The sequence below is a fragment of the Haemorhous mexicanus genome, chromosome 16 (assembly GCF_027477595.1).
Source record: "Haemorhous mexicanus isolate bHaeMex1 chromosome 16, bHaeMex1.pri, whole genome shotgun sequence".
Taxonomy (NCBI): Eukaryota; Metazoa; Chordata; class Aves; order Passeriformes; family Fringillidae; genus Haemorhous; species Haemorhous mexicanus.
In genome coordinates, this window is record NC_082356.1 from 2812992 (window position 1) to 2953380 (window position 140389).

At 53.5% G+C, this 140389-nt stretch overlaps 5 protein-coding genes across 5 annotated transcripts; 3 read left to right on the forward strand and 2 right to left on the reverse strand.

Moving 5' to 3' along the window:
• Window positions 1-5619: 5619 nt before the first annotated feature.
• LOC132335035 (serine/threonine-protein kinase pim-1-like) lies at window positions 5620-8141 on the reverse strand. Its single transcript, XM_059861160.1, has 5 exons — window positions 7548-8141; window positions 7380-7430; window positions 6809-7175; window positions 6024-6203; window positions 5620-5768 (listed from the first exon to the last, which is right to left on the reverse strand). The coding sequence occupies exons 1-5, from the start codon at window positions 8139-8141 to the stop codon at window positions 5662-5664; spliced, it is 1299 nt and encodes a 432-aa protein (XP_059717143.1). The 3' UTR covers window positions 5620-5661.
• Window positions 8142-15615: 7474 nt separating this feature from the next.
• LOC132334566 (olfactory receptor 14J1-like) lies at window positions 15616-70726 on the forward strand (the record flags this gene model as incomplete). Its single annotated transcript, XM_059860671.1, has 4 exons — window positions 15616-16077; window positions 57350-57422; window positions 58308-58408; window positions 70679-70726. Coding segments are annotated over 4 exons (684 nt in total), but the record flags the coding sequence as incomplete, so codon positions are not given.
• A 2128-nt stretch (window positions 70727-72854) lies between these two features.
• Window positions 72855-112549, forward strand: LOC132334567 (olfactory receptor 14A16-like). Its single transcript, XM_059860672.1, has 4 exons — window positions 72855-73157; window positions 73236-73697; window positions 111192-111260; window positions 112457-112549. The coding sequence occupies exons 1-4, from the start codon at window positions 72855-72857 to the stop codon at window positions 112547-112549; spliced, it is 927 nt and encodes a 308-aa protein (XP_059716655.1).
• Window positions 112550-115071: 2522 nt separating this feature from the next.
• Window positions 115072-118519, reverse strand: LOC132334568 (serine/threonine-protein kinase pim-1-like). The gene is made up of 4 exons (XM_059860673.1): window positions 118274-118519; window positions 117798-117848; window positions 117232-117569; window positions 115072-115075 (listed from the first exon to the last, which is right to left on the reverse strand). Exons 1-4 carry the CDS (start codon window positions 118517-118519, stop codon window positions 115072-115074), a joined length of 639 nt encoding a protein of 212 aa, XP_059716656.1.
• A 7088-nt stretch (window positions 118520-125607) lies between these two features.
• LOC132334569 (olfactory receptor 14J1-like) lies at window positions 125608-126549 on the forward strand. The gene has a single exon (XM_059860674.1). It carries the CDS (start codon window positions 125623-125625, stop codon window positions 126547-126549), a length of 927 nt encoding a protein of 308 aa, XP_059716657.1. The 5' UTR covers window positions 125608-125622.
• Window positions 126550-140389: the final 13840 nt, after the last annotated feature.

Here is a 140389-nt window from a genome sequence, read left to right on the forward strand (position 1 = left end):
GGGGCAGTTGCTCCCAGCTCTCCTGCCTCCCAGTTCAGCTGCCCGAGTGCTTCAGGACAGGCCTATGGCCTCTGGGCCCTGCAGCAGCAGGATGGCGTTTCACAAACTTGTGTTCCGCACAGACCGAAAAAATGTGGAGCCTGACTGAAAGTCTTGTGGAGCTCCTGTGGGACGCAGATGGAGAGATAGTTAGCATGACAGTCATGCTTCTCAGCTTTATCATCTTGGACAATGACATGCTGATGCCCAGCCCCATCACACTGCAGCTGCTTGAGGCACTCCTGCCACTCTTTGACCACGTAAGGCTCGCTGCCCCCAGCCACGGCCACTGGGTGCTTCCCTGGCACTGTGCCTTGTGGATTTGCAGGCCTGTGCCAAGCTGAGCCCCATGCAACCAATGCTAAGGTCTTCTTTTCTTCCTTCAATACAGAATAATAGCCAGGTGCAGCTGCTCTCCATACTGCTCTTCAGAACCTTGGTGACTCTTCCACTGGAAAAGAAAAAAAAGGCCCTGAAGACACCCCTGCGCCAGAGCCTGCTGCCACTCTTCTTCCACTGCCATGATGAGAATCGGCGTGTGGCACAGGTGAGGACACGTGGGCTGCTGCTGTCCCCCTGGCAGGGGGCTCGGCTGCCTCCTGCCCTGGCGCCTGCCGGGCTGCAGCCTCCTCCAGGCCTTGGCACAGGGACGTGAGTCCTGCGCCCTGGGCTGTGGGGCCATCTCTGCATCTCTGCTGCTCTCCAGGCTTCTCAGGAAACGCTGCTTTGTGTGGTCAAGTTCCTGAAGAGGAGGGATCTTGAAAGACTGGTGAAGAACCAGAAGCCGTGGAAGTTCACCAAGTGCCTGGTAAGGACGGCCTGGAAGCCCCAGCCTCAGCCTTGAGAAGGCCCCCGAGGGCGGTGCTCAGAGTGCGGGGCTGGCAGCTGTGCCCCTGCCCACTGCTGCACCCAGAGGCCGTGCAGGCTCTTCTCCAGGCTCCTGTGGGCCTGAGCCAGGCTCCGATGGAGCCCTGGCCCAGCAGAGCTGTGGGGCGGGCCGGCACCGCGGTTCCCCGGGCAGCAGCCGGCCCTCTGCCCCTCCAGAGCCCGGCACCAGCAGCTGCTGGCCGCGCCTCAGGGCTGTGCAGGCAGGGGAGGCTGGGGCTGGGTGCAGGCAGCGCCCGGCCAAGGGGCTGAGCTCGCGCCAACCCTTTCCTCCTGCCGCTCTCTCCAGCTGGCAGACCACGGGAGCAGAGCAGCCGAGCACCTGCGCCGGGCCCTGCCCTACCTGCAGAGCCCACAGGAGTCCCTGCAAGTGGTGGCCATCAGGTTCATTGGTGAGCCACGAGCCCGCGCTCCCTCCCGGCCCTGCCACAGCTCGGCCCCAGCCCCGCCTGCTGCCACGGCAGCGCCACCCGGGCCCGGCACCATCGAGCCCCGCCTGGCCACGGCGCCGCTGCCGCCCTCTCGCAGCCGTGCCCTGGGGCGGCCGCGTGCAGCAGGGGCCGGGCTGAGCCCTGCCGGGCCAGCAGGCCGTGTGGCCACAGTGCCAGCAGCGCCGCTGGCAGGGAGCTGTGCCGCTGGGGCTGTGACAGGCTCTGTGTTCCCAGGGATGGCCGGGCGGCACCTGAGGGGGAAGAAGGAAGAGCTCCGGCTCATCTGCAGTGGTGAGTGAGGGCAGCGTGCGGACAGCAGAGGCTGATGGGGGGAGCTGCAAGCCCTGCCCCGGCTGCCGAGGGCACTGCTCCCTTTGCGGACGAGAGGCGGCATGGGCAGAGCACACAAAGATTTCAGGGCCACATGGGGGATTCGTGGCCAGGAGCTTCGGGCTGGTCCCATTGGTCCCTGCTCCCTCCTGGCCATGGCTAGAGCCGGCTGGAATGGCCCTGGCAGGGGACTCTCCTCGGGTTCTCTCAGGTTCGGGATCTGACCGTGGCTCTGTTCCTCTCTCTTTCAGCCCTTGAACACCTGACAGAGGACACCAGCAGTGCCACGTCACACATGGCACTTCATACACTCAATGTCCTCCAGTCACTCCAGAGTGAGCGATCTTCCGTCTTCCAGAGGCTGCAGGATCAGCTCTGCAGGGCATGGAGGACACGGCCTCGTCTGTCGGGGCTCGGCTGGCTGCGCTGCTGGAGATCTGCAGAGAGCTGAGCCCAGAGGCTCTGTCTGCTGGGGCCACCTAAGCCAGCGGGAATATTCTCTTTCTTTATGATTGTTCTTTTATTTTTGTTTTTTCTTTAGTATATGAATATAGAATGTGTTATAATACACAGACTCCCGGGAGCTTTCTTTTGCTTCCCAGGGTCTGCAGGGCATAGGGGAAGAGGGGGAAAAGGGTGCTTGGGCTCAGCAAGCTGTCCCAGCATGCTGTGTTGCAGGGAAAATGGCCAGAAGCCCCTTGGCCTTTGGTAGTTCTGCTGAAGCCTTTGTGCTGCCAACAGAGCGGGTGGGCAGGGGCTGGAGCTGCAGAGATCCCTGTGAGAGCAGTGCCTGGAGATGGCCACAAGCCCTGTCCCAGGCAGGAAGCGCCATCTGTGTCCTCCTGCCCGTGTGCTGCTTGCTGGATTGCTGAGGGCTCCGAGGTGCCTCTGGATGGGGCTCCTCTGCAGCTGCTGTGGGGCTGCGGCGCTGCTGCCGGGCAGGTTGGCTGGGATGGGGGAGACCCTGAGGGGATTGGGCCAAGAAGGGACGAGGGGCTGCAGAAGCCCTGACAGGACACAGCAGTGGGAAGGCATGAGGGGGATGTGTGAGGGAGTGGGTGGCTGTAACGTTGGCTGGAGGGGGAGTGGGTTGAAGACAAAGACACTAACTCTCCCCAATGTTCATGTGGCAAACAGAGAGCATTTATTCTCAAGCCCTTCCTTCTAAAGGGCCTTTGAAAAACCCAGTCTGGATAATTTCATTGATCTGCTCTCTATGCCTTGTCAGGTTCTGCCCAGTGAAATGCTGCAGCCTTGGCAGAGATGTGACTGGGCAAGGCCCCTGTCAGTCAAACCAGGGGCTGGGGCATTCACACAGCACTAGCCAGCCTGCACTGGGACACATGGCAGCAGAGTGCAGGGCACAGCTCCGGGTGCTCCCCAGGAACCTCAGCTCTGGGAGCACTGTCTGCCCCAAGCTCCAGGGGCTGCAGTGGGAGCCCAGCTGGGCTCTGCCCTGGGGCCATCCTGCAGGGACAGCTGGAAACAGGGAGCATTCCCTTGCCACAAAGAGCCAAGCCAGGCCTGTCGGGCAGCTGTTCCAGCCTGGACTGCACTGTTGTGTGCTGTGCTCTGGGGCTGGGGCTCCCTGCACAGGGGACTGGATGGTGTGCCAGAGTGTTGTCTTAGATAACACAAATTCTAGCGTCATCATAGAGCAAGGATTTCGTATTGTCAGAGCTTCACACCTTCTTGATGTTCCTCACAGGCAGTTCCTCTACACACTGACTGTTCCAGCTCCTTGCAGGAGTAATCTGACTCCTCTCACTCCTCTTCCCTTACTCTTATATATCACTAGTGCTTGTTGGTTGCAGGTGTGGCCTTTCAAGATCAGGCCCACCTCCAATCTTCAGCAACTGGTCCAGCTGCAACTCATTGGGGGTCAAGATCACCCTGTACACCAGATGAGACAGAGCAGCTTCAGCTTCAGCCTTACTGAGGTGGGTGTGTGGGCTGGGAAGGGTGGAGAGGCTCAAGGGGATTCAGAGAGCTCATCCTGCAGGAAAGACAAGGGAAAGGGAGTGGGAGCTCAGCAGTGAGCAGAGCTGAGGGCTGGAGAGTGGCTCTCAATGACACCAAAATCCCATGGGACCTCTGAGACATTGCTGCTCCTCAGCCAGTGACAGGATGCATCCCTAAGCCTGGGGCTCAGCCTTCCTCGTGGTGAGGGGCACCAAGGAAGGCAACAGTGTGATACAGGCTGCAATGGGCTGGGAACTCACCGAGGGAAAAGAGGGAGCAGTAGTAAGAGGCAGATGGGGAGAGAACTGTTCAGAGAAGGGCTGAGCTACAGCTTGAGCAAGCTGAGAAATGTCATTTTGGGGCATTCCAGATTGATTTCATTTCAGAAGTTATTGAACAAATTTATTTGTTGGGGGGTGTCATCTTTTCCCATGGAGGTGTACACTCTGCAAACTTGAGCTGTGCTGCCAAAATGCTCAAGCAAGTCTGTGCTGCAGGTCACACCATTTCTTCTTTGGCTGATTCCAGCCTGGTGCTGAGCTCCAGCAGAGCCCTGGCAGAGCCCAGAGCAGCCTCAGCACCCGCAGAGCCCGGCTGCAAGGAGAGAAAGCAGAAACTGCCCGTCAGCTGAAGGCTCCTGTGCCCTTGTCCCAGCCGCCCACGGTGCCCAGGCCATGCTGGCCGTGCTCAGAGCGGTGCCCAGAGCTGCCCATCACTGCTGCTTTTGGCAGCAGGGCAGGAGGGCAGGACGTGTGCCCAGCCTGCAGCCAGCCAGGGCACATCCACCTCCTCAGCAGCTGCCCAGAGCAGGAGGCTCCTGTGCTCGCTGCCATCTCCCAGAAGCTCTGATCCCACCATGCCAGGCAGACAGGGACCCACCTCACGCCCTCCCCTGCTGGAAGAAAAGCTGGTCCCAAACGATGTCCTCAGCCTTCTCCAAGGGCACGGCCCATCCACACTGCAGCTGGTCCCAAGCACTTCCTGATCCAGACTGGACCCAACCTATAAGGCTTCATCTAGAAAAACAAACAACAAATTATTGAAAATAGATTACAGACAAAAAGGGGAAACAAGAAAAAAGGTAAAAAAATCTTATCTCTGCCAGGGCCTTGAGGAAGGCCCAACCCCTGCATGCAAGGAAAAACCCACACACGGGGAAGGGAAGCCCAGGCTTTCTCCCTTCCCCCCTGCACTGCCCCCCACAATAACGCTGATCCCAAAGCAAACAAGGGCAGTGGAGCAGCCCAAGCCCTTCCTTGCCTGCACAGCAAAGCAGCCGCAGCACAGGTTCTGGAGTCCCACCTCTGCTCCCACCATGGGGTTTGTTGGTGTCGGGCTGGCTGCCCCAGCCCGGGGCACGGTGGGGGCTGGGGGCTGTTGGCAGGGCCAGGAGCCCACTCCCATTTCGTACCCAGCCCAGCCCATCCCCCCAGCCCTGCCAAAACCAGCTGGGCAGGCGACTGAAGGATCAGCTGCATCTGCCCCAGCAAAGGGGGAACCTTTGGTTCCCGGCCAGGCTGTGCAATGCCCACATGTGGGAGCATCCCCCTGGGTGTGGACTCATCTGTAAATTTGCTGTGGAGCCTGGCTTTGAAGAAGGTGCCACAATCAAGGTCCATCATCTTCAGCTGGCCAGTGGCCAGGTCCAGGAAGAGGTTGCCATCCTTGATGTCATCCTCGCTGTCTCCAGCAGCAGCAGTCCCACCTGGTACAGCTTCTCCAGGGGCTCCTTCTCCTTCCCTGGGGTGAGACCAGGCTCTCAGGTTCTGCCCAAGGCCCCAGCTGTCAGGGAACCAGGACAAGCAAAACCAGCTCAGATGGTGGCCACCAGTGCTGGGCAGAGCAGCTCAGCTCCAGCACAAGGGCTGTGTGTTCCCATCTGATGAGCCCTGGGCAGTGACACGGGCAGGACAAAAAAGTCTGGCTTCCTTTGCTTCTGACTGCCAAGGCATGTGTGGAGCTGTAACTTACCAGGGCCCTGCATCACAGTGTGCCTGTGGCTCTCTCCCTTCTTCTAGTGCAGATGAATATCCTGCATCCAAGGATGACAGAGCAGCTCTTCTAATGAGGGCCTTTCCATGTCCAGCATGGATAAACACTGCCTGATCAGATCTTGGCACTCTGGGCAGAGAAACCACAAACCGCTGGTCAGTTGGAGAAGGCTCCTGTTGGCTTTGCCCCACTATTCCCGTGCCCAGGCCATGCTGGATGTGCTCAGAGCTGGGCCTAAGCTTTCCCATCCATTCCCTGGTTTGGAGGAGAGCAGGAGAGCAGGACATGTGCCACCTCCTCAGCAGCTGCCAGAGCAGGATGCTCACGAGCCCGCTGCTGTCTCCCAGCACTGGTATTCCCCCGTGCCCAGAGATGAGGATCCACCTTGAGAGAGCCCTTGTGGCAGCGAGAGTTGATGGTCCCAGCTGATGTTCTGGCCCCTCCTGAAAGGATGCTCCCCACAGACCATCTGGTGCAGCAGGATGCCCAGGGACCAGATGGTAGCTGGCCTGCCATAGTACCAGCCAAAGTGGGTCCATTCCGGGGGGCTGTATGACCGTGTTCCTATGGAATACAGATGGAGTTCATCAGGGGGATGCTGCTGCTCCCAGAGCCTGGCCCCAGCATCCCTGCTCCAGTGGCACAGGGAGTGTGACGCACTGCCCTCTCACCAGCACCTGGGACTTGTGTACAGACTTGGGGTTGGAAGAGGGCAGTGGAAGCCCTGGCAAGGCCCCACCATAACAAGGAAGAAACCACTCAGTGCTGGGGGAAAATCCATGCCTGCATCCTCCCTGCCTGCATTGCTCCAAAAAACATTATGAACCCAAAAAAAAGCAGGCGAGTGGAACAGTCCAAGCCCTTTCTCACCAGCACACCAAACTGGCTGGGGCCCTGGTTCCGACCCCCCCTCTCGGCTACCCCCACCCACGGGTGTTTTTGTTGGGCTGGCTGCCCTAGCCCCAGTCCTGGGCAGAGTGGTGGGCAAAGGCTGCCTGCAGGGCTGGAAGCTGGCTCCACACCCAGCCCTGCTCAAAAGCAACTTGGCTGAAGTCTCAGTGCCATGAAGGGCTGCAGAAGGGAGAATCCCCACTGCCACACCCAGCTTGGGCTGTGAGATGTTGGGCCATGAGATGCTGGGACCAGGAGCACACCCTGTGTGGGCTCACCTGCAAAGTGAGTGTAGGCTGTGTCCTGCAGGTAGGTGCCACAGCCAAAGTCAATCAATTTGGCCTGCCCGGTGGCCAGGTCAACCAGGATGTTCTCTGGTTTGATGTCCCTGTGCAAGACCCCGCAGCTGGTGCAGTGTCGCACGGCCTCCAGCACCTGGCGGAACAGCTCCCGCACCACCTCCTCGGGCAGGAAGCCCCGTGCCCGAATGAAATGCTGCAGGTCCTGACAGCGCTCCGGGCGCTCCAGCACCATCAAGACATCGTTGGGGAGCTCAAGCCACTCCAGCAGCTGGACCACACCAGGGAAGCCAGTGGACACCTTGGCCAGCAGCACGATCTCCAGGGGTGCGCTGGTGCCGTCGGGCTGCGGGAGGAGCACGATGCCGTCAGTGGGGCTGATGCCGTGCCGGGGCTCAGGAAGCCCTCAGCCAGCCTGGGATGCTCTGTGCCCTGCGCTGGCCCCACGCCCGCTCTCCCTCGAGGCGTCCTGGAGGCTTCCACCCTGTCGGGCCTCGGCTCATCCCCGCTCGGCATGGCCCGGCTGCTCCCGCTGGCCCCGCTCACTCACCAGCTCGCCCCAGTGCCGGACGCGCTCCCGTGGCACCCTTTTGATGGCCACCTGCAAGCCAAGGGAAGCAGCGGGCTGAGTTCGCCGCCCGCCTTGCTCTGCCCCATCCTCCGCCCTCCTCCTCCTCCGCCCCCTCCTCCTCCTCCTCCTCCTGCGCCCGCCGCTCACCGGGGCACCGCCCGAGAGCCGCGTGGCCGCGAAGACGCTGCCGAAGCCGCCGCGCCCCAGCAGCGAGCCCAGCCGGTACTGCTCCTTCAGGCCCTGCTGCGCCTTCCCTGCCGGCGGGACGCGGCTGTCAGCGCTCGGCCCGGGGCCGGCAACGGCCCCCGAGCGCCCCTCAAGCGCCCCAGGCCGGCCATCCCCAGGCGTTCGCTCCCTGCAGCGGGACAGCGGCGGCTCGGGGCCGGCGGCCGCGCTGCCGAGCGGCGGAGCTCGGGCCGGGCAAGCGGCAGCGGAGGCGGCGGGAGCGGCCGCGCCGCCTGTGTCCTCCGCGGGCCCCGGGAGGGGCCGGGGCCGGGGCCGGGGCCGGGGCCGGGGCCGGGGCCGGGGCCGGGGCCGGGGCCAGGGCCAGGCTCGGGCCAGGCGGAGCCAAAGGGAGGCGATGCTGCCCCTGTCCCAGGCACTGATGCCCGCCCAGCAGCGCCACCGCCAGTACGACCAGAGCCGGCCGGAGGCGAGACCGCGGCGGGACGCCCGGGGCCGGGGACGGGGCAGCCCCGCCCGGGGCCGGGGGCGGGCCGGGGGCATGGCCCGACCGGGCATGGGGAGAGAGACTGGGAGAGGAGGGGACCTCGGGAAAGGGAGACCGGGAGAGGGAGAGACAAGCGGGACTGCGGGACAAGCGGGACTGCGGGAGAGGGAGAGGACAAGCAAGAGGGGCTCGGCGAAGTCGCTGCTTTTGCTGCTGCTTTCGCTGCTGCTGCTGTCGCTGCAACTGAAGCGCCGGGGCCGTTTGTCCCCGTGTCCGTTTGTCCGTTGCCCACTGGCCCCCGCGCCGAGCCCCGCGCTCCCCGGGGGCAGCCCCTGAGCCTGTCCAAACACGGGAACTTGGCCGTGTTCAGCCAAGACCCAGAGTCTGCACTCCTGCACAGCGGCACAGGAATCCCCTCAGTCCCTGCTGTGCATTGTCCCTGCTGAGGGTCAAACACTATCGGAGCACATTCCCTGAATGCTGAATTTGTACGTGACCCAGGCACTGCACTTACCTCTCCAGCATTGCTTTCCAAAGAAAACCAGGGGAAGGCAAACTGGGTGTAGCTCATGGTATTTGACAGTGTCTACAATTTGCCAAGTCATTGAGCTTAGAAGTGAGATCCATTTGGAATTAATGGATGGAGAAGTAGTGCAAGATGGAAAAGAGGAGCATAAAAATAAATCGAGTAAAACATCTCAGATGGTTTCTTTCTGTTTTCTTTGAATTTCTTAAAAGCTCTTTCAGTTTTCCCATCATCTGCTCCTCAGTCCTCTTTGCTCTTTCCAAGAATCTTTCCTGGAGAACGAGGTGCAGCTTCTGTCACAAGATGTGCCACCAACTGCAGCTCCTCTTGGCTTTCCACACTGTGCGTGCAGCACGACTCTTGCAGCAAAGCAGGACAAATATTTGAAGAACTTGACAGCTTCTTCTTTCTTTTCCTTGTGGGCTGGGCAGTTGTGCCATTGGTGAGGTTTTCAATGTTACTGTTCTACCTTAAGAAAACATGATGGGCTACCAGGAATTGTTAGGGAATGCAAACCTGACTGAATGCAGAGAAAGAATCTCCAGAGCCTGCAGCCAGAAATGGAGAGCTGTGGGATAATCATTCCAAGATGCCTGTGGACATACGGAAAGTGAGCTAGAAGATGGAAATGGGCTGACAGAGGGAGTTTGTCTCAGTGTTCAGTTCAGATGCTTCTACATCTCATGCATTGATATGAATCAAGAGTACAGTCAGTTCATGAAAAGTACCGGAACATGCTGGACCTGTCAGGAGATGACTGGAAGAATTTGAAAAGGAGAAATGCATGGAATGACTTTGCGAACTTTGTCTCTAAGAAGGGTCATTTTTTTCCTAATAATTTCTGATAAATTCCCTCTGCTTTTGTGCTTCCTAACAAGTCCATTTTCATCCCAGATTGCCCATGAAATGGCAGCCTTGAGCTTGTGGAAGTGCCTGAAAGATGCCCTGTTCCTCTGCAGGGACCCTGAGGCTGAAGCAGGAGCCTGAGCCCTCTCTGGGGAAGCCTCCTCCGAGCTGGAATTTGTGCCGTGCTGGGAGAGGAGGAGGAGGGGGAGAGCGCTGGCGCTGTGTGGCAGGAGCAGGAGGTTTGGGCCGCAGGACATTCCGTCTGCGCCGCTGCCCCGCAATGGGCGGCCGTGCCCGGGGCTCTGGGCCTGGCCCCGCGTGCGCTGAGCTCCCGACACTGCGGGAGCTCCCCGGGCTGGGCTCAGCTTCCCGCTGGGACTGGGCAGCAGGCTGGGCTCCAGCTGGGATCAGCAGCAGCTGGAAATACCTCTGCGCATCTCCACTTGCTGCTGCTGCTGCTGCTCAGAAGGAGAAACAATGAAGTGAGTCGAGAAGTTCTGGTTTCTCTTTCTCCTGGTGGATTTTTTCATTTGATTTGACACTTGAGAGGCAATTTCTGTGATGGCCTCTATCAGATGATTTTATTTCAGCAGCAGCAGCAACAGGGCCGTGTTTGAGCACTGCAAATGTGGTCTGTGTGGCTTTAATTCTCCTTGACTTAGTGCTCAGGGACTTTAGGGGATTTCAAGATCTGCTAATCATGATGCCTGTGACCAAAAGCCTGAGTTCACCTATTGCCGGCCGGGGGTCTATGTACAAAATCACAAACAGGACGGGACTGCTGAGGACAGTGTCTTGAGGTGTTTATTTTCCAGCATCAGTCTCATTACATGGTTATGACAATGGGAAGATGCCGGCAGTTTGTCTCCTCGGCAGCAGACAAAGAACTCAATGTTACAACTTACTTTAAAAGTTTTTTGACCAATCACACAAAGCAGAAGCATATTGACAGTAGTTCTATCCAACCATTATAAGCACACGTACCTTCGGTTAAAACAATACCTGATTATTTCGAATACAATACCTGCTTCTAAGCCTTAAAACAAAATGCTCAGAGCTCATTTATTAAGCTCAGTACTTCCTAATATCAGGCTAGATATACTTTTCTGCAGCTTAGGGAGTTTTTCTAGCCAAGCGTTAATACACAAACTATTGTTCTATTTGTCCATACTTTCCCACTTCTTATTTAACTTTTCTGCTGCCCTATCTCATGGTTACAGCTCAGCTCTAATCACAGTTCTGCTGTCTCTGAAGCCTGCCTTTTTCAGCTTTCCCAAAATCCTCTGATTTTAAGAATTCCCACATTCACCATCACGAAAAAAGCACTCTGGGTAGCACTGATCAAAAAAGGCGATTGCAGTTTTACAGATAAATTTCAAGCGGCAAGAGCAGCCATGATCTCCAATTGCCAAGGCAAAGGCAGCAGCAGCCTCCTGCTGTCACCTCAGGGTGAGTAAAGCAGTGCTGAAAACAGCGCTGGAACCCGATCCTTTCTTTCTCTGAGGGCTGGGTCAGGGCAGCACAGGCGGGCCCTGCACAGTCAGGGCTGGGTGTGGGTGATTTCTGCTCTACTCCAGAACTGAGCTGGAAAAAGCCCTCGGGAGCCGAGGCAGGAGCAGGCGGGAAGGGGCCGGCGCTGCTGCTGCTCCTGGCCGGGAGCCCCGGCTGGGCCGGGCCGGCGCCCCCTGCGCTGCGGCTGCTGCTGCTGCCAGAGCCGGGCGGGACTCGGGGACAGGGAACGGACACGGGGGGACAGCAAAGGCCTGGCGGCTGCAGGGATGGTGGCGCTCGGGCCAGCGCCAGCACAGAGCTTCAGCCCGCAATGAACCCCGAGGGAAACGCTGGGGAAAGGCTCCATTTCAGCCTTTCTTCACTCGTGGCTGTGAGGGGACTGAAACAAAAGGAGAACAAGCAGGGCCCGACCCCTTCTCCTTTGGGAGGAGCCCCAGGCCTGGGGCTGTGAGGGGCCGTGAGGGGGAGAAGGGTCTCTGAGAGGCTGTGGGAGGCCTGGCACCTCATGGAACCAAGGGTCGGTTATGACACTGCTGAACCAAGGTGATTCCTGCTGACAGTACAGAACCTCATGGAACCAAGGGGCAATTCTGGACAGCAGGGCCATGGAACCAAGGAGTCCATTGGGACATTACAGAACCTCATGGAATCAAGGTGTCCATCTCACTCTACTGAACCTCATGGAACAAAGGGTCCCTTGTGACACTGTGGAGCCAAGGACACTGCTGTTGCTGTACGAAAGCTCATGGAACCAAAAGTCCATTGTGACATTCTGGGGTCTCGTGGAACCATGGAGACCATTATGACACTTCAGGACTCACTGGAACCAAGGGGCCATTTAACCTAAGGGTCATTGTAGCACGGCGGGGCCTCATGGAATCAAGGGGATCTTAGTGGGGCTCCGTGAGACCACCGAGAGATTCTGACTCTGTGGAACCAAGGAGACCATTGTGGCACTACAGGGTGCGGTGGAACTAAGAACTCGTGTGACAGGGAGGAGCCCAATGGAATCAAGGGGCCTTTCCCCATTTCAGGGTTTCATGGAGCCAAGGTGTCCTTGTGACACTGTGGGGCATCATGGAGTCCTGGAGACCATTCTGGCACTTTGAGGCCTTGTTGAATCAAGGGGCTCTGCAGGGCCTTGTGGAACCAAGGAGCTCTTTGTGACACTGCAGGGACTCATGGAACTAATGAGACCATTCTGGCACTCTGAGTCCCCATGGCACCAAGGGGCCAGTGTGACACTATGGGTCCCCATGGAAGCAAGGGGCCAGTGTGACATTATGGGTCCCCATGGAAGCAAGGGGCCAGTGTGACACTGCAGAGCCAAGGAGACCACTGTGGTATCGCTGGGCCTTCTGGAAACAACGTTCTGCTGCAGGGCCCCCAGGGTCCAAGAACATGGAACAAGTCTTGCTGGCTTAGCCTGGCTGGTCCGGCTGACCTTGGCATGTTGAGGGTTGCTATTCATCTGGCCCTGAAGCCATGGAGCTCCATGTTTTCCTTCCTCTGGGAAAGAACTCTCCTTCTCCTCCAGGGGTTCATAGCTGAAATTGGGATTCTACCTCCATATTTGATTATATCAAAGCATTGTTCCTATATGAAATCTGCCAGAACAGACAGCTCTAGATGGCCTTGGCATCTGGGGGGGCAACCTCTCATCTGCCGTCAAAACACTGGGGGGGCTGTGCTTTTCTTTCCATGGAAAGAAACATCTCTCATGTGCAGGCATCCATAGCCAAAACTGGGAATCTGCCTCCAAAATTCCTTATATCCAAGAGAGCTCCCAGATAAAAGCTGCCAGGACTGTCTAGGTTCCCTTGGATTCCTGAAGACCAGCTCTCATCTGCCTGTGAAACACTGGGGCTCTGCCCTTTCCTTCCTGTGCAGAAGAGCTGTCATTCTGGTCCAGGCACCCATGGCTATAGAAATACACTGCTACATATGGCTGAAATGGAATTGCACCTCCAAAACTCCCCAAATATCCAAGGGTTGCTTTCAGACAAAAGCTGCAAGGACAGACAGGTCTGGCTTACCTTGGCCTCCAGTGCCTGCCTCTCATCTGCCTTCAAAACCCTGGGGCTCTGTGGTTTCCTTCCTGTAGGAAAGAACCGTCCTTCTTGTCCAGGCGCCCATGTCCTCAAGCACATGAGCACTGTATAGGGACAGAGGAGCTCTGTGCTCAGTGGGGTGCAGACTGAGGACAGAAGGGGAGAGCCCTGGGAGGGACTGAAGGGTGGATTCAGAGATGGTGGATCCTTTTGACATAGTAGAGTACAGCCAGAGAAAGAAAGTGTTAATGCAAAGGGCAGCTTGGGAGGCCCAGACTGGGAAAAAAGAACAAGGAATTTCCCTGCCAGGGCAGGGCTGTGGTGCAACACATCCCTCAGAAGGAGCCTGGGTCAGCCCAAGGCTTTGTGTGGGCAGGCAGAGGCAGGCAGGAGGCAGAGCTGTCAGCAAAGGAAGGGGCCAGCCAGGTGGGGCAGCCGGGGGATGAGCACAGCCTGCAGGGACAGAGGCGCAGGGCAGGGACACCGTAGCACAGCCTGGGCTGCACAGGGCACAGGCATGGGCAGCAGCTGCCAGGCCCTGACAGAGCCAACTTGGGCAGCACTTTGGCCATGGCTGCTGGGCCTGGGCCTGAGCCAGGAGCAGGAGACAAGTGACCCTTGCAGGCCTGGGGGCTCACGGCCTCCTTGTCCCTGCTCAGCAGCCTGGCAGGGGCCGCCCCATGCTCCTGCCCTTGGCACTGCACATCCCCACATGTCAGTGCCCATCCCGGGAAGAGCCCTGAGCAAGGAGGGAGGGACAGGATCTGCCTGGCCAGGGGCTGGGGCTCAGGCCTTGGCCCTTTGCATTCCTGAAACACATCCAGATTTGCTCAGCCCCAAAGACACCTTGGCCTTGTTTTTCCCCAGCTGTCATCACTGCCTCCAGTGTTCTGCTCTAACTGGAACCTGGGGACACTTTCTCAGTCTTGTCCCTCAGTGGGACCCATTAAAACTTGAAGAAACGTTGGAGATTGATTGTGACTTTGAATTCTTGAGAGATTTCTTCAACTCCCTCTCAGGGAGTGATGTTCAGGGCCTGAGCACCCAACCCACAAGAGAAGTCCTTGTGCTGTGTCTGTTCTGCTGAGCTGGGCTGGGCTCCTGGAACAGAAGGAACTCCTGGCAATCAAGAAGAGCTTCAAAATAACATATCTCCTCAGGAGCAGCTCCTCTCCCAACCCAGCAGGGCTGAGGGCACTGCCTGCGGCCACCCCGGGCACAGCACAGAGACAGAGAGATTTTCAATCAGTCAGGGCTGTGAAGATGCTGAGAAGTGACTGGGGGAGAATCACTGCCAGCCCTTGGCACAGGAACCTCTGGCTGCAGGACAAGGCAGCTGCAGCTCCTGGAGCCATCTCCTAAAGCTGGAACATCCCAACGCCTCCAGACGCTGTGAGTACATTCTCTGATTGTCTCTTGTGCAGAGCAGCCAGGGGTGCCCAGGGCTGTCCTGCAGAGCAGGGTCCTGCAGCCCAGGGCACTTTGCTGGGGCAGGGACTCTGCTGCCTGCCAGGGACAGCTCTCAGCCAGCCCTGGCAGCTGCTCTAAGCACTGTGGGACCAGATCTGGGTGGGAGGAGACAGCTGGTAAGGCTTGGAAGAGTTTCTGTTGTGTGGTGAGGATGCTACATTGTTAAGGGATGCTCCCAGCATGACACTGATCTCCAGGGTATTTCCTAGTAGATTAAATGATAAGCACAGCAAGGCAGGGTCTGCATAAAACAAAAAAATCCTGCTTTATTAATCCATTTCTCTGGGATGCCTGGATAGAAAAATGCACTTAGATATTCCTGTCTCACTTTAGACAGAGAAAAATTATTAAAAAAAAAAAAAATTCTCTGAGATCTGAATATACCAGGCAGTGCCAGAAATCAGCACAGGGTTCCTTAGGGCAGCATCAGCATCGCTTTTCCAGTCCTTTTCAGGATTGCTCTGACATTCCCATCAGAGCCTGCAGAGCCAGAGCTGCCCTTGGGCAGTGCCAGAGCTGGGAGGGGTCTGCAGGGCAGAGCTGAGCCCCCAGGGCTGAGCTGCGCTCAGGCAGCACTGACATGGCCCAGTCCTGGGCACAGGGAGCAGCTGCTGGCAGGGACAGCTCCAGGTAGCAGAGCCCTGGGCAGGCAGTGGAGGGAAAGTGCCCCCAGGCTGTGCTGGGATATTTGAAATTCTCCACAAACTGAAGTATTGCATGATTACTTATTCTACAGACCCCCATGCCAAGACAGAGCAAATGTCCAACAGCAGCTCCATCAGCCACTTCCTCCTGCTGGCACTGGCAGACACGCGGCAGCTGCAGCTCCTGCACTTCTGCCTCTTGCTGGGCATCTCCCTGGCTGCCCTCCTGGGCAACGGCCTCATCATCAGCGCCGTAGCCTGCGGCCACCACCTGCACACGCCCATGTTCTTCTTCCTGCTCAACCTGGCCCTCACTGACCTGGGCTCCATCTGCACCACTGTGCCCAAAGCCATGCACAATTCCCTCTGGGACACCAGGAACATCTCCTACAAAGGATGTTCTGCACAGCTATTTCTAGTTTTCTTCTTCCCCACAGCAAAATTTTCCTTGCTCACAGTCATGAGCTATGACCGCTACGTGTCCATCTGCAAACCCCTGCTCTACGGGACCCTCCTGGGCAGCAGAGCTTGTGCCCACATGGCAGCAGCTGCCTGGGCCAGTGCCTTTCTCAATGCTCTGCTGCACACAGCCAATACATTTTCCCTGCCCCTGTGCCATGGCAATGCCCTGGGCCAGTTCTTCTGTGAAATCCCACACATCCTCAAGCTCTCCTGCTCACACTCCAAACTCAGGGAGCATGGAATTATTGTAGTTGTTGCCTCTTTAGCCTTTGGTTGTTTTGTGTTCATGGTTTACTCCTATGTGCAGATTTTCAGGGCTGTGCTGAGGATCCTCTCTGAGCAGGGACGGCACAAAGCCTTTTCCACCAGCCTCCCTCACCTGGCTGTGGTCTCCCTGTTCCTCAGCACTGGCACATTTGCTCACCTGAAGCCTCCCTCCATCTCCTCCCCATCCCTGGATCTGGCAGTGTCAGTTCTGTACTCGGTGGTGCCTCCAGCCCTGAACCCCCTCATCTACAGCCTGAGGAACCAGGAGCTCAAGGCTGCCTTGAGGAAAATGATCACAGATGGTTTTCAGTAGCAATAAATAGTCATTCTCCTGCATAGCTGTTATGATGTTACATATTTATGCTCGTTCTGTGCCATGCATTTTTTACTGCTGGCACAGTTGTTATACTTTTGAGAATTTGTTCACACCAAAATCTTTGATTATACATTTTAAATTCAGTGTTTGTTTTTCCAGTGGCACCCAGTGACTGTATAAACCAGGAGCTGTACTTCTACTACTACATTGAAGAATTGTGTATTGCCATGTGTGCCTGACATCTTTCTTCCCTGGCTTTTCTGGAGCTGTAGAGTTGGTGCTTCTGGGCAGAGCTGAAGGAGAAAAAGGAACCCCAGTGTTCCTCACTTCCAGGGAGCCCCAGGGCTTCTCCTCCATAGCCTCCCCTGCCTTCACTGCCACACTCCCCTTCAGAACCCCTGTGCTGGTTTAGGGCCTCAGGGCTCTGCCAGCTCAGTCCCTGTCCTGCTGTGTGCCTGTCCAGGGACTGCAGGCAGGGACAGGTTGTGGGCACTGCTGGGACAGAGCTGGGCTCTGCAGCAGCATTTCCATCATGCAAGGGCATCTCCCCAGTGCAGGGCCTGAAAGCTTCAATCTCCTTCCCAGTTACTCTCAGGGATGTGCCCAGCACAGTGCTCTGCAGAGGAAACCAGCAGTGCCCAGCAGAAGTGTGGCAGTGATCAGGGTGGGGGCTGTCCCAGCAGTGCAAAGCCAGCACTGCTACAGCAGTGGCCTCTCACCCCAGGTCACAGAGGTTCTTCTTCTCTCCATGGAGGGACATCAAGTGCCCGGGTCAGGAGTCTGTGTCTGCAGTGCACGGACACTCCACAGCCCTGAACATCCTGTGTGTGTGAGGGGACATAAACCCAGTGAGCACAAACTCCTTCAGCTGCTCCTGGACTTTCCAGAGAGTAACATCCCCTGGGAACCCCTGAGTGCAGGGCTGGGACGAGCTCCTGAGCACAGAGCTCCCTGTGTCCATCCCTCTGGCCGTGGGGCACCTCAGGCAGGGCAGAGCAGGGCAGGGTGACACCCGCAGGGCTGAGGTCCCTGCCAGGCTCTGGCAGTGGCAGCAGAGCCCAGGGAGCCCCTGCCCGTGCTGCAATGAACTCTGTGTGTGTGTGCAAGGGAAGGACTCGTGTCCCTGGGCAGCCCTGGGGCTGGGAGGAGGGCATGAGCCCAGCTCAGGGGTGGGCACCTGGCAGAGCCCTGACATTTCTGGCTGTGCCCATAAGAGAAGAGTTGGGCAGGGTGACTGTGGTTAAACCCCTCTGGCCATCAAGTGACAACCAGGTGTCTCTGTCACTGTCCCTCCTTCATCAGAAGACAGGAGAAAATAAGGTGAAAACATTGGGGGTCATCATAAAGAGAGATTAATACTGGAGGGACCAAAAAGCAAAGGCCAAATGCAGAAGCAAAGAAAACCATGGGAAAACAAGAGTTCAGCACCTGTAGTGGTTGCTTTGGAAGACAAATGTATTAATACAGAAAATCCAGAGACCTTCTTGTCCCCCTCATTTCCTTGCTGATCTGGACATCACAGGGAATGGAAGAGCCCTTGGGTCAGTCCAGCCAAGCTGTCCCATCCCTGCGCCCCCAGGAACACCTGCCCACCCCCAGCCCACTGGGGGAGCAGGTTGCAGAAAAGCCTCATGTGGGGCGAGCCCTGCTCAGGGACAGCCAAAGCCTTGGGCTGGGACCAGCCCTGCTGCAGCCACAAGAGCCAAGCACAGCAGGACAGGGGTGCTCTGGGCAAAGGGAACTCCATCCCAGCCACACCCAGGCCAAGGGGGCTCAGGGGGCTCTTCCCACCTCTGCTATTCCACAATTGAATGAATCTTTTCCTTGGAGAGCTCTTTGAAGAGACAATTGCCAGAGAGGCAGAAGCAGAGCTATAAAATGCTCCAGTACAAACACAGCAGCTCCTGTGAGGAATGAACCCTCCCAGGGCAGTGCTGTGGCAGGAGCAGCACCCAGAAGGAGGGGGATGAGCTCAGTGCATGTGTGTGTGTCCCCAGACACAGAGGGTGAGGGTGGGCAGAGGTCAGGGCAGGGCTGGCAGTGGCAGGGCAGAGCCAGGGGGCAGCGAGATGGGAGTGTGCAGCCTGAAGGGACACAGCAGCAGCTGTGGGACAGCGCAGGACAAGCTGTGCTGGACATGGCCAAGGGCCCTGGCAGGGCTTGCAGTGCCCAGGAGAAGCCAAGTCTTGGTGCCCTGGGCACAGCAGGGTCTGTGCCACCAAGGGCTGGGAGGAGACACCTTGTCCTGAGGCACTGGGGCCTCCTGGCACAGCCCCAGCCAGGCTGGGCACTGTCAGCCCCTTGTCCTGCCCTCAGCATCCCCCCTGCCCTACATCCCAGTGGCCTCAGGGATCTGCTGGAAGGAGTCCCTGGGGAGCCTTGCTCAGGAATGGCCCTGGGGGCTCCTGAATGCTCCCAGGGACTTTGGGTTTTGCTTTTGCCTGGGAGTCTCTGAGAGGTTTGTGCAATCGTGGCCTCCGGTTCTCTTCTCTAAAGAGTCCAGAAAGAGCCTGTGTTGGTGATGGACCTCACTGGACTGACACTGAAACTGCATGAAAAACAGAAACTCCAACAACACCTTACAGAATTTAGGCATTACTTTATTCTTGCCAGGATGTCATTGCGGCCATCACATGCAACAGAAATTATTCCATCCACACGTGTCCGGGTTGCACAGTGAAAATCATTCCATCACACATTGTTCTTTACTACACTTCTCACATATTTATACAGAAAAAACCCAAAGAAATTAATGTTCTTTGCTCTTAAATTATCCAATTCTTAGTATTCCATCTGCTATTGCTGATTGATCCGTTCGCCTTTGATGTCAATTAATCCTCATTCTTTGATTCCCTTCTCAATCTTTTCCCAGACCAGGTGTCTCTGCACACTGGGGGTGATGTTCATTAATGTTCATTTACCTCCTGTTCATCTTCTGGCCACTCCCAATCTGTAGATGTTAAGCTCATCAGGCCTCACCCAGCCTTGGTGAGCAGAGTCTTTTGAAGAGAAACTTCAATTCCCCTCTACCTGGGCAAACAAACCCCTGACTGAAGTTACGTTAAAAGAAACCAGAAGTTGTATCGTTTCTGATAATTCCATTAGGTTCCATAGTGTCACAGTGCTCTCCTTGGCTCCATGAAGCCACGCAGTGTCACATTGAACCTGGGTTCCACCAAGCCCTGTGGTGTCACCCTTGACCCTTGGTTCCATGAGGCCACACAGTGTCACAATGGCTCCTTGGTTCCATGAGGCCCCACAGTGTCACCGTGGCTCCTTGGTTCCATGCGGCCCCACAGTGTCACCATGGCTCCTTGGTTCCATGAAGCCCCACAGTGTCACCGTGGCTCCTTGGTTCCATGAGGCCCCACAGTGTCACTGTGGCTCCTTGGTTCCAGTGGTCCCACAGTGTCACCGTGGCTCCTTGGTTCCATGAGGCCCCACAGTGCCACCCTTGCCCCTTGGTTCCATGTGGCCCCACAGTGTCACTGTGGCTCCTTGGTTCCATGAGGCCCCACAGTGTCACAATGGCCCCTTGGTTCCATGAGGCCCCACAGTGTCACCGTGGCTCCTTGGTTCCATGAGGCCCCACAGTGTCACTGTGGCTCCTTGGTTCCATGAGGCCCCACAGTGTCACCCTTGCCCCTTGGTTCCATGAGGCCCCACAGTGTCACAATGGCTCCTTGGTTCCAGTGGCCCCACAGTGTCACCGTGGCTCCTTGGTTCCATGTGGCCCCACAGTGTCACCGTGGCTCCTTGGTTCCATGAGGCCCCACAGTGTCACCGTGGCTCCTTGGTTCCATGAGGTCCCACAGTGTCACCGTGGCTCCTTGGTTCCATGTGGGCCCCCAGAGTCACAACAGCCCCTTGGTACCATGGCCTAGTTTTTGGCAGTGGTGGGGCACAGGGATGGCTCCTGTGAGAAGCTGCTGGAAGCTTCCACCGTGTCTGGCACAGCCAGTCCCTGATGGCTTCAAGGATGAACCTGCTGCTGGCCAAGGCTGGGCCAGTTACAAACGGTGGTAGCGCCTCAGTGATAACAGATTTAAAAAGAAACTAAAATAGAGATTGTCGTGCAGTTTTAACTCCAGTCAGAAAAGAGCAGAGGGAAGACATGTGAGAAGAACAACTCTGCAGACATCAAGGTCAGTGCAGAAGGAGGGGGAGGAGGTGTTTCAGGCACTGGAGACCCAGACACCCTGTAGGAGAGCCATGGAGAGAGGGCCCCTGCTCCCAGGCTGGAGCAGCCTGTCCTTGGAGGAATGCACCCCATGGAAGAGTGACCCATGCTGCAGCAGTTTGGGAAGGACTGCTGTCCCTGGGATGGACTCACACTGCAGCAGTTTGCAGAGGGCTGTTGCCCCTGAAATGGACTCACATTGGAGAAGTTCCTGCAGAACTGCCTCCCTCGGGAGGGACCCACGGTGCAGCAGGGGAACCACCCCTCTCCGTGAGCAAGGGCAGAAGCCATGGGTGATGAACTGACCATAACCCCCTTTCCCTGTCTCCCTGCACTGCTGGGGTAGGAGGTAGAGCTGGAAGGAGGGAGGAGAGGGGCTTATTTTATTTCCCCTTTTCCTGCTCTGAGTTTGTTAGTAATAAATGAATTTCATATCTCTAAGCTAAGCCTGTTTTTCCCAGGACAGTATTTGATGAGTGATCTCTCCCAGTCCTTATCTCAACCCATGAGCCCTTTATTAAATTTTCTCTGTCCTGCAGAGGGGAGTGAGCGAGCAGCTCTCATGGATGCCTGGCATCTGGCCTGGGTCAACCCACGACACCTTGGTACCACAGGGTCACAATGGACCCTTGGTTCTAAGGGGTCTCACTGGTTCCATGAGGACCTGCAGGGCCACTTAATTCAACAAGGCCTCAAAGTTTCACAGTGGTCTCCAGGATTCCATGAGGCCCTGCAATGTCAAACTGGACCTTTGGATCCATGGGGGCCCACAGTGTCACAATGGGCCCTTTTGGTTCTACAGCATCACAATGGCCCCTCGGTTCCATGTGTCCTGCACTGTTCCATGGATCCTTAGTGCCATGGGTTCCTGTAGTGTCACAAGGGTCTCCTTGGTTTCATGGTGCCACTTATTGCCATAATTTCCATGGTATCACAACTGCCCCTGGGCCCCAAGAGGCCCCATAGTGTGACAGTGGCCCCTTGCTTCCATGATGCCTTGTAGTGTCACAATGGTGTCCAAGATTCCATCAGGCCCTGCAGTGTCACCATGGACAGTTGGTTCAATGACGCTCCCCAATGTCACCGTGGCCCCTTGGTTCCACAGAGCCCCACTGTGTCACTATGGTCCCTTTGGTTCCAAGGCTCAGAAGTGCCAGAATGACCCTTTGCTTCCATCAGGCCTTGAAGTTTCAAAATGGTCACCATGGTTTCATGAGTACCCCCCGTGTCACAAGCGACTCTTGGTTCCCTGAAGTTCTTCAGTGTCACAATGGGCCCTTGGTTCCATGAGGTTTGGTAGAGTCGCAGTTGACTCTTGGTTCCATGAAGCCTTGCTGTGTCACAATGCCCACAGTTCCATGAGTTTCCATGGTGTCACCATGGTCTCTTGGATCCCCAGTATCACCGTGGTCTCCTTGGTACCATCCAGGCCTTGTAACAAGAGACAGTGAGCCATTTTGTGCCTTGCTAATGAAAGGCTGCAGAACTCATGGTTGTGAGGCTGTTTCACTGATAAGAAACAATGAATACCTGAGTCTGAAATATCATCTCAAGTACCTTCAATCCCAACCTCAACAGAGGCAGAAAATACAAACAGAGATTCCACAGTAAATCAAAAACAGGGACCATATTTTGAATGCAGGCAAAATGCATTCAAGTGCATTCAAATGCACTCGATATGATGGGGAGCTGATATTCCCCTATTCCAAGAGTGAACTTAATAAGGGCTGACTAATTAAGGAATTACAGAGAACCACAGTATGAGAAAAGCAGGTGGCATAGGTAATTCTAGGATAGGGAGACCGGAAAGCAAGACCAGATGAACCACTGTAGCCACCACCAAGAAGATCACGTTCACGTGCTGTGGGCAGCAACCCCATCAGGCCGTGTCATGATCCGCTGGGACAAGGGGGGTCCTGATGGTTCGTTTTACCGATCTCAGAGTGCAAACACACACAGCAGGGGACTTTCAGTATTAACCAAAACAAATGCACCTTTTATTGAGTGCCCAGAGCAGATGTGATAGAAGGATTAGAAAGGAGATAAAGGACAGAGAGAGAGAGAAAGGGGGGGGAGGTGAATAGCTACCAACATAGACACGAAATCCTCGTGGTCCGGCCAACAGATCCATCTTGTAACCTTGGGGAGAATCTCAAAGTCTTTGGTTAACTTGGGGTCTTTTATAATCTACCGCCGGGAGGGGAGCAGGACGGCACATCGAGGGAACAGGTACAGGACAGTGGAGAATGAGTCCCTTGAGAACAGGTTGTCACGATCCGTCCCTATGAATGGGTTTCATGATGGTTCGTAAGGGATCTCAGGGTGCAAAAAGAACCAACACGGTACAGGGGGGTGTTGCAGCAATAATCCAAACAAATGCACCTTTATTGAATGACCACAGCAAAATGCGATGGAGGGATTAAGGGAGAGAAAGACAGAGAAAGAGAGAGAGAAAGAAAAAGGGGAATAGAGCTACCAAACGTAGAGACAAAGTCCTTAGGTCCAGTCCAGTTGAGGATCTGCCTGTTACGTTGGGGAGATCTCCGAGATGCAGTCCATCTGGACTCCAATTATACACTTTTTGTTGAGGGGGGAGGGGGATTATTTCAAAACTGAATCTATTGTATCATCTGGTAAAATAATGGTATTTGGAAAAGGGGTACACACAGTTTATATCAGTGGGCAAGGGCTATTGTTTTCGTGGTCCAATGCCCACACCTGCAACATCCATCTTGCTTTGGTCAGCTCGCCTCCCCCGCGCACCTCCCCGGGCTGGGGGCTTCAGTCCCAGTCCTTGGGGAGTGTAGGAGCGGCCTTTCTCACGTGGGGATTTCTCAGGTTTTTCTCTGGTGGAGAGGCTTCTGTCATCTCAGCTTGTCTGTCACAGTGCTTGCAGATGAACGAGAGGGGTCTTCTGTGGGAGACCACTCAAAAGCTCAGGAGAAGTTCAGCCAGGCCAAGAGGTGGGACAGCTTCCAAGGCTATTGTTGCAAAAAGGGCTCAGTGCCCCCTTCTTCTCATTGGGCTCAGTGTAGCATGCAGAAAAATGCACCTGTGGAAACAGTAACTTAGCAATTCCTTCAGGTCTTAGAGCCCCTGGCTTGGCAGGGAACTTTCCACTGTAGGGCCAGGAATGGGACAAAGGGGGTCTTCTGAGCGATCTCTCAGTGACAGTTGTGAGGCAGATTGGAGGATATTTCAGACAGACTCTCTCACAGGTACAGACAGTCCAGTTCTGAACAGGACAAACCGGTGCCAGCAGTGAGCGGGGCCCGTTGTTTCAGGAATGGTTCCTATGGGAAACATCCCGCTCCCAATGGCAGACATCCCGCTTCAGTCAGCCCAGCCCCCCTGTTAGAATTTTAAGGATCTCAGTCTCAGTCCTTGGGAAGGACTTCAATCTCCGTCCTCGATGGTGGTTGTGAGGCAAATGAGGGATCTTTGGACTCTCTTACAGACTGACATCCCAAAGCATAAAAAAATTATACATTTTGCCTTAAAAAAAAAATGCATTGAATTACTAAAATTATAATTATTTTTTATTTATATTAGTATTATTCTATGTCTCTATTACCAAATTTCAATATTTATATTTAAAAATCCATACATTTTTAGCAACCAAAAATTTATTGGTCATTGTGTGGTGGAACCTGGTGTGTTTTGTTCATGTTCTGTTCACTAAAGTGCTAAAGATAGAGGGAATAAAACACTTAGACCTAAAACCACGTGTAACCAAAACCGCATACAATCACAAGTATATTTTTGCTTAATAAATGCTTGCTTAAAATATTTTTTGCTTAATAAATGCTCAATAAACCATAACTTCTAGAATTTTAGGTATGACCACTAGATGAGGAGGAGTCGACCGGAGGACGACCGAGGAAGACTAGCAGCCTTCATCAGACAACGACCAGCAGAGGAGGACCCCTTAGCAGCAAGAAGACGCATGCGCAGAGAACTTTCTGGACCCGTCCCCAACGAGAAGAGATACAGTATAAAAGTTAGACTGTATCGAACAGTGGGTGCGGCAGTCCTTGGCCAGCGGAGGCTCCCCTGTCGCCCAGCGCTGATTTTGCTTATGCCTTGCTTGCTGTAATTAATAAATTCCAATTGGACTAAGCTTATTGGAGTTTGCTTCAATTCATAACAATTGTTTATAAGTAACACAATTTCCTTAATTAATTCATGTCTATTGGCTATATATTTCTCCCGCTTTATGGAAACTAGTAATATTTGTAGTCCTTTTGGCATCATTTTTATCATCTTTTTCTCCGATAGTGTCAAGGGGAGGAACTTTGGGGTGCCTGGAGACATTTCTGGGGCACATTTGGGGCTGTTTTAGGTCTGGGGAGGGAATTCAGAGAGAACTTGAGGGTCTGGAGGACACTTGGGGGAGCCGGGTGAGAACTTGGAGGGGCACTCAGGGATTCTGAGGGACACTTCGGGGTCCGGGGCAGCACTTGGGGGTCCAGGGGAGCCCTTGGAGGTCGGGGAGGAGAATTTGGGGCCCTTCGGGGTCCGGGCGGGCCCTTGGGGTGCTCGAACGGGGCTCTCTGGGGCGCGGGGGGTGATGGGAGTTGTAGGAGCGGGTATCATTCGGTTTAACAGGGCCGCGGAGCATCACGGGAGTTCGAGACGCAGCTGCAATGGCTCTCGCCGGGGCACGGTGCATGACGGGAGATAAAGTCCCTGCTGGAATAGCGGAGCATGATGGGAGCTGTAGTCCCGGAAGTGGCTCGAACACGATGTTGGGGGATACTTTTGCGTCCAAGCCGCGACTTGAGGTCCTCGGGGAAGCTTAAGCGGCTCGGGACCCCTTGGGGGGGAGCTCAGGGAGCTCTATCCGTGCTTTTATGGGCGCTGGGCGCGGCAGGAATTTTAGGCGGGGGACTGTGTTCTGAGGGGCTCTGGGGCCGCGGGAGATGAGATGAGATGAATTCCCAGAAATGGCTATGCCGGGCAGCTGTGGGTGCGGGTGCACTCAGGGGTTCCGGGGACGCTTTAGGGGGGTCCCGAATGGGCGCTCAGGGGGCACTCAGGGGGCACGGAGAGATCCTGGAGTGTCTGGGGGACACTTATGGGACAGATGGGGGCGGACCCCGGGGGGGGGGTGGTATGTCTGTGGAGCGCGGGGCATGACGGCCGTTGTAGTCCCAGCTCCAATGGGGCTCAATTGGGCCGCGGGGCATGATGGGATTTGTAGTTAGAAATAGAAGACTGCGGCCATGCTAGGCACCGCCCCCGAGGCACCGATCTCCGGCGCTGATTGGCTCAGTTCGCTGATAGGCGGGAGCCTCGGTAAATGGGAAGCGGGGGAGGCAGGAACAGCCCATTCACCCCCTCCAGTCCCTCCCAGTACAACCCCATTACAGACCTGTTCGTCCCAAGCAGAACCCAATACAACCCCAGTGCCCCTCCAGTCCCTCCCAATACACCTGAGTTTATTCCCAGTCCCTTCCAGTTCCCCCCCAGTGTCATCCACAGGATGCCCCAGTGTCCCCAGTCTTCCCCACAGTGTTCCCATTGTCCCCAGTTTGTCCCTGTCCTCCCCAGCGTCACTCCCACTATGTCCCAGTGTCACCCACAGCTCAAGGCACAGCTTCTGTGATCAGGCCAGAGCTCCTGAGGAGAGACCCTGGGTCAATATCAGTCACAGAATGCTGCAATCACCTCTGCTCTAAAGAGAAATAAATTAAATACATCCTTTAAAATAGGAATGTGTATTTCTTACAAGGTCTTTGAGATCTTTCTCCATAACTAGACGAGGAAAACTTTAATGACCCTCTCATGTCTTTGGTGTTGTTTACAACAGACTCAGTCCCTGAGAGAGTGTTCAAAAAGCTACTCAACAACTCAAAGTTAAATTGAAACTCTGAAGTTTCTTGAAGTTTTAATGGGTCCCACTGAGGGACACGACTGAGAAAGCGTCCCCAGGTTCCAGTTAGAGCAGAACACTGGAGGCAGTGATGCCAGCTGGGGACAAACAAGGCAAAGGTGTCTCTGGGGCTGAGCAAAGCTGGATGTGTTTCAGGAATGCAAAGGGCCAAGGCCTGAGCCCCAGCCCCTGGCCAGGCAGATCCTGTCCCTCCCTCCTTGCTCAGGGCTCTTCCCGGGATGGGCACTGGCATGTGGGGATGTGCAGTGCCAAGGGCAGGAGCATGGGGCGGCCCCTGCCAGGCTGCTGAGCAGGGACAAGGAGGCCGTGAGCCCCCAGGCCTGCAAGGGTCACTTGTCTCCTGCTCCTGGCTCAGGCCCAGGCCCAGCAGCCATGGCCAAAGTGCTGCCCAAGTTGGCTCTGTCAGGGCCTGGCAGCTGCTGCCCATGCCTGTGCCCTGTGCAGCCCAGGCTGTGCTACGGTGTCCCTGCCCTGCGCCTCTGTCCCTGCAGGCTGTGCTCATCCCCCGGCTGCCCCACCTGGCTGGCCCCTTCCTTTGCTGACAGCTCTGCCTCCTGCCTGCCTCTGCCTGCCCACACAAAGCCTTGGGCTGACCCAGGCTCCTTCTGGGGGATGTGCTGCACCACAGCCCTGCTCTGGTGCCTGGTTCTCCTCTTGTGTCCACTCTGGGCCTCCCCCTCTGCATTTGTGGTATCATTTCTCTATCTGGCTCTTTCCCACTATGGAGAAAAAGCTCCACCACTTCTGAATCCACCCTTCAAGCCCTGCCAGGCCACTCCTGTTCTCTCCTCAGTCTCTTCTCAACTGGGACCAGGCACATCAACCTCCATGGGTTATGTTCTTGAGGCCTGCAAGCCCCAGCTTGGGAGATCTTTGGGCCCTCTCCAAGGTGTTTGCAAATAAAAACACTCATAGTCTTCTTCTCATAGTCTAAGAACAGCACCAGAGGCCAAGGCCAGGCAGAGGTGTCTGTCTTGGCAGCTTTTGTCTGGGAGCAATCCTGGGATAGATGGAATTTTGGCAACCAAATTCCAATTTCTGCCATGGCCCCAGGTCAAGAAGGCTGATTCTTTTCCATAGGAAGGAAGGCACAGAGCCCTGTTGCTTCTGAGGCAGATGAGATGTGACCACCAGAGGCCAAGGCCAGGCAGAGGTGGCAGGTTTTTGTCTGCAACATAGCCTTGCATACAGGAAATTTTTTAGGGCGAGTACCAATTTTCTCCATGGGTGTCTGAGAAGAGAGGAAATTCTTTTACACAGGAAGGAAAGCATGGAACCCCAGTGGTTCATGGGCAGATGAGAGGCAGCCCTTGACATTCCAAGATCAGCCAGACCTGTCAGGTGGCCCCTGGGAGGCCAAATCAGCCAGAGCTGTTCCATGTTCCCCTGATTGCACAGGGCCCCACAATGTCCCAGTGGTGCCCTTGCTTCCATGAGGCCCTGAGGTGTCACAGTGGCCCCTTGGTGACACAAGGCCCTGAAGGGTCTTAATGGTCTCCATGGTTCCACGAGGCCCCACAGTGTCACGGTGGTCTCTTGGTTCCAAGAAGCCCCACGGTGTCACCATGGTCCCAAAGTGTCACAATGGTCTCCATGGTTCCACGTGGTCCTCACAGTGTCACAGTGGTCTCCAGAGGAAGGAAACAACCCAGCCCCAGTGTTCCAGGGGCAGATGAGCAGCATCCACCAGAGGCCATGGGCAGCCAGATTAGACAGAAGATTTTTTCTGGGGGCAATTTCTGGATATAGGGAATTTTAGAGATGGAACACCAGTTTCAGCCATGGATGCCTGGAGGAGAAGGACGGTTCTTTTCCATAATAAGGAAAGCATGGAACACCAGTGTTTCAGGGCCAGATGAAAGGCAGCTACCACAGGCCAAGGGCAGCCAAACCTCTCTGTCCTGGCAGTTTTTGTCTGAAAGCAGCCCTTGGATACAGGGAATTTTGCAGATGGAATCCAAATTTTGGCCATTTCTGCCTTGACAAGGACAATTCTTTTCCATAGGTAGCAAAGCACAGAGCCCAAGAGTTTCAGGGGCTGAAGTGGTGAGAGAAGACTCCTGAGAGGCCAAACCAGCCAGACCTGCTTGTCCTGGCAGCTTTTGTCACGGAGGAATCCTTGGACATATGGAATTTGGGAGGTGGAATCTCAGTTTTGACCATGGGCACCTGGTCGAGCTGGATGGTTTTTCCCATAGGAAAGAAAAGTGCAAAGTCCAAGTTTCTTGGAAAAATATGAGAGGTGACCACCCACGGCCTAAGAGAGCCAGACCTGTGTCTCCTGGCAGCTTTCATCTGGGGGAAATTTTTGGACATAGGGAATTTTGGAGGTGGAATCTCAGTTTTTGTTGTGGGCACCTGGCCAGGAAAGAGAGTTCTTTTCATTAGGAAGGAAAGCACAGAACCCCAGTGTTTCAAAGGCAGACAAGAGCCAGCTCTTCAGAAACCAAGGCCAGCCAGACCCGTCTCTCCTGGCAGCTTTTGTCTGGGAGAAATTCCTGGATATAGGGAATTCTGGAGGTGGATTCCCAACTTTGGCCATGAGTGCCTGGATGTGAAAGGTGCTTTTTCCCCATAAGAAAGAGAAGCATTTGGTCCCAGTGTTTCAAAGGCAGATGAGAGGTGGCCCCTGGGTGGCCAAGCCAGCCAGATCTGTCTGTTCTTGCAGATTTCATCTGGGAACAATCTTTGCAGATATGGAAATTTGGAGGAAGGATCTTGATTTTGGCCATGGACACCTGGAGGAGAAGTACAGTTCTTACCACAAGGAGAGCCCAGAGCCCCAGTGTTCCAGGGGCTGATGAGCAGCAGCCCTTGACATGCCAGGCTCAGCTGGACCTGTCAGGTGGCCCCAGGTGGCCCAGCCAGCCAGGCCTTGATGCCTTGAGAGGCTGCCTAGAACAGAGGTTGGGCAGTGTTACAGGAATAAAGTAGGGATTTATTAAAAAGGCCTTCAAAGGGTACACCTGGGGCAGTACAAGAGCCCAGCTGAGGGTACACCCAAGATGGATGATGGGTCACACATTTTCACACTTTTATAAGTTTTGGTCCATTTACATATTGGGGTAAGTTGTCCAATTACAGCTTCAGGTTATGAAGTCCCATCCTCCTGGTCTGCTCTCCTCTGTTTCCTGTTTGCACTTTTTGGGCCTGAAGTTGCCACAGTGTCCTTGGCTCTCCCAGGTTTCTAGGTTTCCTACTCCAGTTATGGAGAAATATTTCAAAGAGCTTCTAAAAAATATGTGCTCCTGTTTTAAAAGGTGTATTTTATTACTCTTCTCTTTGGAGCAGAGACCATTGCAGCATTCTGTGATTGATATTGACCCAGGATCAGGATCAGCTGCTCCCCTCAGCAGCTCTGGCCTGCTCACAGAAGCTGTACCTTGAGCTCTGACCCAGTGTGGACAACCTTGCTCCACATTCCCCAGCACATCCTGTCTGTCCTCACTCCCCTGGAACCTGCTGTGCTTGGAGAGCTGGCTGCACCGAGGCTAAGAGGGGTTTTCATTTTTTGTAGTTTTTGAAGCAATCTAAAACTCCTGAGTTTCCCCACTGAAAACAGGCACACTCCTCAGGTGTGTGCCGAGACCAAGCTGCCACCAATAATGTTCCCCTTACCCAAGGCAGAACTGTGCAGGAAATGTCTTAGACCTTTGGACTCCATGGTTCCAAGGGCCTTGCTCTTTGTCAATGGACTTTTGGTTCCATGAGGTTCTGTACTCCACAGTGGTATTCTTAGTTCCAAGTGTCACCATGGCCCCTTGGTTCCATGGGGCCCACTGTGTCACAATGGGCTCCATGATTCCATGATTGATGCAAAAGCTTTCCATAAACAATGAACAACACCATGGTCTCCTTGGGTCCACATTGTTGCAATGAACAATGGGTTCCATGAGATCCCAAACTGTCACAAGGGATATTTGGCTCCATGTTGGCCCCTCTGTGTCACAAAGGACCCTTGGTTCCATCAGGCCCCACAGTGCCACAGGGGTTTCCTTGGTTCCATGTGCCCCAAAATGTCACAGGGTTTTCCCTTTTCCTGCAGCAACCAGCAGCAAACCCCCGTGCCAGGGTCAAATGTCTGGCAAGAAGGAGCAAGGGGGAACATTTGGAGTGATGGATTTTGCCTTCCCAGGTCACAGTGACGTGGGATGGGGCCCTGCTGTCCTGGAGATGGCTGAACACCAGCCTGCCCATGGCAGGGGGTAAGAGACAACAGCTTCTGTCCATGGAACTGCAACAGCAGAGAGGTCAGGAGAAGGCGGGGTCTAAAAGACTCTCACCAGCACAGGAAACCTCAACCTAGGACATTTTATTGGAAGCTGACATTTTAGAGCATTCTTTTATACAGACATGGACCACCAAATACCAAGTTAAACTGTTTTGGCTTTCTCTCTGCCCTGAGACCAGGTGGAATCTTTTCCGCAGTCTGTGCTGTTCCAACCCTTGCTTAGGGCGAGGATGTCAGATCCTTCAGCAGCCTCTGCTCTCCTGGGAGGCTTCTCTTCACAGGCAGGCTCTAAAAGCCGAATAAAACAAAACAGCGGTGTAAGGCACAGCACAGGGGAAGCACCAGGCTGATCAACACTGCCCTTGCAGTGACATTTCCCGAGTGCTCCTCAGTGTGAAATACAAAGCTGTGTTTCGTGTCAGGTACATACAGGCAATGTGTGTATTAGTGATTGTGTATGTGTGGAGGCCAACAATGGGACAGCTGTGAATTCTAATAATAACTGAGGAAAGTAAAGCAGGGAAGAAGGCCTTTGAACCTCTCTTTTCTTTGCAATTAACCTTGGTTGATTTAGGAGCATTTGAATTAAAGCATTAAGGATGTTGCTCTTTGCTTGTAGTTAGGCCTTAAAGAGTGCTGCAAAAATAACCCTTTTGAAGTATAATTTTGGAATATTGCTTGTATCCTTGAAACTAGAGTTTTGGAATCTATATAAAGGAAATATGCTTATCTCATGCCTTAACAAAACAGAGAAAAACAGCTTGAGAAAGGAAGATGAGCATCATCACAAGGATTTATAATTTCGACCAAGGGAAGCTGGACATCACTGTTATGAGATTTATAGTCATTGCAATTAAAAAGGTGGAGCCACATCTGGGGAGCTGGACTTCACCAGATGGGATTCGTCTTTATTCTTGCGGAAACCAGGACCAACATCTTGGAAACTACCACCACCACCTGGAGATCCTCCTTTTTGGGACGTATCCTGAGAAAAAATAAATCACAATAGTGTATAGAATTGTGATGTAAAAATTGGAAAATAGAAACTGCTGATGAGAAAAAATTGGAATAGAAACTGCTGAGAAAGCTTATGAGTACCCCTATAAATACCTGTAAGCCCCAACTATTGGCGTAGAGTTGGAGGGAAACTGCCCCCACTGTACCCAGCACTGTGTTGCTCATTCTTTACCATATTAATTAATAAATTTATTGCTGCTTGAATATTGGCATAGTCAAGCTTCTTATTTATAACAGAGACTCAAAGACAATGGAAGGGAGACAAAGAGGTCCTGAGGGCTTTCTGTATTTTAATCAGCCCCACGGTGGATTTGGGGCTGGGTCCAGGAGCCTCAGGCACTGAGAGAAGGATGAAGAAGCCGCTCAAGGAGTCAGCAGCAAAACTCCACGTGCCTTGGAGCATGGCTGGGCCCCAGGGAGGGCAGGGAATGCCAAAGGCTGCCCAGGGAGTGCTGAGAGCAGATCCTTGAGGGCAGGAGTGCAGGGAGCGCAAGGCTCTGGGCAGGGAACTGCAATGCTGAGCAAGGCCTGGCTTGGCTGCAGGAAGCAGAAAGGCCAAGCCCTGAGCCCAGCCTGGGCCAGCAGGGCCTGTCCCTCACGGCTGGCTCGGGGCTCTTTGTGGGGCAGGGGGATGTGAGGGGCAGCAAGGACAAACGCCATCAACCCGTGTGACACTCCAGATCATCAGGGAACCGAGGGCCAGAGTGACACAGCGTGGCCTCATGGAAACAAGAGGCCGTTGGGAGCCTGCGGGGCTCTGACACCCCAGAACACTCAAATGCTGGGGGTGACCAAAGGCTTCTTTACTCAAGTTTTCTGTACAGGAGAAACACCAACCAGATATTCTCAAGAGGTCAAAATGACACAAAACTTTACTGGCAAAGTACAAAAATCTAAGAAACTTTGGAAAAGGGTTCAATGTCACATCCAGTTCAACATAAAACACTTATCATAGCAGGAACTTCGTTAACTTGGCCCATTGAACCTGGAAACCTTTAAACAATTAGGTTGTTGAGGTACCCAAAAATGTTCCATAGAAACAACATTAGAAGGAGAGGAAAGAGAGAGACAGAAAGACAGAAGCTCTATAGAAGGACACGCATATGGCTCCAAGTTCCTGGGGTTCCAGTGTGGGTGAGACCCAAACCCCAGGAGAAGGCAGGGTCCATACCAGGGGCTGACCTTGTGCTCTGTGTTTTTAAGCCCCTGGGCCTTTGTGGGGCTCCCCTCAGGTGGGATTTGTGATTGCTCAGGCAGTCAGGGCTGGCTCAGCGCTGTCCCCACTGTGTGACAGACTGACAGCTCTTCCCAAGGTGTCTGAGGACATTGATCTCATCCAGCCTCAGACAGCGACCATGGTGACACTGGGGAACCTCATGGAACTGTGGGTCAGTTGTGACAATGCGGATCCAAGGACACCTGGGTGACACTGGGGAACCTCATGGAGCCAAGGGGCCCTTGTGACAGAGTGGGGCCCCATGGAAATGAGGAGTCCATTGTGACTGATAGGGAAGATTCTTTACAGACAGTTCGATGGGTGAAGGTTTTGGTGTTGACATCTTTGAAATGGTCTTAATGTCTCCATGAACTTTATTACAGAGCCCAGACAGCTTGGCTCCTGAAACAGACACGTGGGTCTGCACGAGCTTGAGTTTATGAACTTTGGGGTAAAATGACAGGTTCAAGAGGGGAAAATGTGACAGATGGTTTGGGAAGGCTGAACCTTCCCAGTACCTTGGCCAATGGGGACAGGAAGAGGGCAACATGTGGCCAGGAGTTTGGATAAAAGGAGGCTGCACCCTCTGGAACCTCGAGAGAGAAAACCCCGTGGGTGTGTGCCCTGGTGGACTCTTTCCCATTATTGGAATAAAGTTGCAGGACTCCTCTGTCTCCTTTATTGACACTGGCTTTCCATTGTGTAATTTTCCGTACATGACACTTTGGAATGTCACGGAACCAAGGAGCCCTTGGGACACATCAAGGCCCCTTTGGAACAAAGAATCCATTGCTGACAGTACAGAACTCATGGAACCAAGGGGCCATGGAGGCAATGCAGATCCAAGGACACCATAGTGACACTATGGAACCTCATGGAATCAGAGACCATTGTGACACTCTGGTGCCTCATGGAATCAAGGAGACAGTTGTGAAACTCAGGGACCCAATGGAACCAAGGCTCAAGGATGAAGACGTGGGGCCATAGAACCAAGGAGCCATTGTGACATTGCAAGATCTCATGGAAGCAAAGATCCATTGTGACTCTACAGAAGCAAGGGGAACATTGTGACAAGGAGAATATTGTCACACTACAGGGATTCATGGAACCAAGGAGACCATTGTGATACTGTGGGGCCCCATGGAACCCAGGGAACATGGAAGAGGTCTTGACTGTTTGACTGGCTTGGCCTTCTCGGGGCCACCTGACAGGTCTGGCTGACCTTGGCATGTCGAGGCCTGCTTCTCATCAGCCCCTGAAGCACTGGGGCTCTGTGCTCTCCTTCCTATGGAAAGAACTGTCCCGCTTTCCAGGTGTCCATTGCCAAAATTGGGATTCCTTCTCCATATTTCCTTGTATGCACAGATTGTTCCCAGATGAAATCTGCCAGGACAGACAGACCTGGCTGGCTTGACCACCCTGAGGCCACCTCTATTCTGCCTTTGAAACACTGGGACCATGTGCTTTTCTATCCTATGGGAAAAAAAGCACTTTTCATGTCTAGGTCCCCATGGCCAATGTTGGGAATCCACCTCCAGAATTCCCATATCCAGGGATTTCTCCCAGACAAAGCCTGCTAGAAGATACAAGTCTGGCTGGCCTTGGTTTCCTGAGGGCTGTTTCTCATCTGCCTTTGAAACACTGGGGCTCTGAGCTTTCCTCATGAAAAGAACTCTTCTTCCATTCCAGGCACCCACAACCAAAACTGAGATTCCACTTCCAAAAATCCTGATGTCCAAAGACTTCGCAAAGATGAAAGGTGCCAGGAGAGACAGCTCTGGCTGCCTTGGCCCATGGGAGGCCACCTCTCATCTTCTTCATAAACTCTTGGAGTTTGTGCTTTTCTTTCCTATGGAAAAACCATCCACCTCGACCAGGTGCTCATGGCCAAAGTGGGATTCCACCTCCAGAACTCCATCCATCCAAGGATTGCTCCCAGGTGAAAGCTGCCAGGACAGACAGGTCTGGCTGCCCTTGGCCTCTTGGGGGCTTCCTCTCACCTGCTTTTGAAACACTGGGGCTCGGTGCTTTCCTTCTAATGGAAAAGAACCATCCTTTTCATCAGGATGTCCAGGGCTGAAATTGAGACTCAGCCCCCCAAATTCTGTATATCCAAGGATTTCTCGGTGACGAAAGCTACCAAAACAAACAGGTCCGGCTGGCTTGGCCTCCCAGGAGCCACCTGTCTCCTCTTCTGCCTTTGAAACACTTGGGCTCTGTGCTCTCCTTCCTGTGGGAAAGAACCATCCTTTATATCTATGCTGAAATGGCCAAAATTGGGATTCCACCTCCAGAACTCCCGATATCCAAGGGCTGCTTTCAGACAAAAGCTGCCAGGACAGAGAGATCTGCCTGGCCTTGGCCTCTGATTGCTGCCTTTCATCTGGCCCTGAAACACCAGTGTTCTGTGTTTTCCTTCCTATGGAAAAGAACCGTCCTTCACCTCCAGGTGTCCATGGCCGAAATTGATATTCTGCCTCTAAAATTCTGTGTATCCAACTGTCTTGGTTTGACAAGACAGGTGTCTGCTAAAAAAGGCAGGAACCTCCCCTGAAACGGAAAATGGAAACCTCCTCCATCCAAATTCTTACAATTTTGAAATTAAAAGGCAAAGATATGGGAATAGGAATAACAGTTCATTACTAGGAAAACTAAAAAGACATATGCAATCATACAGACAACAAAAAAACCACTGACAGACTCAGAACACAACCTGACACCGTGTGTGTCAGGGTGTTGGCAGCAGTCCCATTAAATGGTGGCTGCAGTGACAGATGGGGTTCTGTTGGAGCAGTGATCCTGTAGAAGGGTGGAGTTTTCCTCTGAAGATCCAGGGGTGCTGTAGATGGGCCTGGTCTTCCTCTGGGAATCCAGTGGGAAAGAGCTGCTCCTCTGGGAATCCAGTGGGAAAAGGCTGGTTGGGTGTCCTAAAATCTCAGATTATATCCAGGTAGGAATGCTTGGCTCCTCCCCCTGGGTGGAGCATCTCCCAATGGGATGATGTAATGTTATCAGTAATTTTATGCAGTGACACTCAATGGCCCATGGACAGAAGATATTTCCCAGAGGGAGGATTGGTTTGTGGAAGAGATAAAGAAAACTGCCCAATTAACAGAAGATAACTGCCACACCTCTAACAGATGGAAAATAGAATATACACATTAATTACCTTGCAATCCAGGACATTATCCACCCCTTATTCTATTTCCATCTGCATCACAATGAAACCTTACACACACTTCTCAGTGAAGACTGGGTTTCCCTGTGGTACACAACGGCTTTCTCCATCTTTCTGCATTACCCACCAAGTGTAACCAGGTCCTTGGGCAAAACCAATCCCATGGATGAGTTTGTCTTTGCCTGAGGTGGGATTAATCCAAACAGTCTTTCCTAAAATACCTTTCATGGGTACCACAGGGACTTTATCTCCATCCACTGTGTGCAGGGGTTCAGACTGGGCAGGACCAGCTCGATTGATGAACCCTCAGGTGACTAAGACTAAGAGAACCTAACCCTATCCACCTGCTTCATCTGTCCTTGTCCCACTGCCTGCCCCTACCTCACCTGATCTTAAACCTGTTTCATCTAGTACACCTTTCTCTCTTTATCCTCCTCTCCCACAGTCACCTGATTCCTCTTCCTCGAAAGCTGGGCAAAGCCTGGCTATGATAGAAAGGAGGGAGAAGGATGCAAGTGAAAAGAATGGTGGTAGTAATGAATCAGCGACCCCAGTGGCCCGCGGAACCCGAAGCCGGTTGGGGCTTGCCCTGGTTGTTGAAAGAAAAGACACAAGCAGACAAAAACGGACTGTGCTCCCTTGCGACAAGGTGTGAGAGTGGAGGGGTCAGTGTTTGTAGAAGTGCCTTTTTTTCCCTGCAGATTTGATTATTTAGAGGCGGTCAGCTAGAACTTGTAGAGAAGGTCCTGGTAAGGTGGCAGGAGTAGTGAAAATAGTTATGAAAACTCAGAATCCTGGGGGTGGCCTGGAGAGTGTATAATAATCGCGAAAGAGAAGCTGGTGGGGGGCAGCAGCAAAATCTTTGGCAGTGGTAGAAGGAAAAGAGAACCCAAGTTTCGGGGGACGTGGCGGAGGTAGTCGTGGTAGAGGACCAGTTATGCAAGGGTTAAGCCAAAATCAATGTGTGTATTGCAAGCGAGAAGAGCATTGGAAACGAGAATGCCCAGACAGGTTTCACCAGGGCAATCAGTTACGGCAAGAAAACGTTACCAAGGCGATGGTATTGAGAGAATATAGCAACTGATTAGACATAGAATTTGTAAAATAGGTTAGGACATAATATTTCCAGTAAAAGAACCAAATAGTGAATATAGATTAGTGCAAGATTTGAGAGCAATAAATAAAATAACAAAAGACATTTAGCCAGTGGTAACAAATCCCTACACATTGCTAACATCCGTAAAAAAAGAGATATATAAATAGTTTAGTGTAATTGATTTAAAAGATGCCTTTTTCTGCATCCCCCTTGACAAAGAAAGTAAAAAACAGTTTGCCTTTGAGTGGAAAACCCAGGGAACGGAAGAAAGACCCAACTCACCTGGACACGACAAGGGACAGGAACTCACCAACCGTATTCAGAAACCAACCGGCAAAGGAACTGGAGATTTAGAATGAAAATGGGCAAGTACCAAGAGACCAATACCTATTGTTGCAGTATGTTAATGATATACTAATAGCTACAGAAGAAAAACAACCTGTATAAAGGTAACCATTGAGATTTTAAATTCACTGGGAATGGGAGGTTACAAAGTATCCAGAGGAAAGGCACAAATTGCCCAACAGACTGTGATTTACCTGGGATGTGAAATTTCACAAGGGCAACGAAAACTAGGTACTAACCAAGGTACCCAAGCTATCTGTGCTATTCCAGAGCCCCAGAACTTACATGAGCTGCGAGTCTTCCTCGAGATGGCAGGATGGTGTCGCTTGTGGATCATGGACTATGGACTGATTGCGAAACCCCTGTACGAAGCTCAGAGGATGCAGCCATTCACCTGGGGCAAGCCACAGAAGGAAGCCTTCCTAAAACTAAAAGAGGCACTGACGACTGCTCCAGCATTAGGGTTACCTGATCTGTCTAAAGATTTTCAGCTGTTTGTACATGAAAGGCTACGCCTAGCACTAGGAGTCCTGACCCAACGTCTGGGAAGTTGGAAAAGGCCGGTGGGCTACTTTTCCAAACAACTTGACAACATAAGTGCGGGGTGGCCTCCATGTCTGCGGGCGGTCGCAGCCACCGTGATGCTGATACAAGAAGCCAGGAAGCTTACTATGGGAAGACACATAGATGTCTATGTGCCACACATGGTAACCACTGTCTTAGAACAGAAGGGGGGCCATTGGCTATCTCCAAGCAGGATGATAAAATTCCAGGTAGTCCTGACTGAGCAGGATGATGTCACATATAAAACAACTAACCTTTTGAATCCAGCTTTGTTCCTAGGTACCACAACTGAAGAAGGCCCATTGGAACATGACTGTGTAGAGGTAATAGAGTACACCTATTCAACAAGAGAAGACTTGAAAGTCATCCCACTAGAGCAGCCAGAGTGGGAGCTGTTTACAGATGAGAGCAGCTTCATGGAAAATGGAACCAGATACGCTGGATATGTGGTAACAACAGTCAGCACAGTAGTGGAGGCAAAAACATTACCACCAAATACATCTGCCCAGAAGGCAGAACTGGTTGCTCTAACCAGAGCACTAGAATTAAGTGAAGGGAAAAAGGTGGACTGACTTACTCAAAATATGCCTTTGGGGTGGTGCATGTACATGGAGCACTGTGGAAAGGAAGGAGATTATTGTCTTCTCGAGGTACACACATTAAACACCAAGATGCAGTCCTGCAATTGACAAAAGCAGTACAAAAATCTGAGCAAGTGGCAATTATACACTGTGAAGCACACCAATCAGGAAACTCCAAAATCTGTGAAGGAAATCCAAAGGCAGACTAGGCAGCCTGACAGGTTGCTCGAGAGGTGCAAACAACAATGGCATTGATACCTTCAAAGCTCAATATATCCCAATTTAATCTGCCTCCAAAACCAAGATATTCAGTAGAAGATGAGAGACTGGCATGTTTACTAAATGCACAAAAGAACTCAGAAAGATGGTATTTAACTGCACAAGGACAAATAGTGGTACCCCCCTTGATAATGAGAGAAGTTCTACAAATTAAACATAACAAATGTCATTGGGGTGCAGAGGCATTGGTAAAATTGCTAAAGCAGAATTTAATTTCGGTACGGATGTTAACAATGGCAAAATCAGTCATGTCAAAATGCGATATCTGTTTGAAAAACAACCCAGTGGCTAGGTGACAGGCACAGCTAGGAAGGATTCGGATAGGAATAGAGCCAGGAGATTATTGGCAGGTAGATTTCGTAGAATTGCCAAGAACTCGAGGATACAAATACCTGTTAGTAGGGGTTGACACATTTTCTGGATGGCCAGAAGCCCTTCCCTGTTGCACAAACCAAGCAAAGGAAACAGTTAAGTGGTTACTACAGGAAATTATTCCCAGGTTCAGGGTACCCCTAGGGGCATCATCAGATAGGGGGCCCCATTTCATAGCTACAGTAGTAAAAGAAGTAAGTAGATTGCTGGAGATAACTTAGGACCTCCACACACCGTGGAGACCCCAGTCAAGTGGACAGGTAGAGAGGATGAATCAGACACTAAAAAGGCAAATCAGTAAAATATGCCAAGAAGCCAAGCTGCAGTGGCCCCAGGCTTGGCCAATAGCACTGTTGAGGATTAGGATAAAACCTAGGGGCGGGATGTCAGTCAGTCCGTATGAGATATTGTATGGGAAACCATATGAATCTCCTGAGCCTAACCCTAATGTACACGTTACAGGAAAACAGGAAGTGTATAATTATGTTCTGTCTCTTGGGAAAACTTTAGCTCAGCTCCGGAGCATCCTTGTGTGGAATAGACCAATAACTCTCGAGAACCCAGTTCATAACATACTTCCAGGAGACGAGGTGTACATTAAAAACTGGAACAAAGAACCGCTGAAAGAAAAGTGGAATGGACCCTATCAGGTACTGCTGACCACCTTTACAGCAGTGAAAGTAGCCGGTGTAGACCCCTGGATTCACTATACACGAGTGAAGAAAGTCCATCCTGGATCACAGACTGTGTAAACTGTGGAACCAAGACTGCAGATAAGATGTGTTTAATTACTTTGAGAATGTTATTAGTAATTGTGCTAATGTTATGGTCATTAACGTCTTTAGGATGTGGGATGCAAAAAGATCAACTAACCACTCTTCATTCTAGAATGAAGAGAGAGGCAGAAACACAAGTGATAAAAATTTCTAATGCAGTTCAAGCTGAGAATGTAATGATTGGATTAAAGATTTTGCCAAAATACAAAACACCAGTAGAATAACTGCCTGTCTGCCAATACCTAAGGCAGCAGGAGATCCAGTAAATTGGGGAATCATAACATCAAAACTACCTGAAATACAAAAGAACAAAACAATTGCATGCAAACAGGTACTTGAATCGAGACAGGTAGTCAAGGAAACTTGGGAGAAAGTAGGAACATGGATGAGACCTATGAGCCAGAAAGACTGTATTCTAAGTGATGGCATACTAGGAACCTCTATGGGACAGTCAGGAGGCACCACACAATGGCAATGCTATTTGCCACGCTATAAAAAGATCATAGAAAATGTTACAGAAACTACTCTGGTATGGAAGTGTGAGGCCGAGGATCAGAAAGATCAGATAGAGCCTTGGGATTGTGCGTGGTCTGTGAGTATACTTCAAAAATTCCAATATATGGCAAACACCCCTTGGTGTATTAAGTGGGAAGGTTCTGAGAGTGAAACAGATCCAGCAGTAACATACACTGCCACTAGTAGCAGAACGTGGGCAGACAAAGTAAGTTGGTGGGCATGCAATAAAACTTATGACTGCACTTCTGATGATGCAGAGATAAAACAGATACCACCCCTGGCAATAGCCCTACAGATTGGTTGTGCTTGCAGAGGGATCAAACATAAACAAGGCAAAATGAATTATAAAGTGATTATAAGATGTACCAGGAGTACAATTAAAAGTCTAGGACAATTTGTATGGGCAACAAGCGATGGTACCTGGACAACATATCTGCCTGTAGATGGGAAAGTAAAAGAAATTACTTTGGGTCTCCCAACCTTTTGTCCAACTTGGAAAAAGTCCCCATTTAATAGAAAATATGAACTTCTGCAGATAAGAGCAAGACAAGAAGTTCTAGACAACAAAAATCCAGATGACACTTGGCAAGAACCCTCTAGTGGAATGAAACTTGGGTGAGCCCTAGAGTCTTTACTCGGTCCTATAGCAAACTACCAGAATAGAGAGATGCTGTACAAACTTACAGGCCAAGTAGATAGACTAGCAAAAATCACCAGAGAAAGATTTAAAGAATTAAACGTACAATTACAAACCACCACAAAAATGACTTTGCAAAATCGATTAGCCTTAGATTTGTTACTCCTGAAAGAGCATGGAGTATGTAGATTTTTAAAGGGACGAGTTGATCATTGCTGCATTCACATCCCAAATGTAACTGCAGATGTAGAATATGACATCAATCAGTTGAAACAAATAGAGCATGAGGCACAAGAAGAGCAAAAAGATTTGACTACAAGCTAGTTAGGAAAAATCTTTAAAAGGTTAGGGTGGAATGTGAGTTCATAGATTAAATCTATCATTGAGAGTGTGATAATCTTACTAATTGTATTCTTAGCAATTTGGTTAGTTTACAGCATTTTAAGGAGAGAAATACAGAAGAAAACGTCCTGGAACCACAAAATAATAAAGGCACTGACACGAGATCCACATCCACTATCTTCTAGTTCTCCAGCCCATAATAGAATCCACGACAACTTTTACATCAACCCTGGATTTGAAGAACATCAAACATAAATTGAGAAGTAAAAGACTGTATCAAGTGAAAACATTTACACCTATAGTGAAGTGAAAATGCTTTCAAAGGCGGGATAATGACAGTGGCGCCCTAGAAAATGCTAAGATAAACTCTGAAATGTTAAGCCTTGTGTTTTACCTGCGTAAGTAGTATAATTGCTAGCTGAAATGATTGTTTAGTGATTAAAATAATTATTGTATAATCATAAGAAGAACACTGAGAAACTGTAAGTTCCTAGTCTAAGGTGGCCATGCTTGGCTGAAATCTATGTATACTATAGAACAATGTGAGTTTAATAATTAATATGAAAGTTATATAACGATAGAATATAAAAACATATCCATCCGGAACCTATGTCGGAGTCAGATTTGGGTCTTTACCACTGACACCCAGAACTCTTCAATAAAAGCGCCTGCATATAATCATTTCTCGTGATTACGTGTTCCTGAACGCTAACACATGGAGTAACAATGTTCTCCAGTGTCCCATGTGGACTGGCTCTGTCGCCACAGACACCTGGTTCCATGGGATTCCCCTTGGGTAACAATGTTCTCCTGTGTTCCATGAGGACTGGCTCATTCACGATGGACACCTGGTTCCATGAGATTCCATGGGGTAACAATGTTCTCCTGTGTTCCATTAGGTTCAATTACCATGGCTCTGTCACCACGGACCCCTGTTTTCATGGGATTCCCTTGGGTAACAATGTTTTCCTGGGTTCCATAAGCCTGGCTCTGTCACCATGGACACCTGCTTCCATGAGATTCCATGGGGTAACAATGTTCTCCTGTGTTCCATTAGGTTCCATTACCCTGGCTCTGTAACCATGGACACCTGCTTCCATGAGATTCCGTTGGGTAACAATAGTCTCCAGAGTTCCATCAGGCCTGGCTCTGTCACCATGGACACCTGGTTCCATGGGATTCCATGGGGTAAAAATTTTCTCCAGTGTTCCATGAGGCCTGTCTCTGTAACCATGGACACCTGGTTATATGAGATTCCATGGGGTAAAAATGTTCTCCAATGTTCCAGCAGGCCTGGCTCTGTCACCATGGATATCGGGATCCATGAGATTCCATTGGGGTAACAATGTTCTCCAGTGTTCCATTACGCCTGGCTCTGACAACATGGACACATGGTTCAATGGCATTCCCTTGGGTAACAATGTTCTCCCGTGTTCCATGAGGCCCGGATCTGTCCCCATGGACACCTGCTTCCATTAGATTCCATTGGGTAACAATGTTCTCCAGTGTTCCATGAGGCCTGGCTGTGTCACCATGGACACCTGGTTCCATGAGGGCCCATTGGGTAACAATGTTCTCCAGTATTCCATGAGGCTTTGCTCTGTCACCATGAACACCTGGTTCCATGAAATTCCCTGGGGTAACAATGTTCTCCTGTGTTCCATCAGGCCTGCCATTGTCGCCATGGACACTTGTTTCCATGGGATTCCCTTGGGTAACAATGATCTCCAGTGTTCAATTAGGTTCCATCAGGCCTGCCTCTGTCACCATGGACACCTGGGTCCATGGGATTCCACGGTGTAACAATTTTCTCCTGTGTTCCATTATGTTCCATCAGGCCTGACTCTGTCACCACGGACACCTGGTTCCATGAGATTCCCTTGGGTAACAATGTTCTCCAGTGTTCCATCAGGCCGGCTCAGTCCCCATGGACACCTGGTTCCATGAGATACCATGGGGTAACAATGTTCTCCTGTGTTCCATCAGGCCTGGCTCTGTCACCATGGATAACTGGTTCCATGAGAATCCATGGGCTAACAATGTTCTCCTGTGTTCCATCAGGCCTACCTCTGTCACCGTGGACACTTGCTTCCATGAAATTCCCTTGGGTAACAGTGTTCTTTAGTGTTCCATTAGGTTCCATCAGGCCTGGCTCTGTCACCATGGACACCTGGTTCCATGAGATTCCATGGGGTAACAATGTTCTCCTGTGTTCCATTAGGTTCCATTCGCCAGGTTCTATCACCATTGACACCTGGTTCCATGGGATTCCCCTGGGTAACAATAGTCTCTATTATGTTCCATCAGGCCTGGTTCTGTCACCATGAACACATGGTTCCATGAAATTCCCTTGGATAACAATGATCTCTAGTTTTCCATTAGGTTCCATTAGCCTGGCTTTATCACCATGGACACCTGGTTCCATGAGATTCCATGGGCTAACAATGTTCCCCTGTGTTCCATTAGGTTCCGTCAGGCCCGGCTCTGTCACAATGGACGCTTGTTTCCATGGGATTCCCTTGGGTAACAATGTTCTCCAGTGTTCCATCAGGCCTGGCTCTGTCACCATGGAAACCTGGTTCCATGAGATTCCATGGGGTAACAATGTTCTCCTGTGTTCCATGAGGCCTGGCTCTGTAACCATGGAAACCTGGTTCCATGAAATTCCCTTGGGTAACAATGCTCTCTAGTGTTCCTTTAGGTTCCATAAGGCCTGGCTCTGTCACCATGGACACTGGGTTCCATGAGATTCCATGGGCTAACAATGTTCTCCTGTGTCCCATTATTTTCCATCAGGCCAGACTCTGTCACCATGGACACCTGGGTCCCTGAGATTCCATGGGGTAACAATGTATTCCTGTGTTCCATTAGGTTCCTTTAGCCTGGCTCTGTCACCATGGACACCTGGTTCCATGAGATTCCATGGGCTAACAATGTTCTCCTGTATTCCATTAGATTCCATCAGGCATGGCTCTGTCACCATGGACACCTGGTTCCATGGGATTCCATGGAGTAACAATGTTCTCCTGTGTTCCATGAGGCCTGCCACTGTCCCCATGGACACTTGTTTCAATCAAATTCCCTTGGGTAACAATTATCTCTAGAGTTCCATTAGGTTCCATCAGGCCTGGCTCTGTCACCATGGGCACCTGGTTCCATTAGATTCCATGGGCAAAAATGTTCTCCTGTGTTCCATTATGTTACATCAGACCTAAATCTTTCACCATGGACACCTGGTTCCATGAGATTCCTTTGGCTAACAATGTTCTCCTGTGTTCCATCAGGCCTGGCTCTGTCCCCATGGACACCTGGTTCCATGAGATTCCATGGGGTAACAATGTTCTCCAGTGTTCCATTTGGTTCCATTAGGCTTGATCTGTCACCATGGACACCTGGTTCCATGGGATTCCCTTGGGTAACAATGTTCTCAAGTGTTCCATCAGGCCTAACTCTGTCACCATGGACAATTGCTCCCATGAAATTCCATTGGGTAACAGTGATCATTGGGTTTCGATTAGGTTCCATCAGGCCTGGTTCGGTCACCATGGACACCTAGTTCCATGAGATTCCATGGGGTAACAATGTTCTCCTGTGTTCCATTAGGTTCCATTACCCTGGCTCTGTCACCATGAACACCTGTTTGCATGAGATTCCATGGGCTAACAATGTTCTCCTGTGTTCCATTATGTACCCTCAAGCCTGACTCTGTCACAATGGACACCTGGTTCCATGGGATTCCCTTGGGTAACAATCGTCTCCAGTGTTCCATCAGAACTGGCTCTGTCACCATGGGCACCTGGTTCCATGGGATTCCATGGGGTAACAATGTTCTACAGTGTTCCATCAGGCCTGGCTCTGTCACCATGGAAACCTGGTTCCATGAGATTCCTTTGGGTAACAATGTTCTCCAGTGTTTAATTAGGTTCCATGAGGCCTGCCTCTGTCACCATGGACACCTGGTTCCATGGGATTCCCTTGGGTAACAATGTTCTTCAGTGTTCCATCAGGCCCGGCTCTGTCACCATGGACACCTGGTTCCATGAGATTCCATGGGCTAACATTGTTCTCCTGTGTTCCATTAGGTTCCATCAGGCCTGGCTCTGTCACCATGGGCACCTGGTTCCATGAGATTCCATGGGGTAACAATGTTCTCCTGTGTTCCATGAGGCCTGGATCTGTTACCATGGACACCGGTTTCCCTGAGATTCTATGGGGTAACAATGTTCTCCTGTGTTCCATTAGGTTCCATAATGCTGGCTCTGTCACCATGGACACCTGATTCCATGAGATTCCATGGGCTAACAATGTGCTCCTGTGTTCCATTAGGTTCTGTCAGGCCTGGCTCTGTCACCATGGACACCTGGTGCCATGGGATTCCCTTGGGTTACAATAGTCTCCAGTGTTCCACCAGGCCTGCATCTGTCACCATGGACACCTGGCTCCATGAGATTCCATTGGGTAACAGGATTCTCCAGTGTTCCATCAGGCCTGACTCAGTCACCATGGGCACCTGGTTCCATGAGATTCCATGGGGAAACAATGTTCTCCTGTGTTCCATTAGGTTCATTTAACCTGGCTCCGTCACCATGGACACCTGGTTCCATGAGATTCCATGGGGTAACAATGTTCTCCTGTGTTCCATTAGGTTCCCTTAGCCTGGCTCCGTCACCATGGACACCTGGATCCATGGGATTCCCTTGGGTAAAAATTTTCTAAAGTGTTCCATGAGGCCTGGCTCTGTCATCATGGACACTTGGTTCCATGGGGTTCCCTTGGGTAACATTGTTCTCCAGCGTTCCATCAGGCTCGGCTCTCTCACCATGGATACCTGGTTCCATGAGATTCCATTGGGTAACAATGTTCTCCAGTGTTCCATTAGGTTCACTTTACCTGGCTCTGTCACCATGGACCCCTGGTTCCATGGGATTCCTTTGGGTAACAATGTTCTCCAGTGTTCCATCAGGCCTGCCTCTGTCACATTGGACACTTGCTTCCCTGAGATTCCATGGGGTAACAATGTTCTCCAGTGTTCCATCAGGCCTGGCTCTGTAAACATAGACACCTAGTTCCATGAGATTCCATGGGGTAACAATGTTCTCCAGTGTTCCATTAGGTTCCATTAGCCTGGCTCTGTCACCATGGACACGTGGATCCATGAGATTCCATTGGGTAACAATGTTCTCCAGTGTTCCATGAGGCCTGACTCTGTCACCATGGACACCTGGTTCCATGAGATTCCATGAGGTAACAATGTTCTCCATTGTTCCATCAGTCCCGGCTCTGTCACCATGGATACCTGGTTCCATGGGATTCCCTTGGGTAACAGTGTTCTCCAGTGTTCCATTAGGCCTGGCTCTGTCACCATGGACACCTGGTTCCATGAGATTCCATGGGGTAAAAATGTTCTCCAGTGTTCCATGAGGCCTGGGTCTGTAACCATGGACACCTGGTTCCATGAGATTCCATGGGGTATCAATGTTCTCCAGTGTTCCATTAGGTTCCATTAACCTGGCTCTGTCACCATGGACACCTGGTTCCATGAGATTCCATTGGTTAACAATGTTCTCCAGTGTTCCATGAGGCCTGGCTCTGTCACCATGGACACCTGGTTCCATGGGATTCCCTTGGGTAAAAATGTTCTCCTGTGTTCCATGAGGCCTGGCTCTGTCATCATGGACATCTGCTTCCATGGGATTCCCTTGGGTTACATTGTTCTCCAGCGTTCCATAAGGCCTGGCTCTGTCACCATGGACACCTGGTTCCATGAGATTCCATGGGGTAACAATGTTCTCCAGTGTTCAATTAGGTTCATCCAGGCTGCTTTTCCTAAGTTCATTTCCCAATTTCTGAAGATTCCCCTGCCAAGTGCCTTCAGGGTAGTCAGAAGTAGTCTGTTAAACTGTTCAACTTTCCCTGCAGCTAGTGCATGATAGGGGATATGATATATCCATTCAATTCCATGTTCCCTTGCCCAGGAGTTGATAAAGGCATTCTTGAAATGGGTCCTGTTGTCTGACTCAATTCTCTCAGGGGTGCCATGTCTCCACAGGACTTGCTTTTCCAGGCCCAGGATGGTGTTCTGGGCAGTGGCATGAGGCACAGGGTGGGTCTCCAACCATCCTGTGGTGGCTTCTACCATGGTCAGCACGTAGCGCTTGCCCTGGGGTGTCTGGGGCAGTGTGATGTAGTCAATCTGCCAGGCCTCCCCATACCTGTACTTGGACCACCGCCCACCATACCACAGGGGCTTCACTCGCGGGGCCTGCTTGATGGCAGCACACATCTCACAGTCATGGATAACCTGAGAAACACTGTCCATGGTTAGATCCACCCCTCGGTCTCGTGCCCACTTAGAAATGACATCTCTACCCTGATGACCTGAGACATCATGGGTAAATCAAGGTGAGAATAACTCCCTCTTATGTTGCCAATCTAAGTCTCTCTTTGACACCTCTATCTCTGCAGCCTGACCTACCTGCTCATTGTTTCAATGCTCCTCATTGGCTCTACTCTTGGGGACATGGGCATCTAAATGACAGACTTTCACAGACAGATTTTCTACCCCAGAGGCAATGTCTTTCCCCTCATCAGCAGCCCAGACTGGCTTTGCTCTATGCTGCCAGTTGGTCCTTTTCCACTTTTCCAGCTAGCCCCAAAGAGCATTGGCTACCATCCACGAATCAGTATAAAGGTAGAGCTTTGGCCACTTTTCCATTTCAGCAATGTGCAGGGCCAGCTGAATGGCCTTGAGTTCAGCAAGTTGACTTGATCCACCTTCTCCTTTGGTAGCTTGTGAAACCTGTCATGTGGGGCTCCATACGGCTGCTTTCCATTTCTGCTTCATCCCTTCAATGCAACAGGAACCTTCAGTGAAAAGAGCGTAGCGTGTTTCCTCTGGTGGTAGTTGGTTGGCTGGTGGAGCTTCCTCAGCCCGTGTCACTTGTTCCTGCTCCTCTTTGTCAGTGAGACCAAAGTTCTCACCTTCCAGCCAGTTTGTAATTACCTCCAAAATCCCAGGGTGATTCAGGTTTCCAATACGAGCTCGCTGTGTGATAAGAGCAATCCATTTGCTCCATGCAGTGTTGGTGGTGTGGTGGGTAGAGGGAACCTTTCCTTTAAACATCCACCCCAGCACTGGTGGTCGAGGTGCCAGGAGGAGTTGTGCTTCTCTGCCAATCACCTCCGAGGCAGCTTGAACTCCTTCACAGGCGGCCAAGATTTCCTTCTCTGTGGGAGTGGAGTTGGCTTTGGACCCTCTGTAACTTTGGCTCCAGAATCCCAGTGCTCGGCCTCAAGTCTCCCCAGGCACCTTCTGCCAAAGCCTCCAGGACAAGCCATTGTTCCTGGCTGCAGAGTAGAGCACATTCTTCACCTCTGGTCCTGTCCTGACTGGGCCAAGGGCTACGGCATGAGCGATCTCCTGCGTGATCTGGGCAAAGGCTTCCTGCTGCTCAGGGCCCCAGTGGAAATTGTTCTTCTTGTGGGTGACCAGGTAGAGAGGGCTCACAATCTGGCTGTACTCGGGAATGTGCATTCTCCAAAACCCTATGGCACCCAGGAAAGCTTGTGTTTCCTTCTTGCTGGTTGGTGGAGATATCACGTTGATCTTGTTGATGACCTCAGTGGGAATCTGATACCGTCCACCTTGCCACTTTACTCCCAGGAATTGGATCTCTCGGGCAGGGCCCCTCTAACCCTGGTTATTATGTCTTTCCTGGGCATACACGGTAGAGCTTCCTTCAAGGGGATCTGACAGATCATACCCGGTAGCTTGGACATGGGAGGTTGAGGCTACCTTCACTTTAGTGGAACTCCCTCCGTTAGTGTTTCCATCCCTGAGCTGACGCACCCGTGCTGCCAGGACAGAAGTGGGTTTCCCATCCCACCTTCCCACGTCTTCCCCATGGTCACACAGAAAGAACCACAGGTCAGCCCTTGGGATGTAGCCTCTCTCTCTAGCTGGGGAATGCTGGGCTGTGACTTTGGGGCCTGTGACTCGCACTGGTGCCATGTGGGAACTGTTCTTCCTCTCTCCACCCTCATCTCTTCTTGTAGGCTCTTAATAATAGCAGAGACATGAGCCTGCATTGGGCCATTGATCATACTCTCACAATTTCTAAGCTTGTTGGTGACAGAGCCCGCTGTCTCTTGGTTGGTATCAGCATTAATCGTTGCAGTGAAGGTGGTGTATTGAGATGGCCCCAGATCTGCCAGACTCCACAGCATTTGCCCTGTGCACCTGATTTTGTCAGGGTCATTGTCATGCTGTCCATCCCTCCCAAAGAGTACCTCCAAGCTGCCACTTCTCTCAGCTGTTGGATCCCTTCCTCGAGGGTCTTCCAGCACATTCTATGGTGGTGCTCCTGCATTCTCTCCCTCTGGACAAACCTCTCTCTGACACTCATTATAAGCAGCTCCCAGAGGGAAAGGGATCCTGGATCCGATACAAATACCTGATTCATACCTGAGTCCTGGGTCAAGTGTCCCAAATTCCTTGCCTCACCACCATCCAGTTGCACACCTGTGACCATAAGGTCCCCGACCCAGAGTAACCAGGTTGTATAAGCCTCACATCCCCGGCGTACAATGTCCTTGTGCAGTTCATCCACAGGGACTTTCATACATCAGGGACTCAGTGATGAACTCAACCACTGGCTCCCCTGTGGGATGTGAGGGCCCTCCATTCTTATCCTTACCTGGATGCTCTGATTTCATCTTAGACCTCCTTGTTTCTGCAGGAGCGACTGCCGCTGGCTGTGACTGCCTCTGCAGTTCAGCTGGAACCTGGATGGTTGTAACATCTGTGGGTTCCACTGCTGCACCATCAGACTCTCCCTCTTTGAGGCAGGGGGAGGGTTTTCACCAGCTGGGGAAATGTACCCCTTCAGCATCTGGCCCAACTCCTTCACCAGAACCCAATCTGGGTGGTTCATTTCTGAGGTGGGCTGTGGGGCAGGGTCAGGCTCTGGGGCAGCAGCATCCCTTGTCTCTGGGGTAGGTGTCAGCGTGGTTATCCAGGTTAATCTTCCCCTATCTCTGAATGCTAAATAGAACAGGCCTAGCAGCAAAAATAACCACTGTATGATATCATTAGCATTCTCAGCGGATGTGAACCCTTTGAAAAGTGGTGGGGCAGACCCAAAGAGCTGGGTGAAGGGTTGAGAGAAAGTCTCCCCCAATGTCATTTCCTCACAGTAAGTACCATTATTAAAATACCCCAAAAACACACAGTTAGTGTGTGATAGCTCTGAATCCATGCGCTCGCCTTCCAGAGGAAGTTAAAAATCCATGAATTTCTCACCTTATTAAGCCATAAAACAAACTGGATAACAGCCACAGCAGCCTTAGTTTTGGTTAGCCTGTGTTCCCAGGGATGGCCAGGCTGCTCCTGATGGGGCAGAAGGAAGAGTTCCAGGCCCTCCACGAGGGTGAGTGAGGGCAGCGGGCTGTCAGCAGGGGCTGGCTGGGTGAGCTGCAATGCCTGGGCAGGGAGCTGCAATCCCTGCCCTGGCTGCAGTGGGCTTCGCTCCTTCTGTGGACGAGGGTGGCGTGGGCAGAGCACACAGAGATTTCAGGGACATGGGTGAGGGGATTCATGGCCAGCACCTTGCAGCTGATCCCCTTGGCCCCTCCTGTCTTGTGGCCATGGCAAGAGCTGGGTGAGATGGCCCTGGCAGGAAGGTCTCCTTGGATTCCTGCACATCCAGGTTCTGACTGTGGCTCTGTTCCTCTCTCTTCCAGCCCTTCAAGGCCTGAGTGAAGACAACAGCCCTTCCCATATAAGCACATTTATACAGATGATGTTTGAGGGAAGAGCTGCAGAACTACTTTCATCTTCTGGCTCAGAAGAACCAGTGTCTCTTTAAGACCTCCAGATCCCTTGGAAGGTGAAACCACCTGGAGACCAGAGGAGACCAGCTGGAGCTCCAGGCACAGCTGATGACTGGCACAGCTGAGCCTGTGGGAAGCTCCCATAGCTCCCACCTTCTCCCTCCCTGGTGACAGCTCCCTCCGTCCAGCCCTCAGACCCTGCCCATCCCCTTTCTTCCCTCCCAGCTCATCCCTTTGCTTCACCTTCCATTAATAAACTGTTTGGCTTCTTCACTTTACCCACATCTCTGTGGAACTGCAGCAAAGCAAATCCAGAGCCCTGGGACACACAGGCCCCTCCTGGTGTTCTCTTCCACGCCATGTTTTGTGCACAGACACAGAGGAACGAGGGCAGATCAGGCTGGAAGGGTCCCTGTGCTGAAGATCCATTTCCACGACGCTGTGGAGGTACAGACCTTGCTGAGCACCCTGGAGCCCCTGGACTTTGGAAGAGCCAAGCTGAGGATGCTCAGAACCCAGCTGTGAGGCATTCCATGGCAAGCATCCACAGAGGGCAAAGGGGTTTGGAATGCAGGAAGGTTTCAAGAACAGCTTCCTGAAAGCACTGCACTGCTCCATCCCTGCACAGGATCAGGAAGAGGGCAGAACCAGAGACCATGCGGGCTCAACAGAGAGCTTTGGGTGTGCCTAAGAGCAAATGAAGCAGCAGCACGGTGCCCGAGACTCAGACACATGACCGTGCCAGTGCCTGTAGTGCTGCCTGGCAGTGCTGGGATCCCGGGTGTGGTTCTGGTCCCCAGAACCGAGGAATGGCAGCCCCAGGCTCAGAGCCAGTCAGAAAGCCAATCAAGTGAGACCAGAGCGAGGGCACCCTTCCAGTGTCTCTTGGGCATGGATGCAAAACAACCCCTGCTGCTTCTTCCTCCACCTGTGTTTGGGGCGTGCTGGTGGCAGAGCCAGCCAGGTTGTGCTCTGCATTCCAAAGCCTGTTGGGAGCGGGCATGAAAAGCGCAGCGTGCACAGCAGAGAGTTCTGGAAGGTTCTGACAAGAGCGTCCTGTGGGGACAGGGCTCTGGGCTCTGGCTGGGAACAGCCTGGTTTTCCTGCCGTGGGTGCAGGCAGGAGTTGAGGCAGGTGAAGAGGCAGCGGGCAACTTGTGTTTGTAGAGGGCCTGGGGCGGCACCTCTGAACCTCCACCTGGAAACACACTTGGGGGAATAGGAGCTAGAGCTGGAGCATTCAGCCTTGCCAGCTTTTCTTAAGAGTGTGTTGGTGTTCCCCAGGAAATCTACACATTTGGGGAAATGCCTTTGGAGCTTGCTTCTCAAGGAAAGTGCTTCCCTGGGAGCTCCCAGGGAGGTGGGAAGGGTGATCCAGGAACCCTAGGCCTGGCAGCCTGAGCTTGCCACCGGGGAAGGCCTTGGAACAGATCCCCCTGAGTGCCATCCCAGGGCATGTGCAGTGAACCAGGGTGTCTGCTGGAGGGTGGGAAAGCTCTGCGGAGGGACGGGGTCAGCTGGGGGTCCTGGTGGGGTGTTGAGAGCTTCTGGGTGGGAGTTTGGGAGGGTTGGTGTTGGTGAAGTGTTGGGGAAGGAGTTGTCTGGAAGGTGAGAGGTCTAGGCTGGAATTTGAGTCAGTTTGAAGGCAGCATTTGTGGTTTGGCATAGCTTTGGTTATGGAGGGCAGAAAGAATATCTGTGACTCTTCCTGTTCACGGTCCTGATTCTCCTGCAGGAAACAAGAAGGGAGAGCTGTACTTTACTGGCCACTTAGATATCTGTACCAGGGGGAGGATTAGCCCTTTTGCCATCTACTCATTTGTTTGGGCTACTTTTGTAACACTGAGTGGACTTTCATTTCTGGACAGCTTTTTTTCCTTAAGAGAATTAGGATATTATCATGCCTTCATAGAAAACCATTTGCAAACCAAAGAATGGCCTTTTTTTTTGCCTCTGTGTAGTGTTATGTTCTGTAAAGTGACTCTCAGTGGGTCACATTAGGGCAAATGAGTTGCTGCTTTGAGATGGGAAGCAAAATTCCAACTCTTCACCTTCTCAGGCCATCCCAATGAATTTGGGAAGTTTGCAACTTTTTGGAACTCCTTGAGTTGAGCAATGGGAAGTAAAGCTTTCCTGAAGTGAGGAGTCTTAAACGCCAGATTCTTCTGTGCCTTCACCACTAAGGTGTTTCTGTGCTAAAGGAAATTACTTCAATAGAAAATAATTTCAGCATGGAGTGAGAGCTTCTGACCGAGAAGTGTTGCCAGCATTTGCTCCAGGTGCTTCTGCCAACAGCCCCTGCAGGAAGGAGCACAGCCCCCAATGCAGGTGGGCTTTGGCTCCCTCTGGCACAGAAGCCCCCCGGGGGCACAGGTCTCTGGGACAGGAGATGGGCACCAGCGCTGCCAGGGCTCGGGGGGTGGCAGGTCTGCTTAGGCAGGGACTCTGCCACACCTGCTGATGTCAGTGCTCCCCAGGCCCAGGGGTTAGAGCAGCATTCGTGCCCTGGCCCACACATTCCCTGTCAACATCACACCCACAGGTTTAGGATGGCCACCTGCCGGGACGTGCCCCAAGGAGGCCGTGCCAGTTTCTGTGGAAGGCCCCGTGCCCTTCCCAGAGCGGCTGCCTCGGCAGACCTGGGGTCTCCTTCTGCTGCCCTGAGCCCAGAGAGCAGGGCAGCGTTTGCTGATGGTCTGAGCTGTTCCTAAAGACCCTGTCGGGCTGCCTTAAACACTTGGGGTGAGAGATTCCTTCCAGCCTGGGCCACTTTGGGTGGGCTGGGGGCGGCCCCAGGGCAGGGGGCAGTGTGTGCAGGGGCCCTTTGTGACACGGGGCAGCATGGTAACCATGGCACAGAAGGGGTGTCCAAGGGCTCTTTGTGACACGTGGTGACATAGGAGCTGGTGGTGACAAGAGCAGGCCACAGTGCTCGGAGCAGGCAACGGGACAGGACAGCACAGAGCGGTGCCGTGAGGAGCCCCCGCACAGCGCCTTCGATCGTGTCTGACCCAGAGCCTTTCCGAGGCATTGTTCCTGCAGCTGACCTCGAGGCCAGACCACAGGACTTGCTGACCTGTGGCCTTCCCGAGGCTCCTCTTCTGCAGGTGCCCTTGAGGGCAGAGCGTGGGACTTGGTGCCCCGGAGGCATCTCCAATCCCTGCTGCCAGTGCCCTTGAGGCCACACCACAATCCTTGACAGGAGTCTCCTGTCCTTGTGGCAGGAGCCCTCGAGACCAGAGTGCAGGACTTGCTGTCCTGTAGCCTTCCCAAGGCTTCTCTCTCGAAGGTGCCTTCCAGGCACGACTGTAGGACTTGCTGACTAAGACCTTTTCCAAGGCATCTCTCCTGCAAGACATGGAGCAGAGAGCCACAAGAGGGCCCAAGCTGGCCTGGGGGGAAGAAGAGGAAGAAGGTCCTGGACCTGCACCCACACAGGAGACTGAAGAGCTGGAGCCGTTGAGTGGTGGTGAGTGGTAGAGCTGGGCCACAGAGTTGGTGCCTGCAGCCAGCTGGGCACTGCGCCATCCCATCCCATCCCATCCCATCCCATCCCATCCCATCCCATCCCATCCCATCCCATCCCATCCCATCCCATCCCATCCCATCCCATCCCATCCCCTGGGCCATGCCCATGTACATGAAGGAATAGGGGCCAGGCGGACACCCCGCAGGGCTGTGCTCCATCACCTGGGGCATCCCAGGGCTGTCCCTTCCTGGGGAGCACAGGGCAGGGCTGTGTTCTCCTGCCTCTCCCGCAGCCCCTCAGTTCTGGCTGTGCTCCCTCTTTGCCAGGTGCAGCCCTGGAGCGCACACAAGAGCAGGACCCCGCCCGTGGCCTCTTCCACAGAACAGCACAGGTACCTGCAGCCATCCCCACCTGGGCTGGGCCTGCTGTCACCGTGCTTGGAGCATTCCGTGCAAAATCCCTGGCTTTCTGCCCTTCTCCTACAGCTGGTTTGCAAATTCCTGAAGAGAATTCGGGAAGAAGAGACCAGCCCCATGGGCACTGGGCTCAGAGCATATTCGCACATCTTCCAAACCAAGACCAGTGCTGCCCTGCTGGATATGCTCGTAGAGGAGGGCTTTTCCAATCCAAAGCAAGTAAGCAGCCTGTGGCCAGGGTTTGATCCTCCCAGGAATTGCTTGGCCTCCCAAGCCATGCCTGCTGGTCACTGGAAACCTTTGAGGCCACATGGCAGTGTGTTGGGAAGGGCAGCACTTCTCTGGGGAAGCTGGGGACATTCCTCCCTCTGGCAGCTTTCCAAGTCTCCCTGTGCCCTCTCCAGGTGCCCGCCCTGGTCAGGTACATCCACCAGTGGCTCCTGGCCAATCAGTTTGCTGAGCACAGGCTGAACAGGACCCTGCTGGATCTCACTGAAGCACAGCCCGCTGACGTAGTCATGACGCTCCTGCGTGTGTCACCCTCCTGTGACAGGTATGGGGCCCACCTGCCCAGAGGGCTCAGGGCTCCCCAGCCCATCAGCCTGTACAGCCTGTTGCAGGTGTCTGACCAACAGAGAGTTCCAGGGCCCTCTGGCTGCTCTCTTTGCCAGCCCTTGCACGTCAGCCCCCGAGCCTGCTGCCAATGCTCCCTTGCCACCCCTCAGGGGACTGTCCCCATAGGGCTGGGCTGCCTGGGTGCTGCTGGTGAGGGCCAGTGGGCAGAGGCAGAGCTGGAAGCCAGCTCAGATCCCCACTGCTGCCCAGGCCATGGTGCTGTGTCTGAGAGCCCCCTGAGACAGAGCTCTAACCCCACAGAGCTGCTTTGACCATGTGGAAGAGCATCATGTGCTCGCCCAGGACTGCGGAGCCGGTGCTGCTGATACTCCTGGATGTGCTGGGGAGCTGGCCAGAGCACAGCACGTGCACCTCAGATGGGGACAAAACGGGTGTCTTTGCCCTGGCTGTGAGTTTCTGCAACTGGCCTTTGCTGGCCCCACGGCCGCCTCTCCAGCAGCTCTCCATCTTCCTTGCCCCACTGCATCTCCCTGCCTCAGGGACTGGGCTGAAACCTGGCCCAGGGGCAGCTTCAGGGGCACCAGGCTCCGTGCCCCCCCTGCCTCTCTCCTGGCTCTCCCTCCCCTGCTCGGGCCCTGCCACATGGACACCTCAGCACTGAGGGCTGTCTTGGGGGGCTTTGTCCTTTGCAGGCAGCTGTGGTGATGTGGAAGATCCTCCAGGTGCCCTGTGTCCCACATATGGTGACGGTGTATTTCCCCCGCCTCTTTGTGCATCTGCTCTTCCAAGTGTTCTTCAGCACTCTGGATGTGCCAGAGGAGGTCGATACCTTCTGGAAAGGATGCCAGGAGCAACATGGCCTTGCCACCAGCCCCAGCAGGTGCTCATCCCAGTCCTCCTGTCCCTGCCACGACCCTGGGCAGGAGCCAGTGCTCCCAGCGTGACGTGGGCTTTGCTCTGCACGCAGGTTTGCAGTGCAGACCCTGAAGTCCCTGCTCTGCCGAATGCAGCAGGAGGATGTGGTGGTGGCAATGGAACGCAGGGGTGGCTGGGACACGCTGCTGTGTGCTGACACCCACCACTATGCCGTGGGTCTGCTGGCCAGGTGAGACCCCCTTCTCCCCACTGCCTCTGACATTTGTGCTCTGTTCCCAGGGTTCCCAACACAGTCCCCGTGGTCGTGGCCCAGAGAGCCTTGTGAACGAGGGATGGCCAAGCAGACTGGAAAAGGCTGGGAGAGGAGGGTGCCCACAGGGAGCCACCTCCCACATAGGCCAGGGCCCCTTGCAGGATGCTGGGGAAAGACCAGACCTCTGTGAGTCAGTCCTGGCAGAGGTTTGTTCCCCTGGCCAAAAGTCTTGGTTCCTTTTTCTCCTGCCAGGGAGATGTGCTGTGTCTCCATCCCCTTGTGTTCCCGGATCGTTCGCTACCTGCTCCGGCTGCTCAGCACACGGGAGCCACGCTGGGATCTGCCTGCCCTGGCATTCCTTGTGGAGGTGAGCCTGATGGCCAGCACTGCCTCGCTCAGCTGCCTCCCAGCTCTCTGCCCTCTCGGAGCCACAGCTGCCTGGGACGGTGCCCGCACCCTGTGCTGCTGCCTGGGCCCAGCCCTGTGCGGTTCTGGGCTCCTGCCGGCCGGGTCCCCTGTCACTGCCCTGTGCCTTTCAGGTCCTCGAGTTCCTGGACCTGAGTGAACGCGGTGCTAACAGAGTCCTGGAAATCTTGTCAAGGCAGCTGCAGAGTGAGTGCAGGGAGAGGTGTCGCCTGGCGCTCAGGGCCCTTCTGGAGCTCATTGAGGAGCCCTCAATGGTGAGAAGGGGGCAGCAGCTGAGGCTGAGCTGGGGAATGCAGTCCCTTGGGCTTGGCTGAGCTTTGGGCACTGCGGCAGTTGCTCCCAGCTCTCCTGCCTCCCAGTTCAGCTGCCCGAGTGTTTCAGGACAGGCCTTTGGCCTCTGGGCTCTGCAGCAGCAGGATGGCGTTTCACAAACTTGTGTTCCGCACAGACCGAAAAAATGTGGAGCCTGACTGAAAGTCTTGTGGAGCTCCTGTGGGACGCAGATGGAGAGATAGTTAGCATGACAGTCATGCTTCTCAGCTTTATCATCTTGGACAATGACATGCTGATGCCCAGCCCCATCACACTGCAGCTGCTTGAGGCACTCCTGCCACTCTTCAACCACGTAAGGCTCGCTGCCCCCAGCCATGGCCACTGGGTGCTTCCCTGGCACTGTGCCTTGTGGATTTGCAGGCCTGGGCCAAGCTGAGCCCCGTGCAGCCAATGCTAAGGTCTTCTTTTCTTCCTTCAATACAGAATAATAGCCAGGTGCAGCTGCTCTCCATACTGCTCTTCAGAACCTTGGTGACTCTTCCACTGGAAAAGAAAAAAAAGGCCCTGAAGACACCCCTGCGCCAGAGCCTGCTGCCACTCTTCTTCCACTGCCATGATGAGAATCGGTGTGTGGCACAGGTGAGGACTCGTGGGCTGCTGCTGTCCCCCTGGCAGGGGGCTCGGCTGCCTCCTGCCCTGGCGCCTGCTGGGCTGCAGCCTCCTCCAGGCCTTGGCACAGGGACGTGAGTCCTGCGCCCTGGGCTGTGGGGCCATCTCTGCATCTCTGCTGCTCTCCAGGCTTCTCAGGCAACGCTGATTGTGTGGTCAAGTTCCTGAAGAGGAGGGATCTTGAAAGACTGGTGAAGAACCAGAAGCCGTGGAAGTTCACCAAGTGCCTGGTAAGGACGGCCTGCAAGCCCCAGCCTCAGCCTGGAGAAGGCCCCCGGGGGCGGTGCTCAGAGTGCGGGGCTGGCAGCTGTGCCCCTGCCTGCTGCTGCACCCAGAGGCTGTGCGGGCTCTTCTCCAGGCTCCTGTGGGCCTGAGCCGGGCTCCCATGCAGCCCTGGCCCAGTGGAGCTGCGGGGCGGGCTGGCACCGCGGCTCCCCGGGCAGCAGCCGGCCCTCTGCCCCTCCAGAGCCCGGCACCAGCAGCTGCTGGCCGCGCCTCAGGGCTGTGCAGGCAGGGGAGCCTGGGGCTGGGCGCTGGCAGCGCCCGGCCAAGGGGCTGAGCCCGCGCCAACCCTTCCCTCCTGCCGCTCTCTCCAGCTGGCAGACAACGAGGGCAGAGCAGACGAGCACCTGCGCCGGGCCCTGCCCTACCTGCAGAGCCCACAGGAGTCCCTGCAAGTGGTGGCCATCAGGTTCATTGGTGAGCCACGAGCCCGCGCTCCCTCCCGGCCCTGCCACAGCTCGGCCCCAGCCCCGCCTGCTGCCCCGGCAGCGCCACCCGGGCCCGGCACCATCGAGCCCCGCCTGGCCACGGCGCTGCTGCCGCCCTCTCGCAGCCGTGCCCTGGGGCGGCAGCGTGCAGCAGGGGCCGGGCTGAGCCCTGCCGGGCCAGCAGGCCGTGTGGCCACAGTGCCGGCAGCGCCGCTGGCAGGGAGCTGTGCCGCTGGGGCTGTGACAGGCTCTGTGTTCCCAGGGATGGCCGGGCGGCACCTGAGGGGGAAGAAGGAAGAGCTCCGGCTCATCTGCAGTGGTGAGTGAGGGCAGCGGGCGGAAAGCAGGGGGCTGGCAGGGACAGCTGCAAGCCCTGCCCCGGCTGCGGAGGGCTCTGCTCCCTGTGCGGACGAGGGGCGGCGTGGGCAGAGCACACAGTGATTTCAGGGCCATGTGGGGGATTCGTGGCCAGGAGCTTCGGGCGGGTCCCATTGGTCCCTGCTCCCTCCTAGCCATGGCTAGAGGCGGCTGGGATGGCCCTGGCAGGGGACTCTCCTCAGGTTCTCTCAGATTCTGACCGTGGCTCTGTTCCTCTCTCTTTCAGCCCTTGAATACCTGACAGAGGACACCAGCAGTGCCACGTCACACATGGCTCTTCATACACTGAATGTCCTCCAGGCACTCCAGATTGAGCGATCTTCCATCTTCCAGAGGCTGCAGGATCAGCTCCGCAGGGCATGGAGGACACGGCCTCGTCTGTCGGGGCTCGGCTGGCTGTGCTGCTGGAGATCTGCAGAGAGCTGAGCCCAGAGGCTCTGACTGCTGGGGCCACCTAAGCCAGCGGGAATTTTCTATTTCTTCAAAATTGTTCTTTTATTTTTGTTTTTTCTTTAGTATATGAATATAGATTGTGTTATAATACACAGACTCCCAGGAGCTTTCTTTTGCTTCCCAGGGTCTGCAGGGCATAGGGGAAGAGGGGGAAAAGGGTGCTTGGGCTCAGCAAGCTGTCCCAGCGTGCTGTGTTGCAGGGAAAATGGCCAGAAGCCCCTTGGCTTTTGGTGGTTCTGCTGAAGCCTTTTTGCTGCCAACAGAGCGGGTGGGCAGGGGCTGGAGCTGCAGAGATCCCTGTGAGAGCGGTGCCTGGAGATGGCCACAAGCCCTGTCCCAGGCAGGAAGCGCCATCTGTGTCCTCCTGCCCGTGTGCTGCTGGCTGGATTGCTGAGGGCTCCGAGGTGCCTCTGGATGGGGCTCCTCTGCAGCTGCTGTGGGGCTGCGGCGCTGCTGCCGGGCAGGTTGGCTGGGCTGGGGGAGACCCTGAGGGGATTGGGCCATGAAGGGACGAGGGGCTGCAGAAGTCCTGACAGGACACAGCAGTGGGAAGGCATGAGGTGGATGTGTGAGGGAGTGGGTGGCTGTAACGTTGGCTCGAGGGGGAGTGGGTTGAAGACAAAGACACTAACTCTCCCCAATGTTCATGTGGCAAACAGAGAGCATTTATTCTCAAGCCCTTCCTTCTAAAGGGCCTTTGAAAAACCCAGTCTGGATAATTTCATTGCTCTGCTCTCTATGCCTTGTCAGGTTCTGCCCAGTGAAATGCTGCAGCCTTGGCAGAGATGTGACTGGGCGAGGCCCCTGTCAGTCAAACCAGGGGCTGGTGCATTCACACAGCACTAGCCAGCCTGCACTGTGACACATGGCAGCAGAGTGCAAGGCACAGCTCCGGGTGCTCCCCAGGAACCTCAGCTCTGGGAGCACTGTCTGCCCCAAGCTCCAGGGGCTGCAGTGGGAGCCCGGCTGGGCTCTGCCCTGGGGCCATCCTGCAGGGACAGCTGGAAACAGGGAGCATTCCCTTGCCACAAAGAGCCAAGCCAGGGCTGCAGGGCAGCTGCTCCAGCCTGGACTGCACTGTTGTGTGCTGTGCTCTGGGGCTGGGGCTCCCTGCACAGGGGACTGGATGGTGTGCCAGAGTGTTGTCTTAGATAACACAAATTCTAGCGTCATCATAGCGCAAGGATTTCGTATTGTCAGAGCTTCACACCTTCTTGATGTTCCTCACAGGCAGTCCCTCTACACACTGACTGTTCCAGCTCCTTGCAGGAGGAATCTGACTCCTCTCACTCCTCTTCCCTTACTCTTATATATCACTAGTGCTTGTTGGTTGCAGGTGTGGCCTGTCAAGATCAGGCCCGCCTCCAATCTTCAGCAACTGGTCCAGCTGCAACTCATTGGGGACAAGATCACCCTGTACACCAGAGGAGACAGAGCAGCTTCAGCTTCGGCCTAACTGAGGTGGGTGTGTGGGCTGGGAAGGGTGGAGAGGCTCAAGGGGATTCAGAGAGCTCATCCTGCTGGAAGGACAAGGGAAAGGGAGTGGGAGCTCAGCAGTGAGCAGAGCTGAGGGCTGGAGAGTGGCTCTCAATGACACCAAAATCCCATGGGACCTCTGAGACATTGCTGCTCCTCAGCCAGTGACAGGATGCATCCCTAAGCCTGGGGCTCAGCCTTCCTCGTGGTGAGGGGCACCAAGGAAGGCAACAGTGTGATACAGGCTGCAATGGGCTGGGAACTCACCGAGGGAAAAGAGGGAGCAGTAGTAAAAGGCAGATGGGGAGAGAACTGTTCAGAGAAGGGCTGAGCTACAACTTGAGCAAGCTGAGAAATGTCATTTGAGGGGCATCCCAGATGGATTTCATTTCAGAAGTTATTGAACAAATTTATTTTTTGGGGGGTGTCACGTTTTCCCTTGGAGGTGTACACTCTGCAAACTTGAGCTGTGCTGCCAAAATGCTCAAGCAAGTCTGTGCTGCAGGTCACACCATTTCTTCTTTGGCTGATTCCAGCCTGGTGCTGAGCTCCAGCAGAGCCCTGGCAGAGCCCAGAGCAGCCTCAGCACCTGCAGAGCCCGGCTGCAAGGAGAGAAAGCAGAAACCGCCCATCAGCTGAAGGCTCCTGTGCCCTTGTCCCAGCTGCCCACGGTGCCCAGGCCATGCTGGCCGTGCTCAGAGCGGTGCCCAGAGCTGCCCATCACTGCTGCTTTTGGCAGCAGGGCAGGAGGGCAGGACGTGTGCCCAGCCTGCAGCCAGCCATGGCACATCCACCTCCTCAGCAGGTGCCCAGAGCAGGAGGCTCCTGTGCTCGCTGCCATCTCCCAGAAACTCTGATCCCACCATGCCAGGCAGACAGGGACCCACCTCACACCCTCCCCTGCTGGAAGAAAAGCTGGTCCCAAACGATGTCCTCAGCCTTCTCCAAGGGCACGGCCCATCCACACTGCAGCTGGTCCCAAGCACTTCCTGATCCAGACTGGACCCAACCTATAAGGCTTCATCTAGAAAAACAAACAACAAATTATTGAAAATAGATTACAGACAAAAAGGGGAAACAAGAAAAAAGGTACAAAAATCTTATCTCTGCCAGGGCCTTGAGGAAGGCCCACCCCCTGCATGCAAGGAAAAACCCACACACGGTTGAGGGAAGCCCAGGCTTTCTCCCTTCCCCCCTGCACTGCCCCCCACAATAACGCTGATCCCAAAGCAAACAAGGGCAGTGGAGCAGCCCAAGCCCTTCCTTGCCTGCACAGCAAAGCAGCCGCAGCACAGGTTCTGGAGTCCCACCTCTGCTCCCGCCATGGGGTTTGTTTGTGTCAGGCTGGCTGCCCCAGCCCCAGCCCGGGGCACGGTGGGGGCTGGGGGCTGTTGGCAGGGCCAGGAGCCCACTCCCATTTCATACCCAGCCCATCCCCCCAGCCCTGCCAAAACCAGCTGGGCAGGCGACTGAAGGAGCAGCTGCATCTGCCCCAGCAAAGGGGGAACCTTTGGTTCCCAGCCAGGCTGTGCAATGCCCAAATCTGGGAGCATCCCCCTGGGTGTGGACTCATCTGTAAATTTGCTGTGGAGCCTGGCTTTGGAGAAGGTGCCACAATCAAAGTCCATCATCTTCAGCTGGCCAGTGGCCAGGTCCAGGAAGAGGTTGCCATCCTTGATGTCATCCTTGCTGTCTCCAGCAGCAGCAGTCCCACCTGGTACAGCTTCTCCACGGGCTCCTTCTCCTTCCCTGGGGTGAGACCAGGCTCTCAGGTTCTGCCCAAGGCCCCAGCTGTCAGGGAACCAGGACAAGCAAAACCAGCTCAGATGGTGGCCACCAGTGCTGGGCAGAGCAGCTCAGCTCCAGCACAAGGGCTGTGTGTTCCCATCTGATGAGCCCTGGGCAGTGACACGGGCAGGACAAAAAAGTCTGGCTTCCTTTGCTTCTGACTGCCAAGGCATGTGTGGAGCTGTAACTTACCAGGGCCCTGCATCACAGTGTGCCTGTGGCTCTCTCCCTTCTTCTAGGGCAGATGAATATCCTGCATCCAAGGATGACAGAGCAGCTCTTCTAATGAGGGCCTTTCCAAGTCCAGCATGGATAAACACTGCCTGATCAGATCTTGGCACTCTGGGCAGAGAAACCACAAACCGCTGCTCAGTTGGAGAAGGCTCCTGTTGGCTTTGCCCCACTATTCCCGTGCCCAGGCCATGCTGGATGTGCTCAGAGCTGGGCCTAAGCTTTCCCATCCATTCCCTGGTTTGGAGGAGAGCAGGAGAGCAGGACATGTGCTACCTCCTCAGCAGCTGCCAGAGCAGGATGCTCACGAGCCTGCTGCTGTCTCCCAGCACTGGTATTCCCCCGTGCCCAGAGATGAGGATCCACCTTGAGAGAGCCCTTGTGGCAGCGAGAGCTGATGGCCCCAGCAGATGTTCCAGCCCGTCCTGAAATGGTGCTCCCCACAGACCATCTGGTGCAGCAGGATGCCCAGGGACCAGATGGTAGCTGGCCTGCCATAGTACCAGCCAAAGTGGGTCCATTCTGGGGGGCTGTATGACCGTGTTCCTATGGAATACAGATGGAGTTCATCAGGGGGATGCTGCTGCTCCCAGAGCCTGGCCCCAGCATCCCTGCTCCAGTGGCACACGGGGTGTGACGCACTGCCCTCTCACCAGCACCTGGGACTTGTGTACAGACTTGGGGTTGGAAAAGAAGCCACTGGGGTTGGAAGAGGGCAGTGGAAGCCCTGGCAAGGCCTCACCATAACAAGGAAGAAACCACCCAGTGCTGGGGGAAAATCCATGCCTGCATCCTCCCTGCCTTCATTGCTCCAAAAAACATTATGAACCCAAAACAAACCAGGCAGTGGAGCAGTCCAAGCCCTTTCTCACCTGCACACCAAACTGGCTGGGGCACTGGTTCCAAACCCCCCCCTCTCGGCTACCCCCACCCACGGGTGTTTTTGCTGGGCTGGCGGCCCCAGCCCCAGTCCTGGACAGAGTGGTGGGCAAAGGCTGCCTGCAGGGCTGGAAGCTGGCTCCACACCCAGCCCTGCTCAAAAGCAACTTGGCTGAAGTCTCAGCGCCATGAAGGGCTGCAGAAGGGAGAATCCCCACTGCCACACCCAGCTTGGGCTCTGAGATGTTGGGCCATGAGATGCTGGGACCAGGAGCACACCCTGTGTGGGCTCACCTGCAAAGTGAGTGTAGGCTGTGTCCTGCAAGTACGTGCCACAGCCAAAGTCAATCAATTTGGCCTGCCCGGTGGCCAGGTCAACCAGGATGTTCTCTGGTTTGATGTCCCTGTGCAGGACCCCGCAGCTGGTGCAGTGCCGCACGGCCTCCAGCACCTGGCGGAACAGCTCCCGCGCCACCTCCTCGGGCAGGAAGCCCCGTGCCCGAATGAAATGCTGCAGGTCCTGACACCGCTCCGGGCGCTCCAGCACCATCAAGACATCGTTGGGGAGCTCAAGCCACTCCAGCAGCTGGACCACACCAGGGAAGCCAGTGGACACCTTGGCCAGCAGCACGATCTCCAGGGGTGCGCTGGTGCCGTCGGGCTGCGGGAGGAGCACGATGCCGTCAGTGGGGCTGATGCCGTGCCGGGGCTCAGGAAGCCCTCAGCCAGCCTGGGATGCTCTGTGCCCTGCGCTGGCCCCACGCCCGCTCTCCCTCGAGGCGTCCTGGCGGCTTCCACCCTGTCGGGCCTCGGCTCATCCCCGCTCGGCATGGCCCGGCTGCTCCCGCTGGCCCCGCTCACTCACCAGCTCGCCCCAGTGCCGGACGCGCTCCCGTGGCACCCTTTTGATGGCCACCTGCAAGCCAAGGGAAGCAGCGGGCTGAGTTCGCCGCCCGCCTTGCTCAGCCCCACCCTCCGCCCTCCTCCTCCTCCGCCCCCTCCTCCTCCTCCTCCTCCTGCGCCCGCCGCTCACCGGGGCACCGTCCGAGAGCCGCGTGGCCGCGAAGACGCTGCCGAAGCCGCCGCGCCCCAGCAGCGAGCCCAGCCGGTACTGCTCCTTCAGGCCCTGCTGCGCCTTCCCTGCCGGCGGGACGCGGCTGTCAGCGCTCGGCCCGGGGCCGGCAACGGCCCCCGAGCGCCCCTCAAGCGCCCCGGACCGGCCATCCCCAGGCGTTCGCTCCCTGCAGCGGGACAGCGGCGGCTCGGGGCCGGCGGCCGCGCTGCCGAGCGGCGGAGCTCGGGCCGGGCAAGCGGCAGCGGAGGCGGCGGGAGCGGCCGCGCCGCCTGTGTCCTCCGCGGGCCCCGGGAGGGGCCGGGGCTGGGGCTGGGGCCGGGGCCGGGGCCGGGGCCGGGGCCGGGGCCGGGGCCGGGGCCGGGGCCGGGGCCGGGGCCGGGGCCGGGGCCAGGCTCGGGCCAGGCGGAGCCAAAGGGAGGCGGTGCCGCCCCAGCCCCAGGCACTGATGCCCGCCCAGCAGCGCCACCGCCAGTACGACCAGAGCCGGCCGGAGGCGAGACCGCGGCGGGACGCCCGGGGCCGGGGACGGAGCAGCCCCGCCTGGGGCCGGGGACGGGCTGGGGGCATGGCCCGACCGGGCATGGGGAGAGAGGCTGGGAGAGGAGGGGACCCCGGGAAAGGGAGACCGGGAGAGGGAGAGACAAGCGGGACTGCGGGACAAGCGGGACTGCGGGAGAGGGAGAGGACAAGCAAGAGGGGCTCGGCAAAGTCGCTGCTTTTGCTGCTGCTTTCGCTGCTGCTTTCGCTGCTGCTGCTGCCGCTGCAACTGAAGCGCCGGGGCCGTTTGTCCCCGTGTCCGTTTGTCCGTTGCCCACTGGCCCCCGCGCCGAGCCCCGCGCTCCCCGGGGGCAGCCCCTGAGCCTGTCCAAACACGGGAACTTGGCCGTGTTCAGCCAAGACCCAGAGTCTGCACTCCTGCACAGCAGCACAGGAATCCCCTCGGTCCCTGCTGTGCATTGTCCCTGCTGAGGGTCAAACACTATCGGAGCACATTCCCTGAATGCTGAATTTGTACGTGACCCAGGCACTGCACTTACCTCTCCAGCATTGCTTTCCAGAGAAATCCAGGGGAAGGCAAACTGGGTGTAGCTCATGGTATTTGACAGTGTCTACAACTTGCCAAGTCATTGAGCTTAGAAGTGAGATCCATTTGGAATTAATGGATGGAGAAGTAGTGCAAGATGGAAAAGAGGAGCATAAAAATAAATCGAGTAAAACATCTCAGATGGTTTCTTTCTGTTTTCTTTGAATTTCTTAAAAGCTCTTTCAGTTTTCCCATCATCTGCTCCTCAGTCCTCTTTGCTCTTTCCAAGAATCTTTCCTGGAGAACGAGGTGCAGCTTCTGTCACAAGATGTGCCACCAACTGCAGCTCCTCTTGGCTTTCCACACTGTGCGTGCAGCACGACTCTTGCAGCAAAGCAGGACAAATATTTGAAGAACTTGACAGCTTCTTCTTTCTTTTCCTTGTGGGCTGGGCAGTTGTGCCATTGGTGAGGTTTTCAATGTTACTGTTCTACCTTAAGAAAACATGATGGGCTACCAGGAATTATTAGGGAATGCAAACCTGACTGAATGCAGAGAAAGAATCTCCAGAGCCTGCAGCCAGAAATGGAGAGCTGTGGGATAATCATTCCAAGATGCCTGTGGACATACGGAAAGTGAGCTAGAAGATGAAAATGGGCTGACAGAGGGAGTTTGTTTCAGTGTTCAGTTCAGATGCTTCTACATCTCATGCATTGATATGAATCAAGAGTACAGTCAGTTCATGAAAAGTACCAGAACATGCTGGACCTGTCAGGAGATGACTGGAAGAATTTGAAAAGGAGAAATGCATGGAATGACTTTGCGAACTTTGTCTCTAAGAAGGGTCATTTTTTTCTAATAATTTCTGATCAATTCCCTCTGCTTTTGTGCTTCCTAACAAGTCCATTTTCATCCCAGATTGCCCATGAAATGGCAGCCTTGAGCTTGTGGAAGTGCCTGAAAGATGCCCTGTTCCTCTGCAGGGACCCTGAGGCTGAAGCAGGAGCCTGAGCCCTCTCTGGGGAAGCCTCCTCCGAGCTGGAATTTGTGCCGTGCTGGGAGAGGAGGAGGAGGGGGAGAGCGCTGGCGCTGTGTGGCAGGAGCAGGAGGTTTGGGCCGCAGGACATTCCGTCTGCGCCGCTGCCCCGCAATGGGCGGCCGTGCCCGGGGCTCTGGGCCTGGCCCCGCGTGCGCTGAGCTCCCGACACTGCGGGAGCTCCCCGGGCTGGGCTCAGCTTCCCGCTGGGACTGGGCAGCAGGCTGGGCTCCAGCTGGGATAAGCAGCAGCTGGAAATACCTCTGCGCATCTCCACTTGCTGCTGCTGCTGCTGCTCAGAAGGAGAAACAATGAAGTGAGTCGAGAAGTTCTGGTTTCTCTTTCTCCTGGTGGATTTTTTCATTTGATTTGACACTTGAGAGGCAATTTCTGTGATGGCCTCTATCAGATGATTTTATTTCAGCAGCAGCAGCAACAGGGCCGTGTTTGAGCACTGCAAATGTGGTCTGTGTGGCTTTAATTCTCCTTGACTTAGTGCTCAGGGACTTTAGGGGATTTCAAGATCTGCTAATCATGATGCCTGTGACCAAAAGCCTGAGTTCACCTATTGCCGGCCGGGGGTCTATGTACAAAATCACAAAGAGGACGGGACTGCTGAGGAATGTGTCTTGAGGTGTTTATTTTCCAGCATCAGTCTCATTACATGGTTATGACAATGGGAAGATGCCGGCAGTTTGTCTCCTCAGCAGCAGACAAAGAACTCAATGTTACAACTTACTTTAAAAGTTTTTTGACCAATCACACAAAGCAGAAGCATATTGACAGTAGTTCTATCCAACCATTATAAGCACACGTACCTTCGGTTAAAACAATACCTGATTATTTCGAATACAATACCTGCTTCTAAGCCTTAAAACAAAATGCTCAGAGCTCATTTATTAAGATCAGTACTTCCTAATATCAGGCTAGATATACTTTTCTGCAGCTTAGGGAGTTTTTCTAGCCAAGCCTTAGTACAAAAACTATTGTTCTATTTGTCCATACTTTCCCACTTCTTATTTAACTTTTCTGCTGCCCTATCTCATGGTTACAGCTCAGCTCTAATCACAGTTCTGCTGTCTCTGAAGCCTGCCTTTTTCAGCTTTCCCAAAATCCTCTGATTTTAAGAATTCCCACATTCACCATCACGAAAAAAGCACTCTGGGTAGCACTGATCAAAAAAGGCGATTGCAGTTTTACAGATAAATTTCAAGCGGCAAGAGCAGCCATGATCTCCAATTGCCAAGGCAAAGGCAGCAGCAGCCTCCTGCTGTCACCTCAGGGTGAGTAAAGCAGTGCTGAAAACAGCGCTGGAACCCGATCCTTTCTTTCTCTGAGGGCTGGGTCAGGGCAGCACAGGCGGGCCCTGCACAGTCAGGGCTGGGTGTGGGTGATTTCTGCTCTACTCCAGAACTGAGCTGGAAAAAGCCCTCGGGAGCCGAGGCAGGAGCAGGCGGGAAGGGGCCGGCGCTGCTGCTGCTCCTGGCCGGGAGCCCCGGCTGGGCCGGGCCGGCGCCCCTTGCGCTGCGGCTGCTGCTGCTGCCAGAGCCGGGCGGGACTCGGGGACAGGGAACGGACACGGGGGGACAGCAAAGGCCTGGCGGCTGCAGGGATGGTGGCGCTCGGGCCAGCGCCAGCACAGAGCTTCAGCCCGCAATGAACCCCGAGGGAAACGCTGGGGAAAGGCTCCATTTCAGCCTTTCTTCACTCGTGGCTGTGAGGGGACTGAAATAAAAGGAGAACAAGCAGGGCCCGACCCCTTCTCCTTTGGGAGGAGCCCCAGGCCTGGGGCTGTGAGGGGCCGTGAGGGGGAGAAGGGTCTCTGAGAGGCTGTGGGAGGCCTGGCACCTCATGGAACCAAGGGTCGGTTATGACACTGCTGAACCAAGGTGATTCCTGCTGACAGTTCAGAACCTCATGGAACCAAGGGGCAATTCTGGACAGCAGGGCCATGGAACCAAGGAGTCCATTGGGACATTACAGAACCTCATGGAATCAAGGTGTCCATCTCACTCTACTGAACCTCATGGAACAAAGGGTCCCTTGTGACACTGTGGAGCCAAGGACACTGCTGTTGCTGTACGAAAGCTCATGGAACCAAAAGTCCATTGTGACATTCTGGGGTCTCGTGGAACCATGGAGACCATTATGACACTTCAGGACTCACTGGAACCAAGGGGCCATTTAACCTAAGGGTCATTGTAGCACGGCGGGGCCTCATGGAATCAAGGGGATCTTAGTGGGGCTCCGTGAGACCACCGAGAGATTCTGACTCTGTGGAACCAAGGAGACCATTGTGGCACTACAGGGTGCGGTGGAACTAAGAACTCGTGTGACAGGGAGGAGCCCAATGGAATCAAGGGGCCTTTCCCCATTTCAGGGTTTCATGGAGCCAAGGTGTCCTTGTGACACTGTGGGGCATCATGGAGTCCTGGAGACCATTCTGGCACTTTGAGGCCTTGTTGAATCAAGGGGCTCTGCAGGGCCTTGTGGAACCAAGGAGCTCTTTGTGACACTGCAGGGACTCATGGAACTAATGAGACCATTCTGGCACTCTGAGTCCCCATGGCACCAAGGGGCCAGTGTGACACTATGGGTCCCCATGGAAGCAAGGGGCCAGTGTGACATTATGGGTCCCCATGGAAGCAAGGGGCCAGTGTGACACTGCAGAGCCAAGGAGACCACTGTGGTATCGCTGGGCCTTCTGGAAACAACGTTCTGCTGCAGGGCCCCCAGGGTCCAAGAACATGGAACAAGTCTTGCTGGCTTAGCCTGGCTGGTCCGGCTGACCTTGGCATGTTGAGGGTTGCTATTCATCTGGCCCTGAAGCCATGGAGCTCCATGTTTTCCTTCCTCTGGGAAAGAACTCTCCTTCTCCTCCAGGGGTTCATAGCTGAAATTGGGATTCTACCTCCATATTTGATTATATCAAAGCATTGTTCCTATATGAAATCTGCCAGAACAGACAGCTCTAGATGGCCTTGGCATCTGGGGGGGCAACCTCTCATCTGCCGTCAAAACACTGGGGGGGCTGTGCTTTTCTTTCCATGGAAAGAAACATCTCTCATGTGCAGGCATCCATAGCCAAAACTGGGAATCTGCCTCCAAAATTCCTTATATCCAAGAGAGCTCCCAGATAAAAGCTGCCAGGACTGTCTAGGTTCCCTTGGATTCCTGAAGACCAGCTCTCATCTGCCTGTGAAACACTGGGGCTCTGCCCTTTCCTTCCTGTGCAGAAGAGCTGTCATTCTGGTCCAGGCACCCATGGCTATAGAAATACACTGCTACATATGGCTGAAATGGAATTGCACCTCCAAAACTCCCCAAATATCCAAGGGTTGCTTTCAGACAAAAGCTGCAAGGACAGACAGGTCTGGCTTACCTTGGCCTCCAGTGCCTGCCTCTCATCTGCCTTCAAAACCCTGGGGCTCTGTGGTTTCCTTCCTGTAGGAAAGAACCGTCCTTCTTGTCCAGGCGCCCATGTCCTCAAGCACATGAGCACTGTATAGGGACAGAGGAGCTCTGTGCTCAGTGGGGTGCAGACTGAGGACAGAAGGGGAGAGCCCTGGGAGGGACTGAAGGGTGGATTCAGAGATGGTGGATCCTTTTGACATAGTAGAGTACAGCCAGAGAAAGAAAGTGTTAATGCAAAGGGCAGCTTGGGAGGCCCAGACTGGGAAAAAAGAACAAGGAATTTCCCTGCCAGGGCAGGGCTGTGGTGCAACACATCCCTCAGAAGGAGCCTGGGTCAGCCCAAGGCTTTGTGTGGGCAGGCAGAGGCAGGCAGGAGGCAGAGCTGTCAGCAAAGGAAGGGGCCAGCCAGGTGGGGCAGCCGGGGGATGAGCACAGCCTGCAGGGACAGAGGTGCAGGGCAGGGACACCGTAGCACAGCCTGGGCTGCACAGGGCACAGGCATGGGCAGCAGCTGCCAGGCCCTGACAGAGCCAACTTGGGCAGCACTTTGGCCATGGCTGCTGGGCCTGGGCCTGAGCCAGGAGCAGGAGACAAGTGACCCTTGCAGGCCTGGGGGCTCACGGCCTCCTTGTCCCTGCTCAGCAGCCTGGCGGGGGCCGCCCCATGCTCCTGCCCTTGGCACTGCACATCCCCACATGTCCGTGCCCATCCCGGGAAGAGCCCTGAGCAAGGAGGGAGGGACAGGATCTGCCTGGCCAGGGGCTGGGGCTCAGGCCTTGGCCCTTTGCATTCCTGAAACACATCCAGATTTGCTCAGCCCCAAAGACACCTTTGCCTTGTTTTTCCCCAGCTGTCATCACTGCCTCCAGTGTTCTGCTCTAACTGGAACCTGGGGACACTTTCTCAGTCTTGTCCCTCAGTGGGACCCATTAAAACTTGAAGAAACGTTGGAGATTGATTGTGACTTTGAATTCTTGAGAGATTTCTTCAACTCCCTCTCAGGGAGTGATGTTCAGGGCCTGAGCACCCAACCCACAAGAGAAGTCCTTGTGCTGTGTCTGTTCTGCTGAGCTGGGCTGGGCTCCTGGAACAGAAGGAACTCCTGGCAATCAAGAAGAGCTTCAAAATAACATATCTCCTCAGGAGCAGCTCCTCTCCCAACCCAGCAGGGCTGAGGGCACTGCCTGCGGCCACCCCGGGCACAGCACAGAGACAGAGAGATTTTCAATCAGTCAGGGCTGTGAAGATGCTGAGAAGTGACTGGGGGAGAATCACTGCCAGCCCTTGGCACAGGAACCTCTGGCTGCAGGACAAGGCAGCTGCAGCTCCTGGAGCCATCTCCTAAAGCTGGAACATCCCAACGCCTCCAGACGCTGTGAGTACATTCTCTGATTGTCTCTTGTGCAGAGCAGCCAGGGGTGCCCAGGGCTGTCCTGCAGAGCAGGGTCCTGCAGCCCAGGGCACTTTGCTGGGGCAGGGACTCTGCTGCCTGCCAGGGACAGCTCTCAGCCAGCCCTGGCAGCTGCTCTAAGCACTGTGGGACCAGATCTGGGTGGGAGGAGACAGCTGGTAAGGCTTGGAAGAGTTTCTGTTGTGTGGTGAGGATGCTACATTGTTAAGGGATGCTCCCAGCATGACACTGATCTCCAGGGTATTTCCTAGTAGATTAAATGATAAGCACAGCAAGGCAGGGTCTGCATAAAACAAAAAAATCCTGCTTTATTAATCCATTTCTCTGGGATGCCTGGATAGAAAAATGCACTTAGATATTCCTGTCTCACTTTAGACAGAGAAAAATTATTAAAAAAAAAAAAAATTCTCTGAGATCTGAATATACCAGGCAGTGCCAGAAATCAGCACAGGGTTCCTTAGGGCAGCATCAGCATCGCTTTTCCAGTCCTTTTCAGGATTGCTCTGACATTCCCATCAGAGCCTGCAGAGCCAGAGCTGCCCTTGGGCAGTGCCAGAGCTGGGAGGGGTCTGCAGGGCAGAGCTGAGCCCCCAGGGCTGAGCTGCGCTCAGGCAGCACTGACATGGCCCAGTCCTGGGCACAGGGAGCAGCTGCTGGCAGGGACAGCTCCAGGTAGCAGAGCCCTGGGCAGGCAGTGGAGGGAAAGTGCCCCCAGGCTGTGCTGGGATATTTGAAATTCTCCACAAACTGAAGTATTGCATGATTACTTATTCTACAGACCCCCATGCCAAGACAGAGCAAATGTCCAACAGCAGCTCCATCAGCCACTTCCTCCTGCTGGCACTGGCAGACACGCGGCAGCTGCAGCTCCTGCACTTCTGCCTCTTGCTGGCCATCTCCCTGGCTGCCCTCCTGGGCAACGGCCTCATCATCAGCGCCGTAGCCTGCGGCCACCACCTGCACACGCCCATGTTCTTCTTCCTGCTCAACCTGGCCCTCAGCGACCTGGGCTCCATCTGCACCACTGTCCCCAAAGCCATGCACAATTCCCTCTGGGACACCAGGAACATCTCCTACAAAGGATGTTCTGCACAGCTATTTCTAGTTTTCTTCTTCCCCACAGCAAAATTTTCCTTGCTCACAGTCATGAGCTATGACCGCTACGTGTCCATCTGCAAACCCCTGCTCTACGGGACCCTCCTGGGCAGCAGAGCTTGTGCCCACATGGCAGCAGCTGCCTGGGCCAGTGCCTTTCTCAATGCTCTGCTGCACACAGCCAATACATTTTCCCTGCCCCTGTGCCATGGCAATGCCCTGGGCCAGTTCTTCTGTGAAATCCCACACATCCTCCAACTCTCCTGCTCACACTCCAAACTCAGGGAACATGGAATTATTGTAGTTGTTGCCTCTTTAGCCTTTGGTTGTTTTGTGTTCATGGTTTACTCCTATGTGCAGATTTTCAGGGCTGTGCTGAGGATCCTCTCTGAGCAGGGATGGCACAAAGCCTTTTCCACCTGCCTCCCTCACCTGGCTGTGGTCTCCCTGTTCCTCAGCACTGGCACATTTGCTCACCTGAAGCCTCCCTCCATCTCCTCCCCATCCCTGGATCTGGCAGTGTCAGTTCTGTACTCGGTGGTGCCTCCAGCCCTGAACCCCCTCATCTACAGCCTGAGGAACCAGGAGCTCAAGGCTGCCTTGAGGAAAATGATCACAGATGGTTTTCAGTAGCAATAAATAGTCATTCTCCTGCATAGCTGTTATGATGTTACATATTTTTGCTCGTTCTGTGCCATGCATTTTTTACTGCTGGCACAGTTGTTATACTTTTGAGAATTTGTTCACACCAAAATCTTTGATTATACATTTTAAATTCAGTGTTTGTTTTTCCAGTGGCACCCAGTGACTGTATAAACCAGGAGCTGTACTTCTACTACTACATTGAAGAACTGTGTATTGCCATGTGTGCCTGACATCTTTCTTCCCTGGCTTTTCTGGAGCTGTAGAGTTGGTGCTTCTGGGCAGAGCTGGAGGAGAAAATGGAACCCCAGTGCTCCTCACTGCCAGGGAGCCCCAGGGCTTCTCCTCCATAATCTCCCCTTCCTTCACTGCCACACTCCCCTTCAGAACCCCTGTGCTGGTTTAGGGCCTCAGGGCTCTGCCAGCTCAGTCCCTGTCCTGCTGTGTGCCTGTCCAGGGACTGCAGGCAGGGACAGGCCGTGGGCACTGCTGGGACAGAGCTGGGCTCTGCAGCAGCATTTCCATCATGCAAGGGCATCTCCCCAGTGCAGGGCCTGAAAGCTTCAATCTCCTTCCCAGTTACTCTCAGGGATGTGCCCAGCACAGTGCCCTGCAGAGGAAACCAGCAGTGCCCAGCAGAAGTGTGGCAGTGATCAGGGTGGGGGCTGTCCCAGCAGTGCAAAGCCAGCACTGCTACAGCAGTGGCCTCTCACCCCAGGTCACAGAGGTTCTTCTTCTCTCCATGGAGGGACATCAAGTGACCGGGTCAGGAGTCTGTGTTTGCAGTGCATGGACACTCCATAGCCCTGAACATCCTGTGTGTGTGAGGGGACATAAACCCAGTGAGCACAAACTCCTTCAGCTGCTCCTGGACTTTCCAGAGAGTAACATCCCCTGGGAACCCCTGAGTGCAGGGCTGGGACGAGCTCCTGAGCACAGAGCTCCCTGTGTTCATCCCTCTGGCCGTGGGGCACCTCAGGCAGGGCAGAGCAGGGCAGGGTGACACCCGCAGGGCTGAGGTCCCTGCCAGGCTCTGGCAGTGGCAGCAGAGCCCAGGGAGCCCCTGCCCGTGCTGCAATGAACTCTGTGTGTGTGTGCAAGGGAAGGACTCGTGTCCCTGGGCAGCCCTGGGGCTGGGAGGAGGGCATGAGCCCAGCTCAGGGGTGGGCACCTGGCAGAGCCCTGACATTTCTGGCTGTGCCCATAAGAGAAGAGTTGGGCAAGGTGACTGTGGTTAAACCCCTCTGGCCATCAAGTGACAACCAGGTGTCTGTGTCACTGTCCCTCCTTCATCAGAAGACAGGAGAAAATAAGGTGAAAACATTGGGGGTCATCATAAAGAGAGATTAATACTGGAGGGACCAAAAAGCAAAGGCCAAATGCAGAAGCAAAGAAAACCATGGGAAAACAAGAGTTCAGCACCTGTAGTGGTTGCTTTGGAAGACAAATGTATTAATACAGAAAATCCAGAGACCTTCTTGTCCCCCTCATTTCCTTGCTGATCTGGACATCACAGGGAATGGAAGAGCCCTTGGGTCAGTCCAACCAAGCTGTCCCATCCCTGCGCCCCCAGGAACACCTGCCCACCCCCAGCCCACTGGGGGAGCGGGTTGCAGAAAAGCCTCATGTGGGGCGAGCCCTGCTCAGGGACAGCCAAAGCCTTGGGCTGGGACCAGCCCTGCTGCAGCCACAAGAGCCAAGCACAGCAGGACAGGGGTGCTCTGGGCAAAGGGAACTCCATCCCAGCCACACCCAGGCCAAGGGGGCTCAGGGGGCTCTTCCCACCTCTGCTATTCCACAATTGAATGAATCTTTTCCTTGGAGAGCTCTTTGAAGAGACAATTGCCAGAGAGGCAGAAGCAGAGCTATAAAATGCTCCAGTACAAACACAGCAGCTCCTGTGAGGAATGAACCCTCCCAGGGCAGTGCTGTGGCAGGAGCAGCACCCAGAAGGAGGGGGATGAGCTCAGTGCATGTGAGTGTGTCCCCAGACACAGAGGGTGAGGGTGGGCAGAGGTCAGGGCAGGGCTGGCAGTGGCAGGGCAGAGCCTGGAGCAGTGAGATCAGAGTGTGCAGCCTGAAGGGACACAGCAGCAGCTGTGGGACAGCAACACAGGACAAGCTGTGCTGGACATGGCCAAGGGCCCTGGCAGGGCTTGCAGTGCCCAGGAGAAGCCAAGTCTTGGTGCCCTGGGCACAGCAGGGTCTGTGCCACCAAGGGCTGGGAGGAGACACCTTGTCCTGAGGCACTGAGGCCTCCTGGCACAGCCCCAGCCAGGCTGGGCACTGTCAGCCCCTTGTCCTGCCCTCAGCATCCCCCCTGCCCTACATCCCAGTGGCCTCAGGGATCTGCTGGAAGGAGTCCCTGGGGAGCCTTGCTCAGGAATGGCCCTGGGGGCTCCTGAATGCTCCCAGGGACTTTGGGTTTTGCTTTTGCCTGGGAGTCTCTGAGAGGTTTGTGCAATCGTGGCCTCCGGTTCTCTTCTCTAAAGAGTCCAGAAAGAGCCTGTGTTGGTGATGGACCTCACTGGACTGACACTGAAACTGCATGAAAAACAGAAACTCCAACAACACCTTACAGAATTTAGGCATTACTTTATTCTTGCCAGGATGTCATTGCGGCCATCACATGCAATAGAAATTATTCCATCCACACGTGTCCGGATTCCACAGTGAAAATCATTCCATCACACATTGTTCTTTACTACACTTCTCACATATTTATACAGAAAAAACCCAAAGAAATTAATGTTCTTTGCTCTTAAATTATCCAATTCTTAGTATTCCATCTGCTATTGCTGATTGATCCGTTCGCCTTTGATGTCAATTAAGTCCTCATTCTTTGATTCCCTTCTCAATCTTTTCCCAGACCAGGTGTCTCTGCACACTGGGGGTGATGTTCATTAATGTTCATTTACCTCCTGTTCATCTTCTGGCCACTCCCAATCTGTAGATGTTAAGCTCATCAGGCCTCACCCAGCCTTGGTGAGCAGAGTCTTTTGAAGAGAAACTTCAATTCCCCTCTACCTGGGCAAACAAACCCCTGACTGAAGTTACGTTAATAGAAACCAGAAGTTGTATTGTTTCTGATAATTCCATTATGTTCCATAGTGTCACAGTGCTCTCCTTGGCTCCATGAAGCCACGCAGTGTCACATTGAACCTGGGTTCCACCAAGCCCTGTGGTGTCACCCTTGACCCTTGGTTCCATGAGGCCACACAGTGTCACCCTTGCCCCTTGGTTCCATGAGGCCCCACAGTGTCACCGTGGCTCCTTGGTTCCATGAGGCCCCACAGTGTCACTGTGGCTCCTTGGTTCCAGTGGTCCCACAGTGTCACCGTGGCTCCTTGGTTCCATGAGGCCCCACAGTGCCACCCTTGCCCCTTGGTTCCATGTGGCCCCACAGTGTCACTGTGGCTCCTTGGTTCCATGAGGCCCCACAGTGTCACCGTGGCTCCTTGGTTCCATGAGGCCCCACAGTGTCACCCTTGCCCCTTGGTTCCATGAGGCCCCACAGTGTCACAATGGCTCCTTGGTTCCAGTGGCCCCACAGTGTCACCATGGCTCCTTGGTTCCATGAGGCCCCACAGTGTCACCGTGGCTCCTTGGTTCCATGAGGTCCCACAGTGTCACCGTGGCTCCTTGGTTCCATGAGGCCCCACAGTGTCACCGTGGCTCCTTGGTTCCATGAGGCCCCACAGTGTCACCGTGGCTCCTTGGTTCCATGTGGCCCCACAGTGTCACCGTGGCTCCTTGGTTCCACGTGACCACACAGTGCCACCCTTGCTCCTTGGTTCCAGTGGCCCCACAATGTCACCCTTGCCCCTTGGTTCCATGTGGGCCCCCAGAGTCACAACAGCCCCTTGGTACCATGGCCTAGTTTTTGGCAGTGGTGGGGCACAGGGATGGCTCCTGTGAGAAGCTGCTGGAAGCTTCCACCGTGCCTGGCACAGCCAATCCCTGATGGCTTCAAGGATGAACCTGCTGCTGGCCAAGGCTGGGCCAGTTACAAACGGTGGTAACGCCTCAGTGATAAAAGATTTAAAAAGAAACTAAAATAGAGATTGTTGTGCAGTTTTAATTCCAGTCAGAAAAGAGCAGAGGGAAGACATGTGAGAAGAACAACTCTGCAGACATCAAGGTCAGTGCAGAAGGAGGGGGAGGAGGTGTTTCAGGCACTGGAGACCCAGACACCCTGTAGGAGAGCCATGGAGAGAGGGCCCCTGCTCCCAGGCTGGAGCAGCCTGTCCTTGGAGGAATGCACCCCATGGAAGAGTGACCCATGCTGCAGCAGTTTGGGAAGGACTGCTGTCCCTGGGATGGACTCACACTGCAGCAGTTTGCAGAGGGCTGTTGCCCCTGAAATGGACTCACATTGGAGAAGTTCCTGCAGAACTGCCTCCCTCGGGAGGGACCCACGGTGCAGCAGGGGAACCACCCCTCTCCGTGAGCAAGGTCAGAAGCCATGGGTGATGAACTGACCATAACCCCCTTTCCCTGTCTCCCTGCACTGCTGGGGTAGGAGGTAGAGCTGGAAGGAGGGAGGAGAGGGGCTTATTTTATTTCCCCTTTTCCTGCTCTGAGTTTGTTAGTAATAAATTAATTTCATATCTCTAAGCTAAGCCTGTTTTTCCCAGGACAGTATTTGATGAGTGATCTCTCCCAGTCCTTATCTCAACCCATGAGCCCTTTATTAAATTTTCTCTGTCCTGCAGAGGGGAGTGAGCGAGCAGCTCTCATGGATGCCTGGCATCTGGCCTGGGTCAGCCCACGACACCTTGGTACCACAGGGTCACAATGGACCCTTGGTTCTAAGGGGTCTCACTGGTTCCATGAGGACCTGCAGGGCCACTTAATTCAACAAGGCCTCAAAGTTTCACAGTGGTCTCCAGGATTCCATGAGGCCCTGCAATGTCAAACTGGACCTTTGGATCCATGGGGGCCCACAGTGTCACAATGGGGCCTTTTGGTTCTACAGCATCACAATGTCCCCTCGATTCCATGTGTCCTGCACTGTTCCATGGATCCTTAGTGCCATGGGTTCCTGTAGTGTCACAAGGGTCTCCTTGGTTTCATGGTGCCACTTATTGCCATAATTTCCATGGTATCACAACTGCCCCTGGGCCCCAAGAGGCCCCATAGTGTGACAGTGGCCCCTTGCTTCCATGATGCCTTGTAGTGTCACAATGGTGTCCAAGATTCCATCAGGCCCTGCAGTGTCACCATGGACAGTTGGTTCAATGACGCTCCCCAATGTCACCGTGGCCCCTTGGTTCCACAGAGCCCCACTGTGTCACTATGGTCCCTTTGGTTCCAAGGCTCAGAAGTGCCAGAATGACCCTTTGCTTCCATCAGGCCTTGAAGTTTCAAAATGGTCTCCATGGTTTCATGAGTACCCCCCGTGTCACAAGCGACTCTTGGTTCCCTGAAGTTCTTCAGTGTGACAATGGGCCCTTGGTTCCATGAGGTTTGGTAGAGTCGCAGTTGACTCTTGGTTCCATGAAGCCTTGCTGTGTCACAATGCCCACGGTTCCATGAGTTTCCATGGTGTCACCACGGTCTCTTGGATCCCCAGTATCACCGTGGTCTCCTTGGTACCATCCAGGCCTTGTAACAAGAGACAGTGAGCCATTTTGTGCCTTGCTAATGAAAGGCTGCAGAACTCATGGTTGTGAGGCTGTTTCACTGATAAGAAACAATGAATACCTGAGTCTGAAATATCATCTCAAGTACCTTTAATCCCAACCTCAACAGAGGCAGAAAATACAAACAGAGATTCCACAGTAAATCAAAAACAGGGACCATATTTTGAATGCAGGCAAAATGCATTCAAGTGCATTCAAATGCACTCGATATGATGGGGAGCTGATATTCCCCTATTCCAAGAGTGAACTTAATAAGGGCTGACTAATTAAGGAATTACAGAGAACCACAGTATGAGAAAAGCAGGTGGCATAGGTAATTCTAGGATAGGGAGATCGGAAAGCAAGACCAGATGAACCACTGTAGCCACCACCAAGAAGATCACGTTCACGTGCTGTGGGCAGCAACCCCATCAGGCCGTGTCACGATCCGCTGGGACAAGGGGGGTCCTGATGGTTCGTTTTACCGATCTCAGAGTGCAAACACACACAGCAGGGGACTTTCAGTATTAACCAAAACAAATGCACCTTTTATTGAGTGCCCAGAGCAGATGTGATAGAAGGATTAGAAAGGAGATAAAGGACAGAGAGAGAGAGAAAGGGGGGGGAGGTGAATAGCTACCAACATAGACACGAAATCCTCGTGGTCCGGCCAACAGATCCATCTTGAAACCTCGGGGAGAATCTCAAAGTCTTTGGTTAACTTGGGGTCTTTTATAATCTACCGCTGGGAGGGGAGCAGGACGGCACATCGAGGGAACAGGTACAGGACAGTGGAGAATGAGTCCCTTGAGAACAGGTTGTCACGATCCATCCCTATGAATGGGTTTCATGATGGTTCGTAAGGGATCTCAGGGTGCAAAAAGAACCAACACGGTACAGGGGGGTGTTGCAGCAATAATCCAAACAAATGCACCTTTATTGAATGACCACAGCAAAATGCGATGGAGGGATTAAGGGAGAGAAAGACAGAGAAAGAGAGAGAGAAAGAAAAAGGGGAATAGAGCTACCAAACGTAGAGACAAACTCCTTAGGTCCAGTCCAGTTGAGGATCTGCCTGTTACGTTGGGGAGATCTCCGAGATGCAGTCCATCTGGACTCCAATTATACACTTTTTGTTGAGGGGGGAGGGGGATTATTTCAAAACTGAATCTATTGTATCATCTGGTAAAATAATGGTATTTGGAAAAGGGGTACACACAGTTTATATCAGTGGGCAAGGGCTATTGTTTTCGTGGTCCAATGCCCACACCTGCAACATCCATCTTGCTTTGGTCAGCTCGCCTCCCCCGCGCACCTCCCCGGGCTGGGGGCTTCAGTCCCAGTCCTTGGGGAGTGTAGGAGCGGCCTTTCTCACGTGGGGATTTCTCAGGTTTTTCTCTGGTGGAGAGGCTTCTGTCATCTCAGCTTGTCTGTCACAGTGCTTGCAGATGAACGAGAGGGGTCTTCTGTGGGAGACCACTCAAAAGCTCAGGAGAAGTTCAGCCAGGCCAAGAGGTGGGACAGCTTCCAAGGCTATTGTTGCAAAAAGGGCTCAGTGCCCCCTTCTTCTCATTGGGCTCAGTGTAGCATGCAGAAAAATGCACCTGTGGAAACAGTAACTTAGCAATTCCTTCAGGTCTTAGAGCCCCTGGCTTGGCGGGGAACTTTCCACTGTAGGGCCAGGAATGGGACAAAGGGGGTCTTCTGAGCGATCTCTCAGTGACAGTTGTGAGGCAGATTGGAGGATATTTCAGACAGACTCTCTCACAGGTACAGACAGTCCAGTTCTGAACAGGACAAACCGGTGCCAGCAGTGAGCGGAGCCCGTTGTTTCAGGACTGGTTCCTATGGGAAACATCCCGCTCCCAATGGCAGACATCCCGCTTCAGTCAGCCCAGCACCCCCTGTTAGAATTTTAAGGATCTCAGTCTCAGTCCTTGGGAAGGACTTCAATCTCCGTCCTCGATGGTGGTTGTGAGGCAAATGAGGGATCTTTGGACTCTCTTACAGACTGACATCCCAAAGCATAAAAAAATTATACATTTTGCCTTAAAAAAAAATGCATTGAATTACTAAAATTATAATTATTTTTTATTTATATTAGTATTATTCTATGTCTCTATTACCAAATTTCAATATTTATATTTAAAAATCCATACATTTTTAGCAACCAAAAATTTATTGGTCATTGTGTGGTGGAACCTGGTGTGTTTTGTTCATGTTCTGTTCACTAAAGTGCTAAAGATAGAGGGAATAAAACACTTAGACCTAAAACCACGTGTAACCAAAACCGCATACAATCACAAGTATATTTTTGCTTAATAAATGCTTGCTTAAAATATTTTTTGCTTAATAAATGCTCAATAAACCATAACTTCTAGAACTTTAGGTATGACCACTAGATGAGGAGGAGTCGACCGGAGGACGACCGAGGAAGACTAGCAGCCTTCATCAGACAACGACCAGCAGAGGAGGACCCCTTAGCAGCAAGAAGACACGTGCGCAGAGAACTTTCTGGACACGTCCCCAACGAGAAGAGATACAGTATAAAAGTTAGACTGTATCGAACAGTGGGTGCAGCAGTCCTTGGCCAGCGGAGGCTCCCCTGTCGCCCAGCGCTGATTTTGCTTATGCCTTGCTTGCTGTAATTAATAAATTCCAATTGGACTAAGCTTATTGGAGTTTGCTTCAATTCATAACAATTGTTTATAAGTAACACAATTTCCTTAATTAATTCATGTCTATTGGCTATATATTTCTCCCGCTTTATGGAAACTAGTAATATTTGTAGTCCTTTTGGCATCATTTTTATCATCTTTTTCTCCGATAGTGTCAAGGGGAGGAACTTTGGGGTGCCTGGAGACATTTCTGGGGCACATTTGGGGCTGTTTTAGGTCTGGGGAGGGAATTCAGAGAGAACTTGAGGGTCTGGAGGACACTTGGGGGAGCCGGGTGAGAACTTGGAGGGGCACTCAGGGATTCTGAGGGACAGTTCGGGGTCCGGGGCAGAACTTGGGGGTACAGGGGAGCCCTTGGAGGTCAGGGAGGAGAATTTGGGGCCCTTCGGGGTCCGGGCGGGCCCTTGGGGTGCTCGAACGGGGCTCTCTGGGGCGCGGGGGGTGATGGGAGTTGTAGGAGCGGGTATCATTCGGTTTAACAGGGCCGCGGAGCATCACGGGAGTTCGAGACGCAGCTGCAATGGCTCTCGCCGGGGCACGGTGCATGACGGGAGATAAAGTCCCTGCTGGAATAGCGGAGCATGATGGGAGCTGTAGTCCCGGAAGTGGCTCGAACACGATGTTGGGGGATACTTTTGCGTCCAAGCCGCGACTTGAGGTCCTCGGGGAAGCTTAAGCGGCTCGGGACCCCTTGGGGGGGAGCTCAGGGAGCTCTATCCGTGCTTTTATGGGCGCTGGGCGCGGCAGGAATTTTAGGCGGGGGACTGTGTTCTGAGGGGCTCTGGGGCCGCGGGAGATGAGATGAGATGAATTCCCAGAAATGGCTATGCCGGGCAGCTGTGGGTGCGGGTGCACTCAGGGGGTCCGGGGACGCTATAGGGGGGTCCCGAATGGGCGCTCAGGGGGCACTCAGGGGGCACGGAGAGATCCTGGAGTGTCTGGGGGACACTTATGGGACAGATGGGGGCGGACCCCGGGGGGGGGGTGGTACGTCTGTGGAGCGCGGGGCATGACGGCCGTTGTAGTCCCAGCTCCAATGGGGCTCAATTGGGCCGCGGGGCATGATGGGATTTGTAGTTAGAAATAGAAGACTGCGGCCATGCTAGGCACCGCCCCCGAGGCACCGATCTCCGGCGCTGATTGGCTCAGTTCGCTGATAGGCGGGAGCCTCGGTAAATGGGAAGCGGGGGAGGCAGGAACAGCCCATTCACCCCCTCCAGTCCCTCCCAGTACAACCCCATTACAGACCTGTTCGTCCCAAGCAGAACCCAATACAACCCCAGTGCCCCTCCAGTCCCTCCCAATACACCTGAGTTTATTCCCAGTCCCTTCCAGTTCCCCCCCAGTGTCATCCACAGGATGCCCCAGTGTCCCCAGTCTTCCCCACAGTGTTCCCATTGTCCCCAGTTTGTCCCTGTCCTCCCCAGCGTCACTCCCACTATGTCCCAGTGTCACCCACAGCTCAAGGCACAGCTTCTGTGATCAGGCCAGAGCTCCTGAGGAGAGACCCTGGGTCAATATCAGTCACAGAATGCTGGGATCACCTCTGCTCTAAAGAGAAATAAATTAAATACATCCTTTAAAATAGGAATGTGTATTTCTTACAAGGTCTTTGAGATCTTTCTCCATAACTAGACGAGGAAAACTTTAATGACCCTCTCATGTCTTTGGTGTTGTTTACATCAGACTCAGTCCCTGAGAGAGTGTTCAAAAAGCTACTCAACAACTCAAAGTTAAATTGAAACTCTGAAGTTTCTTGAAGTTTTAATGGGTCCCACTGAGGGACACGACTGAGAAAGCGTCCCCAGGTTCCAGGTAGAGCAGAACACTGGAGGCAGTGATGACAGCTGGGGACAAACAAGGCCAAGGTGTCTCTGGGGCTGAGCAAAGCTGGATGTGTTTCAGGAATGCAAAGGGCCAAGGCCTGAGCCCCAGCCCCTGGCCAGGCAGATCCTGTCCCTCCCTCCTTGCTCAGGGCTCTTCCCAGGATGGGCACTGACATGTGGGGATGTGCAGTGCCAAGGGCAGGAGCATGGGGCGGCCCCTGCCAGGCTGCTGAGCAGGGACAAGGAGGCCATGAGGCCCCAGGCCTGCAAGGGTCACTTGTCTCCTGCTCCTGGCTCAGGCCCAGGCCCAGCAGCCATGGCCAAAGTGCTGCCCAAGTTGGCTCTGTCAGGGCCTGGCAGCTGCTGCCCATGCCTGTGCCCTGTGCAGCCCAGGCTGTGCTACGGTGTCCCTGCCCTGCGCCTCTGTCCCTGCAGGCTGTGCTCATCCCCCGGCTGCCCCACCTGGCTGGCCCCTTCCTTTGCTGACAGCTCTGCCTCCTGCCTGCTTTTGCCTGCCCACACAAAGCCTTGGGCTGACCCAGGCTCCTTCTGGGGGATGTGCTGCACCACAGCCCTGCTCTGGTGCCTGGTTCCTCTCTTGTGTCCACTCTGGGCCTCCCCAGCTGCATTTGTGGTATCATTTCTCTATTTGGCTCTTTCCCACTATGGAGAAAAAGCTCCACCACTTCTGAATCCACCCTTCAAGCCCTGCCAGGCCACTCCTGTTCTCTCCTCAGTCTCTTCTCAACTGGGACCAGGCACATCAACCTCCATGGGTTATGTTCTTGAGGCCTGCAAGCCCCAGCTTGGGAGATCTTTGGGCCCTCTCCAAGGTGTTTGCAAATAAAAACACTCATAGTCTTCTTCTCATAGTCTAAGAACAGCACCAGAGGCCGAGGCCAGGCAGAGGTGTCTGTCTTGGCAGCTTTTGTCTGGGAGCAATCCTGGGATAGATGGAATTTTGGCAACCAAATTCCAATTTCTGCCATGGCCCCAGGTCAAGAAGGCTGGTTCTTTTCCATAGGAAGGAAGGCACAGAGCCCTGTTGCTTCTGAGGCAGATGAGATGTGACCACCAGAGGCCAAGGCCAGGCAGAGGTGGCAGGTTTTTGTCTGCAACATACCCTTGCATACAGGAAATTTTTTAGGGCGAGTACCAATTTTCTCCATGGGTGTCTGAGAAGAGAGGAAATTCTTTTACACAGGAAGGAAAGCATGGAACCCCAGTGGTTCATGGGCAGATGAGAGGCAGCCCTTGACATTCCAAGATCAGCCAGACCTGTCAGGTCACCCCTGGGAGGCCAAATCAGCCAGAGCTGTTCCATGTTCCCCTGATTCCACAGGGCCCCACAATGTCCCAGTGGTGCCCTTGCTTCCATGAGGCCCTGAGGTGTCACAGTGGCCCCTTGGTGACACAAGGCCCTGAAGGGTCTTAATGGTCTCCATGGTTCCACGAGGCCCCACAGTGTCACGGTGGTCTCTTGGTTCCAAGAAGCCCCACGGTGTCACGGTGGTCTCTTGGTTCCAAGAAGCCCCACGGTGTCACCATGGTCCCAAAGTGTCACAATGGTCTCCATGGTTCCACGAGGCCCCACAGTGTCATGGTGGTCTCTTGGTTCCAAGAAGCCCCACGGTGTCACCATGGTCCCAAAGTGTCACAATGGTGTCCATGGTTCCACGAGGCCCCACAGTGTCACAGTGGTCTCCAGAGGAAGGAAACAACCGAGCCCCAGTGTTCCAGGGGCAGATGAGCAGCATCCACCAGAGGCCATGGGCAGCCAGATTAGACAGAAGATTTTGTCTGGGGGCAATTTCTGGATATAGGGAATTTTAGAGATGGAACACCAGTTTCAGCCATGGATGCCTGGAGGAGAAGGACGGTTCTTTTCCATAATAAGGAAAGCATGGAACACCAGTGTTTCAGGGCCAGATGAAAGGCAGCTACCACAGGCCAAGGGCAGCCAAACCTCTCTGTCCTGGCAGTTTTTGTCTGAAAGCAGCCCTTGGATACAGGGAATTTTGCAGATGGAATCCAAATTTTGGCCATTTCTGCCTTGACAAGGACAATTCTTTTCCATAGGTAGCAAAGCACAGAGCCCAAGAGTTTCAGGGGCTGAAGCGGTGAGAGAAGGCTCCTGAGAGGCCAAACCAGCCAGACCTGCTTGTCCTGGCAGCTTTTGTCACGGAGGAATCCTTGGACATATGGAATTTGGGAGGTGGAATCTCAGTTTTGACCATGGGCACCTGGTCAAGCTGGATGGTTTTTCCCATAGGAAAGAAAAGTGCAAAGTCCAAGTTTCTTGGAAAAATATGAGAGGTGACCACCCACGGCCTAAGAGAGCCAGACCTGTGTCTCCTGGCAGCTTTCATCTGGGGGAAATTTTTGGACATAGGGAATTTTGGAGGTGGAATCTCAGTTTTTGTTGTGGGCACCTGGCCAGGAAAGAGAGTTCTTTTCATTAGGAAGGAAAGCACAGAACCCCAGTGTTTCAAAGGCAGACAAGAGCCAGCTCTTCAGAAACCAAGGCCAGCCAGACCCGTCTCTCCTGGCAGCTTTTGTCTGGGAGAAATTCCTGGATATAGGGAATTCTGGAGGTGGATTCCCAACTTTGGCCATGAGTGCCTGGATGTGAAAGGTGCTTTTTCCCCATAAGAAAGAGAAGCATTTGGTCCCAGTGTTTCAAAGGCAGATGAGAGGTGGCCCCTGGGTGGCCAAGCCAGCCAGATCTGTCTGTTCTTGCAGATTTCATCTGGGAACAATCTTTGCATATATGGAAAGTTGGAGGAAGGATCTTGATTTTGGCCATGGACACCTGGAGGAGAAGTACAGTTCTTACCACAAGGAGAGCCCAGAGCCCCAGTGTTCCAGGGGCTGATGAGCAGCAGCCCTTGACATGCCAGGCTCAGCTAGACCTGTCAGGTGGCCCCAGGTGGCCCAGCCAGCCAGGCCTTGATGCCTTGAGAGGCTGCCTAGAACAGAGGTTGGGCAGTGTTACAGGAATAAAGTAGGGATTTATTAAAAAGGCCTTCAAAGGGTACACCTGGGGCAGTACAAGAGCCCAGCTGAGGGTACACCCAAGATGGATGATGGGTCACACATTTTCACACTTTTATAAGTTTTGGTCCATTTACATATTGGGGTAAGTTGTCCAATTACAGCTTCAGGTTATGAAGTCCCATCCTCCTGGTCTGCTCTCCTCTGTTTCCTGTTTGCACTTTTTGGGCCTGAAGTTGCCACAGTGTCCTTGGCTCTCCCAGGTTTCTAGGTTTCCTACTCCAGTTATGGAGAAATATTTCAAAGAGCTTCTAAAAAATATGTGCTCCTGTTTTAAAAGGTGTATTTTATTACTCTTCTCTTTGGAGCAGAGACCATTGCAGCATTCTGTGATTGATATTGACCCAGGATCAGGATCAGCTGCTCCCCTCAGCAGCTCTGGCCTGCTCACAGAAGCTGTACCTTGAGCTCTGACCCAGTGTGGACAACCTTGCTCCACATTCCCCAGCACATCCTGTCTGTCCTCACTCCCCTGGAACCTGCTGTGCTTGGAGAGCTGGCTGCACCCAGGCTAAGAGGGGTTTTCATTTTTTGTAGTTTTTGAAGCAATCTAAAACTCCTGAGTTTCCCCACTGAAAACAGGCACACTCCTCAGGTGTGTGCCGAGACCAAGCTGCCACCAATAATGTTCCCCTTACCCAAGGCAGAACTGTGCAGGAAATGTCTTAGACCTTTGGACTCCATGGTTCCAAGGGCCTTGCTCTTTGTCAATGGACTTTTGGTTCCATGAGGTTCTGTACTCCACAGTGGTATTCTTAGTTCCAAGTGTCACCATGGCCCCTTGGTTCCATGGGGCCCACTGTGTCACAATGGGCTCCATGATTCCATGATTGATGCAAAAGCTTTCCATAAACAATGAACAACACCATGGTCTCCTTGGGTCCACATTGTTGCAATGAACAATGGGTTCCATGAGATCCCAAACTGTCACAAGGGATATTTGGCTCCATGTTGGCCCCTCTGTGTCACAAAGGACCCTTGGTTCCATCAGGCCCCACAGTGCCACAGGGGTTTCCTTGGTTCCATGTGCCCCAAAATGTCACAGGGTTTTCCCTTTTCCTGCAGCAACCAGCAGCAAACCCCCGTGCCAGGGTCAAATGTCTGGCAAGAAGGAGCAAGGGGGAACATTTGGAGTGATGGATTTTGCCTTCCCAGGTCACAGTGACGTGGGATGGGGCCCTGCTGTCCTGGAGATGGCTGAACACCAGCCTGCCCATGGCAGGGGGTAAGAGACAACAGCTTCTGTCCATGGAACTGCAACAGCAGAGAGGTCAGGAGAAGGCGGGGTCTAAAAGACTCTCACCAGCACAGGAAACCTCAACCTAGGACATTTTATTAGAAGCTGACATTTTAGAGCATTCTTTTATACAGACATGGACCACCAAATACCAAGTTAAACTGTTTTGGCTTTCTCTCTGCCCTGAGACCAGGTGGAATCTTTTCCGCAGTCTGTGCTGTTCCAACCCTTGCTTAGGGCGAGGATGTCAGATCCTTCAGCAGCCTCTGCTCTCCTGGGAGGCTTCTCTTCACAGGCAGGCTCTAAAAGCCGAATAAAACAAAACAGCGGTGTAAGGCACAGCACAGGGGAAGCACCAGGCTGATCAACACTGCCCTTGCAGTGACATTTCCCGAGTGCTCCTCAGTGTGAAATACAAAGCTGTGTTTCGTGTCAGGTACATACAGGCAATGTGTGTATTAGTGATTGTGTATGTGTGGAGGCCAACAATGGGACAGCTGTGAATTCTAATAATAACTGAGGAAAGTAAAGCAGGGAAGAAGGCCTTTGAACCTCTCTTTTCTTTGCAATTAACCTTGGTTGATTTAGGAGCATTTGAATTAAAGCGTTAATGATGTTGCTCTTTGCTTGTAGTTAGGCCTTAAAGAGTGCTGCAAAAATAACCCTTTTGAAGTATAATTTTGGAATATTGCTTGTATCCTTGAAACTAGAGTTTTGGAATCTATATAAAGGAAATATGCTTATCTCATGCCTTAACAAAACAGAGAAAAACAGCTTGAGAAAGGAAGATGAGCATCATCACAAGGATTTATAATTCCGACCAAGGGAAGCTGGACATCACTGTTATGAGATTTATAGTCATTGTAATTAAAAAGGTGGAGCCACATCTGGGGAGCTGGACTTCACCAGATGGGATTCGTCTTTATTCTTGCGGAAACCAGGACCAACATCTCGGAAACTACCACCACCACCTGGAGATCCTCCTTTTTGGGACGTATCCTGAGAAAAAATAAATCACAATAGTGTATAGAATTGTGATGTAAAAATTGGAAAATAGAAACTGCTGATGAGAAAAAATTGGAATAGAAACTGCTGAGAAAGCTTATGAGTACCCCTATAAATACCTGTAAGCCCCAACTATTGGCGTAGAGTTGGAGGGAAACTGCCCCCACTGTACCCAGCGCTGTGTTGCTCATTCTTTACCATATTAATTAATAAATTTATTGCTGCTTGAATATTGGCATAGTCAAGCTTCTTATTTATAACAGAGACTCAAAGACAATGGAAGGGAGACAAAGAGGTCCTGAGGGCTTTCTGTATTTTAATCAGCCCCACGGTGGATTTGGGGCTGGGTCCAGGAGCCTCAGGCACTGAGAGAAGGATGAAGAAGCCGCTCAAGGAGTCAGCAGCAAAACTCCACGTGCCTTGGAGCATGGCTGGGCCCCAGGGAGGGCAGGGAATGCCAAAGGCTGCCCAGGGAGTGCTGAGAGCAGATCCTTGAGGGCAGGAGTGCAGGGAGCGCAAGGCTCTGGGCAGGGAACTGCAAGGCTGAGCAAGGCCTGGCTTGGCTGCAGGAAGCAGAAAGGCCAAGCCCTGAGCCCAGCCTGGGCCAGCAGGGCCTGTCCCTCACGGCTGGCTCGGGGCTCTTTGTGGGGCAGGGGGATGTGAGGGGCAGCAAGGACAAACGCCATCAACCCGTGTGACACTCCAGATCCTCAGGGAACCGAGGGCCAGAGTGACACAGCGTGGCCTCATGGAAACAAGAGGCCGTTGGGAGCCTGCGGGGCTCTGACACCCCAGAACACTCAAATGCTGGGGGTGACCAAAGGCTTCTTTACTCAAGTTTTGTGTACAGGAGAAACACCAACCAGATATTCTCAAGAGGTCAAAATGACACAAAATTTTACTGGCAAAGTACAAAAATCCAAGAAACTTTGGAAAAGGGTTCAATGTCACATCCAGTTCAACATAAAACACTTATCATAGCAGGAACTTCATTAACTTGGCCCATTGAACCTGGAAACCTTTAAACAATTAGGTTGTTGAGGTACCCAAAAATGTTCCATAGAAAGAGCATTATAAGGAGAGGAAAGAGAGAGACAGAAAGACAGAAGCTCTAGAAGGACACGCATATGGCTCCAAGCTCCTGGGGTTCCAGTGTGGGTGAGACCCAAACCCCAGGAGAAGGCAGGGTCCATACCAGGGGCTGACCTTGTGCTCTGTGTTTTTAAGCCCCTGGGCCTTTGTGGGGCTCCCCTCAGGAGGGATTTGTGATTGCTCAGGCAGTCAGGGCTGGCTCAGCGCTGTCCCCACTGTGTGACTGATTGACAGCTCATCCCAAGGTGTCTGAGGACAGTGATCTCATCCAGCCTCAGACAGCGACCATGGTGACACTGGGGAACCTCATGGAACTGTGGGTCAGTTGTGACAATGCGGATCCAAGGACACCAGGGTGACACTGGGGAACCTCATGGAGCCAAGGGGCCCTTGTGACAGAGTGGGGCCCCATGGAAATGAGGAGTCCATTGTGACTGATAGGGAAGATTCTTTACAGACAGTTCGATGGGTGAAGGTTTTGGTGTTGACATCTTTGAAATGGTCTTAATGTCTCCATGAACTTTATTACAGAGCCCAGACAGCTTGGCTCCTGAAACAGACACGTGGGTCTGCACGAGCTTGAGTTTATGAACTTTGGGGTAAAATGACAGGTTCAAGAGGGGAAAATGTGACAAATGGTTTGGGAAGGCTGAACCTTCCCAGTACCTTGGCCAATGGGGACAGGAAGAGGGCAACATGTGGCCGGGAGTTTGGATAAAAGGAGGCTGCACCCTCTGGAACCTCGAGAGAGAAAACCCCGTGGGTGTGTGCCCTGGTGGACTCTTTCCCTTTATTGGAATAAAGTTGCAGGACTCCTCTGTCTCCTTTATGGACACCGGCTTTCCATTGTGTGATTTTCCGTACATGACACTTTGGAATGTCACGGAACCAAGGAGCCCTTGGGACACATCAAGGCCCCTTTGGAACAAAGAATCCATTGCTGACAGTACAGAACTCATGGAACCAAGGGGCCATGGAGGCAATGCAGATCCAAGGACACCATAGTGACACTATGGAACCTCATGGAATCAGAGACCATTGTGACACTCTGGTGCCTCATGGAATCAAGGAGACAGTTGTGAAACTCAGGGACCCAATGGAACCAAGGCTCAAGGATGAAGACGTGGGGCCATAGAACCAAGGAGCCATTGTGACATTGCAAGACCTCATGGAAGCAAAGATCCATTGTGACTCTACAGAAGCAAGGGGAACATTGTGACAAGGAGAATATTGTCACACTACAGGGATTCATGGAACCAAGGAGACCATTGTGATACTGTGGGGCCCCATGGAACCCAGGGAACATGGAAGAGGTCTTGACTGTTTGACTGGCTTGGCCTTCTCGGGGCCGCCTGACAGGTCTGGCTGACCTTGGCATGTCGAGGCCTGCTTCTCATCAGCCCCTGAAGCACTGGGGCTCTGTGCTTTCCTTCCTATGGAAAGAACTGTCCCTCTTTCCAGGTGTCCATTGCCAAAATTGGGATTCCTTCTCCATATTTCCTTGTATGCACAGATTGTTCCCAGATGAAATCTGCCAGGACAGACAGACCTGGCTGGCTTGACCACCCTGAGCCCACCTCTATTCTGCCTTTGAAACACTGGGACCATGTGCTTTTCTATCCTATGGGAAAAAAAGCACTGTTCATGTCTAGGTCCCCATGGCCAATGTTGGGAATCCACCTCCAGAATTCCCATATCCAGGGATTTCTCCCAGACAAAACTGGCTAGAAGATACAAGTCTGGCTGGCCTTGGTTTCCTGAGGGCTGTTTCTCATCTGCCTTTGAAACACTGGGGCTCTGAGCTTTCCTCATGAAAAGAACTCTTCTTCCATTCCAGGCACCCACAACCAAAACTGAGATTCCACTTCCAAAAATCCTGATGTCCAAAGACTTCGCAAAGATGAAAGGTGCCAGGAGAGACAGCTCTGGCTGCCTTGGCCCATGGGAGGCCACCTCTCATCTTCTTCATAAACCCTTGGAGTTTGTGCTTTTCTTTCCTATGGAAAAACCATCCACCTCGACCAGGTGCTCATGGCCAAAGTGGGATTCCACCTCCAAAACTCCATCCATCCAAGGATTGCTCCCAGGTGAAAGCTGCCAGGACAGACAGGTCTGGCTGCCCTTGGCCTCTTGGGGGCTTCCTCTCACCTGCTTTTGAAACACTGGGGCTCGGTGCTTTCCTTCCAATGGAAAAGAACCATCCTTTTCATCAGGATGTCCAGGGCTGAAATTGAGACTCAGCCCCCCAAATTCTGTATATCCAAGGATTTCTCGGTGACGAAAGCTGCCAAAACAAACAGGTCCGGCTGGCTTGGCCTCCCAGGAGCCACCTGTCTCCTCTTCTGCCTTTGAAACACTTGGGCTCCGTGCTCTCCTTCCTGTGGGATAGAACCATCCTTTATATCTATGCTGAAATGGCTGAAATTGGGATTCCACCTCCAGAAGTCCCAATATCCAAGGGCTGCTTTCAGACAAAAGCTGCCAGGACAGAGAGATCTGCCTGGCCTTGGCCTCTGATTGATGCCTTTCATCTGGCCCTGAAACACCAGTGTTCTGTGTTTTCCTTCCTATGGAAAAGAACCGTCCTTCACCTCCAGGTGCCCATGGCTGAAATTGATATTCTGCCTCTAAAATTCTGTGTATCCAACTGTCTTGGTTTGAAAAGACAGGTGTCTGCTAAAAAAGGCAGGAACCTCCCCTGAAACGGAAAATGGAAACCTCCTCCATCCAAATTCTTACAATTTTGAAATTAAAAGGCAAAGATATGGGAATAGGAATAACAGTTCATTACTAGGAAAACTAAAAAGACAAATGCAATCATACAGACAACAAAAAAACCACTGACAGACTAAGAACACAACCTGACACCGTGTGTGTCAGGGTGTTGGCAGCAGTCCCATTAAATGGTGGCTGCAGTGACAGATGGGGTTCTGTTGGAGCAGTGATCCTGTAGAAGGGTGGAGTTTTCCTCTGAAGATCCAGGGGTGCTGTAGATGGGCCTGGTCTTCCTCTGGGAATCCAGTGGGAAAGAGCTGCTCCTCTGGGAATCCAGTGGGAAAAGGCTGGTTGGGTGTCCTAAAATCTCAGATTATGTCCAGGTAGGAATGCTTGGCTCCTCCCCCTGGGTGGAGCATCTCCCAATGGGATGATGTAATGTTATCAGCAATTTTATGCAGTGACACTCAATGGCCCATGGACAGAAGATATTTCCCAGAGGGAGGATTGGTTTGTGGAAGAGATAAAGAAAACTGCCCAATTAACAGAAGATAACTGCCACACCTCTAACAGATGGAAAATAGAATACACACATTAATTACCTTGCAATCCAGGACATTATCCACCCCTTATTCTATTTCCATCTGCATCACAATGAAACCTTACACACAGTTCTCACTGAAGACTGGGTTTCCCTGTGGAACACAACAGCTTTCTCCATCTTTCTGCATTACCCACCAAGTGTAACCAGGTCCTTGAGCAAAACCAATCCCATGGATGAGTTTGTCTTTGCCTGAGGTGGGATTAATCCAAACAGTCTTTCCTAAAATACCTTTCATGGGTACCACAGGGACTTTATCTCCATCCACTGTGTGCAGGGGTTCAGACTGGGCAGGACCAGCTCGATTGATGAACCCTCAGGTGACTAAGACTAAGAGAACCTAACCCTATCCACCTGCTTCATCTGTCCTTGTCCCACTGCCTGCCCCTACCTCACCTGATCTTAAACCTGTTTCATCTAGTACACCTTTCTCTCTTTATCCTCCTCTCCCACAGTCACCTGATTCCTCTTCCTCGAAAGCTGGGCAAAGCCTGGCTATGATAGAAAGGAGGGAGAGGGATGCAGGTGAAAAAGATGGTGGTGGTAATGAATCAGCGACCCCAGTGGCCCGCGGAACCCAAAGCCGGTTGGGGCTTGCCCTGGTTGTGGAAAGAAAAGACACAAGCAGACAAAAACGGACTGTGATTGCTCCCTTGCGACAAGGTGTGAGAGTGGAGGGGTCAGTGTTTGTAGAAGTGCCTTTTTTTCCCTGCAGATTTGATTATTTAGAGGCGGTCAGCTAGAACTTGTAGAGAAGGTCCTGGTAAGGTGGCAGGAGTAGTGAAAATAGTTATGAAAACTCAGAATCCTGGGGGTGGCCTGGAGAGTGTATAATAATCGCGAAAGAGAAGCTGGTGGGGGGCAGCAGCAAAATCTTTGGCAGTGGTAGAAGGAAAAGAGAACCCAAGTTTCGGGGGACGTGGCGGAGGTAGTCGTGGTAGAGGACCAGTTATGCAAGGGTTAAGCCAAAATCAATGTGTGTATTGCAAGCGAGAAGAGCATTGGAAACGAGAGTGCCCAGACAGGTTTCACCAGGGCAATCAGTTACGGCAAGAAAACGTTACCAAGGCAATGGTATTGAGAGAATATAGCAACTGATTAAACATAGAATTTGTAAAATAGGTTAGGACATAATATTTCCAGTAAAAGAACCAAATAGTGAATATAGATTAGTGCAAGATTTGAGAGCAATAAATAAAATAACAAAAGACATTTAGCCAGTGGTAACAAATCCCTACACATTGCTAACATCCGTAAAAAAAGAGATATATAAATAGTTTAGTGTAATTGATTTAAAAGATGCCTTTTTCTGCATCCCCCTTGACAAAGAAAGTAAAAAACAGTTTGCCTTTGAGTGGAAAACCCAGGGAACGGAAGAAAGACCCAACTCACCTGGACACGACAAGGGACAGGAACTCACCAACCGTATTCAGAAACCAACCGGCAAAGGAACTGGAGATTTGGAATGAAAATGGGCAAGTACCAAGAGACCAATACCTATTGTTGCAGTATGTTAATGATATACTAATAGCTTCAGAAGAAAAACAACCTGTATAAAGGTAACCATTGAGATTTTAAATTCACTGGGAATGGGAGGTTACAAAGTATCCAGAGGAAAGGCACAAATTGCCCAACAGACTGTGATTTACCTGGGATGTGAAATTTCACAAGGGCAACGAAAACTAGGTACTAACCAAGGTACCCAAGCTATCTGTGCTATTCCAGAGCCCCAGAACTTACATGAGCTGCGAGTCTTCCTCGAGATGGCAGGATGGTGTCGCTTGTGGATCATGGACTATGGACTGATTGCGAAACCCCTGTACGAAGCTCAGAGGATGCAGCCATTCACCTGGGGCAAGCCACAGAAGGAAGCCTTCCTAAAACTAAAAGAGGCACTGACGACTGCTCCAGCATTAGGGTTACCTGATCTGTCTAAAGATTTTCAGCTGTGTGTACATGAAAGGCTACGCCTAGCACTAGGAGTCCTGACCCAACGTCTGGGAAGTTGGAAAAGACCGGTGGGCTACTTTTCCAAACAACTTGACAACATAAGTGCGGGGTGGCCTCCATGTCTGCGGGCGGTCGCAGCCACTGTGATGCTGATACAAGAAGCCAGGAAGCTTACTATGGGAAGACACATAGATGTCTATATGCCACACATGGTAACCACTGTCTTAGAACAGAAGGGGGGCCATTGGCTATCTCCAAGCAGGATGATAAAATTCCAGGTAGTCCTGACTGAGCAGGATGATGTCACATTAAAAACAACTAACCTTTTGAATCCAGCTTTGTTCCTAGGTACCACAACTGAAGAAGGCCCATTGGAACACGACTGTGTAGAGGTAATAGAGTACACCTATTCAGCAAGAGAAGACTTTAAAGACGTCCCGCTAGAGCAGCCAGAGTGGGAGCTGTTTACAGATGAGAGCAGCTTCATGGAAAACGGAACCAGATACGCTGGATATGTGGTAACAACAGTCAGCACAGTAGTGGAGGCAAAAACATTACCACCAAATACATCTGCCCAGAAGGCAGAACTGGTTGCTCTAACCAGAGCACTAGAATTAAGTGAAGGGAAAAAGGTGGACTGACTGACTCAAAATATGCCTTTGGAGTGGTGCATGTACACGGAGCACTGTGGAAAGAAAGGGGATTATTGTCTTCTCGAGGTACACACATTAAACACCAAGATGCAGTCCTGCAATTGACAAAAGCAGTACAAAAACCTGAGCAAGTGGCAATTATACACTGTGAAGCACACCAATCAGGAAACTCCAAAATCTGTGAAGGAAATCGAAAGGCAGACTAGGCAGCCCGACAAGTTGCTCGGGAGGTGCAAACAACAATGGCATTGATACCTTCAAAGCTCAATATATCCCAATTTAATCTGCCTCCAAAACCAAGATATTCAGTAGAAGATGAGAGACTGGCATGTTTACTAAATGCACAAAAGAACTCAGAAAGATGGTATTTAACTGCACAAGGACAAATAGTGGTACCCCCCTTGATAATGAGAGAAGTTCTACAAATTAAACATAACAAATGTCATTTGGGTGCAGAGGCATTGGTAAAATTGCTAAAGCAGAATTTAATTTCGGTACGGATGTTAACAATGGCAAAATCAGTCATGTCAAAATGTGATATCTGCTTGAAAAACAACCCAGTGGCTAGGCAACAGGCACAGCTAGGAAGGATTCGGATAGGAATAGAGCCAGGAGATTATTGGCAGGTAGATTTTGTAGAATTGCCAAGAACTCGAGGATACAAATACCTGTTAGTAGGGGTTGACACATTTTCTGGATGGCCAGAAGCCCTTCCCTGTCGCACAAACCAAGCAAAGGAAACAGTTAAGTGGTTACTACAGGAAATTATTCCCAGGTTCGGGGTACCCCTAGGGGCATCATCAGATAGGGGGCCCCATTTCATAGCTACAGTATTAAAAGAAGTAAGTAGATTGCTGGGGATAACTTGGGACCTCCACACACCGTGGAGACCCCAGTCAAGTGGACAGGTAGAGAGGATGAATCAGACACTAAAAAGGCAAATCAGTAAAATATGCCAAGAAGCCAAGCTGCAGTGGCCCCAGGCTTGGCCAATAGCACTGTTGAGGATTAGGATAAAACCTAGGAGCGGGATGTCAGTCAGTCCGTATGAGATATTGTATGGGAAACCATATGAATCTCCTGAGCCTAACCCTAATGTACACGTTACAGGAAAACAGGAAGTGTATAATTATGTTCTGTCTCTTGGGAAAACTTTAGCTCGGCTCCGGAGCATCCTCGTGTGGAATAGACCAATAACTCTCGAGAACCCAGTTCATAACATACTTCCAGGAGACGAGGTGTACATTAAAAACTGGAACGAAGAACCGCTGAAAGAAAAGTGGAATGGACCCTATCAGGTACTGCTGACCACCTTTACAGCAGTGAAAGTAGCCGGTGTAGACCCCTGGATTCACTATACACGAGTGAAGAAAGTACATCCTGGATCACAGACTGTGTAAACTGTGGAACCGAGACTGCAGATAAGATGTGTTTAATTACTTTGAGAATGTTATTAGTAATTGTGCTAATGTTATGGTCATTAACGTCTTTAGGATGTGGGATGCAAAAAGATCAACTAACCACTCTTCATTCTAGAATGAAGAGAGAGGCAGAAACACAAGTGATAAAAATTTCTAACGCAGTTCAAGCTGAGAATGTAATGATTGGATTAAAGATTTTGCCAAAATACAAAACACCAGTAGAATAACTGCCTGTCTGCCAATACCTAAGGCAGCAGGAGATCCAGTAAATTGGGGAATCATAACATCAAAACTACCTGAAATACAAAAGAACAAAACAATTGCATGCAAACAGGTACTTGAACCGAGACAGGTAGTCAAGGAAACTTGGGAGAAAGTAGGAACATGGATGAGACCTATGAGCCAGAAAGACTGTATTCTAAGTGATGGCATACTAGGAACCTCTATGGGACAGTCAGAAGGCACCACACAATGGCAATGCTATTTGCCACGCTATAAAAAGATCATAGAAAATGTTACAGAAACTGCTCTGGTATGGAAGTGTGAGGCCGAGGATCAGAAAGATCAGATAGAGCCTTGGGATAGTGCGTGGTCTGTGAGTATACTTCAAAAATTCCAATATATGGCAAACACCCCTTGGTGTATTAAGTGGGAAGGTTCTGAGAGTGAAACAGATCCAGCAGTAACATACACTGCCACTAGTAGCAGAACGTGGGCAGACAAAGTAAGTTGGTGGGCATGCAATAAAACTTATGACTGCACTTCTGATGATGCAGAGATAAAACAGATACCACCCCTAGCAATAGCCCTACAGATTAGTTGTGCTTGCAGAGGGATCAAACATAAACAAGGCAAAATGAATTATAAAGTGATTATAAGATGTACCAGGAGTACAATTAAAAGTCTAGGAGAATTTGTATGGGCAACAAGCGATGGTACCTGGACAACACATCTGCCTGTAGATGGGAAAGTAAAGGAAATTACTTTGGGTCTCCCAACCTTATGTCCAATTTGGAAAAAGTCCCCATTTAATGGAAAACATGAACTTCTGCAGATAAGAGCAAGATGAGAAGTTCTAGACAACAAAAATCCAGATGATACTTGGCAAGAACCCTCTAGTGGAGTGAAACTTGGGTGGGCACTAGAGTCTTTACTCGGTCCTATAGCAAACTATCAGAATAGAGAGATGCTGTACAAACTTGCAGGCCAAGTAGATAGACTAGCAAAAATCACCAGAGAAAGATTTAAAGAATTAAACGTACAATTACAAACCACCACAAAAATGACTTTGCAAAATCGATTAGCCTTAGATTTGTTACTCCTGAAGGAGCATGGAGTATGTGGATTTTTAAAGGGACGAGTTGATCATTGCTGCATTCACATCCCAAATGTAACTGCAGATGTAGAATATGACATCAATCAGTTGAAACAAATAGAGCATGAGGCACAAGAAGAGCAAAAAGATTTGACTCCAAGCTAGTTAGGAAAAATCTTTAAAGGGTTAGGGTGGAATGTGAGTTCATGGATTAAATCTATCATTGAGAGTGTGATAATCTTACTAATTGTATTCTTAGCAATTTGGTTAGTTTACAGCATTTTAAGGAGAGAAATACAGAAGAAAACGTCCTGGAACCAGAAAATAATAAAGGCACTGACACGAGATCTACATCCACTATCTTCTAGTTCTCCAGCCCATAATAGAATCCACGACAACTTTTACATCAACCCTGGATTTGAAGAACATCAAACATAAATTGAGAAGTAAAGGACTGTATCAAGTGAAAACATTTACACCTATAGTGAAGTGAAAATACTTTCAAAGGGGGAATAATGATAGTGGTGCCCTGGAAAATGCTAAGATAAACTCTGAAATGTTAAGCCTTGTGTTTTACCTGTGTAAGTAGTATAATTGCTAGCTGAAATGATTGTTAAGTGCTTAAAATAATTACTGTATAATCATAAGAAGAACACTGAGAAACTGTATGTTCCTAGTCTAAGGTGGCCATGCTTGGCTGAAATCTATGTATACTATAGAACAATGTAAGTTTAATAATTAATATGAAAGTTATATAACGATAGAATATAAAAGCATATCCATCCCGAACCTATGTCGGAGTCAGATTTGGGTCTTTACCCGTGACAGCCAGAGCTCTTCAATAAAAGCGACTGCATATAATCATTTCTCGTGATTACGTGTTCCTGAACGCTAACACATGGAGTAACAATGTTCTCCAGTGTTCCATGTGGCCTGGCACTGTCGCCATAGACACCTGGTTCCATGGGATTCCATTGGGTAACAATGATCGCTAGTGTTCCATTAGGTTCCATCAGGCCTGGCTCTGTCACCATGGACACCTGGTTCCATGGGATTCCCTTGGGTAACCCTCTTCTGTTGTGTTCCCTCAGGCCTGGCTCTGTCACCATGGATACCTGATTCCATGAGATTCCATGGGCTAACAATGTTCTCCTTTGTTCCATTATGTTCCATCAGGCCTGACGGTTTCACCATGGATACCTGGTTCCATGAGATTCCATGGGGTAAAAAAGTTCTCCTGTGTTCCATTAGGTTCCATTAGCCTGGTTCCGTCACCATGGACACCTGGTTCCATGGAATTCCCTTGGGTAACAATAGTCTCCAGTGTCTCATGAGGCCTGGCTTTGTCACCATGTACACCTGTTTCCATGGGATTCCATTGGGTAACAATGTTTTCCTGTGTTACATGAGGCATGGCTCTGTCACGAAGGACACCTGGTTCCATGAGATTCCATTGGGTAACAATGTTCTCCTGTGTTCCATGCGGCCCGGATCGCACACCATGGACACCTGGTTCCATGAGATTCCATGGGGTAACAATGTTCTCCTGTGTTTCCTTAGGTTCATTTAATTTGGCTCTTTCACCATGGACACCTGGTTCCATGAGATTCCATGGGCTAGCAATGTTCTCCTGTGTTCAATCAGGCCTGGCTCTGTCACCATGGACACCTGGTTCCATGGGATTCCATTGGGTAACAATGTTCTCCAGTGTTCCATCAGGCCTGGCTCTGTCACCATGGACACCTGGTTCCATGAGATTTCCTTGGTTAACATTGCTCTCCAGCGTTCCATCAGGCCTGGCTCTGTCACCAAGGACACCTGGTTCCATGAGATTCTGTGGGGTAACAATGTTCTCCAGTGTTCCATCAGGCCTGGCTCTGTCACCATGGACACCTTGTTCCATGAGATTCCCTGGGGTAACAATGTTCTCCAGTGTTCCATCAGGCCTGCCTCTGTCCCCATAGACACCTGATTCCATGAGATTCCATGAGGTAACAATGTTGTCCAGTGTTCCATGAGCCCTGGCTCTGTCACCATGGACACCTGGTTCCATGGGATTCCCTTGGGTAACAATGTTCTCCAGTGTTCCATTAGGTTCTATCAGCCCTGGCTCTGTCACCATGGATACCTGGTTCCATGAGATTCCATGGGGTAACAATGTTCTCCAGTGTTCCATCAGGCCTGGCCCTGTCACCATGGACACCTGGTTCCATGACATTCTATGCGGTAACAAAGTTCTCCAGTGTTCCATTAGGTTCCATTAGCCTGTCTATGTCGCCATGGACACCTGGTTCCATGGGATTTCCTTGGGTAACAATGTTCTCCAGTGTTCCATGAGGCCTGGCTTTGTCACCATGGACACCTGGCTCCATGGGATTCCATTGGGTAACAATGTTCTCAAGTGTTCCATGAGGCCTGCCTCTGTCACGATGGACACCTGGTTTCATGGGATTCCCTTCGGTAACAATTTTCTCCTGCGTTCCATCAGGCCTGGCTCTGTCACGATGGACACCTGGTTCCATGGGATTCCCTTGGGTAACAATAGTCTCCTGTGTTCCATGAGGCCTGGTTCTGTCAACATGGACACCTGATTCCATGAGATTCCATGTGATAGTGGCGCCCTGGAAAATGCTAAGATAAACTCTGAAATGTTAAGCCTTTTTTTTTTACCTGCGTAAGTAGTATAATTGCTAGCTTAAATGATTGTTTAGTGGTTAAAATAGTTATTGTATAATCATAAGAAGAACACTGAGAAACTGTATGTTCCTAGTCTAAGGTGGCCATGCTGGGCTGAAATCTATGTATACTATAGAACAATGTAAGTTTAATAATTAACATTAAAGTTATATAACGATAGAATAAAAAAGCATATCCATCCCGAACCTATGTCGGAGTCAGATTTGGGTCTTTACCCCTGACACCCAGAGCTCTTCAACAAAAGCACCTGCATATAATCATTTCTCGTGATTATGTGTTCCTGAACGCTAACATGGTAGTTGGTGTTTTACAGTAGTTTTAATATAAAAGTTAGATTTCCTATGTTAGTCAGCTATAATGGTTTCTCCCATGTACCTCATTTTGTTCCCCCTAATGGTTCAGTCCTAAGTTGTTTACCACAAAGTTTTCCCACCACTTGTCTGCCCATCAGTGTGTCAGTCTCCCTGCTCCCCCCTCTTTCCCTTAGAAGCCCTTGTCAATCTCAGTTGTGCTACCCCTTACTCTTGTCAGTCTCCGTAGTCACTCCCCTTGTAGTCTCAAATGTTCTGTGTCAGTTAGCTATGTCTTGATGGTTGATTGGTTTGTGAGGTTTCTTCCCTCCCCTGAATGATCCTTATTGGAGTTGCTAAGTGACCTGTTCCTCCCCTAAGATCCCCTCATTGGGTGAGAGTTGTAGCCACCCCTTGTACCATCCCCTCTTTAAAAATGCTAGTCAGACCCATTTTCTTTGTCACTTGCACTGGACCCCTTTCAGAAATAAACATTCCTCAGAAACTCAGACGAGTGATCCTTCCTTGTTTCCTTCGCCTCTGATTTCTCATGCCATGCTCCTGCTGTCACCCACGCCGTAGCAATTACCGCCACCCTAGACGGTCTCAGCAGAGATCAGGGGGCGGCCACTCTCGTGTGTGCCCTCAGCCACCAAGGGTGTGCTGGCCAGCAAACCTCCATCCCGTGGCTGCAGAGCGCTTCCACACCTGCACATCCCCTTTCTTCCCTCCCAGCTCATCCCTTTGCTTCACCTTCCATTAATAAACTGTTTGGCTTCTTTGCTTTACCTGCATCTCTGTGGAACTGGAGGAATACAAATCTGGGGCCCTGGGACACACAAGCCCCTCCTGCCATTCTCTTCCACGCCGTGTTTTGTGCACAGACACAGGAACAAGGGCAGATCAGGCTGGGAAGTTCCCTGTGCTGAAGATCCATTTCCATGACGCTGTGGAGGTACAGACCTTGCTGAGCACCCTGGAGCCCCTGGACTTTGGAAGAGCCAAGCTGAGGATGCTCTGAACCCAGCTGTGAGGCATTCCATGGCAAGCATCCACAGAGGGCAAAAGAGCTTGGAATGCTGGAACCTTTTCAAGAACAGCTTCCTGAAAGCACTGCACTGCTCCATCCCTGCACAGGATCAGGAAGACGGCAGAACCAGAGACCATCTGGGCTCAACAGCTTTGGGTGTGCCTAAGAGCAAATGAAGCAGCAGCATGGTGCCCTAGACTCAGACACACACCTGTGCCAGTGCCCGGAGCGCTGCCTGGCAGTACTGGGATCCCAGGTGTGGTTCTGGTCCCCAGAACCGAGGAATGGCATCCCCAGGCTCAGACCCAGTCAGAAAGCCAACCAAGTGAGACCAGAGGGAGGGCACCCTTCCAGTTTCTCTTGGGCATGGCCGCGAAACAACCCCTGCTGCTTCTTCCTCCACCTGTGTTTGGGGCGTGCTGGTGGCAGAGCCAGCCAGGGTGTGCTCTGCATTCCAAAGCCTGTTGGGAGCGGGCATGAAAAGCGCAGCGTGCACAGCAGAGAGTTCTGGAAGGTTCTGGCAAGAGCGTCCTGTGGGGACAGGGCTCTGGGCTCTGGCTGGGAACAGCCTGGTTTTCCTGCCGTGAGCGCAGGCAGGAGTTGAGGCAGGTGAAGAGGCAGCGGGCACCTTGTGTTTGTAGGGGCCTGGGGCTGCACCTCTGAACCTCCACCTGGAAACACACTTGGGGGAATAGGAGCTAGAGCTGGAGTGCCTGTCCTGAAAGGACCTGAAGTCATTCAGCCTTGCCAGCTTTTCTTAAGAGTGTTTTGGTGTTCCCCAGAAAAGCTACACATTTGGGGAAATGCCTTTGGAGGAAAGGGGCTTGCTTCTCAAGGAAAGTGCTTCCCAGGGAGCTCCCAGTGAGGTAGGTGCAAGTGTCCTACTTTGGCTCTCTGTGCTCCTTGCAGTCCTTGAGGCCCGTTGCACTTGGCAGAGGGGCAGGGCAAGGGAGAAGGCTGTGAGGAGCAGGTTTGGCATCCACCTGGACCTGCAGAGACCAACCCAAACACCTGCAGCAGGGTGTGTTCCCCCACTTTGGACAGAGGTGTGAGCAGGGGCATCTCTGTCCAGCCACGAGCCCCAGAGCTCTCTTTGAGAGCTGGGAATTAAAAGGCCTTTACAGACACACTTTTCACATCTTCCCTGTCTGCTGTGTTTCAACTCTTAGCAATATGCATTTGCCTCCTACTTGGTGGAAGCTGCTGTGGCCCAGGGCCAGCACAGAGCTGGGCTGGGTGGGCCAGGCAGTGTGGAGAGCCTTGGCTGATCTTGGTGTGTCCCTGGCCTCAGAAAAGGCTTGGAAAGTTTGCCTCTCCAGGCGTCCTGCTCATTGGCTCTCCCTGTGCATCTTGGAGAGAACAAGGTAGGCATTTCTGGCAGCTGGGCATCAGCAGGCCTTCAGATGGGGGTGTGTTGTGGAGCCAGCCCAGCTGAGATACCTGGAGAGGAGCCCAGTGCTCCTTGCTCCCCTCTGCTGACACGTGAGCGTTTGTCGGGTTTTGGGATGACGCTGTCTGTGTCAGGGGTGCTACGTGGACATGAGACAGCCGGTCCTGTCCTGCTGGGTCCCAGCAGTGCCTCGCAGCAGCCCCGCATCCATGTCAGGATGCTGGCCAAGAGAGCTCCTGGGAGCTGAGACAGCTGATTTTAATCTTGTGCAGGTGCCTACAGGTCAAGGCCAAGGGTGTTCCCTCAGGATATAGCAGTCCTGAGGGCTTTCCCTAATTCAGAGAAATCAGCAGACAAATGCATTGTCTGCCAAAAGCCCTTTTACTGACCTGGCAGGAGGGCAGGAGTCTGCACCCCACTAAAATATTTCTCTGCCACTTAGAAATTTCAGTGGAAATTTCAGTATGTAGGAATTGTATCAAACGTACCATCCATCTTTACACTGCTGAGGTGATTCGATAGGCAGGGGGTTAGAAATACATTGTGTCAGATTCCTAGACTTGAAGCTGATGTCCAGGCACTGGCCAGGAGCAATCTCGACGCCCCAAAGCAGCACAAAGTCTTCCTCATGGCTTTCCTGCACAGGGCTGATTCCATACCTGCCCTTAGTTCTTCTGGCAGACTATGTCTAAAGCTTTTTGTCAAGTCACTCTCATGTCAAGTTAGGTTTTTCTTATGCTAACTGGTGCTAAGTACTTATGTCTGTCTGTGCTAAGTACTTGTTGACTAATGTGAATTGCTTGTGCTTACTTATGTCAAACAAATCCTTGTTTCATTGCCAAAGGTGCCTGAGGCTGCCTGCTCCTTGTGGTACCAGTTGCTTTCCTGTGGGATGTTCTACCTCCCCAGAGAGTTAGGAGGGAGCTGGAGAAAAGAGCTTGTCAGGCTGCTCTGGATCCTTTCCCAGCAGCCCTGGTTGAGTGGAGAAGTCCGAGCTGGGCACAAAGGTGCAAATGGAACAGCCGTGCACAGGAAGGCTCGCTGGGAATGGTGATCCAGGAACCCCAGGCCTGGCAGCCTGAGCTTGCCACCGGGGAAGGCCTTGGGGCAGATCCTCCTGAGTGCCATCCCACGGCACCTGCAGGGAACCAGGGCGTGTGCTGGAGGGTGGGAAAGCTCTGTGGAGGGACGGGGACAGCTGGGGGCCCTGGTGGGGTGTTGAGGGCTTCTGGGTGGGAGTTTGGGGAGGTTGGTATTGGCAAAGTGTTGGGGAAGGAGTTGTCTGGAAGGTGAGAGGTCTAGGCTGGAATTTGAGTCAGTTTGAAGGCAGCATCTGTGGTTTGGCATAGCTTTGCTTACAGAGGGCAGAAAGAATATCTGTGACTCTTCCTGTTCATGGTCCTGATTCTCCTGCAGGGAACAAGAAGGGAGAGCTGTACTTTACTGGCCACTTAGATATCTGTACCAGGGGGAGGATTAGCCCTTTTGCCATCTACTCATTTGTTTGGGCTACTTTTGCAACACTGAGTGGACTTTCATTTCTGGACAGCTTTTTTTCCTTAAGAGAATTAGGATATTATCATCTCTTCATAGAAAACCATTTGCAAACCAAAGAATGGCCTTTTTTTTTGCCTCTGTGTAGTGTTATGTTCTGTAAAGTGACTCTCAGTGGGTCACATTAGGGCAAATGAGTTGCTGCTTTGAGATGGGAAGCAAAATTCCAACTCTTCACCTTCTCAGGCCATCCCAATGAATTTGGGAAGTTTGCAACTTTTTGGAACTCCTTGAGTTGAGCAATGGGAAGTAAAGCTTTCCTGAAGTGAGGAGTCTTAAACGCCAGATTCTTCTGTGCCTTCACCACTAAGGTGTTTCTGTGCTAAAGGAAATTACTTCAATAGAAAATAATTTCAGCATGGAGTGAGAGCTTCTGACCGAGACCAAGTGTTGCCAGCATTTGCTCCAGGTGCTCCTGCCAACAGCCCCTGCAGGAAGGAGCACAGCCCCCAATGCACGTGGGCTTTGGCTCCCTCTGGCACAGAAGCCCCCCGGGGGCACAGGTCTCTGGGGCAGGAGATGGGCACCAGCGCTGCCAGGGCTCGGGGGGTGGCAGGTCTGCTTGGGCAGGGACTCTGCCACACCTGCTGATGTCAGTGCTCCCCAGGCCCAGGGGTCAGAGCAGCATTCGTGCCCTGGCCCACACGTTCCCTGTCCATGTCACACCCACAGGTTTAGGATGGCCACCCGCTGGGACGTGTCCCAAGGAGGCCGTGCCAGCTTCTGTGGAAGGCCCCGTGCCCTTCCCAGAGCGGCTGCCTCGGCAGCCCTGGGGTCTCCTTCTGCTGCCCTGAGCCCAGAGAGCAGGGCAGCGTTTGCTGATGGTCTGAGCTGTCCCTAAAGACCCCGTCGGGCTGCCTTAAACACTTGGGGTGAGAGATTCCTTCCAGCCTGGGCCACTTTGGTTCAGCTGGGGGCGGCCCCAGGGCGGGGGGCCGTGTGTGCAGGGGCCCTTTGTGACACGGTGCAGCATGGTAACCATGGCACAGAAGGGGTGTCCAAGGGCCCTTTGTGACACATGGTGACATAGGAGCTGGTGGTGACAAGAGCAGGCCACAGTGCTCGGAGCAGGCAACGGGACAGGACAGCACAGAGCGGTGCCGTGAGGAGCCCCCGCACAGCGCGTTCGATCGTGTCTGACCCAGAGCCTTTCCGAGGCATTGTTCCTGCAGCTGACCTCGAGGCCAGACCACAGGACTTGCTGACCTGTGGCCTTCCCGAGGCTCCTCTTCTGCAGGTGCCCTTGAGGGCAGAGCGTGGGACTTGGTGCCCCAGAGGCATCTCCAATCCCTGCTGCCAGTGCCCTTGAGGCCACACCACAATCCTTGACAGGAGTCTCCTGTCCTTGTGGCAGGAGCCCTCGAGACCAGAGTGCAGGACTTGCTGTCCTGTAGCCTTCCCGAGGCTTCTCTCTCGAAGGTGCCTTCCACGCAGGACTGTAGGACTTGCTGACTCGGAGCTTTTCCAAGGCATCTCTCCTGCAAGACATGGAGCAGAGAGCAACAAGAGGGCCCAAGCTGGCCTGGAGGGAAGAAGAGGAAGAAGGCCCTGGACCTGCCCCCGCACAGGAGACTGAAGAGCTGGAGCCGTTGAGTGGTGGTGAGTGGTGGAGCTGGGCCACAGAGTTGGTGCCTGCAGCCAGCTGGGCACTGCGCCATCCCATCCCATCCCATCCCATCCCATCCCATCCCATCCCATCCCATCCCATCCCATCCCATCCCATCCCATCCCATCCCATCCCATCCCATCCCATCCCATCCCATCCCATCCCCTGGGCCATGCCCATGGACAGGATGGAAGAGGGGCCAGGTAGACACCCCGCAGGGCTGTGCTCCATCCCCTGGGGCATCCCAGGGCTGTCCCTGCCTGGGAAGCACAGGGCTGGGCTGTGTTCTCCTGCCTCTCCCGCAGCCCCTCAGCTCTGGCTGTGCTCCCTCTTTGCCAGGTGCAGCCCTGGAGCGCACACAAGAGCAGGACCCCGCCCGTGGCCTCTTCCACAGAACAGCACAGGTACCTGCAGCCATCCCCACCTGGGCTGGGCCTGCTGTCACAGTGCTTGGAGCATTCCGTGCAAAATCCCTGGCTTCCTGCCCTTCTCCTACAGCTGGTTTGCAAATTCCTGAAGAGAATTCGGGAAGAAGAGACTAGCCCCATGGGCACTGGGCTCAGAGCATATTCGCACATCTTCCAAACCAAGACCAGTGCTGCCCTGCTGGATATGCTCGTAGAGGAGGGCTTTTCCAGTCCAAAGCAAGTAAGCAGCCTGTAGCCAGGGTTTGATCCTCCCAGGAATTGCTTGGCCTCCCAAGCCACGCCTTCTGGTCACTGGAAACCTTTGAGGCCACATGGCAGTGTGTTGGGAAGGGCAGCACTTCTCTGGGGAAGCTGGGGACATTCCTCCCTCTGGCAGCTTTCCAAGTCTCCCTGTGCCCTTTCCAGGTGCCCGCCCTGGTCAGGTACATCCACCAGTGGCTCCTGGCCAATCAGTTTGCTGAGCACAGGCTGAACAGGACCCTGCTGGATCTCACTGAAGCACAGCCCGCTGACGTAGTCATGACGCTCCTGCGTGTGTCACCCTCCTGTGACAGGTATGGGGCCCACCTGCCCAGAGGGCTCAGGGCTCCCCAGCCCATCAGCCTGTACAGCCTGGCCAAAGTGTCTGACCAACAGAGAGTTCCAGGGCCCTCTGGCTGCTCTCTTTGCCAGCCCTTGCACGTCAGCCCCCGAGCCTGCTGCCACGCTCCCTTGCCACCCCTCAGGGGACTGTCCCCATAGGGCTGGGCTGCCTGGGTGCTGCTGGTGAGGGCCAGTGGGCAGAGGCAGAGCTGGAAGCCAGCTCAGATCCCCACTGCTGCCCAGGCCCTGATGCTGTGTCTGAGAGACCCCTGAGACAGAGCTCTAACCCCACAGAGCTGCTTTGACCATGTGGAAGAGCATCATGTGCTCGCCCAGGACTGCGGAGCCGGTGCTGCTGATACTCCTGGATGTGCTGGGGAGCTGGCCAGAGCACAGCACATGCACCTCGGATGGGGACAAAACAGGTGTCTTTGCCCTGGCTGTGAGTTTCTGCAACTGGCCTTTGCTGGCCCCACGGCCACCTCTCCAGCAGCTCTCCATCTTCCTTGCCCCACTGCATCTCCCTGCCTCAGGGACTGGGCTGAAACCTGGCCCAGGAGCAGCTTCAGGGGCACCAGGCCCCGTGCTCCCCCTGCCTCTCTCCTGGCCTCTCCCTCCCCTGCTCAGGCCCTGCCACACGGACACCTCAGCACTGAGGGCTGTCTTGGGGGGCTTTGTCCTTTGCAGGCAGCTGTGGTGATGTGGAAGATCCTCCAGGTGCCCTGTGTCCCACATATGGTGACGGTGTATTTCCCCCGCCTCCTTGTGCATCTCCTCTTCCAAGTGTTCTTCAGCACTCTGGATGTGCCAGAGGAGGTCGATACCTTCTGGAAAGGATGCCAGGAGCAACATGGCCTTGCCACCAGCCCCAGCAGGTGCTCATCCCAGTCCTCCTGTCCCTGCCACGACCCTGGGCAGGAGCCAGTGCTCCCAGCGTGACGTGGGCTTTGCTCTGCACGCAGGTTTGCAGTGCAGACCCTGAAGTCCCTGCTCTGCCGAATGCAGCAGGAGGATGTGGTGGTGGCAATGGAACGCAGGGGTGGCTGGGACACGCTGCTGTGTGCTGACACCCACCACTATGCCGTGGGTCTGCTGGCCAGGTGAGATCTCCTTCTCCCCACTGCCTCTGACATTTGTGCTCTGTTCCCTGGGTTTCCAACACAGTCCCCCTGGTTGTAGCCCAGAGGGCCTTGTCACTGAGGGACGGCCAAGCAGACTGGAAAAGGCTGGGAGAGGAGGGTGGACAAAAGGAGCCACCTCCGAAATATCCCAGGTGCACTTGCAGGATGCTGGGGAAAGACCAGACCTCTGTGAGTCAGTCCTGGGAAACGTTTGCCCCCTGGCTCACAGTCTTGGTTCCTTTTTCTCCTGCCAGGGAGATGTGCTGTGTCTCCATCCCCTTGTGTTCCCGGATCGCTCGCTACCTGCTCCGGCTGCTCAGCACACGGGAGCCACGCTGGGATCTGCCCGCCCTGGCATTCCTTGTGGAGGTGAGCCTGATGGCCAGCACTGCCTGGCTCAGCTGCCTCCCAGCTCTCTGCCCTCTCGGAGCCACAGCTGCCTGGGACGGTGCCCGTGCCCTGTGCTGCTGCCTGGGCCCAGCCCTGTGCGGTTCTGGGCTCCTGCCGGCCGGGTCCCCTGTCACTGCCCTGTGCCTTTCAGGTCCTCGAGTTCCTGGACCTGAGTGAACGCGGTGCTAACAGAGTCCTGGAAATCTTGTCAAGGCAGCTGCAGAGCGAGTGCAGGGAGAGGCGTCGCCTGGCGCTCAGGGCCCTTCTGGAGCTCATTGAGGAGCCCTCAATGGTGAGAAGGGGGCAGCAGCAGAGGCTGAGCTGGGGAATGCAGTCCCTTGGGCTTGGCTGAGCTTTGGGTGCTGGGGCAGTTGCTCCCAGCTCTCCTGCCTCCCAGTTAAGCTCCCCAAGTGCTTCAGGACAGGCCTTTGGCCTCTGGGCTCTGCAGCAGCAGGATGGCGTTTCACAAACTTGTGTTCCGCACAGACCGAAAAAATGTGGAGCCTGACTGAAAGTCTTGTGGAGCTCCTGTGGGACGCAGATGGAGAGATAGTTAGCATGACAGTCATGCTTCTCAGCTTTATCATCTTGGACAATGACATGCTGATGCCCAGCCCCATCACACTGCAGCTGCTTGAGGCCCTCCTGCCACTCTTTGACCACGTAAGGCTCGCTGCCCCCAGCCATGGCCACTGGGTGCTTCCCAGGCACTGTGCCTTGTGGATTTGCAGGCCTGGGCCAAGCTGAGCCCCATGCAGCCAATGCTAAGGTCTTCTTTTCTTCCTTCAATACAGAATAATAGCCAGGTGCAGCTGCTCTCCATACTGCTCTTCAGAACCTTGGTGACTCTTCCACTGGAAAAGAAAAAAAAGGCCCTGAAGACACCCCTGCGCCAGAGCCTGCTGCCACTCTTCTTCCACTGCCATGATGAGAATCGGCGTGTGGCACAGGTGAGGACTCATGGGTTGCTGCTGTCCCCCTGGCAGGGGGCTCGGCTGCCTCCTGCCCTGGCGCCTGCCAGGCTGCAGCCTCCTCCAGGCCTTGGCACAGGGACGTGAGTCCTGCGCCCTGGGCTGTGGGGCCATCTCTGCATCTCTGCTGCTCTCCAGGCTTCTCAGGAAACGCTGCTTTGTGTGGTCAAGTTCCTGAAGAGGAGGGATCTTGAAAGACTGGTGAAGAACCAGAAGCCGTGGAAGTTCACCAAGTGCATGGTAAGGATGGCCTGGAAGCCCCAGCCTCAGCCTGGAGAAGGCCCCTGAGTGCGGTGCTCAGAGTGCGGGGCTGGCAGCTGTGCCCCTGCCCGCTGCTGCACCCAGAGGCTGTGCGGGCTCTTCTCCAGGCTCCTGTGGGCCTGAGCCAGGCTCCGATGGAGCCCTGGCCCAGCGGAGCTGTGGGGCAGGCTGGCACCACGGCTCCCCGGGCAGCAGCCGGCCCTCTGCCCCTGCAGAGCCCGGCACCAGCAGCTGCTGGCCGCGCCTCAGGGCTGTGCAGGCAGGGGAGGCTGGGGCTGGGCACAGGCAGCGCCCGGCCAAGGGGCTGAGCTCGCGCCAACCCTTCCCTCCTGCCGCTCTCTCCAGCTGGCAGACCACGGGAGCAGAGCAGCCGAGCACCTGCGCCGGGCCCTGCCCTACCTGCAGAGCCCACAGGAGTCCCTGCAAGTGGTGGCCATCAGGTTCATTGGTGAGCCACGAGCCCGGGCTCCCTCCCGGCCCTGCCACAGCTCGGCCCCAGCCCCACCTGCTGCCCCGGCAGCGCCACCCGGGCCCGGCACCATCGAGCCCCGCCTGGCCCCGGCGCTGCTGCCGCCCTCTCGCAGCCGTGCCCTGGGGCGGCCGCGTGCAGCAGGGGCCAGGCTGAGCCCTGCCGGGCCAGCAGGCCGTGTGGCCACAGTGCCAGCAGCGCCGCTGGCAGGGAGCTGTGCCGCTGGGGCTGTGACAGGCTCTGTGTTCCCAGGGATGGCCGAGCGGCACCTGAGGGGGAAGAAGGAAGAGCTCCGGCTCATCTGCAACGGTGAGTGAGGGCAGCGTGCGGACAGCAGAGGCTGATGGGGGGAGCTGCAAGCCCTGCCCCGGCTGCGGAGGGCTCTGCTCCCTTTGCGGACAAGAGGCGGCGTGGGCAGAGCACACAAAGATTTCAGGGCCACATGGGGGATTCGTGGCCAGGAGCTTCGGGCTGGTCCCATTGGTCCCTGCTCCCTCCTGGCCATGGCTAGAGCCGGCTGGGATGGCCCTGGCAGGGGACTCTCCTCGGGTTCTCTCAGGTTCGGGATCTGACCGTGGCTCTGTTCCTCTCTCTTTCAGCCCTTGAACACCTGACAGAGGACACCAGCAGTGCCACGTCACACATGGCACTTCATACACTCAATGTCCTCCAGTCACTCCAGAGTGAGCGATCTTCCGTCTTCCAGAGGCTGCAGGATCAGCTCCGCAGGGCATGGAGGACACGGCCTCGTCTGTCGGGGCTTGGCTGGCTGCGCTGCTGGAGATCTGCAGAGAGCTGAGCCCAGAGGCTCTGTCTGCTGGGGCCACCTAAGCCAGCGGGAATATTCTCTTTCTTCATGATTGTTCTTTTATTTTTGTTTTTTCTTTAGTATATGAATATAGAATGTGTTATAATACACAGACTCCCAGGAGCTTTCTTTTGCTTCCCAGGGTCTGCAGGGCATAGGGAAAGAGGGGGAAAAGGGTGCTTGGGCTCAGCAAGCTGTCCCGGCATGCTGTGTTGCAGGGAAAATGGCCAGAAGCCCCTTGGCCTTTGGTAGTTCTGCTGAAGCCTTTGTGCTGCCAACAGAGTGGGTGGGCAGGGGCTGGAGCTGCAGAGATCCCTGTGAGAGCGGTGCCTGGAGATGGCCACAAGCCCTGTCCCAGGCAGGAAGCACCATCTGTGTCCTCCTGCCCGTGTGCTGCTGGCTGGATTGCTGAGGGCTCCGAGGTGCCTCTGGATGGGGCTCCTCTGCAGCTGCTGTGGGGCTGCGGCGCTGCTGCCGGGCAGGTTGGCTGGGCTGGGGGAGACCCTGAGGGGACGGGGCCAAGAAGGGACGAGGGGCTGCAGAAGCCCTGACAGGACACAGCAGTGGGAAGGCATGAGGGGGATGTGTGAGGGAGTGGGTGGCTGTAACGTTGGCTCGAGGGGGAGTGGGTTGAAGACAAAGACACTAACTCTCCCCAATGTTCATGTGGCAAACAGAGAGCATTTATTCTCAAGCCCTTCCTTCTAAAGGGCCTTTGAAAAACCCAGTCTGGATAATTTCATTGCTCTGCTCTCTATGCCTTGTCAGGTTCTGCCCAGTGAAATGCTGCAGCCTTGGCAGAGATGTGACTGGGCAAGGCCCCTATCAGTCAAACCAGGGGCTGGTGCATTCACACAGCACTAGCCAGCCTGCACTGGGACACATGGCAGCAGAGTGCAAGGCACAGCTCCGGGTGCTCCCCAGGAACCTCAGCTCTGGGAGCACTGTCTGCCCCAAGCTCCAGGGGCTGCAGTGGGAGCCTGGCTGGGCTCTGCCCTGGGGCCATCCTGCAGGGACAGCTGGAAACAGGGAGCATTCCCTTGCCACAAAGAGCCAAGCCAGGCCTGCAGGGCAGCTGCTCCAGCCCGGACTGCACTGTTGTGTGCTGTGCTCTGGGGCTGGGGCTCCCTGCACAGGGGACTGGATGGTGTGCCAGAGTGTTTTCTTAGATAACACAAATTCTAGTGTCATCATAGAGCAAGGATTTCGTATTGTCAGAGCTTCACACCTTCTTGATGTTCCTCACAGGCAGTCCCTCTACACACTGACTGTTCCAGATCCTTGCAGTAGTAATCTGACTCCTCTCACTCCTCTTCCCTTACTCTTATATATCACTAGTTCTTGTTGGTTGCAGGTGTGGCCTGTCAAGATCAGGCCCACCTCCAATCTTCAGCAACTGGTCCAGCTGCAACTCATTGGGGACAAGATCACCCTGTACAGCAGAGGAGACAGAGCAGCTTCAGCTTCGGCCTTACTGAGGTGGGTGTGTGGGCTGGGAAGGGTGAAGAGGCTCAAGGGGATTCAGAGAGCTCATCCTGCAGGAAGGACAAGGGAAAGGGAGTGGGAGCTCAGCCGTGAGCAGAGCTGAGGGCTGGAGAGTGGCTCTCAATGACACCAAAATCCCATGGGACCTCTGAGACATTGCTGCTCCTCAGCCAGTGACAGGATGCATCCCTAAGCCTGGGGCTCAGCCTTCCTCGTGGGGAGGGGCACCAAGGAAGGCAACAGTGTGATACAGGCTGCAATGGGCTGGGAACTCACCGAGGGAAAAGAGGGAGCAGTAGTAAAAGGCAGGTGGGGAGAGAACTGTTCAGAGAAGGGCTGAGCTACAACTTGAGCAAGCTGAGAAATGTCATTTGGGGGCATTCCAGATTGATTTCATTTCAGAAGTTATTGAACAAATTTATTTTTTGGGGGGTGTCATCTTTTCCCATGGAGGTGTACACTCTGCAAACTTGAGCTGTGCTGCCAAAATGCTCAAGCAAGTCTGTGCTGCAGGTCACACCATTTCTTCTTTGGCTGATTCCAGCCTGGTGCTGAGCTCCAGCAGAGCCCTGGCAGAGCCCAGAGCAGCCTCAGCACCTGCAGAACCCGGCTGCAAGGAGAGAAAGCAGAAACCACCCGTCAGCTGAAGGCTCCTGTGCCCTTGTCCCAGCCGCCCACGGTGCCCAGGCCATGCTGGCCGTGCTCAGAGCGGTGCCCAGAGCTGCCCATCACTGCTGCTTTTGGCAGCAGGGCAGGAGGGCAGGACATGTGCCCAGCCTGCAGCCAGCCAGGGCACATCCACCTCCTCAGCAGCTGCCCAGAGCAGGAGGCTCCTGTGCTCGCTGCCATCTCCCAGAAGCTCTGATCCCACCATGCCAGGCAGACGGGGACCCACCTCACGCCCTCCCCTGCTGGAAGAAAAGCTGGTCCCAAACGATGTCCTCAGCCTTCTCCAAGGGCACGGCCCATCCACACTGCAGCTGGTCCCAAGCACTTCCGGATCCAGACTGGACCCAACCTATAAGGCTTCATCTAGAAAAACAAACAACAAATTATTGAAAATAGATTACAGACAAAAAGGGGAAACAAGAAAAAAGGTAAAAAAATCTTATCTCTGCCAGGGCCTTGAGGAAGGCCCAACCCCTGCATGCAAGGAAAAACCCACACACAGGTGAGGGAAGCCCAGGCTTTCTCCCTTCCCCCCTGCACTGCCCCCCACAATAACGCTGATTCCAAAGCAAACAAGGGCAGTGGAGCAGCCCAAGCCCTTCCTTGCCTGCACAGCAAAGCAGCCTCAGCACAGGTTCTGGAGTCCCACCTCTGCTCCCACCATGGGGTTTGTTTGTGTCAGGCTGGCTGCCCCAGCCCCAGCCCGGGGCACGGTGGGGGCTGGGGGCTGTTGGCAGGGCCAGGAGCCCACTCCCATTTCGTACCCAGCCCAGCCCATCCCCCCAGCCCTGCCAAAACCAGCTGGGCAGGTGACTGAAGGATCAGCTGCATCTGCCCCAGCAAAGGGGGAACCTTTGGTTCCCGGCCAGGCTGTGCAATGCCCAAATGTGGGAGCATCCCCCTGGGTGTGGACTCATCTGCAAATTTGCTGTGGAGCCTGGCTTTGGAGAAGGTGCCACAATCAAAGTCCATCATCTTCAGCTGGCCCGTGGCCAGGTCCAGGAAGAGGTTGCCATCCTTGATGTCATCCTCGCTGTCTCCAGCAGCAGCAGTCCCACCTGGTACAGCTTCTCCAGGGGCTCCTTCTCCTTCCCTGGGGTGAGACCAGGCTCTCAGGTTCTGCCCAAGGCCCCAGCTGTCAGGGAACCAGGACAAGTAAAACCAGCTCAGATGGTGGCCACCAGTGCTGGGCAGAGCAGCTCAGCTCCAGCACAAGGGCTGTGTGTTCCCATCTGATGAGCCCTGGGCAGTGACACGGGCAGGACAAAAAAGTCTGGCTTCCTTTGCTTCTGACTGCCAAGGCATGTGTGGAGCTGTAACTTACCAGGGCCCTGCACCACAGTGTGCCTGTGGCTCTCTCCCTTCTTCTAGGGCAGATGAATATCCTGCATCCAAGGATGAAAGAGCAGCTCTTCTAATGAGGGTCTGTCCAAGTCCAGCATGGATAAACACCGCCTGATCAGATCTTGGCACTCTGGGCAGAGAAACCACAAACTGCCGGTCAGTTGGAGAAGGCTCCTGTTGGCTTTGCCCCACTATTCCCGTGCCCAGGCCATGCTGGATGTGCTCAGAGCTGGGCCTAAGCTTTCCCATCCATTCCCTGGTTTGGAGGAGAGCAGGAGAGCAGGACATGTGCCACCTCCTCAGCAGCTGCCAGAGCAGGATGCTCACGAGCCCGCTGCTGTCTCCCAGCACTGGTATTCCCCCGTGCCCAGAGATGAGGATCCACCTTGAGAGAGCCCTTGTGGCAGCGAGAGCTGATGGTCCCAGCTGATGTTCTGGCCCCTCCTGAAAGGATGCTCCCCACAGACCATCTGGTGCAGCAGGATGCCCAGGGACCAGATGGTAGCTGGCCTGCCATAGTACCAGCCAAAGTGGGTCCATTCCGGGGGGCTGTATGACCGTGTTCCTATGGAATACAGATGGAGTTCATCAGGGGGATGCTGCTGCTCCCAGAGCCTGGCCCCAGCATCCCTGCTCCAGTGGCACAGGGGGTGTGACGCACTGCCCTCTCACCAGCACCTGGGACTTGTGTACAGACTTGGGGTTGGAAGAGGGCAGTGGAAGCCCTGGCAAGGCCCCACCATAACAAGGAAGAAACCACTCAGTGCTGGGGGAAAAACCATGCCTGCATCCTCCCTGCCTGCATTGCTCCAAAAAACATTATGAACCCAAAAAAAAGCAGGCGAGTGGAACAGTCCAAGCCCTTTCTCACCAGCACACCAAACTGGCTGGGGCACTGGTTCCGACCCCCCCTCTCGGCTCCCCCCACCCACGGGTGTTTTTGTTGGGCTGGCTGCCCCAGCCCCAGTCCTGGGCAGAGTGGTGGGCAAAGGCTGCCTGCAGGGCTGGAAGCTGGCTCCACACCCAGCCCTGCTCAAAAGCAACTTGGCTGAAGTCTCAGTGCCATGAAGGGCTGCAGAAGGGAGAATCCCCACTGCCACACCCAGCTTGGGCTGTGAGATGTTGGGCCATGAGATGGTGGGACCAGGAGCACACCCTGTGTGGGCTCACCTGCAAAGTGAGTGTAGGCTGTGTCCTGCAGGTAGGTGCCACAGCCAAAGTCAATCAATTTGGCCTGCCCAGTGGCCAGGTCAACCAGGATGTTCTCTGGTTTGATGTCCCTGTGCAGGACCCCGCAGCTGGTGCAGTGCTGCACGGCCTCCAGCACCTGGCGGAACAGCTCCCGCGCCACCTCCTCGGGCAGGAAGCCCCGTGCCCGAATGAAATGCTGCAGGTCCTGACACCGCTCCGGGCGCTCCAGCACCATCAAGACATCGTTGGGGAGCTCAAGCCACTCCAGCAGCTGGACCACACCAGGGAAGCCAGTGGACACCTTGGCCAGCAGCACGATCTCCAGGGGTGCGCTGGTGCCGTCGGGCTGCGGGAGGAGCACGATGCCGTCAGTGGGGCTGATGCCGTGCCGGGGCTCGGGAAGCCCTCAGCCAGCCTGGGATGCTCTGTGCCCTGCGCTGGCCCCACGCCCGCTCTCCCTCGAGGCGTCCTGGCGGCTTCCACCCTGTCGGGCCTCGGCTCATCCCCGCCCGGCACGGCCCGGCTGCTCCCGCTGGCCCCGCTCACTCACCAGCTCGCCCCAGTGCCGGACGCGCTCCCGTGGCACCCTTTTGATGGCCACCTGCAAGCCAAGGGAAGCAGCGGGCTGAGTTCGCCGCCCGCCTTGCCCAGCCCGATCCTCCGCCCTCCTCCTCCTCCGCCCCCTCCTCCTCCTCCTCCTCCTGCGCCCGCCGCTCACCGGGGCGCCGTCCGAGAGCCGCGTGGCCGCGAAGACGCTGCCGAAGCCGCCGCGCCCCAGCAGCGAGCCCAGCCGGTACTGCTCCTTCAGGCCCTGCTGCGCCTTCCCTGCCGGCGGGACGCGGCTGTCAGCGCTCGGCCCGGGGCCGGCAACGGCCCCCGAGCGCCCCTCAAGCGCCCCGGGCCGGCCATCCCCAGGCGTTCGCTCCCTGCAGCGGGACAGCGGCGGCTCGGGGCCGGCGGCCGCGCTGCCGAGCGGCGGAGCTCGGGCCGGGCAAGCGGCAGCGGAGGCGGCGGGAGCGGCCGCGCCGCCTGTGTCCTCCGCGGGCCCCAGGAGGGGCTGGGGCTGGGGCCGGGGCCGGGGCCAGGCTCGGGCCAGGCTCGGGCCAGGCGGAGCCAAAGGGAGGCGATGCCGCCCCTGTCCCAGGCACTGATGCCCGCCCAGCAGCGCCACCGCCAGTACGACCAGAGCCGGCCGGAGGCGAGACCGCGGCGGGACGCCCGGGGCCGGGGACGGGGCAGCCCCGCCCGGGGCCGGGGGCGGGCCGGGGGCATGGCCCGACCGGGCATGGGGAGAGAGGCTGGGAGAGGAGAGGACCCCGGGAAAGGGAGACCGGGAGAGGGAGAGACAAGCGGGACTGCGGGACAAGTGGGACTGCGGGACAGGGAGAGGACAAGCAAGAGGGACTCGGCAAAGTCGCTGCTTTTGCTGCTGCTTTCGCTGCTGCTTTCGCTGCTGCTGCTGCCGCTGCAACTGAAGCGCCGGGGCCGTTTGTCCCCGTGTCCGTTTGTCCGTTGCCCACTGGCCCCCGCGCCGAGCCCCGCGCTCCCCGGGGGCAGCCCCTGAGCCTGTCCAAACACGGGAACTTGGCCGTGTTCAGCCAAGACCCAGAGTCTGCACTCCTGCACAGCGGCACAGGAATCCCCTCAGTCCCTGCTGTGCATTGTCCCTGCTGAGGGTCAAACACTATCGGAGCACATTCCCTGAATGCTGAATTTGTACGTGACCCAGGCACTGCACTTACCTCTCCAGCATTGCTTTCCAGAGAAATCCAGGGGAAGGCAAACTGGGTGTAGCTCATGGTATTTGACAGTGTCTACAACTTGCCAAGTCATTGAGCTTAGAAGTGAGATCCATTTGGAATTAATGGATGGAGAAGTAGTGCAAGATGGAAAAGAGGAGCATAAAAATAAATCGAGTAAAACATCTCAGATGGTTTCTTTCTGTTTTCTTTGAATTTCTTAAAAGCTCTTTCAGTTTTCCCATCATCTGCTCCTCAGTCCTCTTTGCTCTTTCCAAGAATCTTTCCTGGAGAACGAGGTGCAGCTTCTGTCACAAGATGTGCCACCAACTGCAGCTCCTCTTGGCTTTCCACACCGTGCGTGCAGCACGACTCTTGCAGCAAAGCAGGACAAATATTTGAAGAACTTGACAGCTTCTTCTTTCTTTTCCTTGTGGGCTGGGCAGTTGTGCCATTGGTGAGGTTTTCAATGTTACTGTTCTACCTTAAGAAAACATGATGGGCTACCAGGAATTATTAGGGAATGCAAACCTGACTGAATGCAGAGAAACAATCTCCAGAGCCTGCAGCCAGAAATGGAGAGCTGTGGGATAATCATTCCAAGATGCCCGTGGACATACGGAAAGTGAGCTAGAAGATGAAAATGGGCTGACAGAGGGAGTTTGTCTCAGTGTTCAGTTCAGATGCTTCTACATCTCATGCATTGATATGAATCAAGAGTACAGTCAGTTCATGAAAAGTACCAGAACATGCTGGACCTGTCAGGAGATGACTGGAAGAATTTGAAAAGGAGAAATGCATGGAATGACTTTGCGAACTTTGTCTCTAAGAAGGGTCATTTTTTTCCTAATAATTTCTGATCAATTCCCTCTGCTTTTGTGCTTCCTAACAAGTCCATTTTCATCCCAGATTGCCCATGAAATGGCAGCATTGAGCTTGTGGAAGTGCCTGAAAGATGCCCTGTTCCTCTGCAGGGACCCTGAGGCTGAAGCAGGAGCCTGAGCCCTCTCTGGGGAAGCCTCCTCCGAGCTGGAATTTGTGCCGTGCTGGGAGAGGAGGAGGAGGGGGAGAGCGCTGGCGCTGTGTGGCAGGAGCAGGAGGTTTGGGCCGCAGGACATTCCGTCTGCGCCGCTGCCCCGCAATGGGCGGCCGTGCCCGGGGCTCTGGGCCTGGCCCCGCGTGCGCTGAGCTCCCGACACTGCGGGAGCTCCCTGGGCTGGGCTCAGCTTCCCGCTGGGACTGGGCAGCAGGCTGGGCTCCAGCTGGGATCAGCAGCAGCTGGAAATACCTCTGCGCATCTCCACTTGCTGCTGCTGCTGCTCAGAAGGAGAAACAATGAAGTGAGTCGAGAAGTTCTGGTTTCTCTTTCTCCTGGTGGATTTTTTCATTTGATTTGACACTTGAGAGGCAATTTCTGTGATGGCCTCTATCAGATGATTTTATTTCAGCAGCAGCAGCAACAGGGCCGTGTTTGAGCACTGCAAATGTGGTCTGTGTGGCTTTAATTCTCCTTGACTTAGTGCTCAGGGACTTCAGGGGATTTCAAGATCTGCTAATCATGATGCCTGTGACCAAAAGCCTGAGTTCACCTATTGCCGGCCGGGGGTCTATGTACAAAATCACAAACAGGACGGGACTGCTGAGGAATGTGTCTTGAGGTGTTTATTTTCCAGCATCAGTCTCATTACATGGTTATGACAATGGGAAGATGCCGGCAGTTTGTCTCCTCGGCAGCAGACAAAGAACTCAATGTTACAACTTACTTTAAAAGTTTTTTGACCAATCACACAAAGCAGAAGCATATTGACAGTAGTTCTATCCAACCATTATTAGCACACGTACCTTCGGTTAAAACAATGCCCGATTATTTTGAATACAATACCTGCTTGTAAGCCTTAAAACACAATGCTCAGAGCTCATTTATTAAGCTCAGTACTTCCTAATATCAGGCTAGATATACTTTTCTGCAGCTTAGGGAGTTTTTCTAGCCAAGCCTTAGTACACAAACTATTGTTCTATTTGTCCTTACTTTCCCACTTCTTATTTAACTTTTCTGCTGCCCTATCTCATGGTTACAGCTCAGCTCTAATCACAGTTCTGCTGTCTCTGAGGCCTGCCTTTTTCAGCTTTCCCAAAACCCTCTGATTTTAAGGATTCCCACATTCACCGTCACGAAAGCACTCTGGGTAGCACTGATCAAAAAAGGCGATTGCAGTTTTACAGATAAATTTCAAGTGGCAAGAGCAGCCATGATCTCCAATTGCCAAGGCAAAGGCAGCAGCAGCCTCCTGCTGTCACCTCAGGGTGAGTAAAGCAGTGCTGAAAACAGCGCTGGACCCCGATCCTTTCTTTCTCTGCGGGCTGGGTCAGGGCAGCACAGGCGGGCCCTGCGCAGTCAGGGCTGGGTGTGGGTGATTGCTGCTCTACTCCAGAACTGAGCTGGAAAAAGCCCTCGGGAGCCGAGGCAGGAGCAGGCGGGAAGGGGCCGGCGCTGCTGCTGCTCCTGGCCGGGAGCCCCGGCTGGGCCGGGCCGGCGCCCCCTGCGCTGCGGCTGCTGCTGCTGCCAGAGCCGGGCGGGACTCGGGGACAGGGAACGGACACGGGGGGACAGCAAAGGCCTGGCGGCTGCAGGGATGGTGGCGCTCGGGCCAGCGCCAGCACAGAGCTTCAGCCCGCAATGAACCCCGAGGGAAACGCTGGGGAAAGGCTCCATTTCAGCCTTTCTTCACTCGTGGCTGTGAGGGGACTGAAATAAAAGGAGAACAAGCAGGGCCCGACCCCTTCTTCTTTGGGAGGAGCCCCAGGCCTGGGGCTGAGAGGGGCTGTGAGGGGGAGAAGGGTCTCTGAGAGGCTGTGGGAGGCTTGGCACCTCATGGAACCAAGGGTCGGTTATGACACTGCAGAACCAAGGTGATTCCTGCTGACAGTACAGAACCTCATGGAACCAAGGGGCAATTCTGGACAGCAGGGCCATGGAACCAAGGAGTCCATTGGGACATTACAGAACCTCATGGAATCAAGGTGTCCATCTCACTCTACTGAACCTCATGGAACAAAGGGTCCCTTGTGACACTGTGGAGCCAAGGACACTGCTGTTGGCTGTACGAAAGCTCATGGAACCAAAAGTCCATTGTGACATTCTGGGGCCTCATGGAACCATGGAGACCATTATGACACTTCAGGACTCACGGGAACCAAGGGGCCATTTAACCTAAGGGTCATTGTAGCACGGCGGGGCCTCATGGAATCAAGGGGATCTTAGTGGGGCTCCATGAGACCACAGAGAGATTCTGACTCTGTGGAACCAAGGAGACCATTGTGACACTACAGGGTGCGGTGGAACTAAGAACTCGTGTGACAGGGAGGAGCCCAATGGAATCAAGGGGCCTTTCCCCATTTCAGGGTTTCATGGAGCCAAGGTGTCCTTGTGACACTGTGGGTCATCATGGAGTCCTGGAGACCATTCTGGCACTTTGAGGCCTTGTTGAATCAAGGGGCTCTGCAGGGCCTTGTGGAACCAAGGAGCTCTTTGTGACACTGCAGGGACTCATGGAAGCAATGAGACCATTCTGGCACTCTGAGTCCCCATGGCACCAAGGGGCCATTGTGACACTATGGGTCCCCATGGAAGCAAGGGGCCAGTGTGACACTATGGGTCCCCATGGAAGCAAGGGGCCAGTGTGCCACTGCAGAGCCAAGGAGACCACTGTGGTATCGCTGGGCCTTCTGGAAACAACGTTCTGCTGCAGGGCCCCCAGGGTCCAAGAACATGGAACAAGTCTTGCTGGCTTAGCCTGGCTGGTCCGGCTGACCTTGGCATGTGGAGGGTTGCTATTCATCTGGCCCTGAAGCCATGGAGCTCCATGTTTTCCTTCCTCTGGGAAAGAACTCTCCTTCTCCTCCAGGGGTTCAGGGCTGAAATTGGGATTCTACCTCCATATTTGATTATATCAAAGCATTGTTCCTATATGAAATCTGCCAGAACAGACAGCTCTAGATGGCCTTGGCATCTGGGGGGGCAACCTCTCATCTGCCGTCAAAACACTGGGGGGGCTGTGCTTTTCTTTCCATGGAAAGAAACATCTCTCATGTGCAGGCATCCATAGCCAAAACTGGGAATCTGCCTCCAAAATTCCTTATATCCAAGAGAGCTCCCAGATAAAAGCTGCCAGGACTGTCTAGGTTCCCTTGGATTCCTGAAGACCAGCTCTCATCTGCCTGTGAAACACTGGGGCTCTGCCCTTTCCTTCCTGTGCAGAAGAGCTGTCATTCTGCTACAGGCACCCATGGCTATAGAAATACACTGCTACATATGGCTGAAATGGAATTGCACCTCCAAAACTCCCCAAATATCCAAGGGTTGCTTTCAGACAAAAGCTGCAAGGACAGACAGGTCTGGCTTACCTTGGCCTCCAGTGCCTGCCTCTCATCTGCCTTCAAAACCCTGGGGCTCTGTGGTTTCCTTCCTGTAGAAAAGAACCGTCATTCTTGTCCAGGTGCCCATGTCCTCAAGCACATGAGCACTGTACAGGGACAGAGGAGCTCTGTGCTCAGTGGGGTGCAGACTGAGGACAGAAGGGGAGAGCCCTGGGAGGGACTGAAGGGTGGATTCAGAGATGGTGGATCCTTTTGACATAGTAGAGTACAGCCAGAGAAAGAAAGTGTTAATGCAAAGGGCAGCTTGGGAGGCCCAGACTGGGAAAAAAGAACAAGGAATTTCCCTGCCAGGGCAGGGCTGTGGTGCAACACATCCCTCAGAAGGAGCCTGGGTCAGCCCAAGGCTTTGTGTGGGCAGGCAGAGGCAGGCAGGAGGCAGAGCTGTCAGCAAAGGAAGGGGCCAGCCAGGTGGGGCAGCCGGGGGATGAGCACAGCCTGCAGGGACAGAGGCGCAGGGCAGGGACACCGTAGCACAGCCTGGGCTGCACAGGGCACAGGCATGGGCAGCAGCTGCCAGGCCCTGACAGAGCCAACTTGGGCAGCACTTTGGCCATGGCTGCTGGGCCTGGGCCTGAGCCAGGAGCAGGAGACAAGTGACCCTTGCAGGCCTGGGGCCTCATGGCCTCCTTGTCCCTGCTCAGCAGCCTGGCAGGGGCCGCCCCATGCTCCTGCCCTTGGCACTGCACATCCCCACATGTCAGTGCCCATCCCGGGAAGAGCCCTGAGCAAGGAGGGAGGGACAGGATCTGCCTGGCCAGGGGCTGGGGCTCAGGCCTTGGCCCTTTGCATTCCTGAAACACATCCAGCTTTGCTCAGCACCAAAGACACCTTTGCCTTGTTTTTCCCCAGCTGTCATCACTGCCTCCAGTGTTCTGCTCTAACTGGAACCTGGGGACACTTTCTCAGTCTTGTCCCTCAGTGGGACCCATTAAAACTTGAAGAAACGTTGGAGATTGATTGTGACTTTGAATTCTTGAGAGATTTCTTCAACTCCCTCTCAGGGAGTGATGTTCAGGGCCTGAGCACCCAACCCACAAGAGAAGTCCTTGTGCTGTGTCTGTTCTGCTGAGCTGGGCTGGGCTCCTGGAACAGAAGGAACTCCTGGCAATCAAGAAGAGCTTCAAAATAACACATCCTCAGGAGCAGCTCCTCTCCCAACCCAGCAGGGCTGAGGGCACTGCCTGCGGCCACCCCGGGCACAGCACAGAGACAGAGAGATTTTCAATCAGTCAGGGCTGTGAAGATGCTGAGAAGTGACTGGGGGAGAATCACTGCCAGCCCTTGGCACAGGAACCTCTGGCTGCAGGACAAGGCAGCTGCAGCTCCTGGAGCCATCTCCTAAAGCTGGAACATCCCAATGCCTCCAGACGCTGTGAGTACATTCTCTGATTGTCTCTTGTGCAGAGCAGCCAGGGGTGCCCAGGGCTGTCCTGCAGAGCAGGGTCCTGCAGCCCAGGGCACTTTGCTGGGGCAGGGACTCTGCTGCCTGCCCGGGACAGCCCTGGCAGCTGCTCCAAGCACTGTGGGACCAGATCTGGGTGGGAGGAGACAGCTGGTAAGGCTTGGAAGAGTTTCTGTTGTGTGGTGAGGATGCTGCATTGTTAAGGGATGCTCCCAGCATGACACTGATCTCCAGGGTATTTCCTGGTAGATTAAATGATAAGCAAAGCAAGGCAGGGTCTGCATAAAACAAAAAAATCCTGCTTTATTAATCCATTCATCTGGGATGCCTGGATAGAAAAATGCACTTAGATATTCCTGTCTCACTTTAGACAGAGAAAAATTATTAAAAAAAAAAAAAAATTCTCTGAGATCTGAATATACCAGGCAGTGCCAGAAATCAGCACAGGGTTCCTTAGGGCAGCATCAGCATCGCTTTTCCAGTCCTTTTCAGGATTGCTCTGACATTCCCATCAGAGCCTGCAGAGCCAGAGCTGCCCTTGGGCAGTGCCAGAGCTGGGAGGGGTCTGCAGGGCAGAGCTGAGCCCCCAGGGCTGAGCTGCGCTCAGGCAGCACTGACATGGCCCAGTCCTGGGCACAGTGGGCAGCTGCTGGCAGGGACAGCTGCAGGTAGCAGAGCCCTGGGCAGGCAGTGGAGGGAAAGTGCCCACAGGCTGTGCTGGGATATTTGAAATTCTCCACAAACTGAAGTATTGCATGATTACTTATTCTACAGACCCCCATGCCAAGACAGAGCAAATGTCCAACAGCAGCTCCATCAGCCACTTCCTCCTGCTGGCACTGGCAGACACGCGGCAGCTGCAGCTCCTGCACTTCTGCCTCTTGCTGGGCATCTCCCTGGCTGCCCTCCTGGGCAACGGCCTCATCATCAGCGCCGTAGCCTGCGGCCACCACCTGCACACGCCCATGTTCTTCTTCCTGCTCAACCTGGCCCTCAGCGACCTGGGCTCCATCTGCACCACTGTCCCCAAAGCCATGCACAATTCCCTCTGGGACACCAGGGACATCTCCTACTCAGGATATGCTGCACAGGTGTTTCTAGTTTTCTTCTTCCCCACAGCAAAATTTTCCTTGCTCACAGTCATGAGCTATGACCGCTATGTGTCCATCTGCAAACCCCTGCACTACGGGACCCTCCTGGGCAGCAGAGCTTGTGCCCACATGGCAGCAGCTGCCTGGGCCAGTGCCTTTCTCAATGCTCTGCTGCACACAGCCAATACATTTTCCCTGCCCCTGTGCCATGGCAATGCCCTGGGCCAGTTCTTCTGTGAAATCCCACACATCCTCAAGCTCTCCTGCTCACACTCCAAACTCAGGGAACATGGAATTATTGTAGTTGTTGCCTCTTTAGCCTTTGGTTGTTTTGTGTTCATGGTTTACTCCTATGTGCAGATTTTCAGGGCTGTGCTGAGGATCCTCTCTGAGCAGGGACGGCACAAAGCCTTTTCCACCTGCCTCCCTCACCTGGCTGTGGTCTCCCTGTTCCTCAGCACTGCAGCCTTTGCCTACCTGAATCCCCCCTCCATCTCCTCCCCATCCCTGGATCTGGCAGTGTCAGTTCTGTACTCGGTGGTGCCTCCAGCCCTGAACCCCCTCATCTACAGCCTGAGGAACCAGGAGCTCAAGGCTGCCTTGAGGAAAATGATCACAGATGGTTTTCAGTAGCAATAAATAGTCATTCTCCTGCATAGCTGTTATGATGTTACAGATTTATGCTCGTTCTGTGCCATGCATTTTTTACTGCTGGCACAGTTGTTATACTTTTGAGAATTTGTTCACACCAAAATCTTTGATTATACATTTTAAATTCAGTGTTTGTTTTTCCAGTGGCACCCAGTGACTGTATAAACCAGGAGCTGTACTTCTACTACTACATTGAAGAACTGTGTATTGCCATGTGTGCCTGACATCTTTCTTCCCTGGCTTTTCTGGAGCTGTAGAGTTGGTGCTTCTGGGCAGAGCTGGAGGAGAAAATGGAACCCCAGTGCTCCTCACTGCCAGGGAGCCCCAGGGCTTCTCCTCCATAATCTCCCCTTCCTTCACTGCCACACTCCCCTTCAGAAACCCTGTGCTGGTTTAGGGCCTCAGGGCTCTGCCAGCTCAGTCCCTGTCCTGCTGTGTGCCTGTCCAGGGACTGCAGGCAGGGACAGGCCGTGGGCACTGCTGGGACAGAGCTGGGCTCTGCAGCAGCATTTCCATCATGCAAGGGCATCTCCCCAGTGCAGGGCCTGAAAGCTTCAATCTCCTTCCCAGTTACTCTCAGGGATGTGCCCAGCACAGTGCCCTGGAGAGGAAACCAGCAATGCCCAGCAGAAGTGTGGCAGTGATCAGGGTGGGGGCTGTCCCAGCAGTGCAAAGCCAGCACTGCTACAGCAGTGGCCTCTCACCCCAGGTCACAGAGGTTCTTCTTCTCTCCATGGAGGGACATCAAGTGACCGGGTCTGGAGTCTGTGTCTGCAGTGCACAGACACTCCACAGCCCTGAACATCCTGTGTGTGTGAGGGGACATAAACCCAGTGAGCACAAACTCCTTCAGCTGCCCCTGGACTTTCCAGAGAGTAACATCCCCTGGAAACCCCTGAGTGCAGGGCTGGGACGAGCTCCTGAGCACAGAGCTCCCTGTGTCCATCCCTCTGGCCGTGGGGCACCTCAGGCAGGGCAGAGCAGGGCAGGGTGACACCCGCAGGGCTGAGGTCCCTGCCAGGCTCTGGCAGTGGCAGCAGAGCCCAGGGAGCCCCTGCCCGTGCTGCAATGAACTCTGTGTGTGTGTGCAAGGGAAGGACTCGTGTCCCTGGGCAGCCCTGGGGCTGGGAGGAGGGCATGAGCCCAGCTCAGGGGTGGGCACCTGGCAGAGCCCTGACATTTCTGGCTGTGCCCATAAGAGAAGAGTTGGGCAGGGTGACTGTGGTTAAACCCCTCTGGCCATCAAGTGACAACCAGGTGTCTCTGTCACTGTCCCTCCTTCATCAGAAGACAGGAGAAAATAAGGTGAAAACATTGGGGGTCATCATAAAGAGAGATTAATACTGGAGGGACCAAAAAGCAAAGGCCAAATGCAGAAGCAAAGAAAACCATGGGAAAACAAGAGTTCAGCACCTGTAGTGGTTGCTTTGGAAGACAAATGTATTAATACAGAAAATCCAGAGACCTTCTTGTCCCCCTCATTTCCCTGCTGATCTGGACATCACATGGAATGCAAGAGCCCTTGGGTCAGTCCAGCCAAGCTGTCCCATCCCTGCGCCCCCAGGAACACCTGCCCACCCCCAGCCCATTGGGGGAGCAGGTTGCAGAAAAGCCTCATGTGGGGCGAGCCCTGCTCAGGGACAGCCAAAGCCTTGGGCTGGGACCAGCCCTGCTGCAGCCACAAGAGCCAAGCACAGCAGGACAGGGGTGCTCTGGGCAAAGGGAACTCCATCCCAGCCACACCCAGGCCAAGGGGGCTCAGGGGGCTCTTCCCACCTCTGCTATTCCACAATTGAATGAATCTTTTCCTTGGAGAGCTCTTTGAAGAGACAATTGCCAGAGAGGCAGAAGCAGAGCTATAAAATGCTCCAGTACAAACACAGCAGCTCCTGTGAGGAATGAACCCTCCCAGGGCAGTGCTGTGGCAGGAGCAGCACCCAGAAGGAGGGGGATGAGCTCAGTGCATGTGTGTGTGTCCCCAGACACAGAGGGTGAGGGTGGGCAGAGGTCAGGGCAGGGCTGGCAGTGGCAGGGCAGAGCCAGGGGGCAGCGAGATGGGAGTGTGCAGCCTGCAGGGACACAGCAGCAGCTGTGGGACAGCGCAGGACAAGCTGTGCTGGACATGGCCAAGGGCCCTGGCAGGGCTTGCAGTGCCCAGGAGAAGCCACATCTTGGTGCCCTGGGCACAGCAGGGTCTGTGCCACCAAGGGCTGGGAGGAGACACCTTGTCCTGAGGCACTGGGGCCTCCTGGCACAGCCCCAGCCAGGCTGGGCACTGTCAGCCCCTTGTCCTGCCCTCAGCATCCCCCCCTGCCCCACATCCCAGTGGCCTCAGGGATCTGCTGGAAGGAGTCCCTGGGGAGCCTTGCTCAGGAATGGCCCTGGGGGCTCCTTAATGCTCCCAGGGACTTTGGGTTTTGCTTTTGCCTGGGAGTCTCTGAGAGGTTTGTGCAATCGTGGCCTCCGGTTCTCTTCTCTAAAGAGTCCAGAAAGAGCCTGTGTTGGTGATGGACCTCACTGGACTGACACTGAAACTGCATGAAAAACAGAAACTCCAACAACACCTTACAGAATTTAGGCATTACTTTATTCTTGCCAGGATGTCATTGCGGCCATCACATGCAACAGAAATTATTCCATCCACACGTGTCCGGGTTGCACAGTGAAAATCATTCCATCACACATTGTTCTTTACTACGCTTCTCACATATTTATACAGAAAAAACCCAAAGAAATTAATGTTCTTTGCTCTTAAATTATCCAATTCTTAGTATTCCATCTGCTATTGCTGATTGATCCGTTCGCCTTTGATGTCAATTAAGTCCTCATTCTTTGATTCCCTTCTCAATCTTTTCCCAGACCAGGTGTCTCTGCACTCTGGGGGTGATGTTCATTAATGTTCATTTACCTCCTGTGCATCTTCTGGCCACTCCCAATCTGTAGATGTTAAGCTCATCAGGCCTCACCCAGCCTTGGTGAGCAGAGTCTTTTGAAGAGAAACTTCAATTCCCCTCTACCTGGGCAAACAAGCCCCTGACTGAAGTTACGTTAAAAGAAACCAGAAGTTGTATCGTTTCTGATAATTCCATTAGGTTCCATAGTGTCACAGTGCTCTCCTTGGCTCCATGAAGCCACACAGTGTCACATCGAACCTGGGTTCCACCAAGCCCTGCGGTGTCACCCTTGACCCTTGGTTCCATGAGGCCCCACAGTGTCACCGTGGCTCCTTGGTTCCATGAGGCTCCACAGTGTCACCGTGGCTCCTTGGTTCCATGAGGCCCCACAGTGCCACCCTTGCCCCTTGGTTCCAGTGGCCCCACAGTGTCACCGTGGCTCCTTGGTTCCATGAGGCCCCACAGTGTCACCGTGGCCCCTTGGTTCCATGAGGCCCCACAGTGTCACCGTGGCTCCTTGGTTCCATGCGGCCCCACAGTGTCACCGTGGCTCCTTGGTTCCATGAGGCCCCACAGTGTCACCGTGGCTCCTTGGTTCCATGAGGCCCCACAGTGCCACCCTTGCCCCTTGGTTCCATGAGGCCCCACAGTGCCACCCTTGCCCCTTGGTTCCATGTGGCCCCCCAGAGTCACAACAGCCCCTTGGTACCATGGCCTAGTTTTTGGCAGTGGTGGGGCACAGGGATGGCTCCTGTGAGAAGCTGCTGGAAGCTTCCACCGTGCCTGGCACAGCCAGTCCCTGATGGCTTCAAGGATGGACCTGCTGCTGGCCAAGGCTGGGCCAGTTACAAACGGTGGTAGCGCCTCAGTGATAACAGATTTAAAAAGAAACTAAAATAGAGATTGTTGTGCAGTTTTAATTCCAGTCAGAAAAGAGCAGAGGGAAGACATGTGAGAAGAACAACTCTGCAGACATCAAGGTCAGTGCAGAAGGAGGGGGAGGAGGTGCTCCAGGCACTGGAGACCCAGACACCCTGTAGGAGAGCCATGGAGAGAGGGCCCCTGCTCCCAGGCTGGAGCAGCCTGTCCTTGGAGGAATGCACCCCATGGAAGAGTGACCCATGCTGCAGCAGTTTGGGAAGGACTGCTGTCCCTGGGATGGACTCACACTGCAGCAGTTTGCAGAGGGCTGTTGCCCCTGAAATGGACTCACATTGGAGAAGTTCCTGCAGAACTGCCTCCCTCGGGAGGGACCCACGGTGCAGCAGGGGAACCACCCCTCTCCGTGAGCAAGGGCAGAAGCCATGGGTGATGAACTGACCATAACCCCCTTTCCCTGTCTCCCTGCACTGCTGGGGTAGGAGGTAGAGCTGGAAGGAGGGAGGAGAGGGGCTTATTTTATTTCCCCTTTTCCTGCTCTGAGTTTGTTAGTAATAAATGAATTTCATATCTCTAAGCTAAGCCTGTTTTTCCCAGGACAGTATTTGATGAGTGATCTCTCCCAGTCCTTATCTCAACCCATGAGCCCTTTATTAAATTTTCTCTGTCCTGCAGAGGGGAGTGAGCGAGCAGCTCTCATGGATGCCTGGCATCTGGCCTGGGTCAACCCACGACACCTTGGTACCACAGGGTCACAATGGACCCTTGGTTCTAAGGGGTCTCACTGGTTCCATGAGGCCCTGCAGGGCCACTTAATTCAACAAGGCCTCAAAGTTTCACAGTGGTCTCCAGGATTCCATGAGGCCCTGCAATGTCAAACTGGACCTTTGGATCCATGGGGGCCCACAGTGTCACAATGGGGCCTTTTGGTTCTACAGCATCACAATGTCCCCTCGATTCCATGTGTCCTGCACTGTTCCATGGATCCTTAGTGCCATGGGTTCCTGTAGTGTCACAAGGGTCTCCTTGGTTTCATGGTGCCACTTGTTGCCATAATTTCCATGGTATCACAACTGCCCCTGAGCCCCAAGAGGCCCCATAGTGTGACAGTGGCCCCTTGCTTCCATGATGCCTTGTAGTGTCACAATGGTGTCCATGATTCCATCAGGCCCTGCAGTGTCACCATGGACAGTTGGTTCAATGACGCTCCCCAATGTCACCGTGGCCCCTTGGTTCCACAGAGCCCCACTGTGTCACTATGGTCCCTTTGGTTCCAAGGCTCAGAAGTGCCAGAATGACCCTTTGCTTCCATCAGGCCTTGAAGTTTCAAAATGGTCTCCATGGTTTCATGAGTACCCCCCGTGTCACAAGCGACTCTTGGTTCCCTGAAGTTCTTCAGTGTCACAATGGGCCCTTGGTTCCATGAGGTTTGGTAGAGTTGCAGTTGACTCTTGGTTCCATGAAGCCTTGCTGTGTCACAATGCCCACGGTTCCATGAGTTTCCATGGTGTCACCACGGTCTCTTGGATCCCCAGTATCACCGTGGTCTCCTTGGTACCATCCAGGCCTTGTAACAAGAGACAGTGAGCCATTTTGTGCCTTGCTAATGAAAGGCTGCAGAACTCATGGTTGTGAGGCTGTTTCACTGATAAGAAACAATAAATACCTGAGTCTGAAATATCATCTCAAGTACCTTCAATCCCAACCTCAACAGAGGCAGAAAATACAAACACAGATTCCACAGTAAATCAAAAACAGGGACCATATTTTGAATGCAGGCAAAATGCATTCAAGTGCATTCAAATGCACTCGATATGATGGGGAGCTGATATTCCCCTATTCCAAGAGTGAACTTAATAAGGGCTGACTAATTAAGGAATTACAGAGAACCACAGTATGAGAAAAGCAGGTGGCATAGGTAATTCTGGGATGTGGAGACCGGAAAGCAAGACCAGATGAACCACTGTAGCCACCACCAAGAAGATCACGTTCACGTGCTGTGGGCAGCAACCCCATCAGGCCGTGTCATGATCCGCTGGGACAAGGGGGGTCCTGATGGTTCGTTTTACCGATCTCAGATTTCAAACACACACAGCAGGGGACTTTCAGTATTAACCAAAACAAATGCACCTTTTATTGAGTGCCCAGAGCAGATGTGATAGAAGGATTAGAAAGGAGATAAAGGACAGAGAGAGAGAGAAAGGGGGGGGAGGTGAATAGCTACCAACATAGACACGAAATCCTCGTGGTCCGGCCAACAGATCCATCTTGAAACCTCGGGGAGAATCTCAAAGTCTTTGGTTAACTTGGGGTCTTTTATAATCTACCGCCGGGAGGGGAGCAGGACGGCACATCGAGGGAACAGGTACAGGACAGTGGAGAATGAGTCCCTTGAGAACAGGTTGTCACGATCTGTCCCTATGAATGGGTTTCATGATGGTTCGTAAGGGATCTCAGGGTGCAAAAAGAACCAACACGGTACAGGGGGGTGTTGCAGCAATAATCCAAACAAATGCACCTTTATTGAATGACCACAGCAAAATGCGATGGAGGGATTAAGGGAGAGAAAGACAGAGAAAGAGAGAGAGAAAGAAAAAGGGGAATAGAGCTACCAAACGTAGAGACAAACTCCTTAGGTCCAGTCCAGTTGAGGATCTGCCTGTTACGTTGGGGAGATCTCCGAGATGCAGTCCATCTGGACTCCAATTATACACTTTTTGTTGAGGGGGGAGGGGGATTATTTCAAAACTGAATCTATTGTATCATCTGGTAAAATAATGGTATTTGGAAAAGGGGTACACACAGTTTATATCAGTGGGCAAGGGCCATTGTTTTCGTGGTCCAATGCCCACACCTGCAACATCCATCTTGCTTTGGTCAGCTCGCCTCCCCCGCGCACCTCCCCGGGGTGGGGGCTTCAGTCCCAGTCCTTGGGGAGTGTAGGAGCGGCCTTTCTCACGTGGGGATTTCTCAGGTTTTTCTCTGGTGGAGAGGCTTCTGTCATCTCAGCTTGTCTGTCACAGTGCTTGCAGATGAACGAGAGGGGTCTTCTGTGGGAGACCACTCAAAAGCTCAGGAGAAGTTCAGCCAGGCCAAGAGGTGGGACAGCTTCCAAGGCTATTGTTGCAAAAACGGCTCAGTGTCCCCTTCTTCTCATTGGGCTCAGTGTAGCATGCAGAAAAATGCACCTGTGGAAACAGTAACTTAGCAATTCCTTCAGGTCTTAGAGCCCCTGGCTTGGCGGGTAACTTTCCACTGTAGGGCCAGGAATGGGACAAAGGGGGTCTTCTGAGCGATCTCTCAGTGACAGTTGTGAGGCAGATTGGAGGATATTTCAGACAGACTCTCACACAGGTACAGACAGTCCAGTTCTGAACAGGACAAACCGGTGCCAGCAGTGAGCGGGGCCCGTGGTTTCAGGACTGGTTCCTATGGGAAACATCCCGCTCCCAATGGCAGACATCCCGCTTCAGTCAGCCCAGCCCCCCTGTTAGAATTTTAAGGATCTCAGTCTCAGTCCTTGGGAAGGGCTTCAATCTCCGTCCTCGATGGCGGTTGTGAGGCAAATGAGGGATCTTTGGACTCTCTTACAGACTGACATCCCAAAGCATAAAAAATTATACATTTTGCCTTAAAAAAAAATGCATTGAATTACTAAAATTATAATTATTTTTTATTTATATTAGTATTATTCTATGTCTCTATTACCAAATTTCAATATTTATATTTAAAAATCCATACATTTTTAGCAACCAAAAATTTATTGGTCATTGTGTGGTGGAACCTGGTGTGTTTTGTTCATGTTCTGTTCACTAAAGTGCTAAAGATAGAGGGAATAAAACACTTAGACCTAAAACCACGTGTAACCAAAACCGCATACAATCACAAGTATATTTTTGCTTAATAAATGCTTGCTTAAAATATTTTTTGCTTAATAAATGCTCAATAAACCATAACTTCTAGAATTTTAGGTATGACCACGAGATGAGGAGGAGTCGACCGGAGGACGGCCTGGGAGGACTAGCAGCCTTCATCAGACAACGACCAGCAGAGGAGGACCCCTTAGCAGCAAGAAGACACGTGCGCAGAGAACTTTCTGGACACGTCCCCAACGAGAAGAGATACAGTATAAAAGTTAGACTGTATCGAACAGTGGGTGCGGCAGTCCTTGGCCAGCGGAGGCTCCCCTGTCGCCAAGCGCTGATTTTGCTTATGCCTTGCTTGCTGTAATTAATAAATTCCAATTGGACTAAGATTATTGGAGTTTGCTTCAATTCATAACAATTGTTTATAAGTAACACAATTTCCTTAATTAATTCATGTCTATTGGCTATATATTTCTTCCTCTTTATGGAAACTAGTAATATTTGTAGTCCTTTTGGCATCATTTTTATCATCTTTTTCTCCGATAGTGTCAAGGGGAGGAACTTTGGGGTGCCTGGAGACATTTCTGGGGCACATTTGGGGCTGTTTTAGGTCTGGGGAGGGAATTCAGAGAGAACTTGAGGGTCTGGAGGACACTTGGGGGAGCCGGGTGAGAACTTGGAGGGGCACTCAGGGATTCTGAGGGACAGTTCGGGGTCCGGGGCAGCACTTGGGGGTCCAGGGGAGCCCTTGGAGGTCGGGGAGGAGAATTTGGGGCCCTTCGGGGTCCGGGCGGGCCCTTGGGGTGCTCGAACGGGGCTCTCTGGGGCGCGGGGGGTGATGGGAGTTGTAGGAGCGGGTATCATTCGGTTTAACAGGGCCGCGGAGCATCACGGGAGTTCGAGACGCAGCTGCAATGGCTCTCGCCGGGGCACGGTGCATGACGGGAGATAAAGTCCCTGCTGGAATAGCGGAGCATGATGGGAGCTGTAGTCCCGGAAGTGGCTCGAACACGATGTTGGGGGATACTTTTGCGTCCAAGCCGCGACTTGAGGTCCTCGGGGAAGCTTAAGCGGCTCGGGACCCCTTGGGGGGGAGCTCAGGGAGCTCTATCCGTGCTTTTATGGGCGCTGGGCGCGGCAGGAATTTTAGGCGGGGGACTGTGTTCTGAGGGGCTCTGGGGCCGCGGGAGATGAGATGAGATGAATTCCCAGAAATGGCTATGCCGGGCAGCTGTGGGTGCGGGTGCACTCAGGGGTTCCGGGGACGCTTTAGGGGGGTCCCGAATGGGCGCTCAGGGGGCACTCAGGGGGCACGGAGAGATCCTGGAGTGTCTGGGGGACACTTATGGGACAGATGGGGGCGGACCCCGGGGGGGGGGTGGTACGTCTGTGGAGCGCGGGGCATGACGGCCGTTGTAGTCCCAGCTCCAATGGGGCTCAATTGGGCCGCGGGGCATGATGGGATTTGTAGTTAGAAATAGAAGACTGCGGCCATGCTAGGCACCGCCCCCGAGGCACCGATCTCCGGCGCTGATTGGCTCAGTTCGCTGATAGGCGGGAGCCTCGGTAAATGGGAAGCGGGGGAGGCAGGAACAGCCCATTCACCCCCTCCAGTCCCTCCCAGTACAACCCCATTACAGACCTGTTCATCCCAAGCCGAAACCAATACAACCCCAGTGCCCCTCCAGTCCCTCCCAATACACCTGAGTTTATTCCCAGTCCCTTCCAGTTCCCCCCCAGTGTCATCCACAGGATGCCCCAGTGTCCCCAGTCTTCCCCACAGTGTTCCCATTGTCCCCAGTTTGTCCCTGTCCTCCCCAGCGTCACTCCCACTATGTCCCAGTGTCACCCACAGCTCAAGGCACAGCTTCTGTGATCAGGCCAGAGCTCCTGAGGAGAGACCCTGGGTCAATATCAGTCACAGAATGCTGGGATCACCTCTGCTCTAAAGAGAAATAAATTAAATACATCCTTTAAAATAGGAATGTGTATTTCTTACAAGGTCTTTGAGATCTTTCTCCATAACTAGACGAGGAAAACTTTAATGACCCTCTCATGTCTTTGGTGTTGTTTACAACAGACTCAGTCCCTGAGAGAGTGTTCAAAAAGCTACTCAACAACTCAAAGTTAAATTGAAACTCTGAAGTTTCTTGAAGTTTTAATGGGTCCCACTGAGGGACACGACTGAGAAAGCGTCCCCAGGTTCCAGTTAGAGCAGAACACTGGAGGCAGTGATGACAGCTGGGGACAAACAAGGCCAAGGTGTCTCTGGTGCTGAGCAAAGCTGGATGTGTTTCAGGAATGCAAAGGGCCAAGGCCTGAGCCCCAGCCCCTGGCCAGGCAGATCCTGTCCCTCCCTCCTTGCTCAGGGCTCTTCCCGGGATGGGCACTGGCATGTGGGGATGTGCAGTGCCAAGGGCAGGAGCATGGGGCGGCCCCTGCCAGGCTGCTGAGCAGGGACAAGGAGGCCATGAGGCCCCAGGCCTGCAAGGGTCACTTGTCTCCTGCTCCTGGCTCAGGCCCAGGCCCAGCAGCCATGGCCAAAGTGCTGCCCAAGTTGGCTCTGTCAGGGCCTGGCAGCTGCTGCCCATGCCTGTGCCCTGTGCAGCCCAGGCTGTGCTACGGTGTCCCTGCCCTGCGCCTCTGTCCCTGCAGGCTGTGCTCATCCCCCGGCTGCCCCACCTGGCTGGCCCCTTCCTTTGCTGACAGCTCTGCCTCCTGCCTGCCTCTGCCTGCCCACACAAAGCCTTGGGCTGACCCAGGCTCCTTCTGGGGGATGTGCTGCACCACAGCCCTGCTCTGGTGTCTGGTTCTCCTCTTGTGTCCACTCTGGGCCTCCCCAGCTGCATTTGTGGTATCATTTCTCTATTTGGCTCTTTCCCACTATGGAGAAAAAGCTCCACCACTTCTGAATCCACCCTTCAAGCCCTGCCAGGCCACTCCTGTTCTCTCCTCAGTCTCTTCTCAACTGGGACCAGGCACATCAACCTCCATGGGTTATGTTCTTGAGGCCTGCAAGCCCCAGCTTGGGAGATCTTTGGGCCCTCTCCAATGTGTTTGCAAATGAAAACACTCATAGTCTTCTTCTCATAGTCTAAGAACAGCACCAGAGGCCAAGGCCAGGCAGAGGTGTCTGTCTTGGCAGCTTTTGTCTGGGAGTAATCCTGGGATAGATGGAATTTTGGCAACCAAATTCCAATTTCTGCCATGGCCCCAGGTCAAGAAGGCTGGTTCTTTTCCATAGGAAGGAAGGCACAGAGCCCTGTTGCTTCTGAGGCAGATGAGATGTGACCACCAGAGGCCAAGGCCAGGCAGAGGTGGCAGGTTTTTGTCTGCAACATACCCTTGCATACAGGAAATTTTTTAGGGCGAGTACCAATTTTCTCCATGGGTGTCTGAGAAGAGAGGAAATTCTTTTACACAGGAAGGAAAGCATGGAACCCCAGTGGTTCATGGGCAGATGAGAGGCAGCCCTTGACATTCCAAGATCAGCCAGACCTGTCAGGTCACCCCTGGGAGGCCAAATCAGCCAGAGCTGTTCCATGTTCCCCTGATTCCACAGGGCCCCACAATGTCCCAGTGGTGCCCTTGCTTCCATGAGGCCCTGAGGTGTCACAGTGGCCCCTTGGTGACACAAGGCCCTGAAGGGTCTTAATGGTCTCCATGGTTCCACGAGGCCCCACAGTGTCACGGTGGTCTCTTGGTTCCAAGAAACCCCACGGTGTCACCATGGTCCCAAAGTGTCACAATGGTCTCCATGGTTCCACGTGGTCCTCACAGTGTCACAGTGGTCTCTTGGTTCCAAGAAGCCCCACGGTGTCACCATGGTCCCAAAGTGTCACAATGGTGTCCATGGTTCCACGAGGCCCCACAGTGTCACAGTGGTCTCCAGAGGAAGGAAACAACCAAGCACCAGTGTTCCAGGGGCAGATGAGCAGCATCCACCAGAGGCCATGGGCAGCCAGATTAGACAGAAGATTTTTTCTGGGGGCAATTTCTGGATATAGGGAATTTTAGAGATGGAACACCAGTTTCAGCCATGGATGCCTGGAGGAGAAGGACGGTTCTTTTCCATAATAAGGAAAGCATGGAACACCAGTGTTTCAGGGCCAGATGAAAGGCAGCTACCACAGGCCAAGGGCAGCCAAACCTCTCTGTCCTGGCAGTTTTTGTCTGAAAGCAGCCCTTGGATACAGGGAATTTTGCAGATGGAATCCAAATTTTGGCCATTTCTGCCTTGACAAGGACAATTCTTTTCCATAGGTAGCAAAGCACAGAGCCCAAGAGTTTCAGGGGCTGAAGTGGTGAGAGAAGACTCCTGAGAGGCCAAACCAGCCAGACCTGCTTGTCCTGGCAGCTTTTGTCACGGAGGAATCCTTGGACATATGGAATTTGGGAGGTGGAATCTCAGTTTTGACCATGGGCACCTGGTCGAGCTGGATGGTTTTTCCCATAGGAAAGAAAAGTGCAAAGTCCAAGTTTCTTGGAAAAATATGAGAGGTGACCACCCACGGTCTAAGAGAGCCAGACCTGTGTCTCCTGGCAGCTTTCATCTGGGGGAAATTTTTGGACATAGGGAATTTTGGAGGTGGAATCTCAGTTTTTGTTGTGGGCACCTGGCCAGGAAAGAGAGTTCTTTTCATTAGGAAGGAAAGCACAGAACCCCAGTGTTTCAAAGGCAGACAAGAGCCAGCTCTTCAGAAACCAAGGCCAGCCAGACCCGTCTCTCCTGGCAGCTTTTGTCTGGGAGAAATTCCTGGATATAGGGAATTCTGGAGGTGGATTCCCAACTTTGGCCATGAGTGCCTGGATGTGAAAGGTGCTTTTTCCCCATAAGAAAGAGAAGCATTTGGTCCCAGTGTTTCAAAGGCAGATGAGAGGTGGCCCCTGGGTGGCCAAGCCAGCCAGATCTGTCTGTTCTTGCAGATTTCATCTGGGAACAATCTTTGCAGATATGGAAATTTGGAGGAAGGATCTTGATTTTGGCCATGGACACCTGGAGGAGAAGTACAGTTCTTACCACAAGGAGAGCCCAGAGCCCCAGTGTTCCAGGGGCTGATGAGCAGCAGCCCTTGACATGCCAGGCTCAGCTAGACCTGTCAGGTGGCCCCAGGTGGCCCAGCCAGCCAGGCCTTGATGCCTTGAGAGGCTGCCTAGAACAGAGGTTGGGCAGTGTTACAGGAATAAAGTAGGGATTTATTAAAAAGGCCTTCAAAGGGTACACCTGGGGCAGTACAAGAGCCCAGCTGAGGGTACACCCAAGATGGATGATGGGTCACACATTTTCACACTTTTATAAGTTTTGGTCCATTTACATATTGGGGTAAGTTGTCCAATTACAGCTTCAGGTTATGAAGTCCCATCCTCCTGGTCTGCTCTCCTCTGTTTCCTGTTTGCACTTTTTGGGCCTGAAGTTGCCACAGTGTCCTTGGCTCTCCCAGGTTTCTAGGTTTCCTACTCCAGTTATGGAGAAATATTTCAAAGAGATTCTAAAAAATATGTGCTCCTGTTTTAAAAGGTGTATTTTATTACTCTTCTCTTTGGAGCAGAGACCATTGCAGCATTCTGTGATTGATATTGACCCAGGATCAGGATCAGCTGCTCCCCTCAGCAGCTCTGGCCTGCTCACAGAAGCTGTACCTTGAGCTCTGACCCAGTGTGGACAACCTTGCTCCACATTCCCCAGCACATCCTGTCTGTCCTCACTCCCCTGGAACCTGCTGTGCTTGGAGAGCTGGCTGCACCCAGGCTAAGAGGGGTTTTCATTTTTTGTAGTTTTTGAAGCAATCTAAAACTCCTGAGTTTCCCCACTGAAAACAGGCACACTCCTCAGGTGTGTGCCGAGACCAAGCTGCCACCAATAATGTTCCCCTTACCCAAGGCAGAACTGTGCAGGAAATGTCTTAGACCTTTGGACTCCATGGTTCCAAGGGCCTTGCTCTTTGTCAATGGACTTTTGGTTCCATGAGGTTCTGTACTCCACAGTGGTATCCTTAGTTCCAAGTGTCACCATGGCCCCTTGGTTCCATGGGGCCCACTGTGTCACAATGGGCTCCATGATTCCATGATTGATGCAAAAGCTTTCCATAAACAATGAACAACACCATGGTCTCCTTGGGTCCACATTGTTGCAATGAACAATGGGTTCCATGAGATCCCAAACTGTCACAAGGGATATTTGGC

Coding starts and splice junctions, on each gene's coding strand:
- LOC132334569 (XM_059860674.1), top strand. CDS start 125,623: ATGTCCAACAGCAGCTCCATCAGCCACTTCCTCCTGCTGGCACTGGCA.
- LOC132334567 (XM_059860672.1), top strand. CDS start 72,855: ATGTCCAACAGCAGCTCCATCAGCCACTTCCTCCTGCTGGCACTGGCA. Junction 73,158..73,235: donor GTTCTGCACAGCTATTTCTA/GTTTTCTTCTTC, acceptor ATCTGCAAACCC/CTGCTCTACGGGACCCTCCT. Junction 111,261..112,456: donor GGAAGTTCACCAAGTGCATG/GTAAGGATGGCC, acceptor TCCGTCTTCCAG/AGGCTGCAGGATCAGCTCCG.
- LOC132334568 (XM_059860673.1), bottom strand. CDS start 118,519: ATGCCCCCGGCCCGCCCCCGGCCCCGGGCGGGGCTGCCCCGTCCCCGG. Junction 117,849..118,273: donor GCCCGCGGAGGACACAGGCG/GCGCGGCCGCTC, acceptor CTTGGCTTGCAG/GTGGCCATCAAAAGGGTGCC. Junction 117,570..117,797: donor TCCGGCACTGGGGCGAGCTG/GTGAGTGAGCGG, acceptor AGCGCACCCCTG/GAGATCGTGCTGCTGGCCAA.
- LOC132335035 (XM_059861160.1), bottom strand. CDS start 8,141: ATGCCCGGTCGGGCCATGCCCCCGGCCCGCCCCCGGCCCCGGGCGGGG. Junction 7,431..7,547: donor GGCTCTCGGGCGGTGCCCCG/GTGAGCGGCGGG, acceptor CTTGGCTTGCAG/GTGGCCATCAAAAGGGTGCC. Junction 6,204..6,808: donor AGCCTACACTCACTTTGCAG/GTGAGCCCACAC, acceptor TGTATTCCATAG/GAACACGGTCATACAGCCCC.